The sequence below is a fragment of the Excalfactoria chinensis genome, chromosome 14 (genome assembly GCF_039878825.1).
Source record: "Excalfactoria chinensis isolate bCotChi1 chromosome 14, bCotChi1.hap2, whole genome shotgun sequence".
Classification (NCBI taxonomy): domain Eukaryota; kingdom Metazoa; phylum Chordata; class Aves; order Galliformes; family Phasianidae; genus Excalfactoria; species Excalfactoria chinensis.
This window is the reverse complement of record NC_092838.1, coordinates 12068706-12211679: the sequence shown is the minus strand read 5'-3', so window position 1 is coordinate 12211679 and position 142974 is coordinate 12068706. Positions and strand designations below refer to the sequence as shown.

At 42.1% G+C, this 142974-nt stretch overlaps 2 protein-coding genes across 3 annotated transcripts; one reads left to right on the top strand and one right to left on the bottom strand.

Annotated features, from left to right (window-relative positions):
• Positions 1-28097: 28097 nt before the first annotated feature.
• Positions 28098-36630, bottom strand: TMEM130 (transmembrane protein 130). The gene is made up of 8 exons (XM_072349180.1): positions 36474-36630; positions 34696-34986; positions 34135-34303; positions 33348-33517; positions 32628-32712; positions 30401-30603; positions 29321-29433; positions 28098-28612 (listed from the first exon to the last, which is right to left on the bottom strand). The coding sequence occupies exons 1-8, from the start codon at positions 36553-36555 to the stop codon at positions 28436-28438; spliced, it is 1290 nt and encodes a 429-aa protein (XP_072205281.1). The 5' UTR covers positions 36556-36630; the 3' UTR covers positions 28098-28435.
• Positions 36631-37317: 687 nt separating this feature from the next.
• On the top strand, positions 37318-112013 carry TRRAP (transformation/transcription domain associated protein). 2 transcript variants are annotated; one of them, XM_072349069.1, is made up of 71 exons: positions 37318-37525; positions 38444-38594; positions 39249-39298; positions 40520-40630; positions 41177-41281; positions 41932-42015; positions 42704-42760; positions 43203-43328; positions 43641-43718; positions 43931-44019; positions 44914-45010; positions 45344-45482; positions 46261-46339; positions 46830-47064; positions 47395-47722; positions 47877-47974; positions 48675-48869; positions 49392-49583; positions 51273-51438; positions 52652-52908; positions 53922-54122; positions 54933-55084; positions 56160-56359; positions 57106-57323; positions 57443-57640; positions 58283-58543; positions 59535-59696; positions 60216-60312; positions 60763-60884; positions 61951-62121; positions 63305-63373; positions 64236-64355; positions 64663-64782; positions 65073-65237; positions 65643-65824; positions 66063-66261; positions 66667-66795; positions 67308-67574; positions 68067-68273; positions 69457-69615; positions 69701-69835; positions 70024-70134; positions 71395-71541; positions 72005-72218; positions 72872-72997; positions 74220-74366; positions 75374-75576; positions 76347-76468; positions 77267-77480; positions 77744-77923; positions 78273-78419; positions 79036-79155; positions 79432-79719; positions 80200-80337; positions 80694-80806; positions 81259-81394; positions 84451-84642; positions 88307-88502; positions 88748-89013; positions 89707-89807; positions 92437-92638; positions 93592-93756; positions 95285-95375; positions 96397-96596; positions 97096-97357; positions 102453-102678; positions 103215-103432; positions 106111-106295; positions 108402-108605; positions 109434-109628; positions 110762-112013. In XM_072349069.1, exons 2-71 carry the CDS (start codon positions 38495-38497, stop codon positions 111044-111046), a joined length of 11514 nt encoding a protein of 3837 aa, XP_072205170.1. In that variant the 5' UTR covers positions 37318-37525; positions 38444-38494; the 3' UTR covers positions 111047-112013. The 2 variants fall into 2 exon arrangements, with proteins under 2 accessions (XP_072205170.1, XP_072205169.1); XM_072349068.1 differs by having other exon boundaries at positions 54933-55111.
• The last annotated feature ends 30961 nt before the right edge of the window (positions 112014-142974 follow it).

The following is a 142974-nucleotide window of genomic DNA, read 5'->3' as shown; positions in this document are numbered from 1 at the left end:
ACGGGTATCCTGAATATTCTGTGAGTTACTGAGGGCTCGTTGTAATTAGATTCTTAAAAACCAATTAGGAAGTGAGAATGATCTCATCGGTTCCACTCAGGAAATAAAGAACATAATTTGATTTGTATTGTGTTTTTTAAAAAATACTTGAATACTTCCATTTTCTCCTAATAAAAAGGCTTGTGCTGCGGCAAGGAGGAGAACAATGAAATCCAGGGCTGTGCTCCGTTCTGGTAGCAGCTCCTGCTGTCACCAGAAGGTTCTGGATCAGACCTGTGTATTATATGTAGTATTTTATAGGGCAGGCGATGGATTTTGCTTCCTGCAGAAGCAGCCTGCTGCCTCTGCCATGAGATCACTTCTCTCCTGTGTGTGTCTGTCTATATCACACTACAATACTTTTCATTTTGATCTTGGTAGAAACTGTTTTTTTTTTTGTTGTTGTTGTTTTTTTCCTCCCTCATTTAATAGAAACAAAACTGTAATATGCATGAAATTTTATAGACTTTTCAATGCTGTCAAGGACATGTCCAGTGTGGTTATATTTTCCTCGGAGGAGTGTTATGACAAGAGCAAAGCCTTGTTTCCCTTTGCTATCGCCTCATAATGTCAAAGGGGAAAAAAGATTTGGCTGCTGCATATTCAAGAGCTACTGCAGGAGGTTGGGTGAAGTCCTTGGCAGAGGTTCATGTAACAGCTGAGATGTTGACTTCTTGGCTAGTGCAAGGATAATCTGGATGCTGCACCCATTAGCCCAGCAGGTCTGCAGGCATCAGCAGTGAGAATAACCACCTCGTATCACCTCAGAATAGAGGGGCCGGTTATTTCCTTGTGTCATATCACTGCGTACCAGGAGGGGAGGTGATAATTGGAAATTCTGGGTGCAGAAGGACTGGTGATCTTTTTATGTGAAAGATGTGACCTGGGCTTGAGGTATGTTGTAGCAGCGCCTTGGTTTGTGCTGGGAGTCCAAGAGCAGCTGATATTTCCTGTTATTATTTGCAAGCTCTTCTGCAGATGTAGGTCTCTGCTGCGTTGCAGTGCAAAGTCTTTTTTTCTTTCTTGTTGGATCTTATTTCCAGAGATCTGTAATGAGAGGAAATCCTATTCCGCTGCAGAAGAGTTCTCCTCTTGGAGTTTCCATTGTCTTCTATTCATCCTTTGCAAAATAGTAGTTTTGCAGGTTACTTGTAATCACTGTCTGTGTGCATCCTGGTTCTTCTCTTCTTGGGTTTTCTACTGACACGGACAAAACAGCAGCTCTGAACTGAACTCTTCTACTCTGTATTCCACAAGGATGAAGGTGTGCAAAAACAAAGCCCAGTGAATACCCCAGGTGAGGGCTGCTTAGCAGAGGCCCCACCAGGAGCAGAGAGGCCCTGGCTGCTTGCAGCTGCTCTGGTTCTCCATCAGCTCCTGGCTGGAGCTCTCTTCTGGTAGTTCACTGGTGCAGAAAGTAGTGCTTCCAGCAGCACAAGCTGGGCACTTCAACCAGTGTGCTGTTCTGCCCATAAACAGCCAGAAACAAGAGAACAAAGCTGTGCTGGGTCTGTTCTTCCCTGGTCAGATCACCTGTAAGAACAAGCGTTACCTGGCAGCAAGGAAGGCAATGGAGACTGCACGATGCTGTTCAAGAGAGCAGTTAGCTATAAAGATGTCATTCTAGGCCAGAGCAAGTCAGAACCCTGACTGCTGTAGCATTTAATGTTTGGTGCCAAGGTGACTTACTGCTATGGTTTCCTTCCATAATGAGACTTGAACGACTTGCTCCATCTGAGCATTTTGCACTCTTTGAATGAGGTAGGGTTATTATTATTTTTTAACTACTTTATTTTTCTTCTGGGCAATGCAGGTAACTTTTTTTTCTTCAAGTATCCTTTGAGACACTTATCAAGAGTGCTAAGTAGCTTTGGGAGATGAAGCAGTTCACTGAGCAGGAGCTGTAACCTTGGGTTTGGAAGAAAGATTTGGGGGGGCTTGAAAGCAACTAGTTGTATGATGTGTAGAATCTGGCAGCAAATGGCACTGATTTCCCACTCTGCCACGTACTACAGGATAGCTGTGTGATCTGCATCACCTGCACTGCACCACTTCTTGCTCTGTATGTGGGTAAGATCTGGCTGAGACAAGAAGGGGAAAGAAAAAAAAGTAATAATTGCAAAGCAGGCAAAAAAGGGCAGACATATTTATGTCCCACCTCCATTTTCCTAATGGAAGGTTTTTTCATCTTTAATAGAAAGCTTAAATTGAGTGACAAGTGATTGAAACACCTCTGTATGAAATGTGCGCATTGAGTCTGATCAATGCTTGAACACTTTGAAGACAGTAAGAAATGTTTGAGCGCTGATCCTGTAATTCCTCCTGTAGTTGTTCTGATTCTTGGAAGAAAAGGACAGAACCCAGTGACTTCAGTTAGATGTATGTCCCCTGGTGCCAGTAAGCAGGCCAAGAGATTCCATATTCTCTTTATTTGCAGAGCAAGCAGTTGTTTGTTTAGAAACCTGTTAACTAGAGCTCCCATATGGAAAAATGGGTTAATTGTAGGGCCCTTAGGAAATGATGACAGAAAACAATACCTTGAATTTGTGGCTTATGAAGGAGGAAGAAGCTATTGACGCAAAATGGGTACTGCCAAAATATTAACTAAGGATACATGGGTAGGAATCTGTACATGAGAGCAAGGCCTCCTTGTGTGCAGTGTATTTAAGAGATGTGTGTTTCTCATGTCACAGTGGGATGGCAGCAGCCTCTTCTTCTCAGCGGGACTGTCTATCAAAGAGGAAGGTATCTCTGTAGGCTGGCATGGACTGATTTCCCTGGTCTTGTGCATGATAATATTTCAATCAGGCAATGCATTGTGCTGAGAACTAGCTTTTCAATCTTTTCAATTTCACATTTTCTTTAATTACTTTAATTTCTTAGGGAAACAATAAATCTCAACAGGAATTCGTTCAACTGAAACATTTGGGTGTTAAAATCTGTTGAAAATCCGGAAGGCATTATGCAGTGGATGAAATATTAATAATCACTCATTTCTTATGCAAGTAATTCATGACTAGGAAAATGGGTGCTGCACAAAGTAATGTGCAGGATTTCTAGTCTACTTTGCCTTCTGGAAGACTGACATGTGGAGAACTTCTTACAACTGCAAACAGGGCGATGTCTGTTCTTCAGATCAATGTCAAGTAACTTGCCAGCTTAGACCTGAAAGAACAGAATAGGTTCCTGATCAGTGGAAACAAATGTTATATGGAAGAGCTCACCTGCAAGTTGCTTTGTCGTGTTTCTATTTGCATTTCATAGATAGGTGATGTATGGGTGTTACTACAAGGCAGATGTGTGTTCAAGTGCTTGGAGCACCTATAGATGTTTTAGGGGACTGTGAGCTAAATGAATGAACTAGATGAAACTTCTTAGATGGGTGTGATTTAGCAGAGGGCTGTTAGAGGTAGGGCAGTATGGTCAGGTTGTGGTTGGGCCTGATGGTCTTGATGGTCTTTTCCAACCTGAGCGATTCTATGATTCTATAGCAACTATTTCATCACAGATCCATTAAATGCATTTAAATATTTTATGGACTATTTCAGTAGACTCTAAACGGCCTCTTTTTCTGTTCTAGTTCTGTCAAAGTAAATACATGGGTTGTTTGGAAAGTAATGCCTCCTATTTTTTTCCATGGAAACCCCACTAGATGCAAAGAGCACAATAATGATACTTGAAAGAGCAAATTCTCATCTGCTGGCTGTGGGCAGACTTCTATGAAATAGAGTCTGGGGGTAGTGATTGATTATTAATCAAAATATACATATACTGGACCAAGAAGCTCAATAAGGAAAAAGTAGAATGAGCAGTCTTTGTTTTCTTGATTTTTATCCCAAGTTATATTTCAATTACGTGTTGTAATTGTAACTTGATGAGGTTTTGGCACTTCTGAAATCAAACATTTCCAACAGGTATAAAAATCCATTTTATTGGTGTTCTGATTTTTATAGTTTAAAAGAAAATAATTCAAAAGAAAAACAGATTTTTGAAATGACAGGTTTTCTAGTGGAACGAAATCCTCTCTTTCTAAGTAAACATACATATGTCTTAATACAGTTTCAATATCACAAAGATTTTTCACTGCAATTGACACTAATTGGAGGGGACAGGTGGTTCAGTGGGGGAAAATCTCTCCAGGATTGTGCAGAGTTAATCACAGGATACTCAGAACTAGAGGTGGTTGAGAGATGCATAAATATCAGTTATGTAAGCTAATCAATTTCTGAAGTTAATTCTAAGAAAACTCAACAAAACAACAGCAGTGGATAAAAAAAACCTGCAGCATCACTGTTGTAGTTACACTGGTTTAGGCAAAGGACAATGTGTGCTACTGGGTTCTCAGCCTTGTAAGCTGATGGACTGTCTCAATAGAAATAAAGCTGATAAGAAATACCTGGTGATTAACTCCTCAAAGTTATTAATTATCAGTATTCAAATCAAACATCATTGTTCACATTTAATGCTCATAAATTAAGATACACCTGAAAACTTTCACAGTGCTGATATGTTTTTCCCCCATGCTGTAAATACCTGTATCTAGAGAGCTTCAAAACCATTAAAATATGTGAAGTCACACCAGGAATTAAAGCAGAAGTGCAGTGGCCCAGAAACCACAAATAGAGAATGGTTGTCTGATGCCCCATGGCTTGAAGAACAGCTGCTTTCTAACCACGACACTCAGCTTTCATTCCCACAAATGCTGCCTTTGCTCCAGGCATTCGCTCAAAGTGAATCAGCTCATGGATTAGTATTTTGCACAATGCTTTTGACAAACTGTGGTGCCAGGCTGTGTGAGCTTGAGAAATGCTGAGGAAGGGATTTTTCAGAGGAGCAATGTAGTACCTTAGACCTTCAGTGTTATTTCTGGGAGTACTTCAGATGGATCCTTTCATAAATAGCACTGGAAGCCAAAGTGGCATCTCTGCTTGAAATGCTGGAGAGGATGGAGAAAGGAAGAAAATATTTTCCAGCAATAGATCTTCAAAGTTCCAGTTTCTGTCTGTTTCAGTGATGCTGCTGAGGTTGGCCTTGGTGTAGCTTGCTTTCCAGCAAGAATATCTACTTGCTGGGGGTGATATGGAGTGTTCTTGGTTTGCCAGGGCTGGCTTCCAGTTGTGATGCATGAAGGTGCTGCGGATGCACAGATCTAAGAGGCCCTTTGAGCCTTTTTCTTGTCCTTGTCATCTCTTCTGGGATGAGGCAGGGCTGAACCCTGCAGGGAAACTGGTCTGTGGGAGCTGTGCTGGGAAGGGCCACCCATCAGAGCACTTGATTTATGGGACTTCTATTTGGCAGCTGGATCACAACAAGGATTCAGGTGTAGGTAAGGCAAGATGGAGCTTGTTGCATTGATGTACTGAAGTTAATTATCACCACTGTTTACAAACAAAACAACATTACCCCTTTGTATTACATCAATTGTGTTCTTATAACTCTGATTTTTTATTTTTATTTTATTTTTTACAAACCACAAATGAGAAGATGACAGGAAATAGTGAATTGTGCAATCAGTGTCCCAAAGCAGAACTGGCAGATCCCTCCGAGGATGCAGTTCCCCACAGCAGCTTCCTGTCCTCTTGCATATGGAAGAGATGATCCATCGGTGACTCACTGAACACTTCTCACTTTATCAAACAATTGGGGAGAAAAATAAAGGAGGAAATACAATTTTAGTGGTCTTACAAGTGGGGTAGGAGACTGTGATTAAAAACAAGGAGCTTAGTATGTGAAGAGCAGGAACACAGCAGCAGGAGCAGCAGGTTAGGTGTTACTGTTGTTATTGAATTGGAGCGTGGGGTGACCACACTTCACGAGAGCTTTATTGCTTCACTCTTGTAAAAATGAATCACATTTTTCTCTCTCAGCTCCTCATATATATAATTTTTTTTCCCCTTTAAAAGAGTGATTGGAAAAAAGATAATACAAAGCTCCAACCTGAAAAGAAGTTCAGCTTTGCACGTCAGTGCCATGTGCAGATGGATGATTCATTGCGCTCCGTCTCTGTTTCTAAGCTTGCTTTCTGTTTGAACTATAAACACGTCAGACTTTGTAGAGATTCCAGGTTGGGGCCTATGCTAATAGTTGCTTTTATCAGGTAAAGTGTTGTGTCATAGCATGAGAAAATGCTGCAGAAAGTGCTCCCCTTAGCTGGTTTGATGGGAAAATAAAGAGTTCTGTTAAGTCTGCTCCTGTGCTCAGAGAGGTTATTTCCATCAAGGTTTATGCTGGGCATTGCAATGGCATCTAGAGATACTTTTCAATATTTTATAACATCCTCTGCAGTGCTGGAGGGGATGAACTGTATGCTTTCCCACCTCGGAGCCATTTCTGTGCCTGCGCACTCCTCACTCGGTGCCTTTCAACTTGCACTACAAGCAGCAGGCTGCAGCTGGTCTGCTCAGCACTGAGATGAGGCCAGAGCACAGCTGTATGTTCAGGGGTCCGTAGGACAGGGCTCCAGCATGCAGGCAGTAAGGAAAAGTTAAGACTGTGGATGTTGAGATGTGTGTGTATGAAGTACGTACCTGCCTGTCCCTAGCTGCAGCAAACAGTGCTGCCCAGGCAAAGCTGGGCTGTCATTGGCAGGAGCACTCTGCATGGCTGTCCTCAGGTGTCCTGCACTGCATACATTAATTTAGCTTTGCAACAGCTGTGTGTAGTGCCTAACTGCTCTGAATAGACCTTTCAGGCCTAACTCTTCTCTGGAAGGGCATCAGGGTGCTGGTGGGTTGGTGGCCCTGTTGGCAAACCTGTTGGTGGCCGTGTCTGTGCTTGGGAGAACCAGTCTTCAATCATTGCATGACCTTTTGTGCCAGCAAATTGGGACCCACATCACAGCTGGGGCATCTGGTAATGCTACAGCAGGAAAAGAACCTTTGGCAATACAGCCATTGGCTGGAGCAGTATGATGGCCTCTACCAGGGAAATACTTTGGATTTCCCCCCAAACGGGATTGGAACCTGGCTTTCAATAGCAACTTCTTATCCTTGCTTATCACAAAGATTTTACTGCTGCTGGATGTGCTACCTGACACCCCAGCAGCATCACAGTACATGAGCTTGCTCCCTGCAGAGCTTGCAGCAGCAGCCTGCCCTCTGCTCCAGTGTGAGCCCTGGTTTTGTTCACATGTTGGTGAAGCACTCGCAGCCTGTCAGCCCTCTGTGTTCTCTCTTTGTTGCTCTTTGTTTGCTAAAAGGAGAAAATGCTTGTGGCTTGTAGCTGAAACCCTCAGCTGATGTGTGTGTACCTAAAGGGTGCATGTTCTGTGGACTGCCTGCCCCTGAGCTCCAGCCTGACACCTGAGGGTTGGTGCCAGACATTACTTAGGCTTATCTGAGTCTTATAGTTAAATATTACAGGAGTTTCAAAAGGGTGGGAGGTGGAGGAGGCAGACAGAGCACCCAGCGCCCTACTTAGCGAGTGCCTCAGACTTGGCCCGCCACATTGCTTTATCAGACTCTGTACACTGCAAAACTGATGAAATCAAAATGTAACGTGTTGGGCCAGAAATTGCCCAGCTCAGTGCTGGCTTTGTGTAAACACTCTCCAGCTGACTCAATTCTAGCAGCTCCGAAAAGTTGCCAGAAGCATTTTAATGCTCTCCCCTTCTGCCAGAGCTGCGATGGCAACTGCAGCTCCATCCATGGCTGTCTCCGTGGGACTCATTAGCATGGCACGGCCATCACTTCTGCTTGGCCGCAGGGGACGGCGTCACACGTGCGACTGATGGCAACCTTCACTCAAGAACAAAAGCGTGGAGCAAAGCTGTGGTGGGGAGGAAGGATTGTGCGTAATGACATGCAAATCAATGTAGCATCTCACAGAGATTTGATCTGAGTTTTGAGGCAGCTGCTAAAAATGTTGTTTTAACCTCTCTTGGGAGTGTAAATATATCCAGTAGATGCGGCTTAGATTGAGAGTGATTGCATTTTCTGAGAACTTTTATCTTACAAGGTAGAGCTCTTGAATGCTGCCGTGCCTTTCATCCTTGGACCAAGCTTGTTGGGGAGGTGTACGTGTAAGGGTAATTGCATCAGTCTTAATATGGCAGAATGTTGCCAGCTCATGCAAAAAATTGTGCTTAGAAATACCCTGTGGATTTGTCAGGATGTGAGGAAGCTTTACTTTAAATAATGAAACATGAAATACTGTTTTCAATGCACGAGGGGTGTGCCTTCTCCTTGCTTTTCATTGTTCCCTCCCAGGCACCCTGAGATTCAGCAGTGCTGCTTTGCACTCCATCACTGTGCCATCAAATTTGTGTCCTCCTTGCTGAATCAAGTGCTGATGTGCTAACTTGAGAGACTGGTTGTTTTCCCCTTTGCAAGCCACTGAGGTCTTTTCTTCCTGTGACCAACTCCATGCTTTGCTAAGCCTGTGTAGCTCAGGAGGTTTTAACTGATGGTGTCTCACAGAAAGCCACCCTAGACTCAAAGCAGTTGCTTCAATGTGATGTAGCTTAAGAAGGGGGCAATGTTACAGCCTGGTGTTGGTGAGAAGCAGTTTGCAGCTCCAGGAGGCAGGGGGGGCTTCCTGAAGGCTGAGGACCCTGTGCCAGGACACAAATAAATGAGCAGCATGCTGCTGTGCTCACACACAGGAAGGCTTTGCATCTCACTCTGCTATATGGTTATATATGGTAGCAAACTGGGATTTCTGTGGCAGGAATCACTTGATTTGTTTTCCAATATTTATATCATCTGCCTCAAGCCACGTTCTCAGGTTGAGTCTGACAGAGGTGTGCAGACAGACTTGCGGTTCATCATCTCCTAATGGATATCTGTCATTCTCTTCCCCTTAGTTTCTGTTGTGGCCTTTGTAATAGCAGTGCTATGAAAAGGGCCTGGCTCCTGCTCTGCAAAGACAAAGCCAGAAGGAAACTTTGGGCTCCCTTGAGACATTTAAGGTTACTGCCTCCAGTACTGCAGGTCTTCTAACAGTCAAAATGCAGTGCTGCCCAGAGGCTTAACATCCCCGGAGTGATGGAGGATTATGGAATGTTTCCCCATTGGTCTCACAAATGCTGCAAATGGAAGTAAATTTTTCTTGCTATTTCTTGTTTACTTGTTTATACATTTAAGAGCCACTTTCTAGTTTATCATTCCTTATTCTGTAGCCGTGCCTAGGAACACCTCTTGTTCCTAGATATATTGCTACGAATTTGGCTTTAAATGAACTTGGAGAAAATGAATGAATTTCTGAGATATCAGGGTTTATTAAAAATTAAGAAGACCTTGGCTAACCGCTCCAGTTCTGTGGGGGCTCTTACAGGCTGCCTTAAAATGTTTATTCCTGGATCTTTAAGGTCCTCCTGTAGTTGCTCAAGGGTTGGAAGGCATTTAATTTTCTTATACAGCATGGCAAGATGTATGGAACAGTTCTTCCTTTTTGTTGTGGAAACCCTTGCCAGCTGTGTAGCTGCAGTTACTGCCACGGTTCTCCCATTCCATTCAAACTCTTTGCCCTTAGCCAGGCTTGCAATGGCTTTTTCTGTCTTCAACTTTTCTAATAAATATTTCATCTGTCCTAACTTTGTTTACAGTAATTCCTATCAGTTTCCTTTTTTTTCCCAGTTATTTTGTATTGGCTTTTTGTTCCTAATTGCCTCCTTCACTTTGCACCAAATAAGATGGTGCTTTTAGACAAACATGCTCTTTTTTCTTAATTGTGCAATTGTGGCTTTAGGCCATCTAATGGATTTCTTCCCCAAGAGCTCTCAGTTCTCACCCTGTCTGCTCTTTCTTTTTAGCAAGTCTTTGTGCATTGTATGTTCTGTTTTGGGATAACACTCTTTTTGAAGTCTTGCACACAGTTATGCTTCTCCTTTCTGTTCCATCCCTTTTTCTTTCTTATAACATCCTTTCCATCCTGCTTGGCTTGCTATGATGTTAAACTGCAGGTTCTGGATCAGCAGCAGCCTTACCACATGTTTGAATAGTGCCCGGAAAGTCATGTCCTGAATCTTTGGGGCCCTGATTCTTTGCAGAGGTGGCTTTCTGTTCCATAGAAATAGCCATCCTTTTCTCAGTTAATCCAATGATGTTTATTGCAATTTCTTCTCAGTTTGTTGTTCCCATCATCCCTGAAGTGCTTGTACTTTTCAGAATGTAAGCTTTTATTATTATTATTATTATTATTTATTATCAGTTATTAAGTGGCACAAGAAAGGCTAGTCCACCTTCCACAGACTGAGCTTACATCCCTACATTCCTACATCTATGCTATTGGTGAACAGGATTTGGGTTACAGTCCTTTGGGGAGATGATTCCGCTAATCAAGGTCTCCCGACTGCAGACATGTACTTCTGCAGTGGTGATTTTGTACCTGGAGGGGATGATCACACTGCTAGATCCTACACTTGTTTGGAGTGTTGAGTTCCAAGCCCTGCTCTGTGGGATGCTCGGTGAACTGGTGTAAAAGCAGCATAACGCCCCTAGACCTTCATCCAAAGCCACCACTGCACCAAGTGCTATCAAACAATTTGCTCCTGCTGTGACAGCAATTTTGGGTAGTATTTGGCAGCTCAAGCTGCCAGAACAACCTTGTTTTTATTGCATGGGTGTCTAGCAAGCTACACACCAAACGGTAAGGCTAAAAATTCACTGTTCTGCAAGAACGTGGTGGTTTGACTTTGCATTCCTAATCAATCCCTCACTGAGTCACTGACATATCAAGGCCCTCAATCACTGATGCTTAATGGCTGGAAATGCTGTGTTAAGCACCAGGGGCCTGCTGAGTGACCTGAACCCCAGCTGCCTGACTGCAAAGGTTCCTCAAGTCAAACTGGTCTACAAAGAGACAAACCCCCTTCCTCTGTGCTGTACTTGGCCACACACCACTGAGGGATGCTTCAGTCATTGAGTCTGGTCTGCTTGAACACAACAATCATTGTTTCGTGCAGCATCTCCCTTGATCATCTTCTCTAGGATTTCAGGGTGCACCAGTGGTTTCCATGTGACAGGGTAGGTTGCAAGATCTGAGCAAGGTGGTTGTGCTGTGTATGTGAGGAATACACCTGCTCCCAGGGGATCCTGAAGCACAGTGTGTGTCTTGAGGCTGGCAGCATCAGCTCAGCCCTATGGCACATTCATCTAGTGGTTTTTCAGTGCCTGGGGGATCTCACTTTTTCATAGATGACTTCTTGGAGCCCCAGAATTGATGGGTGTCCCTGATCAAGGTGTGCTGCAGCTGAGCTTCCAGTCTCCTTTCCTATTCCGTGGCCACGGCTAGAAAGACGGGATTTGTCTCTGCTTGGTCTGTGCTGATGTTGTCTTCTGCTTGCCGTTTGTGTAGCATCTCTCCTTGCTTTCTTCCCTCTCTGAAAATGACATATCCTGTCCCTAGATATCTAAGCACATCCTGCTAAGAGTGTGGAGCAGATTGACTGTGAGCCCTTCTGATGCTGAATTCAGCTGACAATCAGCTCTAGGTGCCAGCAGCTATTCCTGGTTATATCCTCTTCCTTCAATCTGATGTTGACAAGGTCAAGTCTAGAAACTTCTAACAAATGTTACTTTCTCATTAACAGCCATTAATGGGTGGCAACTCCTATTTAGTGTATACCAGATGCCATTTTAATCAGCTCTCTCTTTGTTAAGCTTCACGTTTGAATAGCTAGTAATTCTGGAGTGGAGAATGGCATTGGATCCGGCATGTCTCCAGGCTTTTGTTTTGCAATCTGTATTTCTTTTAAAGCAATTTGTATTTGAGTCCCATTGCCAAGTGACCCTGACTGCTCTCTGAAGAGAAAAAGGGGTGAGTGGGAAAATCAGGTGATGGGTGAATGGATGGAGAGCACCGTGAGCGCGTTGCAGCTGGCCCACAGAGCTCTGCTGCCAAGGGAAACTTCTTCCACGTGGAGGAGTCTTCACTCCAGGTCCTGTAAGTGCAGTTCTCTCAGCCTGCACCCTCAGTATCCTCGGCTGAGGACCTCTCCAGTTTGGTAGGGACAGTGAGGTATCCTAAAGCTGTGTAACCCTCACATCAAGGACAGTGAACTCTGTTGTGTTGGGCTGGGATGAGAGGCTGAAGCAGAAGGAGCCCTGCATTTCTGTGCCTCTTCTCATCTATTTATTGCTGCAGTCCCTAGCATAGTGCTGCAGGCATGGACTGAGATATGCACTCAGAGCAATTATACAAGTGAGTGGTATCAAATATAGAAAATATATAAACACGGTGATTTAAAACTGTAGCATTAACCTGTATGCAGAGACCTACAGTTTGAGTCAGACACCTTTTAAATCACTGGGGATCTTTCCACTGCTGTCAGCAGGCTTCAGTTCAGCCTAATGATTTGTCCTCTGTGCTGGAAGTGATAGAGTACATCTTCCCGTGAAGGGTTCAGGGCTGTCAATTGCTGGTGGATGCTCTGTCTGAATGATGGCCCCAAAAGTTAATTTCCATTCGTGATGTGGTGAGGGATGTGGGATTGTTCCTCAGTCTCACTTCAGACAGCAGTAGGGCTGTGGAAGGATGGATGGTGGTGGCTGACTTTGCACGCGTTGGAAAGATGATCTCCAGAAGAGCAGTCTTGTCAGGGATTGATAGCTGGCATCAGCTGCAATGAAATGGCCTCTCATTAACACTAATCATACTTAGCTCTTTCTTTTCATATTAGATAATGAACGTAGTTATGTACTGGAAAGCCTGCCCTCCCTTTTCTGCTGACAGCGTTGGATTATTGTGATTTATATTCTTCATAAAAGAAGTAATATGATTATTCAGTTAATCTATTATTCATTTCACTCGTGATCTATTCTTTTCACATTCGTATTCCGTGAGTCAGTTTCTCTCTCTGCTGTTTTAATAGAGTAGCATTTTAAATTGTGAGAATACTGCATTAAACATGTATAAGATTTAATCTAATTTAAAATGCTTTCTTCTAGCAGGATACACCTAATAAGCATAAACACAATAATGGTCAAAAACCTACGCATATTAGTGTGACACGTTACCAGGGGTGAATTCAAATAAAGCTAAGCACTAATTAATGAATATGAAAAAATATATATATTAAGAATTCTTACCCTGAAGCTCTGTGATAGACATGGGAACAGATCTTTTGGCAGAATAGCCTTGCATTCAAGCTGCCTTGAAGTCTATAAATACTGTTTCTTGCTGTCTAGCGTGGTATCTCTAGAGTAGCACGAAGTCAGTGATATCTCACAGTATTAACGTTACACAGATAGCAAAGTGCTTGTGAATAATTAATCTGCACTTGATTTAGCACTGGCTGCGTGTGTGTGACCCACCGGCTGGGATGGATGGTAGGTTTCCTCTCTGTGTGTTTCTGCAGTGAGGCCGGGGCAGCACAGCCGGCTGCTGCTTCTGTGTGAGCTTTGAGGGACTCCTGTTCAGCTCCAGTTGTTGTCAATGGCTTGTGGGGCAGAAAGATGAAGCTCTGGCTAGACTTGAGACTTGTCTGAGTGAAATTCCTCTCCCTGTGCTCTCAGGCTTTTCACATGGAATGCTTTGGTTTCTCACTTCCAAAGGATGTCTCAGAAGATGTGGTCAATGCAAAAATGGAAATCCCACCCATATGCAAAAAGAATAGTTTGCCATCAGTTGAGCAAACAGAACCACTCAGCTATTTTTCTCTCTCACTGTCTGTTTTTACACCCCTCTTGATGCTCTGCTTTTTGCTATGAAAGCAGCCCCACTATACAAACGCAGGCAGTGGCAAAGCCCCAACCAACCAGCAAGTCAGGTCTGTCACGGCTGGGCCTACCCTGTGCAGCCTGTGGGACCTTGCTCTCCCCAGCACTGCAGTGGCTGCAGAGCCCAGTCCCACAGTGTGACCAGGGCACCCCCACGTGCTTCTGGAAGCCATCTCAGCTCTGTCACTTCACACAAAGCCAATGGAAACTGGCTTTGTAAAACCCAGTGGGAAAACTCACTTTATTAAGCTCATCCCTACATCTCTGCAGTCCCCAAAACTGCTTTTTAAACCTCCCGTTCATTACCATTGTATCGGTTTAATTATAGATTTTCAGCCAAGGCTGACATGCAACAGGAGGTCTAATTGTGCACTCGCTTTCCGGGATTGCTCATTCCCAGCAGGTAACCCCAGGCACAGATGGCAGAATTAGCCACGTGCTCGTGCTGCTGACCTGCTCCGCACGCAGGCTGTGAGCCGCTGCCCTCCCACACTTCGAAGGGTGAGTGATGCAAAGAGAGACTTGTACAGTTGGATGAGGATCACCAAGACAGCTTGCTGGAAGCAGTGCCTCAAATGATGTAGAAAAATGACTAATGCTGCAAGTTCCAGAATACAAACTCCTGTGATATCGGGAGAGTCCAGAAAGAAAATATCTCCCAACAAGAGTTCAGAGTGTGGTTTGGATTCAGCAGTGTTTCTTCTTAAGCATGTTTTGGTTCTTGGTAGGGTCAGAGCTCTGCTGAATATTTCTATTATTTTCATGTTGCTAGCTGCTAGGTACTCCAGCTGCAGTCCAGGATCCATTGTGCTGGTGTTGTTTGGACATAAGAGAAACGAGAGTGCTTTGTGTTTGAGGAAAGTAATAGGACTGTATTTAAGTTGACATCTCTCTGCCCTGGAACTGGCATGAAATAAATAGTAATGAGAGAGCAGCTTTCCTGAATGTTACAAAACCAGTATTTGGGAGTGTGTGCGCATACATGGCAGGTTTTCAAACGGAGGATGCATCAACCCCCTTTGCTATTCTTTGTCCTGGGAGGAGCTTGTGGAAGCTGTACTTCAGGTGTTCAAGAAATCCAAGCTTAGATGCTGGGTCTTGAGCAAACGCTGGACAGAACTGGTAAGCTGTGGTCATTCATTTCTTTATGCACTGGTACAGACTGTCCAGGGTGCTGGTGGAGTCATTGTCCCTGGAGGTGTTTAAGGGCAGATGTAGTGCTTAGGGACATGGTTAGTGGGCAGTGCTGGCTGTAGGTGGACAGTTGGAAAGGACCTCTAAGATCAAGTCCAGTCTTAACGATTCTGTGATTCTTGCAGACATACCAACTGTCCTGCAGCTATGGAACTGCGGCAGTGCCGTTCCTGTGGCTGTGGGCGGTGGTGTCACTGGATCTCCTTCCTGCTGATACCAGGGGTTACGACCCGATTTCCAATCACATCAGTGTTCTTGCACTAGGAAACAGCTAGTGGCAGAGCTCCTCTGTCATGTACTTCACATCAGAACGTGCCCCAGAGCCCACCCAGAATCTTCCAGCAGCAAAAAACACAATTATTTGGTCACACTGCTTGGTTTTACAAAACACTGCTCTGTAAGTGACCCATTTCAGCCAATTAATGAGCGGGCTTTGACTGCTAAGCCTTTCCTGTTTAGAATCCTGGATGTCTCAGAGCTGCCATAGCTCAGGTTGACAGTTGGTGTTGTTGGCACCTTGGGGAGCCCAGGCCCCAGGCACACAGAGCAACACTTTGCTTTTCTTCCATGTCAACCTCTCTTACATCCATCCATCTTAACAGAAATCTATTTTCTTTTCTCTCATTGTGTTGTTTCTTCTTCTAGCAAATAATGTAAGGAAAAGGTCTGGGACAGTTTTGGAGGCTGTATTTAAAAAAGAGGATTTTAAAAAGAAAGAGGTTATGGATGGCAGCTACTTTTTGTGTGCATGTGGGGAAAAAAACCCTTGAGATGGGGTTTGGTGGCTTGGTGAAATGAACGATTGCTATGGAAACGGAGGCTGAAATGTTGCAGAAAAGTTTCCAGTTTTTCTTTTCTTTTTTCCTGTTTATGCTGTCCTAAAATCACACATCCCTGTTGCTGAGATGCAGGGACAGCCATGTAGGTGCTATTTGTGATGCAGCTTGAACAAAGAGAGAGCACCAAGCATGTCAGTCTTTGGATATACACCCATTCACTGAAAGAAATCAAGAAACCAGGAAAATGTGCGCATCAGCTGGAGGAGCCTTGTGTTAATGCTAGCGATGCTTAGATCTTAAGTAGTGCTACTTACTGGATTCATATCACGGCTCCACAGGTAGGAGCTGCTGTTGTGTAACAAACCTCTGTGTTTTTGGTAGGAATTTGCTGTCTGCCTCCTGGTGGTTGGGGGCTTTGCAAAGGGAAGGATGGAGCTCTGCCTGTCCCAGGGCTCACTGGGCTCAAAGATGTCCTGTTTGTCCTGATTTCCAGCACAGACGAGCACAGGGTCTGGGGCTGTAAGCCCCGTGTTGAGGTACTGATCTGTTGTGGATGTGGGGGGAGAGGCAAACTGCTGTCTCTTCCCTGGAATTATCTCCTGAAGGTGGGGGCAAGTTGATGCACATCTTCAAATCATGCATTGCTTGAGGTTCATGCTGGTGCCTTGTGGTTTAGGTGGCCTTGTTCTGATGTGCTCAAAAGCCACTGAGGGGTTTTGTCCTCTAACTCCTCTGTGGAACTGCAGCCACACTCGCTGTGTGTGCAGGGGAGGGGGGGCTCGATCTCAAGGAATGACTTCTGCTTTGTCTTTTTCAGAGCTCTGCCTTTGGTGTGCTTTTATACATCAATTCTATGGTGATGCTTAAGGTGATGGGCTTTATTTTAAAACACAAACACTAAGAAATACTTGATTAGGAAAACCTAGCAAACGTTGAGATGTTGCCATCAGGTTTATTCCAGTATTTGGGGTCTTAGCCCTGTAGCAGCGCAGTGTTTCAGGTGACGTTATGCTTTGTAGTAATGGCTTTTGAGCGCTGTTTGGTGACAGCTATTAGGAGAACTGGACTGGAAAGTCCACCGAAAATGAAAAGCTACATGCGTATGAATCAGGCTGTGGAAGGGAACGTGGGTTTGCATTTGCAAACACCCACTCAGCTCTGAGCACTGGCACCAGCCGCGGCTCTTGGAGAATCGTGACTCCTCAGCCTGCGTACACCAGTGAAAACTGGGAGCAGTGAAGTGACTGGGACTGTCCCTGTAAATAGGGGTGAGCTCAGACTGATGCTCTGTGGGACCAGTCTGAGCAGGGAGCAGATCCTCAGCAAAACTAGAAGATGCAGGTCTGAGTGCATTTTGAACTTGTTTAAACAAAATCTCCTTCCCATCACTTCCACCCCTTTAAATCCAAAATAAAAGACTGCATGGAGTGCTTTCATAAATAATTTACTTTCTGCCTGACACCAGTCAAGGAGGCATAAAGCTTCCTGTGTGTACATGCTGCTCCTGGAGCTCAGCAATAACTGGATCAGAATTTAAAGCAAAAATCTGAAGATTTTTATTTTTCTATGAGGATGGAAGAGGCTCAGGGGCTCTGAAAGAGTCAGTTCAGACCCCACCACATCAAACCCTCCTTGTGGGGCTTGGAGAGGTGCTGCTCATTCATCCCTTGCACCCTGGCGGAGGAAGGGTAAAGTGGGGAGGACTGCCCTTATGTGTGAGGAGCTGGGTGGGACTCACAGGGCTTTGGCTCAGTTCTCTGCCCTGCTCAGGGTGACGTCAGCTGGGTACAATGCACTCCTGTGCTGAGATCCCAGCACACCTCTGAGGGAGCCAGGGAGCAGAATAACTGCATTCATACGTCCTGTCCAGGCAAGCCGCCCGTTGCCCATGGGGTTGGCTGACACAGTAGGTGTGTCGTGTTTATCCGAACAACCTTGCAACATTGCCAGTTTTCCATCCTCCAGGTTCACGGGGAGAGGAATTACTGAGCAAGCAGTGGAGTTTGGAAATGGCTTTTCCAAATGTTCGGTGTGACTTTGGGCACATCGCTTAGGCAGGAATTCAGCGGAGTGTTGAAGCATTTTGGTCCCGCTGGAGGCTGATCTCCCATTCTTCACAGTGGGATTTACGTTTCCACTGTCTGTTCATCAGTCTCACTGTGATCCATACAAATCTTAAGGTTTCTTTTTGAGAAAAGATAAATGTCTTGTCTCACAGAGAAGCTCTGAGGAGAAATTAAAGATTGTGAAGGAATTAAAGACCTGATGATGATGCCTTGTAGCCATGATAGAATGAACATGTATTTCCCAAAGCAAAATGCAGACTGTGTGCTTGGCACGAGCACTGCACAAGCATTTCCAAGCTTGCACCCAGTCTTCATCTCATACAAAGCTAACTCTGTAGTCTATTGCGACCCTTTAGAAAATGATTCTTAACCACCAACGTTTCTGCCTATGACCCAATATTTGTAATGTGAGCTCTTGGTAATTCATCAGAAAGGCCACCCAGATAACAAGATGAGGCTGCTTGCTGTTGCTGAATGTTTCCAGTTCTGCTTCAGAATGAGAGCTGGGGATGCTGATGGAGGCAGGAGGGCTGCAGTGCATGGCAGCACAGTGCAGAGCATGCCCACAGTTGGATCGCATTCATTGTCCATCCTGCGGATCTCCCCCATTCTGGAGCCTGCACCTTGCCTATGTGCCTCTGGCCCAGAATTTGGAGTGCCCAAAGTGTGGTTAAATGAGCTCCAAAATGAGCCACGTCCAGAGATGCTGTGGCAGCTTGTTTTGTCTGTAGCTGATGCTGTGAGTAGGACAGAGCAGACTCTAGTAGGGCTCTGACTCTAGAGAGAGAACATGGCTGTGGGAAATGACACTCTTGCTTGGCACTGTTTCCAGTGGGAATCAGAAAGGATTTCAGTGATGTTCCCCTTGATGTGCTAAAGCTTAACTTAAAAATCCCGGAGAGATGAAAGGGCAGCCTCCTCTGGGGGAACGTCGCAGGATGAGCGGCTGCTGTGGCAACCAGCTGCAGTGAGTTCTGGAAGGGGCCTCGTAAGTGCTGAGAAGTCAGATGAGCAGGAAGGGCTACATGCAGGGGGGGTATCTCCCTGCCAGCAGCACAGGGCAGCAGCCCACCCCCTTCCTGGGCAGAGTGAGTCCCCAAGGCCTTGGGAGACCCATGGGTGTCTGCGAGAGGCTGAGCTGCACCGTGTGCTGTGTGTGCAGCACCACCTTCAAACACTCCTGCCCTTTTCTCCTTTTGCACTGAAAGGTGAACGGTAGAGACCCTGACACAATAACAGAAGAGTTGAGTGAGGTGAGTGTGTCTGCAGAAAAGCTGTTGGCTTTTTTCATAGTCCTGGAGTGGTCCTTTCCATTATGCTGCAGTTGGCTGAAGCTGCTCTGCCAAGATAGAGGCTTTTCATGAGCAGGCAGGAACTGTTGGGCTCTGCACTGCTGTGAACATTTGGAAGCTCAGTCCCTCCTCAGAGGTCGGGGTCTCTGATCTCCCGTATGTGTTACAGCACATTTCCAGGTGCAGTGTGAATGTTTGTATCAATGGCTCCTTGGTTTCCTTCTCCCTTTTCTCAATGTTAGTTGCGTAAATCTGTCAGGAGTTGGTAGGGAAGGTGGGGATGTGATGCCCCTTCCCTCTGACTGTGGGATGTGAAATCAAACAGAAGAAAGCATTGAAGGTGAAAACATCGCCCTGGAGAGTGTGTTTGAATGGAAGAGGTTCCTCTTGCTTTACCTTCACTACGTAAGTTCTGTGTAATTTAATTGCAAATTAAAGAAGGAGAGAAGCAACATTAGGTGAAAGTGCATGAAGGATTTGTTAATAGGAACAAGCAGAGCTGTGCTTTCCCTCTCCCCTGGTGCAGTTTGGAATATGCCCTGTGGTCTCAATAACACTGAGCTATGTGTGCTTCTGGCTAGTGGGTGACAAATGGCACATAGTGCCTAGGAACGTGCTGAGGTGGGGTAAGCAGCCATGCTGACTGTACACAGTGCAGATGTAGGAGTTATTGTGGCAATAACCTGTTGAGTCACTGCTTTTTATTGTACAATAATTTGTGTTCAGATGTGATGGCTAAATAATGTTCAATGCTGAAACGCTGCAGAAAAAAAAAGAAATGAATGCAGAGCGCTGCTCCACGCAGCAGAATGTCCCTGCTGGATAAAGTCTATAGCTATTCCCCTCAAGCTCTAGTTAACAAGCTTCTAAAAAAGATGGGTGAGCTCCTCAGGGACCAGTGCCTGTGTGCAGTTCAGAAGAGTAGCCCGAAGTTCAGACACTTCTCCAAAGCTCATCTCATGTGTTTGAACGCCATCAGTCTCCAAGCCTGGGCTGAAATTCACCCTGTGAGGACACACTGCTCAGCAGCTGTTCGGCTTTGCAGGTTCCCACCAGAGAACAGAACTGCAAAGGCATGCAGAACCCACAGCTTCTCATGCTGAGTGCCAGGAGTTAGCAGTGTGCTGGGGATGCAGAGAGACTAAGGTGGCTGGGAGCATCTTTGTGACTGGCTTCACACAATGGAGAAGCTTATTCTGCTCCATGTGTGGAGTGATGGAAACTTCTAGCTGATGAACAGCAGAGCTCTTTGCAACCTGCAGCTGTTTACCCTATGACCAACTTGCTCATCAGGGGCCTTTCTATGGTAATGCAGGCCAACATGGCACAGCCTGCTGCCACTGTCCAAACATGTGGGCAAAAAAGCCTGTGTCTGAGCTGCTGTGACTCCTCTTTGAGGGAAAGTAGCACAGGCAGGTCCTTGTATCTGCAGAGCTCGGGCTCTCTGCTCTCACACAGCTATGAGGGGCGGGTCAGGATATATACATCTTTTTCAAGTTGGACATTAAGCATGTTAGCAGAAATCTGGTATAGGCAAGGTGTATCCTCTCAAGAGCTAACTTACTGTTGTGATTCCTGGCTGGACCGCTACGTGCCCATCCTCTTTTAGGCTGTGACAGTGCACGTAGCATTAAACGCTGTGTTAATGTATTAGAGAGAACAATATGGGTTTGTTATGAGTCTTTTAGCTCTCAGAGCAATTTGCAGGTTTATAGGCAAACAGAATGGGTGTAAGCTGATGAAATGCACTGACTGTTCCCTTCTGCTCCTCCGTGGTGTCTCTGACCCTGCGGAGCTCCCAGGCTCTCTGCACTGAGGGCTGAGGAGCAGAGCCGTGCAGTGTTTGGGGTCCTCTGTGCACTCCTGAATCGGTTTGGATTGCAGTGTTATTTCCCCTTAGAGCCAGTGTGGTTCCCTTTGTGCCACAACAAAGCTGCTGAACAATCCTTCCTCTGCTTCAGGAGAAAGGAAGCAATTTTAAAGCATTTGCAGCCATGTAAGTCTCTGGAGGTTTGAGGCTGGAAGGAGATATCACATTTAAATTGTTGTGGCAGTGGCTCTGTAGGCACTCCCACAGCTGAGCAACTCCAGAGCATCACGGCCTGTGAGCCCCAGCACTGTGCTGCGGGCACAGACATTGCACTTAAATGTTTTTAAAGTTACAGTGCCGCGTGTCATTGGATAAAGAAAATACCTATTTGCTCTCTGGGACCGAGCGCTTATTATTAGCTGTGTCAAATCTGAATTAGAAGTATTTTAAATCGTGGCATTCGCCAGCAAATAAAAGGCGTATTAAATTATTTGAGAACATTTTGATGGCTCTGTGTGAGTAATTGGACAGATGGTACTGAGACTCTTTGTTACAATGCGAAAGGAATATGAAAACCGGTCCTGTTAAAACATGAGAGTTGGTTCCCACATTCTGCAGTGATTTTACACAAGTGTGGGGCACGTGCAGGACAGAGACAGCGATGTGAGCCCTTAATGGCACAGCCTGCCTAAAAGCTGCAGTGTGTTCTGATGCAGGTAGCTCTCCTGTCCATGTGCATGCTGGTGAAACGTTAGTGTTCCATGGGACTCTGCCCCCATTGCAGACAGAGGAGCGTGCTGGGCTCAGGCTGTGCTTGCAGTGTGTGAGCTGGGGTGGCAGATCCAGCGCTGGGAAGGCGTGCTCACGTGGAGGAGCAAATTAGGTGGAAATTTTCCAGATTTGTGTTTAAAAACTGAGATACTCAAGAGCTTTGCAGCTAAATGAGCCCCATCTGTTTTAGAAATTACACAGCACCAAGAATACGTCCATCAAAAATACACATCAAAATCTGGGATGCATAAAAAGCAGCAACTTTGACGGTAACAGAAAGATTTAAACAAATAATAAATCTCAAAGCAGTCATTGCCTGAACTGCTGGTTTTAGTGCTAATTGTGAATGATGTTCAGGCCCGGTTTTCTCGTGTTTCCTCCCCAGTTAGGACTGGCAGCATCAGTAGGTCCTGCTCACTGAGGAGGGGGCTCTGGCACAGACAGCCCACAGCCCCAGCGTCTGCTGCTGCTGAGCAGGGATGTCTTCTGGTGTCTGGATGTTCTGTGGCCTTTGCATCAAGTAGCAGTTCCTCTTGGGATGCACTTGTGGGCACAGGGAGGAGAAGGTCCCTGGGATCAGTCAACACTGGGTGACCAGAGGTAAACGTGCCTGAGCAACACGACTGCCTCCAGTCAAAGAATGATGGGAGTGACAGCATGGAGTGTGTGACCAGGCTCCTGTGTCCTGCCATCCCCTGAGGTGTGGTAATATGTGGAGTGCTCCAGGGTCTGTCCTGGGCCTGTCTTGCTGATGACCTCTGTCGGTGAGGAGGATCAGGTCTGCTTTCACCAAGTGTGCAGGTGGCACCGAGCTGGGGTTACAGCTATCAGTAGGCCGGGCTGTCTTCCGTGTCCCACTGTTGGCTCAGGCACTGCAACCTGCTCCTGCAATAAAATGGCAGAGCTGCAGCTACATGTCTGGGGTCAGCGGGGGCTTTCTGTGTGCTTCTGGTGCCCAGGAGATGCTATGCTGCCTATAGCACTGATTGCAAACCTGTTGTTCTAGAGTAGAAAGAAAACCAAAAGCTCGACTGAAAGCTTTGTAAACAGTTCACAAGTAAATCAGAGTGTGAAAGGACAGCATGCAAGCTAACAGCCCAGATGCCTTTGCAGGAAGCAGCTTGAATGGCTCAAGAGGCACAGCGGACCAGCTGGATGCCCTTCTCCCATAGGTTATTCAGCTGCTCCAGCATGGAGATGGGGATGAGGAGGAGAGATGTGGACATCTGGGAGCAGGAGGAGGGCAGCAACCTGAGCCCAAAGTCACCCAGCTCTGTCAGGGTTGGATCATCTGATGGTTGGCTGCCTCAGAGGTGGGCATGGCAGGCTTCAAAAGGCTCTGTCTGGTCCCAGCGGGGCTCTGCAGGGCTGGGCTGGCTCCTCAGCTGATTGTTTATAGCAGGCACTTGTTTGCTTGTCATGCAGTGATGCAGGATGCTCCTGGATGGAGAACAGCCCCTTAAATCTCAGAGCTGCCAGTGGCTGCAGAAACCTGCTGATACGGGGCATGTAATCTCTGCTTTCAGACCTTGACATTGCTGTCTAATCTCTGCTATTTGGGACTACAGGTTTTTGTACAACTAAAACCAGGCTGCTGGTCAGTGGGAAAAAAAAATGGTAACAGCTGCTGCAAAGGTCAGAAAATATTTCCATGGTGTTTGACTAACAGAATGCAGCAGCTCAGGGCCTTACGAATAGGCATCCTGCCTGTCCCAGCCCACACAGAGGAAGCAGCTACTGTCTCTCAATTGTAAGTGCCATCTGATCCCCAGGGAAGACCTTAAGGGATGGTATTTCCCTGCTGAGAGTCTGCCTTTTCTTTCTGTACTTCATTAGTAATCGTTGAGGGTCCTCTTGTTCATCAAGAAATGCAGGCGCTGCTCATCTGATTTCGCACAGGCTGTATTATGAAGAAGGATGTAATCCCTACAGAGCTAAATAGAACACTTTGCATTTAATTACACGGTGTCTCCCCTCTGCAAGATTTACCCCACTACTTATTGCCCAACAAAAGGAAAGGGAAGAAAAGAGAATAAAAGAGGAATAAAATCACAGCTGTCTGAGAGGCTGAGCTGTGTGTGGGGCCTGGCTGGGGCTGGCAGATCCTTCAGTGGGCAGCTCCTGTCTGCACTGGGGTGGGCATGGCAAAGGGATGTCTCATTGCTGTGGGGGTGGACTTGTGATATGAGCCACTTGTGTTCCCGAGTATGAATAATTTCATACACAAGAAAAACCTGGCGCTTGTTTGGTGGCCCAGCAGTACTGCGCTGCTGAGGCAGGAGTACCCCTCGTGGAGCTCCCCTCAGCCTCCTGCATTTGGAACAGCAGCAATGGAGGGGAAAGGGCTGGGAAGTGGTTTTTGCATTGGGCTCTGGGCTCTCCAGACACGCTGCTCACTGTGTTGTGTCTGATGTGCTGCTGAGATCCCGCTGCCCTCGCAGCATCCCACTCCTGTGCTTGCAGCTGGGTGTGTGCTGGGGGGGCTGTGCAGGACCAGGGGCAGCCCTGTCTGCTCTGTGCCTTTTAACCTGAGTGTTCTGTCTCATGGTGAGAGAAATGCACTGAACCTGAAGTTAGTTAGTAATTAGGCTGTAATTTATCAGGATTGAATGAAAGGAAGGGTAATGCTATTTCGTTAAGCTGAGGCATTTGGATTTTTAGATCGTTTTTCACTCTTTGATTTAATTCAAAGTATTACAATGAACAATTTGCATATAATGAAAGAGGAATAGATGAAGTACAGGAAACTGAATGGAGAATTAAAAAGCTGTGTAATTCCATTTTGCAGTGAAGTACACGCTGTTGATCCAATAAGAGAGGTTTTGTTGCTGTCTGTTCTCATTTTGTGCTCAAACTGTAGCTGAAAAGACGCTTTAATTGCCGGTTGTAATTAGTGTTACAGGAGGCATGGAATGGCAGAGCTGTGGGGCTGAAGTGTGCTTTGTGCTGCTGCCCTGCTCCAAGAGCTGCCCTGGTGATGGCTGCAGGTTCCCCACACAGGCCAGTGGCCAACATGCATCGCCTGTGTGAGCTGCTCGGGGTGCCCATGGGGTTTGTAAGGCGAGATGCAGGTTTTGTACTGACTGGCTGTGCATTCAGCTCACACGCCACAGAGAGGAGCTCCCAACAATCCCGGCTGGCAGAGCGCAGCACGGTGGCATTGCTGTATGCCGGGAGCCCCCTGCTGCACGGCGCAGCCACACTGCGTCTTCTGCAAGAGCAGGGCTTGCTTCTGGCATGTTTTAGTCCTGGATTTTATGCAGATAGCTGCACCTGCCTCAGCAGCACTCTAGGGCAAGCTCCGTACTGCTGCACAGCCCCCTTTTGCCTTCTGTATGTGGTGACAGCAGCACTTCCAAGCAAACGCATTAGGAACTGTTCTGTTCTGTCTGGGATATTCTTGAGACCAGAGAAGCCTCCTAGCAGTGCTCTGGTGTCACTTGCTTGTGGAGTTGCCAGTTGTTGTGCAAAACCCTGTATGTTGTGACTGCTCTGCTTGTGTGCACTGCTGTGGGAGGTGTGCGTGCCAGCAACGAGCGCGCTCAGCTCAGAAAGAAGTTTCTGGAGCTTCTGTGTTCCCACATTGGTGCCTTCGATGTAAAATCTCACATCTGTAGCGCTCAGCGAGCTGTCAGAGCCCGGCTCTGCAGGACGGAACGCTTCTGTGACAGCTGCAAGATAGCACTTCAGTTTCCACGGAAACTGGTGCTGGCTCTCTGAAATCAAGGTGAAGTGTTGGCTGATCATTGAATAATAATGCTGAGCATTTAAATATGAATTTCTTCACCTTATTCTTTCAATGGCAATAATCAACATTCCTCCTGCATCCAGCAAATACTAAAGAAGTCTCATGAATTCCAGGTGTCACAGCTTGGGCTGCATAATCCCCTTCCAGGGAGAGGGCTGGATTCCAGCTCTGACCTGCTGGGATGCAGCCCTCTGTGCTGCTGCTAAGTTGAAGGGTTAATTTGTGCCCGTGTGCTGCAGGGCTGTCTGTATGTTCTGTTGTTTTCACCACACATATTCACACCGTAACTCCCCAGAACATTTTTGTCCTCAGATGCATTTCCTGGAAAACAATTCTCAGTTGCATAAACTTTCTAACTGCTCCCACCCTCACTTATCACTGCGGTGTGATCGCTCTGGCTTTGTGCTCGTCGCACTCTGGTTTTGTGTCAGTGAGTTTCATGGTTTTGCTGAACGTTCCTTTTTCCAGGTCATTGCTTTCTGAGGTTAACAAAATGAATCCTCCCGCCCGTCCCTGCTACGTTCCACTGATCTCCTTGCTGTATCCGGAACTGCTCAATTACCTCGTCTTCAATTTCAGAGGCTTTTATTGAACCCACAGATCAGCCCTTCGTGCAGGAAGCAGTTTCAGATTAGATTCAGGAACGTATTGCTGAGAATATTTCTTACCCTTATACCTCAATTTGTTCAGGTTCTTTAAATTTTCTTGGTTAATTTCCTTCTTGACATGCCCTTTGAAGTGCACTTTCTCCACTCTTTTTGCAAGAGATGTCCATCTTTCTGACCTCTATTCTTTTCCTCCTGCTCTTGAATAACACCTTCTACTTCATGACAGCCTTGACCTGTCGTGCTGCAGCCCTCCATCTTTCCCGCCCTCCTGAATCCCTTCACTCTGTTGCTGTCCTTCAGCCATTCGAGCAGTGGAGGAGGAATCAACGTTCTTTGGAAGGATGTTTGCTCTGTTTTGGTCAGCATAGACCTGGGAATTTCCCTAGGCCCATATTTTATCGGTCACATCACTAAGTCCATGCCCCTCATTTTTTTCTGGTCCGTGGGTGATATCCACCTTAGTCAGGCTTGGTGCCAGGGGTAATAGGTCAGATGTGCTGGGGGAGAGCACAGAGACCCCAACCAAAGAAGTGACACGTGTGACTTAACACCACATGAGGCCCTTGGAATAAATTAGGTATTAATGGAAGTTAGGGCAGAATGTGTGTCTTGCTCCCTGGGTATCCTCATTCTCTGTCCAAAATTATCTCTCCTTGAGGTATCTACAACCGATAGTCATTGCTCTCTTGTAATTACTGCCTTTCCTAGGAGTGTAGCATGGGGAAGACTTACTTCACATACTCATTAGCATGTCAAGGAGTTGTTTTCAGGTATGTTATCCCAGAAATGGTCACACTTCTACCACAGACTTCTTAAAAAAAATAAGGCCAGGCTGAACTTCTGTCTCCAGAGACCACAGTGCAGTCTGTGCAGGGCTGCTGTCACTCTGACTTGTGTTTTTCACATTGGTTTGCATTTCCAGTGCCCAAGGACTGTGTAGGCATCTATAGAACACCCTGACATCCCGGAACAAGTTGTGAACCTTTGGCAGCAGCTCAGGTTGCTGGTATCTCAGGAATAAGCAATAAAACCAAGGCTGCTGAGAACAATAGCTTCTTTGCTAGTCTAAGGAGAGGCACATTTTAAACAGTGACTGAATATGACTGGAAATAAGAATTTGATACTGGGGCACGGAGAAGGAAGACAAAGGCCACTGCTCCTAACCAGCAGGCTCACTTACTTTACAAACATAGCTTCTCTTTATAAAACCAAAGCCAAAATCTGTTCGGCCCTGGAGGACTTTTAGACAAAAACTTGGATTTAGTGGATCAGTTGTTACTTTAGATGATCCTAATCCATTTTGCGTCTATCAATTAACAAAGCCCCTCTGAGGTTATGTAATTCCATTCACAGAGGAACTGAGATGCCGGGCTACCCAAAGGAAATGTGGAAGTTGGATGTGTGAAATAAGAACTGTGAAGCCTGATGGTAAATCCCTCCCAGTCAGGCAAGTACCTCTCATTCAGTGCATTGGATAAATTGTGACAGGCGAAAACCCCAAGTCCAAGTCAGAGGTGGTAAAAATGGCAGCACTGTATTTAAGAAAAGAAATGGGCCCAAAGACTGTTCAGGGCAAAAACCTCCAGGGTGCTTCACAGCAGGAAGAAAAATGTGGCTGAGCAGGAAGCTGATCACAGAAGACAGTCTGCAATGTGCAAAGGGTTTATACAGCCTTGAACATTGACTATGAACTGAGTGTGTTTTGCTGAGCACTTTGAGCTGCAAGTTACTGCTGTTTTGACACAGGAGTTTTGGTGACCAGCTGGGTGGTAACATAAGAAGGAAAAGGAGAAGGAATGTTATGGAAAAAATGCAACTTATGCTGACTGAAGTGATCTCAGACTGCTGGAGGTGTAGAGTCTTCCACAGTGGGTGCTGCCTCCCCACCAGACTCCTGTGAGTAGCACTACCTCTCCATGAGCTGGTCACCAGCTACTGCAGTCTCAAACCATCTCTTAATTAACTTAACAAAGGTGGAGGAAAAAAGACAACATAATTACATAATCTGGTTCACTGGAAGCACTGAAGGCTAAAGCCTTTCCCAAGCAGGACAAGTTGGTTCCCTTATAGGTGACTCGCATTTCCAGTAGTATTTTTACAGCATAAGAAAGAAAGAGAAGTATGTTTGTTTTAAGCATTTTCTTTTTTTGAAACACATAGCAGGAGGCAAAGAGAAGTTACAAGAGGTAGTGAGTTTAGCAAACTGCATAAAACAATCTTTCATACGAATAAAATGCTGCTTTCACAGCTGTAAATGTATACATCCATATCATTTAAAATACAAAATTTTGCTGTGTTTCAGGCTCCTTCTTTTACAGATTACATAATGAAACACTCAAGTGCTGGACTTGGCGAAGTGGTTTACCTCATAGCATTGGCAAAAAGAAACCGTGCAGCACTGGGCTTGTAACTCATCACGTGTGAGAAAGTTAAAGTTGGAGTTAGTGTAACCAAAGTGCAGCTGTGTTCTTCACACCGTGTACATTTTGACTGGCTTGTAAAATGAAAGTAGAAATTCATGACTCTCCCTGGCAGCTTCTTGAGATGATCGAAGAAAACATGATCTGCAACATACTTGGCCACAGCCTGACTCTGAATGAGAAGACAGGCTTTTATCGGACAGCGGAGAAAAGTCAAAGTCAGCTACCTGGAAAAGGAACATTAATGAGAGTGTTTTCAATTCCAGTCATACCAGTTCAAGTGAATAGCAGCAAGAATACTCTGGGTTAGAAATGGCACCTGGTCCTCAACCAGTTTCTATCAGAAATCTATTCAGAGTTGGTGATTGATTCATACCAGCTGGACACATGGATTGCAGCAGCCCCCCTAGAGGTCCATTCATACGTATTATGGCATGATGTTACATGTATTAGGTACTTTCCAAAGGGCCAAGAAAGCTATCTTTGATTTGGGATATCATGACTGTTATAAATACAAAAGTGTAAGAAGCTACAGAAAGGAGATTGCAGGGCACCAGCAGAGATGAGGGTCACATACTAAGCTTGGTTGACAAGTTAGTGTCACTTTAGCTAACATAACCATCCTTTTTTACTGTTTCATATCCCTTCTCACCATCCCTCTGCTTTCTTCCATGTAACATTCTAGGCACAACCTCTGGAAGGCATACTTCGATTCAAGCACATGTTTAGGAATTCTAACTAACTAGCCATGCTAGCTCTGGGAACTTGAATTGCACTTTTATTTCTCCACAAGCCAGAAGCATGCCTGTTGCTTAAACTCTTTGACAGCTCAAACAGATACTAGAGAAGTGCTCCCTCCTGCTCTATTTGCCTGAGGATGAAAGAAGAGACATAGCTGAAAGCTATCTAATTACTGTCCCAGCTCAAAGTAATACCTCCACAAGGTCTTTCTGTTGTGTGCTACTTCGAAAGGTCGTGTACAGCACCAGTCCTACCGTCACTGAAACCAGGGCGATGCACAGCAGGACAAAGAAGGCTGGCTGGATCCCTGGGAAAGAGCACAGGGGGACATTCCAGGAGTGATACAATACACTGAGAAGATGTAACAGAAGAAAAAGATGTTTTAGGAGAACTTTTCACATTTTTACAACAAAGGATGTGTATGTATCAGGGAACAGATTTCTCAGCCCAGATTACTTCAGATCTTTCTGAAATCACAAAAGTAGGAATACAGGATTGAAAGGGTCAGCTTAAATGGGCTAAAAAAAGCCCCTGTGAGTTACATGTTAGCCCTAACTTCCAAGGGTGTCTGTACCTCTGTCATGACCTCAGTGGGTAGGGAGGAATCTTGATCAGAACCTTCTTCACAACAGCTAGTAGCCTCCAGCAAAGAGGATTCTACCTCTATGCCCTGAGTGTACACTACTGCCTCCTGCAGTGAGCAGACCTGCATGTACAGAAGTGCTGGCCCACGTGGGAAGTTCTATAACTGTTCTGTTACCACAATCTAGCTGACTCCTGGCCAGGTCCTCTTCATTTGGCTACCTGACCCTTTTCTCAGATGAATCAGAGCCCCATGAGGGCAGCAGGCAGGGGGTGGTCTGCAGGGATTGCTAGCTGGGGGAACAGAAATATACAACGAAATGGAGATGTAGAGAAAAGTACCCTTAAAAAATACTAAGAAGAATTCAGGCTGCTTAATTAAGGGAGTGCTATAGACACTGATGTTTTTGCACTTATCCTCTCTAACTACAAGAGAGGGAGACTATTTAAACTGAAAAATATGTAATTTAAGTCTTCCTGGGGAACACATTAGCTTCAAGACACTCTTGAGACTATGGGTTCAGCATGATACAAAAAGCTCAGAGCAATTATAGTAGGCACAGTAAAGGCTTTCCTTTCTCTATATGCTTCCAGAAACCCCATGAGCTGCGAATTAATGCATAATACCCACAACATGCTTGAGACTGCTGTCAGATTCTCGGACAATCGGGAATCTGTGCCCTGCAGCTCACCTGTTGGCCATACTTTTATTTCATGGTAGGTCTGCAGCATTGTCATGCCGTTCTGCACTCGGACGCTGAGGCAGTACTGCCCGGCATCACTGAAGGTATGGCTGAGGTTGTAGCAGGAACCGGTGATCACCACCAGATGGCACTTTTCGCCTTCTAGTGGGATGCACTCAGACTTTATAAGCCAGCATAATGCTAGTGGTGGGCTGAAATGAAATTTAAAAAGAAACAAACCACAACAACGCATTAAAAGCTCCAAAATGTTCAGCTAGGAGGTGATAAATCACTGGGATAAAACTGTATAAGAACTTAGAAAATAATAAGGTTAACCTAACTACAATTAGAGAAGTAATTAACAGCACACTTGCTCAGTTCATAGTGTTTGTCCATTGAAAAAAAAAAGATCTTTCTGATGCTTTTTAGCAATCCTTTCAACTGAAAGCTAAATACCTGTGTGGGTCATAGGCAGGCCATTGTGCATAGCAAGCCTATGTCCTGCTCTAACAGAGATAAAAGCAATCCTTTCTCAACTCTTTTAGGGGAGTATAGGTTGGTTTTCCTTGTTCTTTTCACAGTGGAGATCACTGTCTGTGCTACTGAAGTACACCCGAGACTTCTGATTTAACCAAAAAAAAACCAACAAAAGGAAGAAAAGAATGTAAGTGACCTCTGCACAATGGACTAACAGGGTAGTTAAATGACTTGCAAGGATCTCAGTATTCCTTTACAATAACAAAAAGCTTTTTAGTTGCTGTCAGGCTCTCTAGGAGCAATCCACATGTCTGTGTGCATTCTCACTGCATCTAGCTGATGCTGTTTACTTACACTGTCAGATCCTTGCTCCAACTGATTCTGCTTGGACTCCCCATACACACTATGGACTTTGAGTCTTATGACAGAGCTTTTCTTTACACTGTCTTACTGGTATTTTGTTCTTATCTGCTCAGGGTAGTCTCTGGTAAGAAAGCAGCATGCTTATGTGTTTCATAACACATCTCTCAAGCCTTTGTTGTTGGTTTTGTCACAAACTGTTGTCACAGCAGACCCAGCCCTGCTGCTATTGGATAGGTCTGGCAAGCATTTATTGGCCATCTTAAGAGTTGAGCCTGGTAGTCTGTAATGTTTTTTAAATGTTTTTTAAACCGTTCACATTTACTTGCACGCCATCTGCAATTTCCAGTCTGTCAAAGTGCAGTCCCATTGCTGAATGCAAACTGTGCTGCCCTGTGTATCTGTACCACTCATGTCTTTGGTACATGACTGCACTGGGCGCTTCTCCCTACCAGCAGTTTTTGGTTTGTTTCTGGAAATGAGCCATTAGGCAAATCCGCTCCCTGTTTGCAGAGCACAGAAGAGTTACTTTTCTGAGGGGTAAATTTCTTTGTGATCATGGAGATTTTACGGTGAAAGCACTTTCCTGAGTGCTTCAAACGTTAGTTAAAATGCTTCTGCTATATGGGAAACTCTCACATGTTCTAAATACTGTAATTGAGAGAGCTTGTGCTCAGATCAAGGTGCTCCTGAGTCTCCTACATTCCTACAACGGTAAATGATTAGTTACCAAAGTTGGACTTCTCCCAGCTCATCACACTGCACAGTGACATTTCCCTTTTCCCCTCTTTCCTTGACTCATCTCTCTTCAACAGCTTCATTTTTCTCTGGGCTTTTCCTTGCAATAATGACTTTAAAAACAAAACAAAACAAAGTAAAATGCCCTTCTCTCACTGTGTGGTGCCCCTCTCTTATTCATCTTATGGCAACCTTTACTTTGTCAAACTGCTTTCAGAAACTCACTAATCCCATGTGCCAGTCAAGGGCTGCTACTATTCAACAGCATTCTGAATACAGTTTAATTTAATTAGTAGGAAATTGGTCAAGGATAAAAATTCAAAAGAGAGTTTTAAAACATCATTGTTTCTGCTATCTTTCTCTGGCAAGTTCTCCTGTAATATTCCATTTACAAAGAGATAAAGATAACCTTCGCTGTCTATATGAGGATTTGTTGAGGAAACAAACATCTTAACATCCTACTTTGTGTACAGATGTGGGCTCTGTCAGACTCTTACAGTTCATGGTCTTTTAAGTCAAGAAAAAGAAATGTTCAACACTGTTCTCCTCAAAGAAAACTTCAACAAACAGTTCTGTGGGGTGCAAGTGACTTTTAAGGAAATGGAGCAGAAAAAAGCTTAGACAAAGTGTTTTGAGGAAAGCAGTAGTGTTTGCTACTTACGTGCCATTGATATGAAGTGATAGACTCAAGTTTTCCATTATGTGAGTCTCTCTGGAGCCCACTACGTTAATGCTTTTAACAGCATCTGAGAGGAAGAAAGCAAGCATATCACATGAACACAACCTGAAACTCACTGGTTTCCCAGTACATATTTCATCTCTTAGACCACGTAGGTGTTAGCTGCTTTGCTCATACAAACAACAGCTCCCTCACACCCCAAAAAGAAACCTACCAGTAGAGTTGTTATAAGTTTCCTGAACGCTTTGTGATTTCTTTTCAGAATATAATCAGTTACTTCTATAATCACTGAAGCGTATTATTATGTGTGTTTGTCTATAACTGATCAAATCAATGGAACTTTCATAACACTCGTTTTAACAATGTATTTTTTTAAGGTTATTCACCATAAATTAAGCAAACAGATCCTCCATAAGTATGAGAAACAAATTATTTGAAGCTTTGAGTATATTTGAGGCTGTTACAAAAGACAGTGAAACTTCTAATGAATGAAACAGAAACAGAAGATTCTAGATTTTTTGTGCACCAGAACGGTACAAAGTCCATTTTGGAACGCAAACTCTTCACTGAAAAATACTGAGCAATTCACCCACTTTAATCAGTGCCCACGTTGTTTTACCACCTTAAAAACCTACTGTCTAGATTGTATTGCTACATACCTATAACATTCTATTTCGGGCATGCAAAATGTTTTATAATTACCCAGCAGCTCCAGAGCAGTGGTAAAATCACCAGTTTTCTGCACAGTTTCTGTTTCGTGTATGATGCTTCCAATTTGCTCCCATTCTGCTACGACTTTGAGATGCACTGTGCGATTCCCCATGGTGGAGTAGTTACAGTAGACAAAGGGCTCCTTGGTAATCCGATAAACTCTGTGTGCAACATGAAAATCAAAACTGCTTTTTATCAAGTACTTGCTTATTTCTGATTTAATGCTGAAAAAGGACTAAGGTTTAATGTATTGTCTTTATAGCCACTGGTAGTCAGCCACGATTCTAATTCACCTTTATGTCCTCATCAATAAGGATTAATGTCTGTTGCACTTTGCTGGTGTAAAACCAATAAAGCTGTAGTCAATATCAGACTCACACTGTATTTATGCATTTTTAATAAATGAAATCAAGGATAGTGCTAAGGGACTTTACAAAATGGGATAGGAATAGACAATAAGAGATGAAAACTATCATTATAACAGTAGACTATAGCAAACCAAAGGAAAAATATTTTCTTTTAAAAGAAAGGAAGATGTAGTATTCAAAACCAAAACCTTATTTTTCTATTTGTGTATGCTTGTTTGTGCTGGACATAAATTTGTACCCAGCAGAAGACAAATGGCTGGACATTGTTCATCCTCCCTGCTGCAGGGTCGTACCAGTGGGCAAAGGCATGTGCACCATCCCATGCGTTAATCAGGATTTCTCTCTAGATGAGCAGCTGAATGAGAAGCACATTGAATATTCATTAAAGAGAACAAAGTAACCACACCTACCCATCACCAAAATCCCAGTTGTAGACAAATGAAGCTGACTTGAAGTAATCACTTGGATCATGAAGACAGAAAGAAATCCGTGTCACAGCACCCACAGAAGAGCTAGAACCGTGCTTGCTAAACCTGCTGTCTTCTATCTGTGCAATGGTAAGATTCCCTGTGACAAATTCTGCAGAAAATTAAGGTAGACAAAGAACGACAGCATTTATCACTTCCATAGAATGCTGTGTGTACCAATACATGACTAAAATATACAGCATAGGTCCTTCTGTACCCCAGTCCAAACACTGAGGTGTATTTTGTATCTATTACTCAGTGATGAGAATACTTGGCTTATGGAAGGTTATACAACTGGACGAGATAAAGCTTCTAATAGGACTGAGAGAAAAAATCCTGGACCAACTGAGATAGGTAGACAACAGCACAGCACAGCTGGGACAATGCTGGCTGAAACCACCTGCAATGAAGGCCTACACAGATCAAACTCTGGTGGCAGAAGCCATATTTACACCTGGCTTTCATTTTCTGATGCAAGGAAAGGCAGCAGCAATTCTGCTTTACCTGTGATCTGAAGCATGGTGACATTCCTAGCAACCGGCCGACATAACCAGCAGTTTCTGTGAGTCACCCAGACAGACACGGGAAAAGTCCCAGGAAATTCACCAGTCACATTAATTACGGAGTCAAACCGCTGCTCGGATTTCGCTATCAGGATCAGAGGAGCATAAATCCAGTTGAAGTGATACGAGTTTGATACAGCGCTGTTGTTCTTCACCCTCAGAGTGGCGCGAACAGTAGCTTGAGCTCCTGTTGTGATGGGACCGTTGTTGGTGATTTCCAGCCCATACTCCTCTGTGGATTCCAGAAGCAGGACAGAAAAGAGAAATCCTGTTGTAAATAAGTGCACAATACCCAGCCAGCTGTGGTCATGTGACTCACAGCACTAACTGAAAACTACCACCTTTTTGCCATGAAAAAACCCAGAACAGAAACCATTGTGTGCACACCTGACTGGGTGTAAAACATCAGTACGGCTGTTTCTTCTCTATAATCTGTTATCAGACCCCACAGCCCGCCTGGGCAGCCTGTTCCAGTGCTCCGTCAGGATCAAAGAAAAGATGTTTTTCCTCATGTTTGTGTGCAACTCCCTATGCCTCATTTAGTGCCCCTTGTTCTGCCAGCGGATGGGATTGAAAAGGGCCTGGAAATGAATGCAAATGAAATTTACTGAGCAGATGGTGAGGCTGTGGCACGGGCTGCCCTTCCTTGGAGGTGTCTGAGGCCATGAATGGGAACCTGGGCAGCCTGAGCTGCTGGGGAGCAGCCAGTCCATGGCCAGGTGTTGGGACTGCATGGGCTATAAGGTACTTTCCAACCTAGGCTATTTTATGATGAAATGATCTGCTAAATCAAAACAAAACGTGACATACACTGCAAGCTCTGAAGTGAGACAGAGCTGGGATCTGGTAGTTTGCTACCCTGAACAGCTCTCTGCCCAGCTGTTCTCTCATGGGAGAGCATATGGGCAATACTAGGCAGAATGTGGGGCAGCTGCGGGGTTCCTCACTCTTCCAGCAGCTAACAGATCGCTCACAGGGACAGGAGGGAGCAGAGGGGCCAGCTAACCCCGGCACTGCCTTTCCTGCAGCCCTCTGGCTGGGATGGGAGAGGAGCCCAAAGCATCCATGCTAGTGTCCTCATGCTGTTCCCTGGGTTGCAGGTGCTGAGCAAATCTGGATGCAAACGAATGGTGGAAAACAATGTGTACAGAACAGACCAAACTAGAACTCCTCAGCTGGCCTTTTACAGGAACAGCTCCGAGTTTGTTCCGCTTCAGGCTTGTTCAGGCTTCACAGGTTCACAGGCTTCAGGTTTGTTCAGGCTTCACAGAGGAAACCGTGATTTAATAAAACCAAGCGCTGAGAAGTTCCAGCTCTCTGGAAGGCTCAGGCCGTCCTCAGCTTCTTCTCAGCGAAACTTGGGGAAAAAACCCAGCCGCCTCGCGGTTATCTATCGCTGCTCTCCTTGGCGGCTATCGCCGGGCTCTGCCCAGCCAGGGCCGCCGAGCGCGGCGCCGCAGATCAGTGCCTCCCCCACGGACACAGCAGCGCTCCGCGGTCCCTTCCAGCCCTTCGACCCGCGCAGCGCGAGGCCAAAGCGGGACTCGGAGGCTGTTCGAGCGCCGCGCGAAGCAGAAACGCTTCCCAGCTGCGGGCAACCATCAGCCCCGGGCTGTCCCAGCTCCCCGAGGTGACACCCCATCCCACCCCGCTGTCCCCGCAGCCCGAGCTCCGAGCGCCTCTCCATCCCCCGGGAGCGCAGTCCCTTCCCCCCGTTACCCGGCGCGGTGGCGGCGCGGCCGAGCAGCAGCAGCAGCAGCAGCATCACGCCGGGCAGCAGCACGCAGCTCAGCCGCAGCATGACGGGCGCTCACCGCTCCGCGCCGGGCGATGCCCTCAAGGCCGCCCAGCCGTACTGCGGCGCTCCGTCCGTCCGCCCCCGGGGCCGCTCCCCCTCGGCAGCGCCCAACCAGCCCCAGGGGGAAGGTCCCGCGGGGCTGCGCTGCCCGCGGCTGCGGCGAGGCCACAGGCGGGTAAAGCCTGGACGTAAACAGCCCGGGGCTGATGGATCCTGAGGTTGTCAGTCCTGCAGCTCCGCGCCCTGCAGGGCTCCGTCTGACCAAAGGCCATTTCTGCGCGGTGTGGGCACGCCGCTCTCCTGCACCTCAAGCCCTGAGCGCAGCGTGCGCTGAAGGAGCCCCCGGGCAGAGCCCACGGGTTGGTCCGACGGGCTCCGTCCAGCCGCGCCCCGCAGCCGTTCATTCCCCGCACCTGGCGGCGCGTCCCGCACAGCTCGGCGCGGCCCTCGGCTCCCGCAGCGCCGTGGCGGACGCTCCCTGAGGAGGCCGTGGCCCGGCGGGGCCGCACAGCCCGGGACGGCGCCATTCCGGGCGGCCCCTCGCGCTGTGGCGGCGCTGCGATCGCTGCGCGGCGCTCCGCCCGGGGGTGCCCGCGAGGCGGGCGGCGGGAGGAGGCGGCCGGAACTGAGCTCGGGCGCTTCCGTTGCGCCCTTGCGCCGCCGCCGGGCTCCGGCAGCAACAAAGGAGGGAGCCGGGGGGGCCGCGGGGTGAGCGGCGCGGGGCGGCGGGCCGGGACCGGCGGCGGGGCGGGCCGGGGCGAAGCGGCGGGCGGCGGGGCCCGGAGTGAAGCCGCCCGCGGGGCGGAACGGAAGGAGGAAGGGCCGCGCTCCGGCCGCACCGCGCTCGGAGGCCTCGGGGCCGTGGGGAGCGCCGGCGCGGCCGTTCATTCTGTGCCCGTGTCGGCAGGGCGGCTCGGCGGGGATGGGGGCGGCGTGATGGCCGCGCGGCAGCGGGGAGCTCCGGGCGGTGGAGGTAAGCGGCCGTGAGTCGCGGCGGGCCCGGCCCGGGGCGGCGGGGCTGGAGCGGGAGGCTGAGGATCGAGCGGCGTGTAACGCGGGTGTCTCTGCAGGCGGGAAGGGCCGCTCGCGGCGGCGGCACGGCTGGGGGCGGCTGCCGGGGCGGGATGCGGCGGGTCGGAGGGCGCGGCGTTGGGGCGGCTTTGAGCCCACCAATACGGAGGGGACGCAGAAGATGCTGACATGGATGTTGGGAGCCCGGAATGGTTGCGTTGGGGGGATCTCAGAGATCACCCAAATCAGGCAGCAGCTCCAGCTGCCCATGCGTGCCCTTGGCACCTCCAGGGATGGGGCAGCATAGCTCTGCACAGCATTGCCAGCACCTCACCAGTCCCTTAGAGAAAAGTTTCCCCAGCATTTAATCTGGATCTCTCTTCTTTTAGTTTAAAACTATTTCCCCTTATCCTGTCACTACCTACCCTTGCAAAATGTCAGTTTCCCTCCTGTTTACGTGCTCCCTTTAAGTACTGAAAGGCTGCTCTTGGCTCTCCCTGCAGCCTTCTCTTCTCCTGGCTGCACACCCCTGGCTCCCTCAGCCTATCGCTGCAGAGAGGTGCTCCGGCCCTCTGAGCATCTCTGTGCCCACACCAACAGCTCCGCATCCCTCCTGAGCTGTGGCCCCAGGCCTGGGTGCGGTGCTCCCAAAAAGAGGGCAGATGGGAAGAGCTGGGCTGCCTCGGCTGTTTGTAAGTATGCACCTGTGCTCCTGGGTGCTGCACACACCAGACATTGTTCACTTGGGCCTGCAGAGTTCCCCCTGTTACTCTAGGAGTGAGATGTGTTCTCTTCAGTATGTCAGATGAGTGGGTTTAGGTAATATGATGATGGCGATTAAACATATATGTAAACTAACACACATACGTATATTTTGTAGGCGTGCCGATCTTGATTTTATGTAGTGAAGGCTGATCCTCCCTCCTCCAAGATGGCATTTGTTTCAGCACAAGGGCCCACAGTGGTGGACCAAACCACCCTTATGAAAAAGTACCTTCAGTTTGTGGCTGCTCTTACAGATGTCAATACACGTAAGATACAGTTTTCTTTTACATTGTAAGCTGAGTCACAGGATCACTTTTGAATTGGAGGGGACCCTTAAAGCTCATCTAGTCTAACTCCTCTGCACTGAGCAGGGGCATCCACTGCTCCATCAGTGCTCAGATCTATCCTCTGAGCTTGGATGTCTGCAGGGACAGGGCATGGCCACCGCTCTGTGCACCTTGTGCCACTGCCTCACTGTCCTCATTGTAAAAAACATTTTCCTTATATTTGATCTAGACTTCCCATCTTCTAGTCTGAAAACATTTCTCCTTGTTCTATCAGAACAGATTGCTAATAGAATCATAGAATCATGTTTACTTGTGGTTTGTTTCACCAACTTATGAATATTGTTCAGAAAGTTGACAAACGTGTGCTGAATTTTGCTGAAATATTGATTTTTGAAGAAGCAAAGTGATGAATAATGTTTCCTTGAGCCAAAGAGAGAGCAAGGTGTGTGTGTGTGTTTGTGTGTGTGTGTGGTTGTATGACAGGGATGTTTGTGAGAATTGTGTGCCTTATAACTTGGCGGTGACAGCTAAACTGATAAGATCTGATTGCTTCTTTCATCAGTCAGCCTGGTAACTTGCTTTCATGATTTAGCTTTGTATTCATTTGTTTTTCGTTTGGATCTCCCTTTTCAGCTGATGAAACCAAACTGAAAATGATGCAAGAAGTCAGTGAGAATTTTGAGGTAATTAATAAAAAGAGCTGTTCAGGATGACAGTGCTTCTGGTGCTTCGTGTCTGTCAGTTTGACATCTGATATCATGCAGTTAAAAGATTGTGTATGTTGTGAGTTGTGATTTCTACTGTAAATCACTTATGTTGCTGCTGCATTTAGCAACTACCCAGATGTTAGAAGAGTTCATCTTTGAGCTTGAGAGCTCTTTTATTCTGTAGTCAGTATTCAATAAGCATTTAAATAAAGGTGACATCACACACTGTATTTTAAGCACTGTTTTATTTATTTTGAGTATGTATTTTGTTCTTATGAAGCGAAAGGCCCTCTGCTGCTTCTGAATAATTCCACAGGATGGAAGTAAGGAGAGCTGTCAGATGCAGTCTGGCATCAGGAGTGTAGATGACTCCGGTGACATCTCTTGCTCAGTGATAAATCAGGTTTAGATGAGAAGCAGAAATAAAGTTGAGAAACAAGTTAAACCAAGCGTATGTTGGTCACATGGTACTGTCATTGAATGCCTGGTTAGTATGTGTCTGTTCGGAAATTATGGAGAACTTGTTCTTTTGTGAAATAAATAAGATCTTAGAATAGCTGTAATTCTCTCTGTGTTTTGCTTTTAGTTGTGTTGTGATAAAGAAAGAAATAAGAAAAAACTGCTGTTGCTGTAATAGCTTTTGTCCAAATCTGCTTTGTTTGAAGTGATCTTGCATAGTCTGTGGTGTGGGCACAAAAATACCCACTCTAGTGCTCTTTGATGTCATCAGATGTTCTTAAATAGGCTTTATTCAAGGTGCTGGAAGTGCAGTGCTGTGCAGATTTCAGTTGTTGATGAGCTATCAGTGGAATCTCCTGTCCAGCAAAGTGGTTTTTTTTAGGTTAATGCAGTGAAATGCAATTAGAGCTATTACAGCTGTATTATTTACATTTAAAAAGTTAAAAGGCTTAATCCTTGCCTAGTGTATATAAGGGACTAAGATCCCTGTGACCGTCCTGCAGTAGTGCGTGCACAGGCTGAGCAGAACTTACTCTTACAATAAGTGACTATCTGAAGATATCCTCATGGGGTTTGGTGTGTGTTTGTTTCAAAGATGCTGACTCTGTAATATGTCAAAATACTGTGTCTGTTAAAAAAAATCACTGAAAATATTTTCTAGAAGCTTTGAATGTAACTTGATGCAATCTGTGGTAGTGTGTTAACGTGTCTTCATGGCTTTGTTTCCTTTTTGATTAGAACGTGACATCATCCCCTCAGTACTCTACATTCCTGGAACACATCATCCCGAGGTTCCTCACCTTCCTGCAGGACGGAGAAGTTCAGTTTCTGCAGGAGAAGCCAGCTCAGGTAAGCTGTGCAGAGCATCTCTTTGCCTTCTGCAGTGTGCGCAGCAGGCTGCTTGTTCAGTGATGCACTTGGTCAGCACTGTGAACCGACTTCCGTACTTTGTTCTTGAAAATAGGTCTGTTGTTTGGAGTGAAGCTGAGAAAGTCCAGTTTCTGAATATGTTGCTTTTAAACTTTGCAATCGTGCTTCTAAGAGCAGTGAGGGAGAAACTAGATGCATTGGACTTGGTTTTCTCACTGATAAGGTGTTACACATTGTAACAAAAGGCAATGGTTGAGAATCTACATTGTTGAAGGTTTACCTGACTTGTTTAAGGATCTTGTTTTCATCAGGGATTGTTACATTTGGCTTATTCACATGTTTAAAATTGGAAACATTTTGTGTTTGTATCTAAGTGTGTGTCTGTGCAAAGAGAAATGGCTTTTTTATTGTCAACACACTGAAGTATGGAAGTTGAAAACACGTGTCAACTAACTGTTGTTTTTGTGCTCTTCTAAAAAACCCCAGGAGCGATTTACTTATTTACTTATTTATTAATTTAAACAGCAACTCCGGAAATTAGTGCTTGAGATAATTCACAGAATACCAACAAATGAACACCTTCGTCTTCATACCAAGAATATCCTGTCTGTGATGTTTAGATTTCTAGAGGTACTTATCTTTGCCTATGGGTGTGTGTGTGTGTGTGTGTGTGTGTGTGTATTTTCTTTTAAAACTGTTTCAGATTTGCAGAGAGTTTTTCTTCAGAATTGCTTCTGGAGCAAGAGTAGAGCAGCATTCTGCTTAGTCTTTATCAGTGTAATTACTTACTGTCTGTAGGATTTTTTTCATGCTTTTTACTCCCTTACTTGGTTTTTAATTTGTCAGGGAGCTGTTCTTTATCGCTTACTTTAGGCAATATTACACTTGGAAGCATTTTTTTGCTTAGTTTATATAGACACAAATGCTTTATTCTGGAGACGTAGTTCTGCTGTTTACTTGGCATTGAAAACATTATTACTTGAAGCCTACCAAAAATAACATGTTATATTTGGAGAGTTCTTGATGTGCATATGGCCCCCTCGTGTTTCTGTGTGTGGGGTGTGTGGTCAGATGTGTATGGGTGTTTGGTCCAGAAAGGATGAATTGAATTCACTTTCAGCCTTCCCTAGAGGTTACAACATAGAGTTAGACCAAATGGAAGGCATCTTGCTCATGCAGATCTGCAGTAATGGAATGCTGAGATAACTGTACTTTCACTGGGTTTTGAAATTGAACAGTGCAATGGTAGATTTGCTGAAAATTCTGTTCTTTTTAATCAGACAGAGAATGAAGAAAATGTACTGATCTGCTTAAGAATAATAATCGAATTGCACAAACAGTTCAGACCAGCAATCACTCAAGAAGTAAGTGCTCAGTTTTATTATGTAGCATGGAGTTTACTCCCATGCTCTTTTCAGAATTGTATGGTTTGGTTTTTATTATTTCTGCTGTCATTTTTTGTTTGTTGACCTCTAGTAACCATATGTCAGAAAGCCCAGCACTACAGGGAGGGGAAAAAAACAACAAAACAAACTGTCAGAGTGTTTAGTTTGTGGGTACTAGGTTAAAATGAGAGGATCTCCAAAAAGGATTAAACATCTCCAAAGGAAGAGAGAATTGTTGCCTTTTTGGTTTGTGAAAGAAAAATCCTGGAAACAGGAATATTATTGTCTCTTTTTTTCCCCTCTGTCTCCTTCCACACTTGTGTCACCCCTACGTCTCAAGGAGTTTGCATGAAAGTTTGTGTTTTTCTTCTTTCGCTTTCTTTCCTGGATTTTTTTCCTTGGAAAACTTAATTGTTTTATAGTCATTATTCCTATTTATACCATATTGAGAAAATGTTGAGGTTATAGTTAAATTAGACTCTTTCCAAGTCAATTCAAGTTAATGTTAGTGGAACAGAATAAACTTGGAGAACACTTCAGTATCCCTTTTAGATGTCATGAAAAGTGAACTCTAGTGGTGGCTGAAGGTTGTGTGTAGTTGTGCTGCTAATACAGACACTGCAAAATTGGAAGTTTTTGTGTGGTGAAGCACCTTTTTCTTTCCTAGATTCATCATTTTTTGGACTTTGTGAAGCAGATTTACAAGGAACTTCCTAAAGTCGTGGTGAGTTTTTTGTTTCCAAAATCACCCTTGCAATAGTCGGGAAACTGAAACTGTCTTAATTTTGCCTCTAAGTGAGTCATTGGTTTTACACCTTGTGGTTCAGTTAGTGGTATAGTTTTAAGAAAAATATCTAACAGAAATACTCCATTAAATAGAGAAATTTAGACTTTGATTTAGAAATCAAACCTGAAGGCCGGTGCCTGTTCTTCCTGTCATACACAGCTGAGTGTCTACTTCAGTGTTTTTGTTTTTTGCTTTCTGCTGTAGTGGGAATGAAGAGTTATGGGACATGGAGTCGCGGTACCTTCTATAGTGTGAAGGCCCTGTGCAGAGGAGAAAAGAATATCTACAATGAGTTGTGGGGAAAAATTATGTGGAAGAATTGCCTTTTGACTGTAACTAGCATTGTTATATTTTTGTTCTGCTCTTTCTCTACTTGTAGGGTCGGTATTTTGAGAATCCTCAGGTGATTCCTGAGAACACCGTTCCTCCTCCTGAGATGGTTGGCATGATTACAACAATTGTAGTGAAGGTGAACCCAGAGAGAGAAGACAGTGAAACAAGAACAGTAAGTTTTCTAACTGAGATTTGGGTATTGTGATATACACAAATCGTGAGGGCGAATGAATGCTGTAGGCTCTTTTTGTTTGTTTTGTGTATCAACCTATATTTGTAGAAGATGATTGGAACTTGTCATGTATTTGCTATACAACTGTAATGACAGGATTCTTTATTTAATGTGATACCAAGTGGCACTGTGCCCCTTCAGTGTTTTGTAACATTTCTTTATGAATGAAAGGAATGCAGTTTCTTTAAAAATGCATTTCAAGTGCTTTTAAAAATCAACAAACTGTTCACAAAACGTGTATTCTCTTTTCAGCATTCTATAATACCCAGAGGATCTTTATCCCTGAAGGTCTTGGCTGAGCTACCCATTATTGTTGTTCTTATGTATCAGGTTAGTATAGTGTTATATTTTGCACCTAAACTCTTCTGGTGTAACTTCTGATGACAAAATGTAACCAATTTTTAGATTAAACTATGGTGGAATAATAATCTTGTAAGTTTTTTTCATTTTCTTTCATTAGCTGTCAAATATGTTGAATGTAAGAATGAGTTGCGTGTTTCTCTTGTTTCTCTAATTATACTGTTTGTTTGTTTTTCTTTAAGCTCTACAAACTGAACATTCATAATGTGGTAGCTGAATTTGTGCCCTTGATTATGAACACTATTATAATTCAGGTTTCTGCTCAAGCCAGGTAAAAGTAATTCAGCACTATTTTGATGATCTATGGAATTAACTTTTTAACCTGCTATTCAAGGTTATTTGAAATATTTTTCTCTTATATCTTGTGAGTTTTGCTTCTAGTCTTAGTGCTTTTAATCTCAAAAGTAGCAATGATTATTTGATGTAAAATTGTCCTATAGTGACACTTTTGTACTTGAAGCAATTGGCAAATTTGAGTATTTCCATCGTGTCACTGAGAAGATTCACGGTTATGAGCTGCCGCCCAGTTTATTATTTGATAGGCATTTTTAAAAAAATGGAGTTTCTGACTCCATCTGAAATCGATGTTACCACAGATAGTATGTGATGGAGGCCACACAGCTGGGACTTCGGAGCTGTTTCTCTTTAGAAAGCCACCATTGTTACAGTTTTGCTTTTCCAAGTCTAGCTTGTGTGAGTCCATGTGGTCCTGCAGATTTGGGCACTGTTTTACCTGCTTCAGGGAGATGTTTCTAAGGAGCAGCAATTGGTGCTGTGCAGTGCAGCAGGATTTCTACCTCTGTCTTTCCCTGTCTGCTCGGATGATCTGCATAAGTGTTTGGAACTTGGAAGACGTGCAAGCCTTTGGGAAGGAATATTGCTTGGAGAAAAATGGCCCCAGCTAAGGGAAGAGAGGCAGCTGTTTGGTGCCAGTGTATTAGCTTAATTTTCTGCAGGGGGTTGAAAATTGTATGCTTGCTTCAGAGTTGTGCGTTTCTATTGAAAGCATAAAACGTTGGCTAAGTGGGCTCTCCCGTAATGAATTAATTTTCTTATGGAATAAGAACCTCCATTTAAGATAATGTAATTTGATACTGCCATGAATTTTCTGACAAAGGTATTGAAGAGGGGAAGAAGAATAACCACTGTTCAATTTTGTTTTCAGGCAACATAAACTTTATAACAAAGAACTGTATGCTGATTTTATCGCTGCTCAAATTAAAACGTTGTCTTTTTTGGCTTACATCATTAGAATTTATCAGGTAGGCTGCATTTTTGTTACCTTACTACTCTTAAATGCAACAGATCTCTCATTACGCTAAGGTGGGAAAGCTACTTGTATGACTGCTGGAGAGAAGAGCAATTGAGTAGCAAACCTGACCATCTGTAGGGCTGTACTCAGTTATCCTTTCAAAAGTGTTCTGATGTGAACAGGAAATAAAAGCATGTATGGAATGGCTGCTGTGTTTTATTTTCACAAGCAGACTTCCTAAATAGAAGTCACTGAATTTTAGTTCAATCTTTTATTGGAGATACAAAAACAGAGTTTTAAAGCAGAGTATAACAATAATTTGTTTTTTCATTATTTTTTATAGGAATTAGTGGCTAAATATTCTCAGCAAATGGTGAAGGGAATGTTGCAACTGCTGTCCAATTGTCCAGCAGAAACAGCGCACCTCCGGAAGGAGCTTCTGATTGCTGCTAAGCACATTTTAACAACAGACTTGAGGAGCCGTACGTATCGCTTTTTTACAGCGTATCTATACATGGAAAAGCTTTCAGCTATTTCTCTGTATCTAGGAGGTGCATTTGTGTATGATTTGGTTTGGACTATTACACACTTCTTGTTATTTTGGGAAGAGGGGTGAACTTAGCTTTCAGTTCTGTTCTTTTGGGTGCCTCTCTTTATTTGAGGTTTTGCTTATTACTGCATTTTCCTTTGTGTTATTTGAAGGTGGGATCATTCAACCCTTCCTGTCATTGCCATCATCTGCCCTTTGGGTGGAGTGAACTAATCAATTCAGTGTTTTTGAATTTTATATTTAGAAAGAAAAAAAAGCTTATTTGACTTTGCTTTTTCGTTTGAATTTGTTACTGATAGCTCTTCTTATTTCCTTGAATCCCAAGTTCCATGTATTCTTTCTTACGTTTTGGGATAGTGCTTGCATGATAGATGACACACCAAACAGCGTTTTCATGGGCAGTAACTCATTAGTTGCTTCTAAAAAGTTCTGTGAAGTTGAAATTAATGGAACCACTTTTTCCAGCTGTAGCTGTTCTCATTACATCCATCCATAGTGTTGCTTTGACTGTTCTGTAAAGTTACTCAAGGGGCAAGTGCCAGTAGAGTTATAAGAGTTTGACTGAAAGCTTTCACGTTTCAAGAGTAAACTTTCTGTCTTTGGTTTCAGTATGTACAAGGAGTTGTTTAAAGCTTAACAAACTTATTCTAAGTTTTTCTTTGCTAAACATTATATTTAGCTTTCATTTTGTTTTTTTTCTTGAATTACAGAATTTATTCCATACATGGACAAACTGTTTGATGAATCTATATTAATTGGCTCTGGATATACTGCTCGAGAGACACTGAGGTATGGCAGAAAGGTTGGAATGTCTTCCTGAGTGCCTGCCATGGCTGCTTTCTTTCAGGGTTTGCTAATATTTAACTTTCTGTATAGAGTTTTAAGACTTTATAGGGCTCATTTTCATGAATTCATGAGTAATTGAGGAAAAATTGTGAAAAAGCTTACCAGTACAGCTTCCAGTGTGGTTTGAAATATATGAATTGTTATGGAGATGAGGTTGTGTGTGGGGGATGTTCAGCAGCAGGTGAATAAAGATCCAAGTAGTTCTAATATTAGTGTTGTGGAATGGATTAATGCTTCTTTGGTGAAGTTATACAGATTGTAATTCTTTTGTGTAATTGAAAATGCCTCAAAGCAATGTGTTTGCATATGAAAATAGAAAATTTTAATTTAGAATCTTAAAAATAGATCAGGTGGTGATTATTGATTAAGTCCAATTAGCAACTGTTATAATTGTCCTCAATGTATTTTCTTTGTTTCTTGTTTATACTGACAGGCCCCTTGCATACAGTACACTGGCAGACCTGGTGCATCACGTCCGTCAGCATTTACCTCTCAACGATCTCTCCCTTGCTGTCCAGTTATTTGCCAAGAACATTGATGATGAGTCGTTGCCTAGCAGTATCCAGACAATGTCCTGCAAGCTCCTGCTAAATTTGGTTGACTGTATCCGGTCTAAAAGTGAACAGGAAAATGGGAATGGTAGAGATATTCTCATGAGAATGTTGGAGGTATTGACGTGTTTAAAATTTGTGATAATAAGTTGAATAGCGTAATTAATGTTTTGTAGTATATTATCAGTCACCTTTTACTCCCTCCTTCAGAAATGAGGATATGCCAAAACAGCGTGTTAACACCTTGTGGTACACTTGAATATGTTTGCAGTTATTTGAGCCATTCCTGAAATAGGGTTGTAAGTCTTATTGATCTAAGTATGTTCAATTGAAGGATTAGGGTTATAAAATGTAGAATAATCTTTAATTCTAAAGTGGGAACTTTCTTTTTTTTTTCCTCCCCTCTCCGCTCTGCTCTTCCGTTTCCTTTCTTCCCTGTCCCTGCAGGTGTTTGTTCTGAAGTTTCACACCATTGCACGATACCAGCTTTCAGGGATTTTTAAGAAGTGCAAACCACAGTCTGAGCTCGGGGCAGCTGAGGCTGCATTGCCTGGAGTGCCAACAGCAGCAAATGCAGCACCTGTTCCTGTTCCATCTCCTGCTCCGGCTACTCCAGTGGCCCCTGCACCTGTACCTGTGTTTGAAAAGCAGGGGGAGAAAGAAAAAGAAGATAAACAGACTTTTCAGGTTACAGACTGCCGAAGCTTAGTGAAAACTTTGGTCTGTGGTGTGAAGACAATCACGTGGGGCATAACGTCATGCAAAGCTCCTGGTGGTAAAGCTGCATAATGTTTAGTTACTCTTGACATTTTTAATTCTACAATTACTCTATTACATACTCAATTACATACTCTAGCCAAAAAAGAACAAATGAAACAATTAGTAGTTTTAATACGTAACTGCTGTTGTATTTCTTTTTCTCCTTTCAGAAGCGCAGTTCATTCCCAATAAGCAATTGCAACCTAAAGAGACTCAAATCTATATAAAACTGGTAAAATATGCAATGCAAGCTCTGGATATTTATCAGGTATGTACCCTGACCTCGTACCATGTTTATTTTATGCAGTTTCTGTGTTAGATCTCCTAATAGGTCAGCTAAAATACAGGTTGCGCTTGTATATTTTCATGAAGCCTTTCATTTCAGGGCTGTCTCTAGAGGGAAATTGTTTGAATTTCAGACTACTTATCGCTTGCAAGAAGCGCATTATTTTCATAACAGTTATTATTGTCTGTTTAGGCTGGCAGGTCAGGCTAAAAACATTGGTCTTTTATGTGGTGGATTAAATTTCTTCTCCCGAGAGATTTCTTTAAGTTTAGTTACCAGTTGAAGCATTCACTTGGCACATGTTTATCTTTTGAAGTTACGCAAGGTACTGCTGAAATGTAAATGTATGTGATATAGAATTAGCTATTAGCTATTGAAGTAGCTTTACAAATTCAGCATGATGTCTCCTGTTTTGTTTTTTTTTTGCACTCCTGACTCCATGATTTTGAAGCCTGTGATCTTCACACTCCATTTTCAGATATTTATTGTCACTGTTGGCTTTTGTGATTTCTAGCTGTATGGGAATTGCTTGTGAATCTTGCATAACATCAGTTTTATTCAAATCCTTTTTTAGGAATAGCAAGGACAAGTTGCTCTAGTTCTGTAGCTGATAGATTGATATAAATATATTTTTATATATATATATGTTAATATTTATTTATTTATTCCTCAATTGCCATAGGTTCAAATAGCAGGAAATGGACAGACGTACGTTCGAGTAGCCAACTGCCAGACAGTCAGAATGAAAGAAGAAAAGGAAGTTCTGGAGCATTTTGCGGGTGTATTCACAATGATGAACCCTTTAACTTTTAAAGAGATCTTTCAAACTACTGTTCCTTATATGGTGGAAAGAATCTCAAAAAACTATGCTCTGCAGGTATTATGTTTGTTGTTGTTTCTCTTCTCCAATAGATAATAGCCAGCCTGTAGAAAATACCTCATGCCTTATAGTATCTAAGGCCGAAGAGGAATTATTAGGCACATGATATTGAAATTAGCATGAAACATTCTGTGAACAGACACTGCAAAGATGGGTTCTGAAAAACTTTCCAGGTTAAGTGATGAAATATAAGCATGAGTACCTCAGGCTGGTACTTTTACTCATGAGAAGCATTAAACATTGTGGGATTCCTGTTTTGTGTGTGAGGTTGTTGTGTTAGTGTTCTGATCTTCCGCTTAGCAGAACACAGTTCCTATAGCGTGCATCTGAAGTTTAAATATCAGTCTTATGTGCGTGGTTCTTTTCCATTGAGGATAACATGAATTGTGTGCACAGCAGTGAAGATGGGGTGGGGAAGCAGGAACTGGTCGTAGTTGTTTTTTTCTAAATTGGTAGCCTATTAATCCCCTGTTCTTTTCATTGCAGCTGCATTAATTCCTTTCTGGTTTCCTTTTATAGATAGTTGCCAACTCCTTCTTGGCAAATCCTACTACCTCTGCCCTCTTTGCAACGATTTTGGTAGAGTATCTTCTGGACCGACTGCCAGAAATGGGCTCTAACGTGGAACTTTCCAATCTGTATCTCAAGCTGTTCAAGTTGGTCTTTGGCTCCGTTTCGTTGTTTGCTGCTGAAAATGAACAAATGCTGAAGGTAAAGGTCATTTAGATTCAAAAAAAGTAATCTGATTTCACTCTTAATGTATTCTTCAGTAGTATGAAGAAGCTTAGTTTTATTCTCTGTATCATTTGATAGTCTTTTCATGTTTGAACCACTATTAGCAGCATTGTTCAAACAGCAGTCCATTACTGCCTTGATTATAAGAGGCAGTTTCTGTGAATATCTGACACCGTAGTGATGTGCTAATTCTGAATCTGAATGGCTGGGACCGACCTGCATGTGGTCTGATTGGGATTAGCACATAGCTTCATAACTTCCTGGTCAGGACAGTTATGCATCTTGTGCTTTTTTTGTTGTTGCCTTATTAACAAAAGGATTTTGCTTAGGCTGTCACTTCTGTGTGGTTGTGGATCTGGTTAATTCACATCATGTCTGGTGACACCGAGTTAAAAATACAGTTTTGAGATGTTGTAAATTCTGCATTGAGGAATTCTGTTTTTCTGTCAACAGGATAGTACTTACTTATTCAAAGAAACTTGTTTTATCTTGAACATAATCATTAATTTTAATAAGTTAAGAAATAATGAGTTCTGAGCTCAAAGCTTTCTCATACCTATGAGAAACAGCTACCTGTATAACAGAAGTACTTTAAAACATTGGTAGAGCACTGCTCCTTCTCTCAATATTTATCTCACTTTCCCTTTCTCTACCTTAAAATAAATTCAGTTCCAGATAGAGGCAGCCATATAAAAATTACTTCTCTGCTTAATGGTTTGTTATTGCAGGATTAGTTCAGTATTTTCAGGGCGGAACAAAGTAGGGATGACTATTTTTCCTGATTCTTTGGGTGATTAATATGAAGCCATGTTCCTAAGGAGGGTGAGGAATATTCATATAATTTTAGTTAAATTCTTTTGCCATCAGAGTCAAGGTCATTTGGATTTTATAAGCTGGAGGTCCCATTTGGGGGATGTGATTTAATGCCTTCACAGTTCCCTGCTTCTGATACATCTGTGTTTTGGCAGGATTGATGATGTGGGCCTTGGGTAGACAATTAAATTGAATGATGAAGGCTCTCTGTAGCATTTGTGTAACAATGTGGAGTGCTTTTAGATGTGAATAAAATCCAGAACTATGTCACCGTTTGTACCTGTGGGAGGTTCCTTGCATTTATCAACTGTTGTTAATGATTCCTGGGCACTGTTGAAGTCCTCTGCTCCATGAGGCCGCTGTGCCTTTCTCTTTTGGTTCAGGAACTGCTTCTTTCCTTTGTAAAAGTTAGTTTTTAAAGTAGTACTGCTACATTCACCAAAAAAATAAGAACTAATGATGCAACTGGATCTGAATTAAACTAATACAGTGAAATATCTTCTATTGTCATTATGACACTGCTGGCATTTCTGCTACCCATCCTTAGGTGCTCTGGAGCAAACGTGTTTCATTGTGTTAGGTTTGTGGGTTTCTGCTTTAATACAGTTTGTGCTTGGAATAGCAAGCAGACTTGATTGTTTGGCTAATGTGAAGGTAGTATTTAATTAATTAACAAATGCTATGTGTTTTTAGTAACAATTACCTCAGTAGTGGTATAAAATTGGGGTGATATCAGATTACTTGGAGAAACTGAAGGCTTTTGATCTGAAAAAGTTGTCTCCTGTAAAGTCTTACACTACAGTGATGATAAAATTGATGCTTTATTAATCTTAAAGCTTTATTTCCTTATAGCCACATTTACACAAGATTGTGAACAGCTCTATGGAACTTGCACAGACTGCCAAAGAGCCCTATAACTATTTCCTGCTGCTCAGAGCTCTGTTCAGATCTATTGGAGGAGGCAGTCATGATCTGTTATATCAAGAATTCTTGCCGCTGTTACCAAACTTACTGCAAGGTAGAACAATACCTTTATTCCCCCTCCCAGTTTCTGATCTTTTTATGTACATAGTACTCATAAAGTTATGTTGTGTAATTTAAAAGAGAAAACGACACAAAACCAATCGTAGCTGCTGGTTTTGAGCTTAGCAGTTGATTAAATAACTTGGACGTGGCTTATTTTTGTTTTCTGTCAGCTGCTTCAGGCTCCATAGTTCTGGCTGCTTCACAACTCCTGCTGCTTGCTTTCTGCTGTCTGTTGTGGGGCTCTTGGGTTTTGTTTGCTTGTTGTTTTGAGGTGTGGGGGTAGCAAGAGGAGCAAGGTTGCCAGGCTATTGCTGCTTCTGCACTACAGAGAGGCTCTGGCTCTTCTGTAGTTGTGGGTGTGTTGTGTGCGCTTGCTGCTGCATGAGAAATGGACTTGGAAGTTGTGTCAGTTTCCAAAAAGAAATAGAAAAGTGAATGAGCTTGATTAAATGAGCTTATGTGCTTGTGAAAACTATCTTCCAGAGACTCTGGACATGACCAGGGGAATATGGAGAACTACTTAAACCTAAGGAGTAGCTAATCAGTACAACTTTGGGAAGGCAAAATCTGTGGTTTCTCCCTACATCAGCAGGGGCAACTTTTGTTGTAGTTAGCAAATATTTCAATTATATTTAAATCATTATGAAAAATATGTGTCATTGTGGAGCTCTTAGATAAGGTTGTGGAGTATATGAAATCTTCTGTGGAGGGCCTGGGGAGGAAGAGTTGCAGAACGTCCTTTGCCTGTATGGAACAGTGGATGGACATTGACAGAAACATATTTACATATTAATATTTGTTTTCAGGAGCCCACATGATTTAGAAACAACCATCTTCTCCATCTGGAGAAGATTTCAAATTTAAATTGAAATGAAGCTGGGTTTGGGTCAGGCTGTCTTTTTGCTTTCATCCACTCTATTCAAATGCTACCTTATCTTGACATTTATTTGCTATTCAGTTTTAGTGCACACACAGATCTTGTTGTATATGCATGTATCTACAAAGCACTCACTGTATAGTGTTCTTAGATGGAACTTATGTTTATAATGGTTCTATGTTGTCTAAATACATTGTTTAGAAATAAATAAGCTTGACATAATTGACAATGCCAGGTTATCCTGAGTTTAAGACATGGTTCTTAACACTGAATTGTGGACTGTTTTTTTTTCTTCCTTTTGAACATGTAATTTATCAATAATTTTCAGGACTTAATATGTTGCAAAGTGGTCTTCATAAACAACACATGAAAGACTTGTTTGTGGAGCTCTGCCTCACTGTGCCAGTTCGTCTGAGCTCATTGCTGCCGTACCTGCCGATGCTCATGGATCCCTTGGTGTCAGCTCTCAATGGATCTCAGACCCTGGTTAGCCAAGGCTTAAGAACACTTGAATTGTGCGTGGATAACTTGCAGCCAGACTTTCTGTATGATCATATTCAGCCAGTTCGAGCTGAGCTTATGCAGGTAAACAGTTTTTTTTCCTATTAGACCACAAGAGGTCGTCAGTTCACTATGTTAGAATGTTATATGAAACTTTGATTATAAGAACTGGAAAAAGCTGTCATGGGAACCATAGATGTCTGATTTGTATGTGGAGCGTTGTTTGGTGTTGTGCAACTGAAAACTGAAACATTTAAAAGTGGATGAATTTTTGCTTCTATACCTCCTGGTAAGAAGTTAAAATTAAGGCTTGGGAGTCTATAGGAAGAATATTGCTGTCTAAGGGTTGGTATAGAAAATGATTAAGATCTGGTAAGATTAGTTACCTGGTTACCTTCAGCATATTGTGATTGACAACTATGTGTAGTTTTCATAGAATCACAGAATCACAAGGTTGGAAAGGACATACAAGATCATCCAGTCCAACCGTCCTCCCATTACCAAAGCTACAGAAAACCACTAAACCAGATCTCGTAGCTCCTCATCCAGACACCTCTTGATCACTGCCAGGGATGGCGACTCCACCGCCTCCCCGGGGTGGTGGAGTGAAGATTGTATTTATGTTGTGTCTGAAATTTGGAGCAATGTCTGTTTTCTCTAATAGGGTTAGCATATCCTTTGGCCCGTAAATGTAATATTTACTTCATTTTCTGTTTAGATTTAGAAGCTAGCTCTCTGAGGATGTTTCACTTGGCCCATGTTGGTGTTTAGTTTTTAATTTTTCTTACTAAATTCATAATGTCATCTATCTGATATTAGCCACAAGTATGACATTGCATTTCAACGGGACAAAGATTTGGTGACTGATCCCATTAATCAAATCTAAAACTGTGTGTAGGATTCCTTAGGAATCAGTTCACCTGTTTTCAACAAACTGCTTTCATTCCTTCTGGATAAGTGTTTTTGTTCTGGAAGGTATGCAGGACCAAATACCCAGATAGGTGAATAAGTGGTTTCTGTGACATTTTATTGCACTGTAAGCTGAAAAATCTTGAAGTGAGCCTGGTCTGACCTTGTTACATTTCAAATACTTCCAGGCTCTGTGGCGCACACTGCGCAATCCTGCAGACAGCATTTCTCATGTGGCTTATCGTGTCCTTGGTAAGTTTGGTGGAAGTAACAGGAAGATGTTAAAGGAGTCACAGAAACTACAATATGTGGTCACAGAAATTCAGGGACCCAGCATCACAATAGAATTTTCAGACTGTAAAGCATCTATTCAGCTCCCTATGGAAAAGGTAAGGACTTGAGACAGAAGTTTGCCAGTATTTTTTTTGTCTCCTTTAAATTGCTTTATGTATCAGTCCAAATAATAAATGCTGATGCTGTTCTGCTTCTACAAAGCCTTAGGCTAGGGCTGAACTATCAAAAGTAAATCTTTGCTGTGCAGTTTTCCTCTCTTCCTACCTTTCTGTGTGTTGGTTAGATTAGGAGCAGGATTCTGTTCTAATATCTTCCTGTTTTCTTTATGAAGTGTACCAAAAGCTTATCATAGATATTCTTCAGTGATTATCCTAATGGCTTCAATGATTTGGCTTCCTTTGTTGTCTGTAGGTTTGGTATAGTTCTTCTAATACTTGCAAAAATACTTTGTACTTGTAGTGGCTTTCATCTGACAGTCTCAATGTTTTACAGATGCTTTGTTCTCACTAATTACAGCAATCTAATCTGTGACTGAATTTTGAGATCAGAGAATTCAGCTGGATTTTAAGTTAATTTGGCTGTACGCTTTTAATACATTTTCTGTGATTTTCAATTGCAGCTCCATAAGTAGGTGTGATCTTAATGCGGTGAACGGATTGCTTTACAGGCAGCTGCCTCTCTTTGTCTCCATGCAGCCAGCAGGCTTAAATATAGCTTGGAAGAATGGTTGCTTAGTTGTTTTTTTTAATGCACATGGCTTTACTGATTTCTTCCCTGTACTCAAACTGATGAGTTGAATTTGTATAAATACTGTAATAGCTGACATCTTCCTTTCCTGACAGGTTTAATTCAAACCAGGTTTTCCAGTACATTTATGTATCTAATGTGTAAACTCTCCATTGCAGGCAATTGAAACTGCTCTGGACTGTTTGAAGAGTGCTAACACAGAACCGTATTATCGGAGGCAAGCTTGGGAAGTAATCAAGTGTTTCTTAGTAGCTATGATGAGCCTGGATGATAACAAACATGCATTATACCAACTTCTTGCACATCCCAAGTATGACAATTCTTTAAACATAAATGCGTATGTAAAATTTATAGTGTCTAACCTTATTTAGAGACAGTGTATTCTTCATGGCATTTTAACCTACTGGCTTATCCTGCTTTCTTATGAATTAATTCAGGACTTTTCAAATCTTTCTCTTGCTAACATGAACATTGTTAGCATACAATGTGTGTTAATTTTCCATAATTTCCATATTTTACTTGCAGTCCAGTGCAATCTATAGATATAAAAGACAGTTATTTAAAATGTAATCCTGGCTTCATGTATTCAAATAACTGGAGTATTCTGATGCTTAATTGAATTGGCGAGATTAGATTGCAATATCATATGCACACTTCTCAATTCTTATCACAGTGAAAGAGATGCAAGATCTGATTTCGGTTAGTGCCCAAACTGTGGCATAGTCACATACAGCTGATACCTGTGTATGTGTTGGTTTTCAGGTATGACTTTGTCTTAGAGCAGCTGAGAGGTTTTATTGAATTATTTTACATCGTTTAAAATTTCAGTTGTTGGTACTTAATGACTTTTTGCTTTTGGACAACTTTCACTACAAAGTGTGTGCTGGCTTTGAGTTGCAGTTGCTAAGGAACGTAGTAGCTTGTATAATTTGGGCTTGTTAGACTTGACACACACATAGCTTTGCAGTGAAAAGTTTTTATTGGGGTGGAGATCTGTTACGTGATATTTCAGTCTTGAAAGATTAAAATCAAATGTCATTTTAAAAAAGGGAAAATGTCAAAATATTGAAAATGACATTCTGTAATTGAGTTGCAATGTGACGCCTGTGTACCTCTTATGTGTAATATATGTGGCTTCTTCTGAACCGCTGGCTTGAAATGCTCATGATGAAATTGAGCTATCCATCATGTTTGAGACCAGTGGTTGACAAAATTGATACCAACTGGGTGAACTGATCTAGATCTATCAAAATGAGGGGAAAATGGGAGGTGGAGAAGGAGTTTGATATAAAGAGTAAACTGTAAATCAGGTACTTGATGATGTTCATGGTTGAGCTGCTGGTACTGCAGTTTAGGACTACAGCGAACTCAATTTTGTCTTTCAGCTTTACCGAGAAGTCCATACCCAGCGTCATTATTTCACATCGGTACAAAGCTCGGGATACTCCAGCTCGTAAAACGTTTGAGCAGGCATTGACAGGGGCGTTCATGTCAGCAGTCATCAAAGATCTGCGGCCCAGCGCTCTGCCTTTCGTAGCCAGCCTGATCCGCCATTACACCATGGTGGCTGTGGCCCAGCAGTGTGGTGAGCGGAGGGGCAGGGATGGCTGGGCTGTGCACGGCTGCAGGGGGGAGAAGTTGTTTGGATCTTGTGGTCCTTAGTTCAAAGGAAGTCAGGATGTTGCGGTGGCCTTTGGGTTGTTAGGTTGGTTTTGCCTTGTGGCTAAATTGTGCTGAGCGGTGAAAAGTAACTGAGCAGGTTTTCAAAGTTGTCTCCTAATAATACTTTCAAAATTCTGAAGCAAATCAATTAAATTAGGTCTGGAATTGTTTATGTTTCCAGTGCATTTGTGAAACTTGGTACATACAGTTATTTTTGCAGGTGGTTTATAGCTTGGTTGTTTCCACTTGCATTTTTGAGGGCCTATCAGAGGAACCAAGTAAACCTTGGTGACACCTATGAAGTAAACTTCTTGTTTGGAGTTTGACTGTGTGGCAATTTTGGGGAAAGATATAGTATGGACATATGACTTCGCTGTTACGTTAATGTAACTTGAATGTCTTAAGATTCTTTATTTTAATTAAATTTTCTTAGGAGACCTGCAGTGCATAGTCTAGTAAGTAGAAGAAAATATTCCAGTAGATGTAATCTTTTTTTCTTGTGAGCGAAGAATGCCTTACAATCCATTTATATGCAAATTGGCACAGCACTCACTGTTTTTTCCATCCTTAGTCATAGGAATAGTAATCTAATTGAAAGACTATTCATATTGAAATATCCATTATTTTATCTTTTTCTTCCCCTTCTCTTTCACCCCATAACAATTGCAGGTCCTTTTCTGCTGCAGTGCTATCAGGTTGGAAGCCAGCCTAGCACAGCCATGTTTCATAGTGAAGAAAATGGGTCGAAAGGCATGGATCCCTTGGTGCTTATTGATGCCATAGCAATCTGCATGGCTTATGAGGAAAAGGAGCTCTGCAAAATAGGAGAGGTGGCTCTTGCAGTGATATTTGATGTTGCAAGCATTATCTTGGGTTCGAAAGAAAGGGTAATATATATTTCAATTTTATCTATATGATCTACATTCAACCAGTTCAATTCTGCCTCAAAGACTCCAGAGGCTACCAGTGAGCTGCGAAACAAACTAATAGAATTCTTTGTTTGCAGGCTTGTCAGCTTCCCTTGTTTTCATACATTGTGGAACGTTTATGTGCTTGCTGTTACGAACAAGCTTGGTATGCAAAACTAGGAGGTGTTGTGTCAATTAAATTTCTTATGGAACGGCTTCCACTAATTTGGGTCCTCCAGAACCAACAGACTTTCCTGAAGGCACTTCTCTTTGTTATGATGGACCTAACTGGAGAGGTAATTAATGAATATATCACGTAGTTTGGGGGGGAAATAACCTTTTTTTCAATTTGTACACATTAAACTTTTCTGATCTTGATTTTATTTAACTTTAAAATATATTGATAGTGCAATAGTTTTGAGTTAATTCTAGTCATTTTAACTTAAACCAAGTCCTGAATTTTAGGAATCATTCCTTGCCCTGTCCTGCCCACTTCACCAATGTTACTGGAATTACATTTGATTACATTAGCTTATTTCTGAGTATGAATGTTACGTTCTGATCAGTGAAAGAAGATGATTCCTTGTAACTTGGACTGCTTATTTTTTTTCTGTGCTTAGTTTGAAGGTGTTGGTATTATCTGAAGGCAGTATGCAGCTACAGTTACCACCAAATTGTCTGCTTGACCTTTTCTTAGTAGTGAATCATACAGTAACACCATAGCTGAAGTGTACCAGCTCTTAGAGGTGGTTTGCATAGTTGCATTCTACTGCAGCTCACGGCTTTGAAAAGGTTGCTGGGAGGTGAATAATGTTGTTTTTAAACTTAAAATATTTTTAGCCTTTTGCAGAGGATTCATCAAAATCGAGTGCAAAGTTTCTTGTTGATGAGTGTGCTGATTTATAGTCTTCGTAAAAAAATTATCTATGATACCCTAGGTTTCCAATGGAGCAGTTGCTATGGCAAAGACCACACTTGAACAGCTTCTGATTAGATGTGCAACTCCTTTAAAAGATGAAGAAAAAACAGAGGAGATCATAGCAGCACAGGAGAAGTCTTTCCATCATGTAACACATGATCTTGTTCGAGAAGTAACCTCTCCAAACTCTACTGTGAGGAAACAAGCAATGCATTCGTTGCAAGTACTTGCTCAGGTCACTGGAAAAAGTGTCACTGTGATTATGGAGCCACATAAAGAGGTAAGCAAAAGCACCTAGTGAACATCCAAGCACACCTGAAGTTGTTCACCGGTTTGGGTTTGCAAGATGCTTTTTCTGAGTGCATTTTTATGTGTTAGTGTATAAAGTTGTTAGTGCTTTGGTAGGATATGATTTCGTTCCCTGTGTTTCAATGCTGTAAAATACCCTGTGGCTGGAGTACTGTAGAGGTTTGTGGGAACTGTGCCAGATTGCTTTGTCTGTATTGCCGGTGTCTCCAGGTTGATTTTTGTTTTCTTCTGAGCTTATGGGCTGTGTGTCCTACCACCAATCAGATGGAGGTGAGGCCAAATGCATGTTTTATTTTGAACCTGTATTTTGTGTTATATTGCTACACCTTTCCCAGTCTAGAAAGAGATTGTTTAAATCAAAGTTGGCTGAAGTCACTTTTTGCTACATACTCCTTAAAGCTGATAACATTCATTCTCTTGCAGTGCTAGCAAGTGTACAAGGGCCCTGAAGGCCACCACAATGTGTAAAATTATAGACGTCATTACTCCAATTTGGGAACACACAGAGTAGCTCCCTAATTGATATCTTATTTTACTGAAGGTTTTTTTATGAAGGAGAGTGGGAATTAGATGCTATGGAAAAATTCTGCATGAATAATTTTGTTTTCCTGATGCTTTTAGGAGCTTTATTCTTGTTCTTGTACTTCAGTGTTTTAAATGCTTACATTTATGGATTTCTTTTTTGTATGTTGCTTATAACATCATATGGAGCTATTGCCATGGGTATGTTCAGAAAGAGTACGTGATAATTGAATGTACTGAGTTGCTTCCCTAATGACAGAGAGTTCAGGTATTTCAGACAGACATTTTTCTTCATTTAGTGATTTCCAAAGAGGTACAGCTGGAGCTCCAGTAGCAAATGGATAGGAACAATTGATCACACCTAATGGTGTCTTAATAGCTGGGCTTGTGGGGTTATTCGAGTAGGCTGCTAATTCAGTAATCTAAATTGCATTGCATAGGTCCTCCAAGATATGGTCCCTCCTAAAAAACATTTACTTAGGCATCAACCTGCAAATGCCCAGATTGGACTGATGGAAGGGAATACATTTTGTACAACCCTGCAACCTCGATTGTTTACAATGGATCTGAATGTTGTGGAACATAAGGTTTTCTACACAGAGGTACTCTAATTTTATTTTTTCATATTTGAATGCATATGCTTAAGTAATGATGGTGCTGACAGAACTCTCATTGCTACAAGTAGAGATTACTGGTGTATATTTGTTCTTTGTTTCCTTGTGCTCTTACCCCTGTCCTCAGTATTCCTTGTATTCTACTGCAATTCAGGATGCAAGAATTCCTGCAAACATGTTCTTTTATAACCTGTATCATATAAGCAATTTCTTTGCAAATAGACATGCTAGGTACTGGCAAGCTGTAAAATCACTGCTTTTTGGCCAGACTTTACTTCAGTGGCTCTATGAATGGGTTTCTTGCCTCTGGCACTAACCATTGGTATTCATGGAAACTTAGACTCTAATTTCAGGTAGCATTTTTGCCTGTTGGTAAAATTTGGGGATTGTACTTTGAATAAAAGTGTCTCTTGGAAGACATAAGGCTCAAAATACAAGTGATAATACTGTGTCAGTCATCCATAATTCTGTGCTAAAATGATTGCTGTTCTTTATTTGTCCCCCTAGCTTTTGAATTTGTGTGAGGCTGAAGATGCAGCCTTAATGAAACTGCCTTGTTACAAAAGTCTTCCATCGCTTGTACCTCTTCGGATTGCTGCATTAAGTAAGTGAAAGTTCATAAACAGAGTTGGATGTAGATACGTGCCCTTCTGAGCAGTGGGCAGTCTTCTTCCCAAGATCAGTAGAAAATTAGAGAGCTTGAAGACTGATGACTGCTCCCTAGAGGTCATAGTTTAATGGAGAATAATGGGAAAGTATCACTGCTTTCTTAATGAGTAGGATTTATTTTCTGAAATTAACTCAATTTTATTTTTCTAATTAATTATGTCATATAGCACTGGGGACACTTTAAAACACTCCTAATAGACATTCCTTTCATTTACTACTTTATGATGCCCGTTGCTCTTGACAAAGCATCCTGGGCTTCATGTGTCTGTAATTTGAGATGAAGTTAAAAAAAAAACACTCGATGAGAATAAATGTAGAATAAAGATTTTTTTTTTCCTCTTTTGAAGTTGAGTTAACAAAGAGAGTTGTACTTTGATATTTGCAGATGCTCTAGCTGCATGCAATTATTTGCCTCAGTCAAGAGAGAAAATCATTGCTGCACTTTTCAAGGCACTTAATTCGACAAACAACGAGCTGCAGGAGGCAGGAGAAGCATGCATGAGAAAGGTTAGTCTATTAAAATGATGTTGCTTTTGAGTCTGTTCTCTCTGCTTTACTTCCTCGATTATGAGGAGCATGGCATGGATATAAGCAGTATAGCATGGACAGGCTCTGCTTTATGGGGGCAGGACTGTCTGTGTGCTGTTGAAGGCCAGAATTAGCATCCTTGTCTAGTCCTGCACTGCACTGTCTGTTCTGAATGCTAGACTACAATGTAAAAAGCTGGGAGGACAAGAAAAGTATGTCCTCTCACCATGACATGGAACCTGGTAGATAACATCTCATTCTCACTTAGCACATTTTCAATACCTTTTCTCCGAATATAGAAAATGGTAATATAATGATAAAACTCCTCACAGCCTGTTTCATGATGAGGTATTGATTGGGTGGTATGTAAATGCTGGTGGTTCACATTTGCTTAGGCAGTCAACTTACTAGAGGTTGGATCTCGTGTTTTTGTGTTATTTTGGCCATGAAAGAAAACATTTCCTGGTTATAGCTTGCTGACACCAGTTGAGCTGAGGAGGTAGATGGAGCTGCTAGGGGTTGTTTTGACATTTGTGTTCAGTGTGAAATTTTCTGATTGTGTCTGTCACCTTTTTGTGATAAAACCAGGTCCATAGGATGTGTAATGGGAAATGTTGTGTCTGGGTGCTTGTAGCTGGGTTTTCTTTTACCTTTTATGTTTCTCATTATACATATCAATTTTAACTGAGCAACTTGCTCCATTACCTCCAGCCAGATTCAGAGCCATTTCTTAATAAAGCAGCTTCTGAGTAGCTTGTCTGTAGTTGTTCATTTAATTTATAACGATGGCAGTTTCTCAACTGTCAGCTGTAATTAAGACCTCCTCCTTGATTGTATTATGGAGTGTTCTGCCGTGCATCACGAATACTGAAATGCTTCCCAAATCCGTCTTTTCATTGTATGTATCACTAGTAATAAACATCTTGTAGTCTACTGCATTCTGCAGATACAAAATAAAGATCAGCTCAGTGGAAAATACTTGAAGGTGCTCGTACAGAAGTCACTGCGCTCTCTGATCCACCTATTTTATGAACATCCCTTGCAGTTTTTGGAAGGAGCTACGATAGAAGTTGATCAAATTCATACACACATGAGGCCGTTGCTTATGATGTTGGGAGACTATCGAAGCCTGACACTGAATGTTGTGAATCGTCTGACATCCGTCACCAGACTTTTTCCAAACTCTTTTAATGATAAATTCTGCGATCAGATGATGGTAAGCCCATTTTTGTGGCACTTTTTCTTTTAAAATTCCTGTAACTTGACTTTCCTAAATCCCTAATACAAAGACCATCTTGCTAGTGGCTTAATGTATAGTAAGTAATAGTAATGTAGAGTAAGGAAAACGTTTTTGCGTTTCATAATTAATAGGAAATGTGAGTATCTTCAAATATCTACATGCTTAGAATTTGGCTTAGTTTCTGAAGAAGTACTGCAGCTAAAAGTTTACAGGCGTTCTTGTCTACTGGAGTCAAACCTAATTAAGTTAAGGTCTGTTTGGCCATATTCCTTTGTTAAGCAATGTGCCAGCAGTGCAGTATATTAAGTATTCCCTTGAGCACGTTTTGCTTCCTAGCAATCTAAGTGTTTCCTTACTTAGAAAACAGTGGAAGATATTGCCCTTCTTATCTAATTTGCAATTTTTCAAGTGTTTGTGGGAAGTCTGTATTCTTTTGCCAGGGATTTTTAAATATTTAATTGCATATGTATGATTTTAAATAATTATAGAAGTATAAACCTGTCATTATTGTTCATGTAGCTTCATTTTTATTTTTATTTTTCCTTTTAATGTACGTACCTTTATAACCCTTCCTATCTTGGGTAGATAAAGAACTTTCAGCAATCTTTAAAAGTCAGCGTAGTTCCAGTTGCTAGTGGTAACACTTGGTGAAGATCCCAGGGCCTTTTTTCAGTCATTGAATGTCATATTTATGTGTTCCGTACAGAGATTAAATTGGTGCCAGCTTCAATTGTACAGTGCTTTAGTTTTAAATTAAAAGTAAAGGTCCTGGGTGTTTTTTAATGACAGTCCTTAGCATCCCCTCTCACAAGCTTCAGTGCAGGAACGTGTTATTGTCTTAATGTGTGAAACATACCTGTATATATTTCACACCCAAAATTCAGTCTTCTAATCACATACAGATCAATGGCAGCTTTTGTAGGTGATATTCCAACCTTTTTGGTTTGGAATGCATTGAAGGTACTTGAAGTTGGGAACTGTATGTTTTCAAACAATTGACTTTTCAGCCTGAGGGAATAAAAATAACTCATCATTTTTTCCCTTTGTTTCCCTCAAACAGTCACTTTTGTCTCTGTTTCTTTTCTTGGGATATATGCTGTCACTTGCTAAAATGGAGTGGTATTATTAGAAGAATAACACCACTTGTCTTTTTTCATAGCAACACCTACGTAAATGGATGGAAGTTGTAGTGATTACACACAAAGGTGGACAGAGGAGTGATGGAAATGTAAGTTAATGAATGCTTTTATGTGGGAAGACAAAGAGGAAACTAATAGTATTATTCTTGAGGAATTACAGAATTCATTTACTTGTAAATGCTGCCGTAACTGATGATGCAGTGATATTTTATTATAAGCCACTTCATTTATGTATATCAAATGGCTGTTAGAAATCTTAGTGTGGTAGGAAGATCTTCTTACCTGCTGGCAGCAGGTTCTTTGGTCTCTCTTCTGTACTGGTTGGTGTGGAACATTTCCCTTTTTCTACAGAGGAAAATCCACAGTATGGTTATCTGAAATGTAGTTCACCTTTAAATTACACAATTATAATAAAAGGAAAGCACAGTATTATTGTATTATTTTGAACTTTAAAAAATTTATTATGTAGTGGGGGGATATCCATTGGGAAAGCAAGACTCTTCCAATGTAGCCAGCTGTTTGCAAGGGGCATAGAATAGTGCTAGGAGAAAGCTATCTGTCGTGTTCTTCAGGTGTTACCTGGGGTTGTGGGCTGGATATGAGGAATAGTTTAGAAAGGAAGGTCTGGGTTTTTGATGCATGAACCAAGTGGTGCAGTGCAGTAGTGAGTGCTCTGTAACTCCCCATCCCCTTTACTGTGACACAGAGATTAGCTCTTACCTTAAGATAACACTTTCCTGACTAAGAAAATCAAATGAAACCTTTGTATTGCAAGTGGGAAGGGCAAACTTCCACAGGAGAATTTTATTCCATCCATCATGGTAAATAGATATTGTGTATGCATTAACCCTTGCTGGTTCTGCTAATATAGAGGGGTAAAACCAGTAGGATGTTTGATACAATGTTCACCTGTTAGGCTGTTAATTTAATCTTACTTCTTTTTACCGTTAGGAAATGAAGATTTGTTCAGCAATTATAAATCTGTTTCATCTGATCCCAGCTGCCCCTCAGACACTGGTTAAACCTCTGCTGGAAGTTGTGATGAAAACAGAGCGAGCAATGTTGATTGAGGTAAAAGTGGAAATTAGCATTGCTGATATTTTTCCTTCATAACATTGTTAAATATGTGGTACAAGAAGATTTGATATTACAAGATTGTTTAAGAATAAAGAAAAATGCTCACCAGTCCTCTGAGGAGGGGTTACTGCTTGTCTTTCTCTCTTCAGAGGGAGTTTTGAAATTATCAGTAAATCCTGATCATAGAGATTCTGAATGTTCTGTATCTACAAGAATGCCAAAACAAGTGCTCCTTCCATTCGCCCCCCTTAAGAACAGTCTGCATTCTGCATTTTTAATCTAAGCATTATGAATTTTTCAGGCTGGCAGTCCCTTCAGGGAACCACTGATAAAGTTTTTGACACGCCATCCATCCCAGACAGTAGAGCTTTTCATGATGGAAGCAACTTTAAATGACCCACAGTGGAGCAGGATGTTTATGGTAAGCTGTAGGACTCCTAATCTTCAAAAACTTCTGGTTCATCAGATTTGTGATCTTAATCCTGTTTTCTTTTTTCCCTTGTATATTCTTAAAATGCATTCCAGCACAAGGTGTATATCATTTATTTTGCATTTCTTTATCGATAGCTGTTGGTTTTTTACCTTTTCAGCTCACATAGGATTAAAAGCTATGTAACTTCAGTGGTAGATAGAATGCCAAGGGGCAAGAAAGCTTTTTGGTATTTTTGCTTTTTAAGGTTGAGATTAAAATTCTTTCTTCCCCTTCTTCAGAGCTTCTTAAAACATAAGGATGCCAAACCCCTCCGTGACGTGCTGGCTGCTAACCCAAACCGGTTCATCACACTCCTGTTACCTGCTGGCACCCAGGCGACTGTCAGACCTGGTTCTCCAAGCACGACCACGATGCGTCTTGACCTTCAGTTTCAGGCTATCAAGGTATTAATTTATTTTTGTTTGTCTGCATTGGATAATTAAAATCTCCTTAGCAAAAGGCCTCTTACATAGAAACTTTCAAGTATGTGTGTATATGTGTGTGTGTGTTATGGCTTATGGAAAGATACTTGCAAGAATGTAAGGTCTTTGCAGTCATGGTGAGGAAAAGAGAAAAGATTCAAATGAATTATTCTTATCTTTCATCAAGTATGATACAAGAGAGAAACATGGCAAGGTAAACTGTCCTTAGAAAAAAGTCATTTCAAAATTGATGTTAATTACTTTTTGTTTGAATTTGAATTATTTTAGAACCCTTAATTTAGCTGAAAGAAATGCTTTTATTCATTGCTTCCACTGGCAGGTCTGTTGAATGTTGATTGTGCATTTGTCTTGTTTTGCTTTTGACAGATCATAAGTATTATTGTTAAGAATGATGAATGTTGGTTAGCAAATCAGCATTCCTTGGTGAGTCAGCTGAAACGTGTGTGGGTGAGCGAAGCTTTTCAGGAAAGGCATCGTAAGGAGAATATGGCTGCAACGAATTGGAAAGAACCGAAGCTACTAGCATATTGCTTGTTGAATTACTGCAAGTACGTAACAACATTTATTTCCTATCGCTTCTGTACAAACTGGGATACTAAAAACGGTTAGCAGTTAATGAAGAGAATGTTTAGTATATTTCGTAATACTGCTCTTAGCTCTAAACACGTACCTTTAGTAGTGCCTGTTCTTGGTTCTCTGCTTGTCTAAAACCAGTGTTTGCTTTTTCTTCAAGTCATCAACATAGGAATTTCTCTTGACAGCTTTTTATTTTCTGTGTTTTTACAGGAGGAATTATGGTGACATAGAGCTGCTCTTCCAGTTGCTTCGAGCTTTTACAGGTCGCTTTCTCTGCAACATGACTTTCTTAAAGGAATACATGGAAGAAGACATTCCTAAAAACTACAGCATTCCCCAAAAACGGGCTTTGTTCTTCCGGTTTGTAGACTTCAATGACCCAAACTTTGGAGATGAGCTCAAAGCCAAGGTAGCTAAAGCAATTAATTCAAAGTAGTCTGGTATTTAGGTTTAATTTTCTTCTTGAGATCTAGGGCAACAAAACTCACTTACTTAAATGTCAATGAGTTTGATAATTGGCAGAGCCACTTAGGTGAAAATATCATACCTGAGGAAGAGTGATAATAAACAGGGGCAGCAATTCATCTTGCTTTCAGTGCTGACTGATTTAGTTCACACTTTCGAAGAATCTTTGCCCTTGGAAGAAGGAAAAAGGGAAAAAATAGCATATGCATCTGCTTACTAAGCTGTTACTTACAGCTCCCTTTTGTAACAGTGTCCCTCGCATGTACCTTTGCACAGGACCTAAGCTTGTATGTTGACTGCCACTGAGAGAATGCAGTGCTGAAGAGTAATGGTTGTGTTTGCTCTGTAGGTGCTGCAGCATATCCTGAATCCTGCTTTCTTGTACAGTTTTGAAAAGGGAGAAGGTGAACAGCTGTTGGGACCCCCAAACCCAGAAGGAGATAATCCAGAAAGCATCACTAGTGTTTTTATTACAAAGGTATCAGTCATTGTTTATGTTAGTGCTTAAGGGTTAAAGCATTATTTATCTCATTTGGCATTTCAATCTCAGTTTGACTCTTGTGCAGCTTGTAAGTGAGTATTATGATCAGTTAAATCACATCATAACTACAAACTGCTATGAGGTCTACTGATCATCCGTAGGATTAGAATAGCATTTTCAGTTTCTTTATGGAATCTTTAGGATTTGAATGTCTTCATTTAGAAATGAGCCTCATATGACTGTAATTCCAGTCTTTTAGCAGGCAAAGTTTTATGTGATTGACCGTCAGGATTTTTCCAATTATTCCCTTTGGTTTTGTTGAACCAATAATAATTACCCATGAAGAAGTTCTCACCTCGGGGCTGAATTGGAAAGAAAAAAAAATGTTATTAACTTTCTTAAAAACAAAAAGGAAACACTCAAAAAACCAAAACATAGAACATTTATTTTATAGATATTAAAGCATTCCCACCTCCCTTCTTCTTTTCTTCCAATGTTCCTGCAACCAGGTACTCGATCCAGAAAAACAGGCAGATATGCTGGATTCTCTCAGGATATATCTCTTGCAGTTTGCCACACTTCTGGTTGAGCATGCTCCTCATCACATCCATGACAACAACAAAAACCGGAACAGCAAACTGCGGCGCCTGATGACGTTTGCTTGGCCGTGCCTCCTGTCCAAAGCCTGTGTAGACCCAGCATGCAAATACAGTGGACATTTGCTTTTGGCACACATCATTGCAAAGTTTGCCATACATAAGAAGATAGTTCTGCAGGTATCGACTCAGTGTTTGTGTTCATACCTTTAGGGGACATTGATAAGTTCTGTAGTGTGCTTTCTTTTAGTGCAGCAGGAGATACACAGACCTTTTGGATACTCAGTCTACATGTAATAATTAAATTATATTTCCTCATAAATCAAGTACAGAAGTACCAAGCCAAATATGGGTTGAAATTTAGTTGGATAGAAGATAGAAGTAGAAAGCAAGTGAAAAACAGAGGCTAAAAGAGACGGTAAAAAATCCTCTTGGTTGAACTATCAAAGTCAGTAATGTTTATCCATCTGAAAGATAAAGATGTCAGCTGAGACAGGAAAACTTCAAGTCAGACAGCAGGAAAGAGAGGAAGATAAATGGAATGCAGAGGATACACAAGTGTATGCTTAATGAAAGGCAGTGTTTAAAAGATATATTTTATACTCCTTCTTTTGTAAGTGCTTGTCATAAATACGTGTGATATTAAAGTTAACCAGAAACCTTGATTGTTAGGTTTTTCATAGTCTTCTGAAAGCTCATGCGATGGAGGCCCGTGCTATTGTCAGGCAAGCGATGGCTATTCTGACTCCTGCTGTGCCTGCTCGAATGGAGGATGGGCATCAGATGCTGACTCACTGGACAAGAAAAATCATTGTGGAAGAAGGTCATACTGTTCCCCAGCTAGTACATATTTTACACCTAATCGTACAACATTTCAAGGTACTTCTACCAATTATTCTCATAGTCACTGTGTCGTAGATACTAAAGTGGCAAGCTGCAGTTCGATTGGAAAATATTATAATCCAAATTACGTAGCTTGATTTCAGGAAGCATCTGCTGTCTGCATAGGTATTCAATTATAAGGAAGAAGAATTATTGACATTATGTAACAAATTCTGCTGTGTTTTCACTTTTGTTTATGTTCTTTGCGCTTCCCCTTTTGTCTAAAATGTTTTCTGTGTCTGGCATTTGTAAAAGCTTTCTTGGCATGGCTTTGTCAACCTGCAGACAATCTCCCTGCGGAGTGCAGGGAGACTGGCTTAAATTAAAATGACATTTCAAACAAAGATCTACCTGTTCCTAGCCAAAATACACTTTAAAATAAGTAAATTAGTTTGCGTATGGAGCAGAGTTGTGTGATTAAGGAGCTGATGAAGGTACTTGTGGAGGAGTTTGAAGGTGAGTAGCTGGGCTTTCAGTGGATTGTTGCAACACAGGATGGCTGAGCGTTGGTTTTTTTGTCTAAGTTGCTTCTGGGTGCGTGTTGCTTCTTGAAAAATTGAGTGCATTGCTTAGTTTAGAAAGATCCTAATTTACTTGTTAGATTTGGATGTAAGACTGTTCCTTATGTAGTGGAAGAATGGGATTTATTGTTATTCTGATTGCCAAAATAGAATCCTAAAGTACTCCGGTATCATTTTCTTAAGCCTATGTTGTTTGTTTTCTCTGCTAATTACAATTGTGACTTTGAATTTGCCATTCTGTTAGATTTCCTTTTGTTTATAGTGATTGAAGTTGGAACTCAAAATGTGACTTTTATGTCATGCTTTAGGAATTGATGGCTCACGTATCTGCCTGTGTTCCAATGTGAGCTTTGGCTCTGTGAGGATTGGCAAAAGAATCAGAGCACTTGTCCTTGAGAAAGAGCACCAAACAAGTACCTTCAGAAGAACAACATCATAACTACTGAGTTCAGTAGTCTTGACTGAAAATTATAGCCAAAATTGTGTTTTCAGAGCACCAGTTGTTTTTCCTGAGTGAAATATTCAGATATGGTACAAATTTAGGAAACTTTGGGATTAAAGCTGCTTTACCATTCTGGTTTAGCTTTATTTCAGTGCCGTGGTCTTTGTGAAGGATCTGATTATTAAGGGCTAACATGATTGTAAAACTGTCTTTTCAGGTTTATTATCCAGTGAGACATCACTTGGTTCAGCATATGGTTAGTGCCATGCAGAGGCTGGGCTTCACTCCCAGTGTTACAATAGAGCAAAGAAAATTAGCGGTGGATCTTGCTGAAGTAGTCATTAAATGGGAATTGCAAAGAATTAAAGACCAGCAGGTAGGAATTCTAAATAAACTGGTAAAGGTTGGTCTGTTATACCATTAAATATTCTTTATTAACATGCACATTGCTGATATTTCAGCCAGATTCAGATATGGATCCAAGTGCAAGTGGAGAAGGAGCAAGTTCTACCTCATCTGCTGTTAAAAGAGGACTGTCTGTTGATTCTGGCCAAGAAGTGAAACGATTCAGGACAGCCACTGGGGCAATCAGTGCTGTAAGGACAATTTGGCCTTTGACTCTGAGGCTGTAACTAGCGCTGCCTAATCCGTTCAGTTTTATCCATGTAACTTGGACCCCACTAAACTAATGGCTGCACTTTTAGAAAAGCCTTTGAACCTATTCTACTTGTTGTTAGATTTCTTGTGTTGTTGATCATGGGTTTTGTGTTTTGTATACATGCAGGTGTTTGGACGTAGCCAGTCCTTGCCAGGAGCTGATGCACTTCTTTCCAAGCCGATTGATAAGCAGCATACGGATACAGTCGTGAACTTCCTGATTAGAATTGCCTGCCAGGTATAACAGGTTTACTCTGATACACAAATGCTGATGTAGTATGAGGAACTAAAACAAAGACCATTTCTTTTCCTAAGAGTACGGCTACACTTGGATTATTCTACAATTTGTGTATTTGCATTCATTTGCTGTCAGGCTTGAAATTTTAAAATAACACCAAAAAATGAAATGTTTTCATTTTAATGAGGAAAGAAATTTAATTTGATAACCAGTGTTTGCATGTTTTTCATTTCACAAATGATTTATGGTGCACATGTGGAAGGTATGCTTCAGCTTCTAATGTGGCGTTGTGTGCTTACAGCTTCGTGCAGGGGGAATGCACTTTGACAGTCAGACTTGGAATGTGAACGATTGCGAGCCAGATTTTGAAATTGAAAGTGTCTCCATTTTGCTGCTTAGCTGCTCACTTCTAGCTTTCTGTTTGTTCTTTTCTCCTTTCAAACAAGTGCTATATTGAAAGTGACATGCTTGAAGTAAACTCGAGTAGCAGAAATTGGCTGGAGCCAGGCTAAGACTTCAAAAAAGTTCCCATAAGTTTTCCTTCTTAATTTGTTTGTGTACTTGCTCGTTTCTACAAAGTATGCCAGCTCTACTGACTAGATTCAGCAGCAAGAATGTTTTACCCGAGAATTGAAGAATATTTACAGAGTATAATAGGGAAATAAGGAAAGGCTACGTCAATTATACATCTAAGGATAACTATTGTGATGGCATTTTCAACGTCAAAAATATGGAACTTCTTTTCATGTAGCTTATCAAGCCTCTTGAATTTTGTTAATTCTCCTGGAGTGGGGCAGGCCAGCTGAGAGGGAAGGTGAAAAAATTGTATGGCTTCTGCAGCATGTTCAGCTGTTACCTGGAATATTATGCATCACAGTTCAGTGCAGAGAGAACTATGAAGTTATAAAGAGGAACTTAGTAAAGAGCTGTGTATCTTTTTTGGATACTTTCCTAACAGTCAAGATGAACTTATTTGGAAAACATGCAGGGTTGTAGTAATAATCTATCAGATTAAACTACCAGGCGGAATTTTGAAATATATCCTTCTGATTGGATGATTTCAGCAATTTACACCTAAGTTCTGACATTCAGTGTTAGTTGTTATCTTTCTTTGCAGTAGAATACACTGACTGCAGTGATAAAACTGCTTAAGCTCAGCCATTTCAGAAGGAAGAAATTAAATGGTTGCTTGGAATGCATGATAAATTAATTAGTTGGATGCAAGATGGTGTCATTTTGTTAACTCTGATTAATTACTAGGTAAATGACAACTCAAACACTGCTGGTTCTCCTGGGGAATTGCTCTCTCGCCGCTGCGTCAACCTTCTGAAAACTGCTTTACGACCAGATATGTGGCCAAAGTCAGAACTGAAACTGCAGTGGTTTGATAAGCTGTTAATGACGGTGGTAGGTAACAGTCCAGCTCTTCATTGCTTTAGGATTCTCCAACATATATGTTGATTGGATACTTGCCCAACCAGATGTCTCTCATATTGAAGTATTTTTTAAATACTACATCTCCGAAGCACTAATTTCTTGTGAATTTTAACGTTAAATTGTAGATTGATCTTTATAGCAAGGTGTAGTTGTGCGTTTAAATTAAGTCTTGATGGATTTAATGACTGATTTCATTCAATATCATTTCTTGGAAAACCTGGAACCCAATAGAAGTATATATATTAACAAATAACTTGTGGCTTTGTATTGAGAAGTGGAATAGGATGAAGTCAGTGACATCTGAATGCAAACATTTCATGTTTTGGGCTTGGATGTCTGTAGTCATTTTATTACTTTGCATCTCTTAAATAGTTTTCAGTGCTTTTTGTCTTTTCCTACCCACTCACTGCCTCTTTGTGTGTGTTCTCTTTAGGAACAACCCAATCAAGCCAACTTTGCCAACATTTGCACTGGCTTGGAGGTCTTAAGTTTTCTGCTAACAGTACTGCAGCCCCCTGCTATCCTTAGTAGCTTCAAACCCCTGCAACGAGGTGTGGCAGCTTGTATGACTTGTGGAAACACCAAGGTTTTGAGAGCAGTCCACAGTTTGCTTTCTCGCTTAATGGGCATTTTCCCTACAGAACCAAGTATGTGGTATATTCTTCCTCCTTTTATCCTTTATTTCTCAAATGATTCAAAGTGGGGTGAAGACACTGTCTGCAATGTGCTAATATTCTGTTTTATGATTTCTGTGTGTAATGGTCTGTTTTAGTTTGCACTTCCAACCTCTGTTTATAAAGAAGCTGAAAATGTCATCACGTGGAAATCGTCATTATCCATTGACATAAAAACTTAATAACCTGTGGCTGTCATAACTTTGGTTCAAGAAATGCGTTCTATAATTTCAGTGCATTTTTGCAGTTACAGTTTTTGAGCTTCAGAAGTACAATGAAATGACAGCTTTATTGTTTTGCTGAAACAACGAATAGAGTGAGCACGCTGCTTGCTGTCTTTCTTTTATGTTCTATGTCTTGATGTAAACTAATGCCAGTCAACTTAGGAAAACTTCAGTGCTTTGGATTCTCATCCAAATGAATTACTTGGAAGTAGTGGTACATGTACAGAGGACACATTGGTTGTACAGACAGGAGGTCATATCAGTGCGGGGTCTGTTTGTGCTGTTTGGTTTATCAGCAAGGTAAAGCTCCTGTAGTGGTGTAGGTGACTGTTGTTAACTGTACATTGCATGTTTTGTGGCTAAGGTTATTAGGAGTAAATGCAAACTCTGTGAACTTTGCAGGTACTTCAAGCGTAGCTTCAAAGTATGAAGAACTGGAGTGCCTTTATGCTGCAGTTGGAAAGGTTATTTATGAAGGACTTACTAATTATGAAAAGGCCACTAATGCTAACCCTTCTCAGCTCTTTGGTAAGTTTCTCACATCTCTAGTAGAAATACGTGAGTTGGTCTGTTAATTAGTGTGATCTTTGTCATTAGCTTGTCTTTTCTATAAGGAAATTGAAATCTGCTAATGGTGAAGAGGAAGCTGTGGGAAGCAGTTAGAGCTAGCTCATGAATTGAGCTTGGGATGTCTGTCAGCTATGAAGGAAGGGACTGGGGGGTTCATTGCAGTCTGTCCTCTCCTGGTAGTTTGCCTGGGAGGAGTTAGTGGAAGTGGAAGCCTGCTGCTGTGCTAGATGGAAGCCATCTGTACTCAAAGTACACGGGAATAAGACACAGCATTGAGATTAAACAAAAGTAAAAGTAACTGATATCTTGTTATGTGGAAAAAGAATACCCACAAGTAGGACACTACTGAGATGTAGTAGAATATTTCAAGGACTATGTGTGAACATGCTTATGTGTTACCACCTTAGGCTTTCTTTTTTATTGTATTTGAAATATTGTTTATTAACTGATTTGAAGAGTGTAGAAACTCTTATTTGTTTCTAGATCACGAGTTTTCATTGCATGAGAAATTCTAAAAAATACTGGTTTTTGTTAAGCAAGAAACTGAATTTTTAGTGTATCCTACTCTGCTGGACTGCACTGGTCGTCTTGTTACTCGTACTTACTCGACTGGTAGAAGCTCAGTGACACATGACAGTGACATACTGGAATCATTCAGTCTAGCCCAGAACTGGTTGTGTTGGTAATACAGACCTGAAATTGCACAGTTATGGAATACTAGCTGATTTAAATGGCAAATGTCCTTCACTGTTCTACTCTGCGGTCTGTGCAGATGGTTGTAATTTGGCTTGGGAATGGCCTATTTGTCAGGTGTCAGGATGTGCTTCAGGACAAACTCACCCACAAAGATGCTTTTTGCCCTTTGCTCAGAGCTCATTTAAAAGAAACACTGCAGCCTGACCTTCAGGTGGTGCAAATCTTTTTAATTCTGTGTTTAAGAAGCTAAATTTCACACATTCCCAAAGCATGCCACAACTACGTGTTCTGTAGCGTTCAATTTGTCAGTGTACTGTTTGTGACTGTGGGTAGTCCCACACCTTTCCATGATAGCACAAAGTACAGTGAGAGCATTTCCTCATATTCTTTATTAGAAACAGCACATCTGCACTGAAAGCCTCTGTCTTACTCATATTATGCTCAATTAAAGTTTTGCTTCCATTGCTGTTGCTTTCATCAATAGGTACTTTAATGATTCTGAAATCTGCGTGCAGTAACAATCCCAGCTATATTGACAGACTGATTTCGGTTTTCATGCGATCTCTGCAGAAGATGGTCAGGGAACACTTAAACCCACAGGCTACAGCAGGAGCAGCAGAAACAAACACAGGTATTCCATTACATAGTTTAACGATGTTAGTGATTAGAAACGTTGTAAAGTATTAAAATCTCTTAATCCGAATAGGATTCAAATGACTTGCAAGTTTTCTGTACATATCTAAAATGGCAAGAGAATTAGTGATTAATATTGCTGAAGTACTGAAGGATAAAAATGCACTTTGAGTTCCTATACCAGCTTAAGACACGAGCTGCAGCAAGTGGTTTGTGAATACTTGAGCTATGGCATACATGTTAAAATAGTTAAGTTTTTCCAGAATTGATGGTAGTCAGGGGAGAGAGGATGGCAAGCAACAGAAGCACTGCTTGTGAAATCAGTTGGCTGAAGCTGATGTCTTTGTTTTTATCCTTAAATAGCATCTTTTTCAGTCTGTACAGTACTGTCTATCATCAAATCAATTCCATCACTACCCGTTGAAAATCTTAGATGTTCCTAAAAAAAGAACTACTAGAGAACACTGTAATTTATGAATGAATAAGCTACTAAAGAAAAGAATTATGAAGAAATGCAGCCTTTACATTTCCAGACCATATTTAGTCAAGTACATTTAAACACTGCAAATTTTTCAAACAATGGGAAACAATGAGAAAATTACTAGAGTTGACTGATGAGAGAGGCAGGAAATGGACAGTACTAGATTGGTGTGTTGCATCTTTGAGCACTTCCTTCACAAGTTTAACTGCAATGTTTAGCTACTGGAGTTCTGTAACACCTTTCAGCACAGCTTTCCAGAGATGAAACCTCACAGGCCTGCCCTTTGGGTTCTAAGTGAGTGACTTCTGTTTATTTATTCACTTATGAGCAATTCTGTGTCTCTGGTTGCTTAAGATTGGAAAGTAATAACTCTGAAAATATGATTTCTATTTCTTGAGATTTATGTCCAGGCAACAGATTTTATTGGTTGCCACTTTTGAAATTACAGTGCCTTATCTTGGAAATGTTTTTGCTAGGCATTTCAGGCAGGTATATGTAATTGTAATGGCTTTTTGCATTCACAGCAGGTACAAGTGAACTGGTAATGCTGAGCCTGGATCTTGTAAAAACTCGCCTGGCTGTGATGAGCATGGAAATGAGGAAAAATTTTATACAAGCTATTCTCACATCTCTAATTGAAAAGTCTACTGATGCAAAAATTCTTCGTGCCGTGGTAAAAATTGTTGAAGAGTGGGTGAAGAACAATTCCCCAATGGCAGCTAATCAGGTAAACTGGGAAGGAAAAAAATCATGACCGTGCTCAAATACTGAATACGTGCATGCTATAATTCATCAGGTATTGGCAAGGAGGATTGCAAGGACCTGTTACATAAACTGAGGCACCCTCTGTGAGGTTTTGAATATTTGGAATCCCACGTGAAAGTAACAGGAGTTGAAGATGTTTAGCATGTTGTAGGCTGCTGTTAGGTGCTTTGCCTAGAACGTGCTTTAATGTAAATGTTTGAAGTGTTTCATGTTGACTTGGATAGGGAATCCTTCAGGAGGAGGGTGCCTCTAATGCTGCTTTAAGTCACGTTATTCTTAAAGCATTTTGCTACCTCCTCAATTGACCGTATTCTGTATCAGTTAGAGTTGAGCACTTGATGATCCAGTGCTTTATAAAGGGACCTACATTTCAAAAAACATACACTAAATTTTTGTAACCATCTAAACGGCTGAATCTACATTTACCTGCTGTAGGGAACCTGCTTTAGCAGGGGTTGGAGTCGGTGATCTCCAGAGGTCCCTTCCAACCTCTTCAATTCGGTGATTCTGTGATTTAGTTATAATTCTAAAATTCTCTAGCTTATGTTAGAAGGAGAAATGTGTGAGTCTCTTTTCTTTGTAAGAACGGTGACCTTCTAGCAAGTAATCTTTCATTACTTTAGTAGTGAAAGAGTGATTAAAAATGGTAGCTGGGATGTACTTAGAATATGCCAGTTCTGTGCATGTTTTAAGATGAATTGACAAAATTAATCACGTCTTCTTTTAACATAGACACCTACTCTCCGGGAGAAGTCCATTTTACTGGTGAAAATGATGACTTACATTGAAAAGCGTTTTCCAGAAGACCTTGAATTGAATGCCCAGTTCTTAGACCTTGTTAACTATGTCTATAGGTAATTATAGCAATTAATCATTTATTTCAGCTTATTGGTTCATAATTTGTACTGTATATGACCTTTATAACATAGCATCAATCTCTTTAGGTTTGGATTAAATGATTTTTGTTCTACGATTCAGAATCAGTTTGTGTTTCTGGAACCACAAGGCGTATTTACTGAAGGAAGATTTGAAACGGATAATACTTAAAAAGGATTTTGGTTTTGGATCTGCCAAAATGTGCCTTTTACCAGAGTATTTGGGTGTCCTTGTAGCTGCTTGCACATTTAATACTGTGGTGAAAGCTAAAATCTGTCTCTGCTTTTATGCAGATAGAGTATATAAATTGTTCTTCTTGGAAATGTAAAGTGCACCTTCAGGAGATTTTCTTAGCAAGCTAAGCAATTGGGTTCTGTAATGTCATACAAGAAATACCAAGAATTGCCAGCTGCTTTATTTTGTGCTAATGGTTCATGTCTCAGCTACTGTTTGCCACCATTCTGTTTGTTGGTTAATGGTGCAAAGCTATGGTGTAGTCAGAAAGTCTTATCTATGAGTGTTACTTTGCAGTTCAAACAGGTACAGATGTGGCCAAAGTTGATACTATTCCACAATTTGGGCAATTAGAATTCTATCCTGGAAGAGTTTGTGACAGTTTGGGGGTGGTTTTCTATCAGGCAGCAATGTTGTCTTTGCTGTTTCCCTCAGAACACTACACCTGGATGCCTGCCACCCTACATAGGCTTCCATAGACCATCACCTCCCTTGATTTTGTATGTTGTCTGCAAAAATAATTTCACCTGTATTTCTTTTAGGGATGAGAATCTTTCTGGTAGTGAACTTACTGCTAAACTGGAGCCAGCATTTCTCTCGGGTCTGCGCTGTGCCCAGCCGCTGATACGAGCCAAATTTTTTGAGGTCTTTGACAATTCTATGAAGCGCCGTGTTTATGAGCGTCTGCTTTATGTGACGTGTTCTCAAAACTGGGAAGCAATGGGAAATCACTTCTGGATAAAACAGTGCATTGAGGTAGGGAAATTACTCTTCTTGGAAATACAACTAGAATTCCAGAAATATGTCGGTCTTGATAGCATGGTCATGAACTTCAAATTGACGTGCATGAAATCAAATAAAAATGAAATTGTATTATTGTATTTATTGAACAAGTATGACAGGTATACCTTGGACACATTACAACTCTTGCTGATAAGAGAATCTCTCCACAGTTTCATGCTTAGATATACTGCAGTAAAATGTCTGTTTAAAAGTCTTATTGCTTTTTAATGTCTTAGCTCCTGTTGGCGGTGTGTGAAAGGAATACTACAATTGGGACAAGTTGTCAGGGTGCAATGTTGCCCTCTATCACCAATGTTATCAACCTGGCCGACAGTCACGACAGAGCAGCGTTTGCTATGGTAACCCATGTCAAACAAGAGCCTCGGGAAAGGGAGAACAGTGAATCCAAAGAGGAGGTAATTTACTGAAAACATTGTAGAAAAATATAACCTTTTAATGAAAAAATCTCTTCCTTGTTTCACGTCCCAAAAGTTTGGTGAATGTGCCTCAAAGATGACATGCAGAGCTTGTTCTGTCTACCTCGTCTGTGGTGTGTTGTGTTTTAACTGTATGCCTATTCCTCAGAACTTGTGTCATTAATCCAGCCCTTTCTTAATGCAGCACTCCAGCAGTTTTACTTCTGAGCCCAAACAACTATCTGGAGACCCAGAATAGGTTGATTGGAAGAGCACTTTGTATAGGAGGAAAAAAGTAAAAGTAGTTATAAAATCCCTTCATGCTTTGAGTTGTTTTACTTCTGCATAGGATGTGGAAATTGACATTGAATTGGCTCCGGGAGATCAGACCAGTACCCCCAAAACTAAGGAGCTTTCTGAGAAGGACATTGGAAATCAGCTGCACATGCTGACCAACCGGCACGACAAATTTCTTGACTCTCTTCGAGAAGTGAAGGTTGGTACTCTGTAGTTGCTTTCCTGATGAATCATTTTGATACTGAAATCTACTGGCTGACCTTCTTATCTTCTGAGTGTTGTTCTTAAGCTTTTTGGTAATATGGAAAACTCATAGAATCTGATGTAATTCCTTTATTGTGTAGCTTAAAAGATGCGTAAGCCTTGGCTTAATGCTGCTGCATCCCTCTCTTACAAAGATGAAATTTCTTCCTGCTCTATTTTAAAAGTTAAGGAGATTGTGATGGCAAACACAGAGTGCAAAGTCAAAAGTGTATCAGCATCTTGTGTTTAAATAATTTATGAGAAGGTAATTTTAGCTGAAAGCTATTTTGAAGTAATTTTCACAGTGGTAACAGTTCTAAAGAAGTAACTATCGTTTATATTACCAAACAGTTGTCAACTTTCTTTTCTTTTTTTCTTTTCTTCTTAAAATAGTTACGGTGATGAAGCAGAGTCCCGATCAACATGAAAACAGCATTAAATTAATTTTACAGTAGTTTTCATTGCTGGAAGAAACATTTTGATATGTTGTTTGGAAAAGGCATTTATGTGACTGCTCCAACACTATATAACTGAACTGTTTTTCAGTGTTATTAATTTTATTTCTTTTCTAGACTGGAGCACTGCTGAGTGCCTTTGTTCAGCTATGTCATATTTCTACACCATTAGCAGAGAAGACTTGGATCCAGCTTTTTTCACGACTTTGGAAGATCTTGTCTGACAGGCAACAACATGTGAGAATCTCTCTCTTGTAATAAATTCTGTTGTAAATGACTGGTGCTCCAGGAAAATGTGTAGGAAATGGCTTATTCACTTGCTTTCAGAAGTTTGCTATTTTGTGTGTCTGCTTAAGGCCGTACATCTCCATTGATACATCTTTTAAAGGAAGTGGGGAACTTTTGCTAAGAGAATGACACATCAAATGACACCCTATTAACAAAGTTTTGAATCCAAATTCTATAATATTTAACTCTTCATTAAGTTTTGTCTGTGTTTATTTTTCATTCCAGGCTCTGGCAGGTGAAATAAGCCCTTTCTTGTGCAGTGGAAGCCATCAAGTGCAGCGCGATTGCCAGCCAAGCGCACTGAATTGCTTTGTGGAAGCCATGTCACAGTGTGTTCCACCCATTCCCATCAGGCCGTGTGTCCTGAAGTACTTGGGGAAAACTCACAACCTGTGGTTTCGTTCTACACTGATGCTGGAACATCAAGCGTTTGAAAAAGGACTGAGCTTACAAATTAAGCCTAAACAGACAACGGAATTTTATGAGCAGGAAAGCATAACTCCTCCTCAGCAGGTAAGGTGTTATGCTGAAATACCTCATGAAATATGGAGAGGAAAACGTGGTGACAGTGCAGTGCAACAGCCCTGCTTTAGAAATCTTTCTATTTAGATACTTGTTGAAGTAGCGTTCATTTACAGTTCAGCTAAGAAGTTCCTGGTTTTGAACAGGCTTGTGATATTGATTACTTCATATCTTGCCTGCTTCTCATGCCTTTCTTTCAGCTGGCTTTGAAATTCTTGTATTTTTATCCCAGTCCTTTCCACTCTGCTTTTGCAAGCAATTCTCTTCAGCACTGTAAAACTAGATCAGCCCCTTTCTGCTCCTTACCTTAAATCTCATGTGGAAGTGTCTGCTGCCTCAGTCTCTCTCAGAGGGAGTGTTCTTTCCCTAACTAGTCATGTCTGTTGGTATGTGACCTTAAGAAGTTATTAGCTACATAAAACTGAATTGTCTGTAAACAGACTGCAGAGAAACATGTGCTTAACATTCTAGGAAATACTGGATTCCCTCGCTGAGCTCTACTCTTTGTTACAAGAGGAGGATATGTGGGCTGGACTATGGCAGAAACGCTGTAAATTCCCAGAGACAGCAACGGCTATCGCCTATGAACAGCATGGCTTCTTTGAACAGGTATGCTCTCAATATTGGAGCCAATCTGGGTAGTTCTACTGTTGTGATGAGTATTATGGTCAGGGAGAAAATAAACTGAGTAGGAATGTAGAAAACTTCAGTTATCTAAAATAATAAGTAGAGCTTCTCTTCTGGTTGAAGTAATAGTTGAAGGCCGTGTAATACTTAGATGAGGTAAGATTTTTGAGTCCATCAGCTTTTATCACATTTGTAAAGCTACCAAATAATGATCATTTCAGAAACAAGCTGCTGATTGTTTTCCTTTCAATTTAGAGTGTGTTTTTTTTCTGGAAGCAAATATTGAGCTGATGTGTGTACAGCAAATGGAAAAATAAAACACCATGAATTTTATTTAGGCACAAGAATCTTACGAAAAAGCAATGGAAAAGGCTAAAAAAGAACATGAACGGAACAACGCTTCCCCGTCCATCTTTCCTGAGTATCAGCTCTGGGAGGATCACTGGATTCGGTAAGACTTCAAAGCTGATGAAACATTGCTACCCTGCAATGGAGGTGTATCCTGCTGGTTTAAAGCTTTAGTTGGTAGAACACACTTCACTCAGACCTTTTAAAATACAGGAGAAACTTAAGGGGAAAAAAAACAACCTACTTTTGTAGTCCCTGAAGAGAACCTCATAACTTTAATGTGAAGATTGGTAAAAATGTAATTTGATATTGGTGGAATCAGACTGGAACTAAAATTTGTTTTTCCTATTTAAAACTGTTATAGCAGACAGAAAAAGCAGCTTTTGTCTGCTCACATAACTAGTAATAAATCCTCCTACCTGGATAAAATATCTGCAGCACTTGCAGAGCAGTTCACGGAGAAACAAATATGTTGGTAATCTAATACAAGGCACTTTTATTGATTATTATCATTATTATTGGTAAACAAACTTACAGTGGTTTTGATTTTCTTAGTTGCTCCAAAGAATTGAACCAGTGGGAACCTTTGACAGAATATGGGCAATCAAAAGGCCATATAAATCCTTACCTAGTACTAGAATGTGCATGGAGGGTCTCAAACTGGACTGCTATGAAGGAGGCTCTGGTGCAGGTGAGTGAGGGCTTTCTGTGTTCATGTTTAGTTTAATATAAGGCTTACTGAATCACAGACTGATTTGAATTGGAGGGGAACAAAGATCCATTTAGAGTAGATCCAAGTAGATCAGGCTGCCTTGCCCGGTAGGGTTCTGGTGTCCCAGGGGTTGATGTGCTACAGGCCTTCTGGACATGTTTTTTATCTGAAGGAGAAGAGATGTGCTCTCCTTGTTACAGACCATTTTAGAAAGCATCACTGTATGTAGCTTTTGTTAGAAACTAAGGAACTGGTGTGTAGCAAGTGGAGCAGTTGTCTTCCTCATTTGGTAAAGGATAGAATTCATTGTTTGTACTTTCCTGCTATTGACCTTCCTGATTCATTATGGAACTCATTATTGTGTTCTGCTTGTAATTCATTTTGCTGAACAACATGCATTTGTGAAACATTTAACCTTCCCTTTGTCCTTTCCCGGGTTTTACTCATGAGATTGTGCATTCAGTGCATCTGTGTGCCTGGAGAGTGAATCCGTGCTGTCTGTCTGCCTAAGGAATGAGTGCTCCACCAAGCTCTGCCTGTTACAGAAGGGTCTGAAGTCGGGAGGCACACAGTGTAAAATAACACTTCAAAAGATGAAAATCTCCAAGTTCTTTTTTCTTTCCAAGTATCCATAAACATCTTTGTGTGTGTGTGTGTGTGTGTGTGTGAAGTTTAAGTGGCCAGGGAAACATGCTTGGAATGTCCATGATTTCTGAGAAGATACCACAGAAATCACACATATAGATATTTTTAATGAGATCCAGCTGGGAGTTCTTCCACCTGCAGAAGGGAGGGGGTAAAAAAGAAAGGCCATCTTTAGATAAATTCGTCCTTACCCTCTTAGCTATCTTTTCCCTACTGTTTTGTGATCTGTCCTGTGAGAATCAGCTCATATTATTGTTCCCGAAACTGCTGTGAAATATCAGCTCATATTGTTGTTCCTTAAGCTGCTGTATATATCAGGCCTGCGTCTCATAGTACGTGGAGTTGTTTGTCTGTGGTTATTTAAAGCAGAAACACAGATCAGATGTAGAACTGAAACCTGAAGGGTGAGAATCCTGCATTAAATTCATTGTGACGACTTATTCTCCCATGATGGATATACCCCATTGTGCTTTTCCTTTCTTCACAAGGAGTCTGAATATTCCAGTTACCTGTTTGTAATGCGATGTCTATTCTTTGGCAGTGCTGGTTATACAGGTGCGTGCAGTCAGTGTGTTTTGCTTTAAAGGCTAAACAGTGAAAACAGGAAAAGCTGTTTAATTAATTAAAGGCAGTGCTTTTTCTGGAACCTGAATTAAGGGTGTCCAGCCATTGCAGCATTTGAAATTGAATTTTCCCACGCCTGTAGTACTGCTGGTTGGAATGATGCAGATGCCTCTAAGGATGCATTTTAACATTTGTCAGCCCACATGGAGCCAAATCCATAAGTAGGAAGTTGTAGCGCAGCTGCAGAAATGATCTAACAGGTGATATTTGCATTTTAATTAACTCATTTTGCTCTTTAAAAAATTGCTATTTTGTGTATGTGTGCAACTCTACTGACTAATCATAGGAAAGGTGGTATTTGAAAAACCTTTGAAGCCTAAAATGAGAACTGTATTATACGGCGTATTTTAAACCTTGAGTTTGACTGGAATGGAATCGATCATGTCTGACAGGTTCTGGGTTTGGAGATGGATTTGAGTAGAAGCGACAACCACAAGCAGCTGCTGATGAGCTGTAGTGGCAGTTATATCAAATGAGGTATTTTCAGTAATGGGACCTTCACTAATTGACTCTGGAGGAGATGCTGCTGAAGCCATAAATGGAGCTTCTGTAGCTCCACTTGGATTCCCTTAAAAGATGTGTCAGGACACGTGTTTGTGTAGATACCGGGATGTGACGAGTGGTGGATTCTGTGCTGCTATACTCACTGCTGCAATTAGGATGGTGTTCCTTGGCTGTTCTTTAGAACTTGGCTTTGAAAAACTTATTTTAAATGTACTATTATGTGAATCTGCGGTGATCCCTGGGTCAGAAAAGATGGCAAATATGTATCAGCTTTCATAAATCTTGGTGAAACGCTTTAAGTGATCTGCCTATTAAAGCTGAGCTATTAAAATACCGTGTGGCCTTTGATAGGACCCAAGACTCATTTCCATGTGCTCACATTGCCGTTGTGTTTAATGATCCAGTAGATAAAGTAATAAAAAAGAGATGATTTTCACTGTGTAAGTGTAAGGTTGTTACCTGGCAGTTTCTCTTTGCGGTCTCAGGTATAAAAGCCAATTGGGGATAAGCAGAAATAACAGTTGTAATGGTTAAGGTGCAGTACATCAACAGGAAGGTAATGTGGAGGGACTGATGTCAAATCAGGATTTCCTTGCTGGGCAATTCAAGTGCTTTGCCATTTTTTTGTTCCTGTTTGGTCTGAGATTTTTAAGGAAATGGTTTAAAATTGTGTTTTAATCATTTTAGTACTGCCACCTGACTCTGCACCTGGATTTAGAAATGGTTTTGATGTCTATGGGAAAGCTACATGTAGGTGATTGGAAAAAATATTATCTGTTTATTCTGATAAACCTAGCAGGCGGTTAGGAAGTACAATGCTGGCATAATATGCTGACAGATAGGGATGGTATCCTTCTAAGTGAGAAGTTAATGTTCTTGTTCTGGAGCCCCTGAAGCATTTCAGAGGCAGTAGACTGCTGAGAAGCACTCATTTTCTTGCAGGGTGAACTGGTTGGCACTGAGCTTTGTGCTCCTGTTTCAGGACTGCTTTCAGCTTGCCCTGCTGTCTCAGCTGCACCTCGGCTGCCCTGAGCAGGTTGTGTGCTGCACTTCTGCTCTTGTGCTGAGCTGGCAATTTCTTTGCTAGCTGACCCTCACCGAGAATTGTTGGAGCCTGAGCCCACTATTATGACAAATTGTGGTTATTTAGTCTGATACTTGTACAAATTGGGCAGTTTTCCAAACAAAATAAGGAACCCGAGTGTTCAAGAAGTCTTCAGCATGAGTAATCTTTACCAGACCTTCTTCCATTTCATTACCAGGTGGAGTTGAGTTGTCCAAAAGAGATGGCTTGGAAGGTGAACATGTACAGAGGATACTTAGCAATCTGCCACCCTGAGGAGCAGCAGCTGAACTTCATTGAGCGCCTGGTAGAGATGGCGAGCAGCCTGGCCATCCGGGAGTGGAGAAGGCTTCCCCACGTGGTGTCCCACGTTCACACTCCCCTTCTCCAGGTAAGAACTGAAAGCTTGTGTTGTTAGTTATGTTCTGATAGCAGGTTTCAGGTCTTCCAGTAACTGAGGGCATAAAATGCTGTATTGTCTAATACTGATTCATTTCTCCTTATGGTATCTTTGTTAAAATTGCAGAATGTGCATATTGAGGGGGATTACTTGGAAAGTTTATGGTTCACCTGAATGTGTTTGTGGTGTATCTATGTAGCTATTTAAAAACTGACAAATGGCTCAGCCTTCTTTGTGGGCTAACGCGCCATGCACTGCAGCACTTGGAGACCTTGGCCATTTAGTGGCTTCCAAAGTGTGTTCCATTTGAAGTAGGTATGGTATTATGTTATAGTACTAAAGCAGCAGGGAACAGCATTAGGAAGGAGTCTCATCTCTGTATTATGTGATACTTCTGCTTAGACATGGAGAGACTTGTGTAGAACTTCAGAAAGAGTGTGTGGATTGTACCAGATGAACTAATGTGTACTTCAGAGCTTCAGGAATTGGTCTGCAGCTTTATGGAACACCTGGCTAGGTCGTTTGGCAGGCTCTGATGGGTACTGCCTTTAAATCCTTGCAGTGATGTTGTAAAAAGAATTCTTGTATTTAATAATGTTGCTTCGCAGATGGGAGGGCCTTGGGGTCACTGCTCCCTGCATCCCATCTGATGCCAGCTGCAGGAAGGAGAATGTCTTTGGTCTGAGTGGGAGACCATATTCCAGTAATTCCCCTTGTCTGTGCGTGTGGGTGCATACCTTCCAAATTTAGCTGTGCTGATTGAAAAGGTTACTGCTTCCAACTAATTGGCTCATTTTAATTCCAATACGTTACAGAGCACTTGTGAGAGTAAGTCAGCTGGAAGACTTGAGACAGCGGTAACCTTTGTCAGGGGCATTTTGCTGAACTGAGAAGGAACAGATCGCTTACATCAGAGGAGGTTGGAGCCCTGTGGCCTCACTTTGGGATCTGAAAGAGATCTGTATGCTTTATGGGCAAGAAAAATGGGCAAAGCAGGCATGAAGTTTTGAGAGGAGCTTAATCATGAAGTCAGGACAGCATTCTGACAATGAAGCTGTGAGCTGTTGTTAGAATAAATGAGAGGCAGTCTGTTAATTTTGGGTTACAAGAATTGTGAAAAGAAACAATAATGAAACTGAACAGCAGCACAAAAAGCACACAGAGCAGAGTATCAGCTCATCTTTAATAGCTTCTTTCAGGATTATTTAAAAGAGAAGTTTGTAACTTGAACTTCATGCTGGCCTGTAAAATGACTGCACTGTGTTGCACTGGTTCTTTTCCAGCACTGATTTTTAAAGAAAGCCTTACATGCATATTAGAATCCTTGACTTAGAAAAGATGAGTAACTTTCCAGCTGAGTTACTCAGTGTGTACAGAGAGGATGGGCAAAGCTAGCTTTTTGTGTGCCATTTTCTACATATTTCCTTGTTTCTTAACTCTGTCATCCATTTCTGTGGGAAGGCAGAGCTGGTTGGCTACTTCTGAGTCCTGAAAATGTTTCTCTCTCATAAGAGGATGTGCTATATTCTGTTTCTCTAAGGAAGTGTGATCGGAATAAGGGGAGTAGAAGATGTCTTTTCTTTCATCCTCGCTGCACAGGTCCTTACTGCTTGTATAAACCATATTTTAGAACTAATTATTAATTGTTATAAGACAAATAATGTACTTTTTCCAGCATTTAAGCCTAAATTGGTTTGCAGGTGCCATGTACCAGTTAGATGTTTATTTTTGCTTTCAGTCTTACTTCTTTAGGCAGCATTGGCAATGCCGTTTAAATAAGAGCTGTTCAAATTTGGTGTGTTTAGTCCTGCTCCTTGACACAGGGGTCACTGAGGATCCACTTAGAAAGGGGAATAGACTTGGTTCTCATCCTGGCAGGAACAGCTTGGAAGAACTTCAGGCCTGCAGGAGTGTTTTTGTGAAGCAGCTGGCACAACTTTGATCGTACAGATTGTGCAGTTTATTTATTGTAGGAGATGAAATAACACATGAGAAACGTACGGCTTGTGTCCTTCACAGCTTTCACACATTTCTCTGCAACAAAAACGGACTTCTGCTTCCCTTTAAAATGTGTGAAATGTCAACACTTACCCTTTAGCTTTCCTTGGATTTAATTATGTAAGTAATTCAGAGCTGTAAGAGGCGAACTTTTGAGTGTAGATGTTATTGCCAAGTGTAACTGAATGGAAGCAGGTGTCCAAACTCATCTTTAAGAAGCGGGATTTGGCCTCTAAATGCTTCCAGAAGCTTCTTGAAGGTGAACGTCCCATGTTGTGCAGCAGCACCCAGAGGTTGGAGGTGGGATTCGGGTTCACCTTCACACAGTGTGTGCTGTGCCAGCAGTCAGCCATCCTTGGAAGGGCTGCAGTCCTCTGATACACGAGCAGCTCACACAGATCGGTGCCGATTGCTGGGGAGGAGCCTTTTGTCTCCAAGGGGGAATATCAGAGTGGGGTATGATCTGAGGTTTGGTGTCAGGGGATGCATTTCTTCATGGGTTGCTGCTCAGAGCACTTGATTAAATGAATTCCTTCCTGATAAGTTTTCTCTGATACTTCCAGTTTTTCTCCTCTGGATGTGTACTATTTGTAGCGTGAAAGGATTAGGATTGCTAAATAATTTAAATGCTTCCAGATATCAATTAAAACAAGTGTTTAGAATCACCTAATGTGTGGATGTCCCTCATGAAGAAATGATGAATTAGTCAATGAGTGACAGAGGTACAAATGCAGCCATGAATTTGCACTGCAGTAATTACTTTTTTTTTTCTTTTTAATATCAGATAGTATGTGATTAAATACCTGTGCGAAAATTAAATTCATGTGATGAATGGGTGTAGGATGAAGGTTAAGCTGTTGTGAGAGCTGATACTGAGATGACTGTAGGAAAATATTACTTCGTTTAATTTATTTTGTTTCTAAGAGATTTCACTGGGTAAATTTAGATGGCTTTTTCTTTAAAGTAGTTATCTTATTTGGTTGATTAACAATGAATACAACTGCTATCTGCCAAGAGGTAGCTTAGAGAATACTACATTGGTTTTATTGTACTACGGGTAATTAAATTCCATTAAAGTTTGTGGGCCTTTTCTTGGGGTTGTTGAAGTTGAGCAGAATGTCTGCTGCCTTTAGCAGGATTGAGACTGCTGCCATCTCTCGTTTGTTCCTTTCATTAATCTGAGGATGGCGATGTCGGTATAAAAACATTTTTAACCTAAGAAACTTCTCCAAGCTGAGGTTCTTGGGGGAATCTCTTACAGTGACAGGTGAGCCTATCAGGGGTGCATGGAGCCCCAATTTAGGCGGTGACCTTTTTGCAAGCATTCAGGAAGGAACTTTATGGCACCTTTGTGTACTTTATAAAGCAACTGGGTTGTTTGTTTCTTAGGACTAGCTACCTGGTGATAGAAATTCTGATGATCAGCAGTTGGGTATAACGTTCCTGTTAATAGCTGAAGCACGTGGGTCTTGGTTGTCTTTTCTTTTTCTGTTTTGTTAAGTACTGGCTATTGGTTATTCGTGCAATTTAGAAACAGGTTCCCAGGCAGCATAGCTGCTTCTTTACTTGACGTTTTAAAGGTGAACTGATCAGCTGGATCTTGGCCAGCTTATTGTACAACCTTTTAGGATGATTTATACTGTTTACTGTTTTCTAGGCAGCACAACAGATAATTGAACTTCAAGAAGCAGCCCAAATAAACGCAGGACTGCAGCCGACTAATCTAGGGAGGAACAACAGCTTACATGATATGAAGACTGTTGTAAAGACGTGGAGGAACAGGTTACCTATTGTGTCAGATGATTTATCCCACTGGAGCAGCATTTTCATGTGGAGACAGCATCATTACCAGGGTAAAACTGCCTGGTCCAGCATGCCTTCATCATGTAATTTTCCAGACAACACATTGTTTGAAATAAGTTCTTTGTATTCTTTTTATTTAAATATGAAGTAGTTTTGTTGGCTCGGACAAGATCGTTTTTATTTAGTTTCCATTCAAGCGTTCCATTGAGTCGTAATCTCGTATGTACTGTTGTGTGAGTTTTTGCTGTGTGTATGGTTTCATTTATAATGACAACATTTCATGTTTTCTCTTTAGCCATCGTAACTGCATACGAGAATAGTTCTCAGCATGATCCTAGTTCCAATAACGCGATGCTGGGAGTTCATGCTTCTGCATCAGCAATTATCCAGTATGGAAAGATAGCTCGAAAACAAGGGCTGGTCAACGTAGCTTTGGATATCCTGAGTCGTATTCATACAATTCCAACTGTGCCCATTGTGGACTGCTTCCAGAAGATACGTCAGCAAGTTAAATGTTACCTTCAGCTGGCTGGAGTTATGGGCAAAAACGAATGCATGCAGGTATGGTAGCTTTGTCTCTGATGTTGTGATTAGAACTTGGAAGGTTACGAGGGCTGTATGGATTTAAATAAATGACCTGCATACAGGACAGGATCCATTTCCTTGTCACGTTATACCATACATAGTGTTAAGTAATGTTTTAAGGGACAGAAGCAGTCATCATCCTCCTTGACCTGTGAATGTTTTAAAAGTTAAGCTAATAAATATAAAGTGGACATAGATAATTTGAAATCTTACAAAGCAGATAAATGGAAGGGACTTTGAAAATACGTTATTAGCAGAAGGACAGTGCAATTGTAAGATACATTGTTAGTGTTTTTGAGTGGCTTGCTCGTGAGTGATGTTTGCTGGCATACTGAAGTGAAAAATGAATAAAAAGAAGGGAAAAAAGCATGATTGGAGGCAGAAAACCCCGATGCTTAATTATAAGGCAAACTTAGAGGTAGAAAAGATAACTGATCACATGATGAGTGTGGTCTGTTGTATTGGTCAGTTTTGTGTGGACCAGCAGAAACTTAAAATTATTGTCAGTCTAGACTATTTTTAAATGAAAAATAAGTGGGAAATAACCAAATTGTTAGAAATTCATGCTATTTCAAGGGGACATTTTGGCTGTTTTTTTATGGTATATTTTTTTTTTTAATAGAATCATCCATTTTGGAAGGTTTTTTTTCAGTAATACTTTCTTAACAGGGTCTTGAAGTTATTGAATCAACCAATCTGAAGTACTTCACCAAGGAGATGACTGCTGAGTTCTATGCATTGAAGGGAATGTTCTTGGCGCAGATTAACAAGTAAGTATGCTGGCTGGAGGAGGCGTTAGCACACATCTGAGGGAAGTATTTTAACACAATATTTGATTGGGAAGGTTCTTCCCTATGTTTATACCAGCCTAAAATTTGGCACAACTGTATATGGAAGTAGAATTTTACATGGTGGTTCCTTTTCACTTTGAGGATGGAATGACTGTTAATATCAAGAGCTACTTGAAGCAAACATTGCATCAGTTATTTTGTTTGTTTTTTGTTTTAGAGATATGCAGAAAGAAGAGGCAGGGAGAACATTTTTTTCCAAGGCTTTGCAGTGTAAGATAGCTTTTTTCCTGGTTCTGTGACTATTTGGTTAGACAGACTGATGTCTAACTGATACCTCAATCTAGCAAACCAATACATTAGTGAAGTTGACAAAACGAAGTTCCTTTAATTACAATTTCAATGTAAATATCACATATAAAACCAAGGATAGAGCCCTGCTCAGTCTCCAGGACTGTAGCTACCTAAACAAAGCTGGCCTCCATCTTTATTCCCCTTTTTGTCCTGTTTTGTTGTTCACTGTGTCTGTTAAGGGAAACAAAAATGTGTGATGGCGTAGTTCAGAGTCTATAGAAAAATCTTCTGTATGGTTGAACATGAAAATGTAACATAAACTCATTTAAGATTGAACTGAAAAGATTGATGTTTTATGTTTTGGAGACAGCTCACTTTATGGAAATGTAACACCAAGGTGTAAGCTTTACTTTCACGCTACCAGCTTTCCAGGGCTTTTGCTTTCATGCTGACAGGCATCTTACAGTTTTGAGGAGGGTCTCTCTAATTCAATAGACAAATATTTCAGCAGTCAAATTTTATTGGGTGATACTTAGAAACAGCCCTTCAGACTAAAGCATTTTTTCGTATATGTGGTATTTAATGGCACACTGCTAAATGTTACATCTAGATGGATTCATTCTTTTACCACTGCATTGCAGACACTTCCATCAGCTTCTAAGTTGTACACCACAACCCATGTAGGAATTAAAGTCAGGAAGTAATGAACATCTTCTGTGGGTACAAGAGAGAAATTTAAATATGCAGAATGCAATTACTGTGATGGAAAGTGCAGTGGGCTTTTTTTATGACCATAAATGTGCTAAGTTTCAGTTGAGGTGTAAAGAGAAGAAAGTCTGCCTGTCCTCCACCCCACTTTAAAATAAATAAATAAACAGAATTCATGCAGATGAACTAAAAGACAGCAAAAAATGTACCTATATCTTTCTTCAGGGCAGAATGGATAAAGGGATTCTGTTTAAAACATGAATCTTAATCTTGGAAAACAACCTAAACGTGCATTTTCAAGCACTGCAGCTGGAGTTGGGATGTTGGGAGGGTTACTCATGAGAAGATGGGCATTTTTGATGCTGAGAACGTGTGACTGCTGCTGACCTGTGTGCCAAGCACACTGCAAGCTGGAGGTCACCTCTGGTGTTGCATCTCCCCCCTGTGCTGCCCATTTGCTGAGCAAGATGGGAGAAAGCATTTTTAAAGTCATTTCAGGTGTCAAGGATGATGGATAGTAAAGAGGTAGAAAAGAAGATCTGCTGAAAAAGTCCTGTTTTTAGGAAGGGGAAGCAGTCATATGAAGTCATTTATCAGGCTGCTGCTTTGCTACGAGGCTTCAAAAGTTCAGCATAAGGTGCAGAAAGCTTCTGAAAGAAAGTGACATATTTGTGCAACGTAGCAATGAATGTGTATTTGACAAAGTCTCTTCCTTTTTATCATATAGCTAATTGTTTTAATTCACTGTAATCCTATGAGCTAACATTGATGTTAAAAATACAGGCAAGCATTACTTTACTTTCTGGACTGCTTCTTACTATGCTTATCCTATAAGAGAGATACCTATTAAATAGGAATCCTTTAAAAGTTTCTTTGTTTCAGTTGTACATGTGAGTTTTCTCATTCTTTGGCCCTATACGTGAAACACTGCCTAAGTTGAAGGGCTATGTCTATATTGGGGTGAAATATGACAAATCTTGAAATGGAAACGTGAGGAAACACAGAGAGGACATCCCAGTTACCAAACCTTGTTTTGTTGTTTTTGAGAATCCAAGGATTGTATGATGAGATTTCTTTTGTTTTGGCATTGTTGTGTTTTTTTTTCACACAGTTTCCTAACTTTTTAGCTTTGGCGGTGAGGAGCTGACTTTGTTCCAGGTAACATCACTTGGAGATTGGGTGGGAGAACAGTTAAGCAAGATGTAGTCCACTGAAAGATATCTTATGCCGTATCTCCTCCATTTTACTTTTTCTCACTCCTTCTTACTTCTGTTTTTTTTTGTGCAATCATTTATTGTTCGTTTCTTCCCTGGAGTCTTTATTCTGTTGCTTCTGTTGCAGTTGCAGTGCACTGAAACTTGCAGTTTTTCAGGGAGTATATGGGGATCTGAAACATTTGCATAATTGTTTCCATTATGAACTATTTGTTTTCATAGCTGCTGAAATAAAGGAAAGCTAACAGAAAGCAATCATAAGCCCTTACTGGAACGTAGTGGAAAAATTCCATTTGATGTTAAGGACATAATTGGGTGCCCTATCAGAAATCTGTTACATGATCTAGTGATTTTTTGCTAGTATGAAACTCACGTCCATTCTTGTCACAATGCAGGTCTGAAGAAGCAAACAAAGCGTTTTCTGCAGCTGTACAAATGCACGATGTCCTAGTGAAAGCGTGGGCAATGTGGGGTGATTACCTGGAGAATATCTTTGTGAAAGAACGTCAGCTTCATCTGGGTGTGTCTGCTATTACCTGCTATCTGCATGCATGTCGTCATCAGAATGAGAGCAAATCACGGAAGTATTTAGCAAAGGTAAGGTCCTGATGTTTAGACGTTCATATACCCATGTTGGTGTAATTGGAGAAATACCAGGTACTGATTAAAGCTTTACTTGAGGCTGAAACTGTGTGCATGGTTGCTGCACAGTCATCGCATGGAAGTCATCATGGATTATTTTTTTTATTGGGATATATATATATTTTTTAGGCTGTGGAACCTCTTTCTCTGTGGGGAGCAGGAGGGAAGGAGACAAGTAACATGCTTGCTTGCATAACTGTTAATGATTTTTAACTTAATGTAAGACTTCCTGTGTCCTTCTGCTATGTAGTTTAGTCAGATACTTTGCCATGTTGAAGCCTTGGAATTAACAGCACCTTTTTTTTCCCACTTTTGCATTTCATCTCTATTCAAATACCTCTTCCAGCTACTTAACTGGGATTGGTTTTGAAGGCATTGCCCTTCTGACTCCGTCAGGGATAGGAACTGTGGATTATGACTGGTACAATGTCAGCTGTCATTAGTTTAATCTTTGTTCTCCTGAGCAACCTTCAGAAAAAATTAATGCTTGGTTTTCAGAATTCTTTGTGTTACTTTTTTTAGTTCATCAGACAAATGCAGTTATTACATTTGTGCTCTCCTGCTAAATGTCGTATTGTTGAGTCCACAAATACAGCTTCAGTTACTTGTGAGTGCTTAGGATACTTGAGGTGTGTTTCATACTGCTTATAACTTCCACCCCAGCCCCCTCATTGCATACATTAAATACGTGTGTTTATTTTTACATCTTTTTAATCTTATTTCTGTGGGAAAATCCTATGCTGACCAGGTATGATAAATATAAATTCCTGTGTCCAAGTAGGCTTTGACAGATAAATGGACTTCAGTGTCATATCGGTGATTATCTGGAAGTTTGCGTTTTTTTCTGCGTAATCTAATTGACGTGTTGAATTTGCTCAAGCCCTGAGATGTCTGCTTGAAACTCTCAGGTTCTGTGGCTGCTGAGTTTTGATGATGATAAGAACACGCTGGCAGACGCAGTGGACAAGTACTGTATTGGTGTCCCACCCATCCAGTGGTTGGCCTGGATTCCGCAGCTGCTGACGTGCTTAGTTGGCTCCGAGGGCAAACTGCTTCTGAACCTCATCAGTCAGGTAGCTACAGAAAATGAACACTAATTCTTTATTGTCTGTAATCTTTATTTTCAAGATGTGATCTATAAGAATTTTTAAAAGCAAATTAAGGAAGCTTAAAAAGCGTTCTATTGCAACTGTTGTTAATTTAATAAATGCTAATTTCTCCCTAGAAGCAGAATAACTTGAAGTTCAAAGTGAGCGATGCTTAATGAGACTAAACCTAGTGTAATTGTATGCCATATTTGCTTAACACGTTTTAGATTTCCCTCTGGAATTCTCTTTATTACATTTTTGTGAACAGAATAGTACACATTTAGGAGCGTGTCGTTAAATGTTTGTCATGTTAAGAGCACAGATACAAAACTGCTATCTCTAGTGAGTAAAAGATGGAATTTTTCAGCTCCTTATTTTTCTTAGGCTTGATTTAAAAGTTAGTGCTGTCACCATCAGCAATCCTTACAGAGGTGCTGTGAATTTGCACTCAAAATGTAGTACGTCAAGTGACTGGAAAAGTAAGGGTAGAGTTTCAGGAGTGAGGTGAGGAATCTGATTTCCTCGGTTTATACCTCTGAAAAGACAAAGGAGCTTTGATTAATCTTACCTTGGAATATGAAGATTTTAGTGCCCTCTGATCTAAAACAGAATCGGAACAGAACATTGCCTGCATCTCAGCATAAACTTGGTTTGCAGCATGCCATTACATTAAGGGAGATTATTTTTAGATATTGTTTTGATATTGCTTAGTGTGAACAGGGTTCGGATATGTTTTCAGGGAAGGTAACTGCTCGTGGTTCGGCTGGAGCTCCTTTTTAGCACATGCAGAACCTGGAAGTGCCATTGAGAAACTTGTCAGGCTTTCCATGGCCATTTGGAAGGGAGAAAAATCCATGATTTAATGCATTTGTGGCTGGAGGGGTCTCTGTTCATGTCCTAAGATGAGCTCCATTGTGGGTAGTACTTAGACACATTAATTCTTTCCTTTAATAGAAAAGAGTTATGGATTTCAGAGGAGGCGCTGGACGTTAATATCTCCTTTGGCTTTTTTTTAATTATTGTTTTATTATGGAAACTAAAATCTTTCTTTGGTGAAATTGGTATCCCCTTACATTAAGTGCTGGATTAAAGTTACTCTCTAATGGGCTTTCTTATCTCTTACTGTGGGGCTCACCGGGAATTGTGGCCTAATTTAAAGACTAACTGGTGTCATTATGTCTGTTTTTTTCCATTATGTTCATGAGTAAGATCGGTGAGCTGGTCCAGGTACACTGGCACTATGCTATTTTCAGATTTATTGAACAGTACTATCTGGAAGCACTAATTAGGTAATGTCTGAACAGCATGTGGAGGGAGTCACCATTTCATCCTCTTTGGATTTCTGTTGCTGAAATGATCTTCAATTTCCTAGTTTTCCATAAGCTGTTATTTAAAACAAGGACCTTATTATTACCGACTTGCACTCATGTACACAGAGAATCTGTATGTGTTGATCTGATGTGTAGTCAGTATTCCTTAAATGAGAAACTTGTGTATGTACATCTCCAAATAGGTGGGACGAGTCTATCCCCAAGCCGTCTACTTCCCTATCAGGACCCTCTATTTGACCTTGAAGATAGAACAGCGGGAGCGCTACAAAAGCGGTGAGTCTCACACAGATAAAATTGTTTGAGTTCTTTAACTTGTCATTATTTTTAACTCTCCCTGATCTTCCTGGGAAGAGAGCTGCTTAGAAGAAGCTGCATAGCAACTTCTCGAGGCCAAGGAAAAAATTTCCAATGAACCTTATTTAAATTCATTTTTGTGGCATGAAGTCTACAGAAGCTTCAAGTGTTGATCTGTCTTGAATAACCAAGAAGAGTTTAACCTTCATTATTAATTAACTGTAATTATTTAAAATTACACACTCCTTACTGGATTTTAGGCAGAAAAGTCTCAGATTTCAAATATGGAAGTGCAGTAAAAATGCTCATTTTTCTTTGTTCCTCCTTAGGAGGAGGAAAATTACACATTTACATGCCATAATACTTTACTACATTCATGTCCAGCAAGAGAAATTTTTGTGCCAGATTCTTGGTATCACCACTTATGTGTTTAGCAGCAGCTGGTAACATATTTTCCTCTCATTTCTGCCACAAACTGCTGCTCCAGTGAGTTACATGAAGTTTCTGATGACTGGGAGATGATGCTGTTTGAAGTAGTGGGACATCATGTGATAAACTGGGACTCTGTGCAGTGGAGTTGTAACACAGGAGATAAATTTCACTAATGGGTAACACTGTACAGCAATAGGAGTTGTTGGCATCGGTTGTATTTATTCCTGCAGTTGAGCAAGAGATCTCACCAAAAAAAAGGAGGGATCCAAAATGAACAGGGTTTACTTAATTTGCTCTTGTATGAAATGTTGTCCATTAGTTTAAGAGCTTGATTTGGCAGCGTAAAACCCAGGACTGTGTGATTTTGAAGAGTGTTTGCATTGCTCTAGCTTTGAGAAGTGCTGAACAGCACTGAGAGCAGTTTTCTTTCTTAACTGACAAGTTTTCTGAAACTCAGCGGGTAATCCAAAATCCAAAGCCATTTATTTCATGCAGATGCATTTCAAGGTGATAAAGAGTAAAATCTTTCTTGCTTGTTTTGTATTGATTTCGCTTTTCCACTTTCCAGATTCTGGGCAACAACAGCCAAGTTCAGTTGGAAATCAGTCCCACTCTGCCTCAGATCCTGGGCCAATCAGAGCCACAGCACCGATGTGGAGATGCAGTCGGATTATGCATATGCAGCGAGAATTACACCCAACGCTTTTGTCTTCTCTGGAAGGCATTGTAGATCAGATGGTCTGGTTCAGAGAGAACTGGCATGAAGAGGTATTTGGCTTTTATACAGTTTCATATGTATGAGTCCTCTAGGGAAAACTTAGCTGCAAATTATTTCTCTAGGATTACTTCTGAGCAGTAAAACATAGCTTTTTTTATTAGAAAACTGATGTATTCCTCAAACTGACTGCTCTGATTGGAGTTTTTAAAGCTTATTTATGGAAGCAATATATAAGTTTCCCAAAGATGGAGGAATGCCTCTAGCATTAGGATTTAAGCTGTTGCTTATACTAACTGAAAAATGATGCTCTTATCCTAAATTTCACAGGTACCAGTTTTCTTCTTGATCTGGTGGTCTGTGACAGGTGGTAACTATTGTCCAAATTTGATTTAGAGAGCAGATAGACTTGCTATTCCATTTCTTTTGCCTCTCGAAGTGGTACATGCAGTTCTATCTACCTGGCAGTGACTGAACAGTGTTTCCTTATACCAAATCAGAAGACCTGATCTTCCTGACTGTTTGTCTTTATTATCGTTATTTTGTCTTTAGGTTCTTAGACAACTGCAGCAGGGCTTGGCGAAGTGCTATTCGGTTGCCTTTGAGAAAAGTGGAGCTGTTTCAGATGCCAAAATCACTCCCCATACACTAAACTTCGTCAAGAAGTTAGTGAGCACTTTTGGAGTAGGACTCGAGAACGTGTCCAATGTGTCCACCATGTTTTCCAGTGCAGCCTCAGAGTCACTAGCCAGGAGAGCGCAGGCGACAGCTCAAGATCCTGTCTTCCAGAAGCTAAAAGGGCAATTCACAACAGGTAATTTGTATTAAAAACCTTAAGCTCCTGGGGAATTTTCCTTACAAAGCTCAACTCAAAGCATTCCGTCTTTTTATTCTTCCTGCCATTTGGCACAACCTGGAGCATTACCTTCAGTGCTCCATACGTTGTCAGATGACAACCAGACCATAGAGAATGAGGATATTGTATTTCTATTACCTAAACCTGTGGTCAAACCATCTATGTGTTTAAAGATAAATTAGATGACTTTGCTGCAATATTTTTGCAGTTTGGATCAGGCTGCCTGCTTTAGCTGAAGGCAGTAATGACGACTGATGTTGAATGCTACAATGTAATGCAATTATCACTGCAGGACTTCCAATTCCCAATATTGTGTGAAATCTTTCAAAACAATTGACTTCTGATGAGTAAGATCATTCCGGTGTTTTGGATAACAAGATTATGAAAGAAACAATGACAAAAACTCACATCATTGTTAGGTAAATTGAATCAATAACTTTAATCAGCTCTAATAAAAAAGGTACTTGAGAGAAGTAGCTTTTTGCCTATCAGTGGTGTTACATGTTTGATGAGTATCTGAAGTTGATCTCAAATTCCACGTACAGTCTGTGTGCAGTGGAGTGTGGTGACGCATTTGCTGAGAAGCATTAAGGCCACGCAGCTGTATGTGACAGAAATTAAGAACTCAGAGTTATTGGTTGTCCATAACTGGACTGAGAGAATTCTCAGGCAGCCCCGAGCTTTCATATTATCCTGAATTTGCTTTCCACCTCACCCTGCTGGGGCTCTGATTCAGATGATTCTGGCTGAGTTCAAGCTCAGTTTTGGCTTTATGGTGATTTAAAAATCACAGCCTTTCTGCACCGAGCTGACACCTCTGCAGATGTGAATCTGGTGTTGACTGATTATTCCTGTTAGGATTCTCAGCTACATAAAGTTTCTTTAACATAAAATTGTTTCAGGTGCACACTGTTGTGGAGAGTTTGCAGAGTTTGACAAGTCGATTTACAGTGTTTTTTTGCTGTTATTTTCCTTCTTTCTTTTTTTTTCCCAAGCATTTTACCGCTAGCGTTGAGAAAATAGGCGAACGGATGGGAACCTTGTGAAAGCAACGCAGTTGTAGATTTGACCTACATATCTTGTGCACATGATACATTGCATGGCGTCCTTTTTGAGGCACAACAGTTGCATGACAGCAGATAATGAAAGTCCTGAACCATATGATTAGATTTTTAATGGATGAAGGCTGCTGGGAAGGGAAGTGAAAGCAGAACCATTTTGCGAGTCTTCGACTGAAGCTTACAGGGAAATGAAATACGTTAAATAGAAGTTTGGGCTTGTTTTTGCTTTTTAGTAGTGCTTTATATGTCTGCAGTGCAGTAAGAGGCTAGGTGCTTTTTCACTGCTCGGCATGCTCAGTCTTAGGGTACTTCTGAGTTAACTCAGGTCTTTTGTACTTTGCCTTCATGTCTTTCCTTTAAGATATGAGTGCTGGGAGGATTCTGGTTTCAGGAGTCCTACAGCTGATGGCTGAGTGCAGCAGTAGGTGAAACCTGAAGGGCTCTGTCAGAACATTTGTAGAAAAACCCTTAAAAATTTTAATTACTGTTTAGTTGCATTTTCATTTAAAAAAAAAAGCAATAATAAAGTTGAATGGGTGGGATTTGGGGTTTTTATGTGCTGGTTGCATATCTTTCTTGTGTGTAAATAGCAGGTGAAGTTTTCAGCTGTGCTTTCCAAGCACAACTTTTACAAAGAATGATGTGGAACAACATATAGAAACATATAGGAATGGATGTTGGTGGCTGCATTGCAGACATGTGCAGCTCTGTGTGGTTGTGTCATCATCTCCTCCAGTGCTGTCGAAGCTGCACCTTGACCCCATTAGGGGCTATCAAGGGCTCTCTTACCATTTCTTGTAGTTGAAAGGTTTTGTTGGCATTCAGCCGGACTGCTGGAGTTCTCACAGGTCATCTTTTTCCATCCCAACATTAAGCATTTTCAAACCAAATTTTACTTAATTTTTTCTTTTTTCTTTTTTCTTTCTGGAGCTTCAAATTCATAGCTCTTTGAGCGTCCGTTCTTTGTTCCTTCAATCCTTCTCTGCAAACCTTTGGCATCAAAGAGCACACAAAAAAAGGCACAGAGAGAGAAATGCTCCCCTTGAGAGCACTCAGAAGCGAAGGAGGAGAGAAACAGCCCCAGTGTTCAGATGAGAGTTCGGAGGTTGGATCCCTGCTTCTTTCTGCTGCCCTCTCTGCAGTCAAGCTGTGTACAGGTGGAAAACTGAACGGTCCCTTAAGAGGCAGGGTGGTGGTGTTGGGAGTTGTGGCACCTAGCAGAGTTCTCTGCTGAGAATGGAAGCTGCAGGCAGAAGGAAGCTTCTTGAAGTCCTCAGTCGCTGCAAAGTGTGGGGCAAGGGGAGGTGGAACACTTCTGCTATTAGCTGTCAGCTTTTCCAAGTGTTACTTTGGTGGTGTTCCCCCCCGGCCTCTTTTCTTAGAAAGCCTAGCACTGCTCAGGCCCCAGTTCCTTCACTTTTAGGTATTTGGACAGTATGCCAAATGAAGAGACTGGAGTTAGTATCTCATTTGACCTCAGTCTGGTCTTCCTAGTCTTGGTTTTCTGCAGCTGACTTATTTCTCTTTCCGAGTTTTTTCTTGTTTGTTGGTGGTGTCCTGAAGTTCTTAGGAGACTGAAAAGAACCCTTCAGAAAGCACAAAGTAATTTCATAGCTGAATAATAATAGACAGCTCTTGCTTTTGGACAATGCTCAGATCTTCTTCAGCATCACGTGTACAAGGGATTGAACTTCTCTCCAGTGTTCAGCTTATATCTCAGGCCCACAAAGGCTGTCCTGGCTCTTTGGTGATGTGTGGGCTTTCTTAAACAGAACCTCATCGTGTCTCTGGCAGAAGAACCTCTCAGGTCTTACATATGAGCTATTGCTGGTGCTAAAAGCATTAATTACCTGTTACTTAAGAGCGTGGATGACTACTTGGTGCCTGTATAGCAGAAGGGTGTGTGTGTATGTATGTGTATATATATGTGTGTGTGTGTATATATATACACATTATCATCATCATTATTATTCTGTAATTCACGTAAACTAATTAAACTTGCTGTTCTTTTCCCACCTGCTGCTGGGAAACGAAATAACAAAGTCCTAGAATGGGCATTTTAACAAACGGGACCTATTCCTATGCTGAACTAAATATCTTATTTATTATTCCTTTAATTAACAGAATTAATGTTATTTAATTACTATTTTGCTCTTATTAACTTAAAGGAATGTATAATACTGATGCATATGCTTACTGCTTTGGTGGTGCGCCCTGGCACAAGGTGGATGCAGTTTGGGTTACTTCTCCATGCCTTGTGCAGTCAGGAGGTGATGGTTCAGTGCTGTGGCCGTCATGCAGTGATGTGCTGGCAGTGCTCACTAGAGGGCAGCCGTGGGATTCTAATGAGCATCGTGCCGTGCTTTGCAACAGATGCGCTGCCCGTACCAGGTAGAAAAAGACAAGGGAGGATTACTGAATACTCCTAATTCTTGTCATCCGTACACAAGGAGCTGCATCTTTCACTGCAGGCTTTTTTCTTACACGAGTGGAATGGTTTTTGTGCTGCTTGTTGTTGCTGTTTTGGGCTGTAAGGCTCTCACTGACAACTGTTGTTGCCTCTGTGCTGTGGCTGTGTGGGAAAGGGTGCTGGGCTGCCTGTTCTCAGGGATTCTGTGCCACAAAGTGGCTGAGCTTCTTACAGACTGTGTTTAGTCTGTCAGCATCGTGATACTGAAGTGCTGAACAACAGTTTCATTTGTTTACATGGTGTGTTCTCCAGAGAATTCCAGCTTGTTTGTTTATTTACTTTATTTGCTTGCTGTGTTCTGAAACAAGCAAAGTGATGTTTGGAAGCTGACCTCTATGCAGGCCCAAAAGGAGGTGTGTATTGCAGGGATTTCAGTCAGAAAAGAACCCATATGGCTGCTGGTCCTGTGTGCTGCCCTGGGGAAGGTCTGCCGTGACTCAGTGGGCTGCAGGAGGTGCTGCTGCACTGGAGGCTGTTGTTGGGCTGAGCATGGGCTCCTGGCATGATGCCCTTTTGCTTAGGCCATCATATCTGTTCGGACTGCAGCGGCACTCGGTTGGTATCCAGGTGAGGAAAGAAGGACTGGATTTTCTTACAGCTCAGAACAGGAGGATAACAGTAACAGCGATTTTACTTCTTGTCCTGAAGTTCCTCACAGGTTCTGCACTGTATCCTCAGTTCAGGTTCTTCCATTCTCTTTAGAAGTAGAAGGGCTCCACTCATTTTAAATAAATCACTTTTAATGAAACAGGCAGAAAACTGAAGTGCTTAGACTCTAAATTAAGGTTAGTTGTCTTCTGCTGCTGAATGATCTGATCTAGTCCTGTGGTTCATTACGGCATTCTCCATGTCAGTCTATCTGGTTGCCGTCTGGACAATTAAATGCAATAACAGCATTTAAAATTTCCACCGTGTATTTTTGTTCTCACGACAGTAAAACAGGAAACACTTGAAGCTTGTGACTTACTAATTAATAGCAAATAATTTGGAGCTATAGTAGATTGGTAGTAGGAAGTAGTAGATTCTGATAAGTTTAAGCTGTATATAATTTTAGAATTTTAATAAAGTATTTTGTATAGAAGTGAAATACTCATCACTCTCTTTCAGAGGTGTCTTCCATGTGCTTGTCACACCGTTGGGTTGTATGGCTTGTTCCCATCCAGCACCCCCGTGTGGTGGTGTTGCTGTTGTGTGGCTCCATACCATTCAGGCTTTGACTCTTCCATGTCTCTCCTGTGTCTGTCTGACCTGGCAGACAGATCGTGGCATTCTATGCTTGGGTTCCATGGGTAGCCATGTCCCCATGACATCCTTCGGTGGCAGTGTGCCTTCCCTTTCATGTGACAGCTGCTGACTTTATGAGGTAGTGTTCCATCTAACTGAAATATGCAAAACCAACGCGGTGCTTTAAAAACCTGCTTTCTTGGAATCTCATCTAAAGCACAAACTTCTGACTTGTGGTTGTTAAATACGCCGTGTAGAATTCAAAATGCTAAGGATGGATGTGTATCTTATCTTTTAGACTTTGACTTCAGTGTACCAGGGTCAATGAAACTTCATAATCTTATCTCAAAGCTGAAGAAGTGGATCAAAATTCTGGAGGCAAAAACTAAACAGCTTCCCAAGTTTTTCCTCATAGAGGAGAAGTGCCGCTTTCTAAGCAATTTTTCTGCTCAAACTGCTGAAGTAGAGATACCCGGAGAGTTCCTTATGCCAAAGCCAACACATTACTACATCAAGATCGCCAGGTAAGCTCTAGTGGGTCAGAGGTAGTTGTAATTCTGCAAATAGAGAAGAAATTGGAAATGTTCTCCCATCCATGGTGCAGAAAGTAGCTACTGTGTATTGAAATGATGTGTACAGAGTCGTGCTTTGTTGTAACAGCCCAAGTTGCTCTTTATCCTCCTTTGCTGATGTCTCATTGCCTCTCTGCACGGCTCGATCGCTATATGATGATTTTGTTTAATGTTGATGTTATTTGAGAGCATTTCTACTGTTGTGGTCCACAGAGGGACAGCTCTTCAAAGAAGAGATCAGGATCTCATCTAATGATTAATTCTGTTTAAGAACTGTTTTTCTAATAGAAAGAAACAAATGCCTGAAATTTTTGACTATCAAATAGAAACTTTGTGTTAACTGGGTAATAAAATAGTAAGTAATTGTCCATAATGTAGTTTCACAGTTGCACTGTATAATTCCTTTGTTTATTTCCTGTTTTTTATATTGTTATTTGATATCAGAGGAGATGAGCTCCAGGGCTTTAATCTCTCTTTCCTCCTGGTAGGTTTATGCCCCGAGTGGAGATAGTTCAGAAACACAATACTGCAGCCAGGAGGCTCTATATCCGAGGCCACAATGGAAAGATTTACCCCTATCTGGTAATGAACGATGCTTGCCTGACAGAGTCTCGCAGAGAAGAACGTGTCTTACAACTCCTTCGCCTTTTGAACCCCTGTTTAGAGAAGAGGAAGGAAACCACAAAAAGGCATCTGTTTTTTACAGGTACTGGAAAGAGGCATTCTGTCCTTTTTTTTGCTTTAATGCACACTCAGATACTGTTATTGCTAATCATCAGTATGAAGTTTTTGGATATTTGGAAGACTCATCTAAGTGGTGAGTGTTTTCTGGCATTGTAACACCTCAGTGAAGGAGTAAAGTTGATGTATGTGTTGTAGGATGCTCTCAGAAGACATTACGCACATCATTCATGGTATAAAGCCCACATAACAAGCATGTCAGGCAGAGGATGTCTGGATGAAGAGCTTCGAGATCTGGTTTAGTGGTTTGTTGTAGCTACGGTAATGGGAGAACGGTTGGACTTCTGTGGTTCTTCTGTTGTACACACATTTCAGAACAAGCATTCAGAGACAGCTTGGGTAGGACAGAACAAAACTTTTTCTCCCCAGTATATGGTGTATGAATATTGTGAACTACTTCTCTTCCCTCCATGTAACACTGAATACTTATTTATTTACATATTTATTTATTTATGTATTTATTTTCTAAGAGCTTTGAATTCAGTGCGCAGTTTCTGAGTTGTGCCATTGAGAATTTCGGAAGTAACTTTATGTACTCGTGATGATGTTGACTCCTGGGCGAAAATCCTAGAACACACCAACTGATGAGTTGTTGCCAAATGAAAGCAGTTAATAATCTGGATATTGGATGCAGGAGTTGTGCTGAGCGTACTTCCATCCTGTACAAGGTTCCTTGTTCTGGAGAGCATCCTTTGCCAACAGCATCACCTGTCAGTGCCTGTACATAACCTGATTTACAACCTAACCTTAGGGAGGGCTTAATGGGGGGAGCTGAGGAAGGTTCCAGAATGATCAGTGTGTATAAAATGCCAAAATAGTAACGTAATAAATGGTCACATACTTAAGCATTTCAAAACAGGAGCAATGGATAAATGATGAGCACAGCCTTAATAGTTTCTCTTTCCTTGTGCACGTTGTCTTTCTCATGTGTTGATGGTAAGTAATTTGTTGATGAAATGAGAAGCGCTCAGCAACATACTCGATCTGCTTGTGATTCAGGTGTAATGGGAATGCCTACAAAGAGTTAAACACTCACGTTCCCAGAAATTCAGGAGTTCCAGCTTGTAAATATGTAATGACTTAATAAAAATATAAAGTACTTCTCAGAATGTCAGGGGATCACTTACTAACTTCATATAAATGATGTCTGTACGTTCAAATAATCCTTAACTGGTGACCAGAAAATATATTACGGATAGTGGGAACTTGAACTGAAGACACCAAGGCGTGCTGCTGCTTTGCTCTTGGCTTTTTACAGAATCCTTAGATCTGGTTTTAACAAAGTCTGGCTTTATCAGTCTTTCCTTCTGTATATGCTGTATCCCTTAATGCAGACTTGCTCTCAGAAGCAGTGGCGAGGTGATGCAAGTTGCAGTTACAGACCTAGAAGTGCCTAATTGAGACCTGGCTTTAGCAAGTCTAAAATGTGCAAGTCAAAAGCCTTGTTCTAACAAGGGGTGAATGTAGTATCTATGTATGTGAAGGCACTCTTACATCATTCCAAGGCCAAGAAGTGAGAAATACAGTCAATGTGGCCTTGATAGATACGACTGAAAAGAAAAAAGCCACTGGCGTGTCCTTTATATAACACTATTAGCAAAGCAACGTGTTTTCCTTCAAACTGCTGGTTTTAAGCTGCAGTCTTTTTGGAAATAATTCTATACTTTGTGGTTTGATACTATTTGAAAGAACCTGAAGAACATTCCTCTCTCTGCTGCCAGAGGATAATGGAAGCAGGCCAGAAGAAAGAGCTCATTAACACTCTTTCTGTGGAATGCATTTGTTTCTTTACAATTGAAGAAATTGCATCAAACAATTTAAAGGCATTTGAAGAACATTTTTTCCTTTATTCCTGAGGTTAGTTATAACAGCTCCTGAGGGAAACGATGAGAGAATGTTCTGCTGGCAACCAGAGGCCACTCTCAGCAGTCCCACGGGTTCACCAACTGGTACTGGGAGAGGCCTCCTCTCTCTGGACATGAGTGCGAGTGTTCTGCACATGTAAGACTCACAAGAGTGATAGATCTGTGAAGCTCCATTCATTTGTGAGCAAATAGGGGTTTTGCAGGTTTACAGCTCCTGAAGTAAAAGCTCCCTGGCTTTAAGTTTTCTTGTTGTTTGAACAATTTACTTCATTTCCCCCTTGTTATTTTCAAGCGCTGTCACTTTAAACTAATATTCCTCAGCTATGTGTAGATTTTATCCCCGTTTTTGTGAATTGCTTGAAGCATGGCACTGAGTTCAGTGCTTCTCTTCTGCAGAGTAATGGTTTTTGAAATGATGCTAACGTTGTGTAATCACCTCCGCCTGCTTGCAGCAAAGCAAAACACTGCCCTCTTTTCTGCAGGTAAAGTAGGAAGGGTGGAGTGCTCACTCTGTTGGGTTTTTTTCCTCCTAAAATAGCGAAGATGTGTTTCTGCTTAGATAAAATTTAAAACAAAACAAAACTGTCTGACTTGCTCTCTTTTTAACTGAGATCATGAATTAGTAATGACCATAGTTGTAACCATTTTCTCTTGACGCCCTTCAGCTGATTGCCAGGGCAGTGTGTAAAGGGCTGCTGGCTGCACGCTCGTGCTCTTCTCTGAGTGCTGGGAACTGACTGTTGTGTTTTGTCGCCCTCTCCCCTCTGCCCACCCGCAGTGCCGCGTGTCGTGGCCGTTTCTCCGCAGATGCGTCTAGTCGAAGACAATCCCTCCTCTCTGTCTCTGGTGGAGATCTACAAGCAGCGCTGCGCCAAGAAGGGCATTGAGCACGACAACCCTATTTCTCGATACTATGACAGGCTGGCAACAGTACAAGCACGGGGGACTCAAGCTAGCCACCAGGTATTAGAACATAGAACGAGTTTTCATGAGGGTTATTTCTTGAGGATTGCTACAGTGCGTTCAGCTCCCTCCCATCAGGTAGGGGCTGGCGGTGTTTCACTGAGGAGCTGGTTTGCATTCGTTTGTTTTTACGATAAGTGTTGTTGGGAGTTCTCATACCTCACTGGTGTTTTGGAGTATCTTTGAAAGCCTCTGAAAAGCTGTATTTGTTCTGCTGCAGGTTGTGCTGGGGAACTGCAGCTGGAAGCAGGTGAAGGATTCATTACTTTTAGGTCCTTTTGTATAATGCTTTGCAAATAATGAATTGATGACGTGGGAAAAGCATTCCTATTCCATACACACGTTCCTAATTTGTGTAAGAGAAGCATGCCACGTGGTGCCATTTCCTCATCTTTTGGTGCTCGTCCCGAAACTGACCGTGGATTCATCCCACCCAGGTCAACTAGGAGCAGAGGCTAATCTCACCCTAATGAATGGCAGTACTTGGGAAGTAGCAACTTCTGCCCCTCTAACCTCCACCAAACATCTAATTCTGATAAATACGGTTCCTTCAGTTTTTAATCCCAAGGTTAATGCAAATTCTTATATCAAATGCTAGTCCCGCATCAAATACAGCTGTTAGAAAGCACACAGTACATCACAGACATCATCTGGAGAATGCTTTCTGTTAGAAAAGAAAATGAAGTGTTATGTAACATCTGCTTCTATTTTGAGTATTTTTTTCTTCAGGTTATGAAACTCTTCAACAGCCGTGGAACTGAAGTCAGTCTGACTGTCACTCTGGTGCAGTAGAACATATCCTAACTCCATTCCTTTTTCTATTTAATTCGGCTAGGATGTGCTACAGTAATGAAATATTTTGGTAAACTGTATGTTTACATCAAGGGAAAAATTATTACTTATTGTTCACGTATAAAAATGAATACATCCCTCAGTTTTTCTCTCCACATTTTTGAGGTAATTTTGTTGTAATAATACATAGAAGTAATTATTTTACCCAGTGAGTTTCCCTGCCTCCTGTAATAAAGTCTGTTACTTTCTCCAGTAAACTATGCTGAGTGCTAAGAAACCACCCAGGGTTTAGGTTGCGGTCTTTGTAGATCCCAAGTGTAATTTAACATCTTGTCCTCATGATTTTTTGTCTGTCTAATTCTGTCTAATTGCTGCCGTACCTGAGTGCATACTTCTCCTTTTGCCAGCTGTCTCCTCATGCTGCCTACGGGCTACCATCACCTGCTAATGAGAACCAACCAAGGCTATTACTAATCTTCTTAGTAGTTGCAGTCCAGTTACAGAATCTATGTCACTGTTCTTGGTCAGCATTTTGCTCAGTAACATGTTAACCTGAGCAGCAACCTTTCTGACTTTATCTTATGTAAGGTTTCTACCTCAGACCCCTTGAAATTCAGGGAAATTAATGAGGTAGGCTCCAGAACTTTTGTCACTTAATTGCTGAGTGATGTTTACATCCTTCATTGCAAAAAGGGATCTTTCACTGCGAGGATGTTCCATGGAAAACATGAATTTTTCTTTCAGGGCTGCTACCTTCAGTAGTATTCAGCATCCTGGTGCCTGAGGCTGGAAATAAGTGTTACTATTAACCCATACAAATATTCAGACTTAAGCAGGAGGTTTTATTTTATTTCCGACAAATGCATAATCCACCTTGCACTGAAGCCTAAAGAGAGTAGAGTGTGTTCCATTAGTTTGCCTTAAGGAGGTGCTGCACTGTGAGTGAATGTCTCTTTAGTTTACTTCTGATTTTCTTGAAAGCTTTGAAGCTACTTCAATCAGTGCATAACTTTCCACTCTCGGATTTTCTCGTGTCAGACTCACTGTAGATCTACAGCTTATTTGGTTTTATTAAAGTCAGAGTCTTGTAGAATGGAGGTTATTTGGCAGCTTTGCAGGGGATGGACTTACAAAGCTTGTGTATCCTGGTAAGGAAATCAGGAAATGCTGTTGGATTAAGAGTGTTGGAGTTCGGGATGTTTTCCTCCAATGGTGTGCAGCAGTTCAGTGGAGTTTGGTGGTTGCTTTTGGCATAATTGTTGCTAAAAATTGCACTAAAAATGATCTCTTTCCAATAATATTTTTCATGTTTAGGTTCTCAGAGATATACTTAAAGAAGTGCAGAGTAACATGGTGCCACGCAGTATGCTTAAGGAGTGGGCTTTACATACATTCCCCAATGCCACGGATTACTGGACGTTCCGAAAGATGTTCACTATTCAGTTAGCCCTGATTGGCTTTGCAGAATTCATCTTTCATTTAAACAGACTCAACCCTGAAATGCTGCAGATAGCTCAGGTATGCTTTGTTTTCTCCTAACTGCATGCTGTCTTTTTTGATCAAATGGAAATCTGAGAGTTTGAATTGAGTCAAAAAGGGGATTTGCGATATGTAATTAACAGTGTATTTCAGTAGGTTTTCATTTGACGATGTGATTGCACATCATGTAGGCAGTGATTTATACTGCAGACCCAGTTGCCATCAAGTCTTCCTTCTGTGGTTAGAATTTATTACATAGTCTGTAAAGTTGGTCACAGGTATCAGAACTGTTACTGCAAGTGACTGATCAGCCTCTCTTTAGTCTTGCTTTAAACGTGTTGCTTTGGATAGGTCTGTGTGCCAATCAGCTTAAAAAAAACACAGCAGAACAAAATTAAACTTTTAAAAGCAAAATACCCTTTTTCAAATAATACCCTCTTTTCTGCATTGACATCACGTCAAGCTACAGCTCCTATTAGAAGTAAGTTCGCTGTTTTAACCCAATATTTAAAATTAGGAGTAGAGCAAAGGTGGTATATATTAAAGCCTTAGTGCCATTTTAATGCCTGGAGAGTTATGCTGTTTATGGCAGTGTAGATTTTTAATCCCCACTTGTGCAGCTGTGCCATTCAGGTTCTTACCCAGTGAGCAGCAAATAGAGAGTGCTTACCCAGAGCTGAAATGCCTGGAGAGCGAAGATCCATCTTTCTGCCCAGCTCCTTTCAGACTCCTGCCAGAGGAGTATCGCTTCCCAAGGTTTAATACTGCAGTCTATGTTCATTACGGCTTTTTGGACTCTTGCTGGTAAAAATTACTTCAATCTGAACTTTTTTCCTCAAAAACTGTGCGTTTTGGTTTTCCATCCAGGATACTGGCAAGCTAAATGTAGCCTATTTCCGCTTTGACATTAACGATGCTACGGGAGATCTGGATGCCAATCGCCCGGTTCCATTCCGCCTCACACCAAACATCTCCGAGTTTCTTACCACCATTGGGGTGTCCGGCCCACTGACCGCCTCCATGATTGCAGTTGCTCGCTGCTTTGCACAGCCAAACTTTAAGGTTTGTATACCTTTCCAAAAGTTGTTTATGGGCACTTCATTTGCATTTATCATTTAGGAAATGAGGAGCTAAGCAGCATTTTCTTGCTTGAGATAGAAACCGAGCACCTCATATTTATGTTTTGAAGTCTTACCCCAAGGTCATCATAAAAGCAGCTGAAGTCCTTGCCGTTTTGGAAAGAATAGGAGGAAGATAGGTGTAATTGTACCCTGAATTTCTTCTTTATTCTGTTGAAGCGTGTTAATTCAGGCTGATTGTTTCAGTGCTGTAGCCTCATAAATCCCCACACGTTCTGGCAGTGGTAAGTAGTGAAATGACAAATGCAACATCATTTAGAATCTTCATAATATGCTGTGAATAGAAATGTGTTTGGCCTTTGTTAGCAGAGCAGAATGCTCAAGATACATTGTTCCTTTGATGGATTCGAGCTCTTAGCAGGGTGTAGTTTTCTAAAGAAATTGTCTAACTTCCTTTTAAATTCTAATGCTTTCCAAAAATGAGGCATCATGCACTTAGGCTGCAATTTGCACCAGAACGGCACTGCACGGAGCGTACTGCAGCTACAGTGTGAGCAGTTACTTTGTGGAGGATGGAAAATATCCAAAAAGGACTTTTTTTTTTTCTTTGTAATACGAAAAATTTAGATTTTTTTAGAATTCATCACTTTGCCTTACAAAGCCGTGCCCGTGCATGGAAATGAGTTTGCTGACTTGGTGTGTAATTTGTGCATCCGGATGATGTCAACCCAATTAGACTACTCATATTGAATTTACAAGATGGCTGCCCATTTATGCTTCTTGGAGTGATGGGTGCGCAGCTCATCTCAGGTGTGTGGTTACAATCGTATTTGTCTGAATTCTGGACATGAGAGGAATTCCTTTAGCGTTTGATTAATGTTGGTTTTTAACAGAAGCCTATAGAATGTATTTAATAAATGTGTGTATATATTGGCCTGATATCTAGATATGCTAAAACATGCTTATTTACTATATGCAAACAGAAGGTTTATCTCAGACTGGATACCTGAAAATCTCAGAAGCTTGAGTAGACTAGTATTTCATTTAAAGTCTGCAGAGCAGAGCTAGTGCTTGCTGAGCTTAAACATAATAGTCTGATTTTTCTCCCTCGTGTAGGTTGATGGGATCCTAAAAACTGTGCTGCGGGATGAAATAATCGCATGGCACAAAAAAACACAGGAGGATACTTCCTCCCCGCTCTCAGCAGCTGGACAGCCTGAAAACATGGACAGCCAGCAGCTGGTTTCACTCGTTCAGAAAGCCGTCACCGCTATCATGACTCGACTTCATAATCTTGCTCAGTTTGAAGGAGGAGAAAGCAAAGTGAACACGCTGGTAGCAGCTGCAAATAGCTTGGATAATCTCTGTCGGATGGATCCTGCCTGGCACCCCTGGCTGTAACTTGAAATTTGCAATAGCTTTTTTTTTTATGCTGCCGTCGGTGGTGTGAGCCGTATATTGTGCTAAGGAAATGTGAAAGAGAAATCAGACCTTGGCTTACCTGTCACGCTGCGTTTTGTCAGTGTTCATTGGATTGTGTTTACAGAAATAGGACGCGTTTACTCCTTTCAATTTCGTGAGGGTGTTTCCTCCTGTTTAAAAAAAAATAAGGAAAAAGAAAAAGGTTGTTGAATTTGCAACGATGGCTTCTGCAAATAGCTTAAAATTAGGGAAGGAAACTTAAAAATGCACAGAAAAATCTTATTTTATGATGGGACTGTAAAACTAGCGCTGTTAGATACAGGGTTTGCCATTCCTAATAATCTACAGCATATAAAGTTTTTATACAGTAATAATTATTAAAGCAGACAGAATTCCCAGTTCATTGATCTTAACTTTGTGAAATTTTACTTAATCACTGTTCCTTCATGATACCAAATGGAAGGCTCGAATAAATTCTCTTCCTTGAGTTTGCTTGAGAAATTCACGTGAGCAAATGTGGCTTGTACAGAGACTTTTGTACCGGATGTATAGAGGCATCTTTTTGTTAGGCACTGAGAAAAGGATGGTGAGATTGTGCGAGGTTTTCCTGGAGCACGAGCTGTGTACAGAAGAAGTGTAATCCATTTAGGGCTTTGGTTCAGTTGTGGACAGTGTTGGGGGGAAAGCTTATAAAAAGGATGGGAGAAGTCATCTATTGATACAAGTATTTGACTGCAATAGAGAAAGAAGATAAATCTTATAAAGTTATCTCTTTTTTAATGTTTAGAATTGCAATAGCTTCTTTAGAATGAATCGGTTTCTTTGTAATTTAAGAAGAGAGGAGTTTAATGTTTCACTCGAGTCCTTCTGTTGTGTGAGCATTTTTATAAGACCCCAGTGCTGAGGATGTTACATTTGTACAGAGTGATTTTTTCAAAATAAATATTTAAAAAAGAAAAACCTCTCCATGGCATTTGTTGGGTGGTTTTAACATGGCAGAAGTTGAACAGACGGAGAGGCAGGTGTGATCTTATAACTAAAATCACCTGAGCAATACAAGGTGGGAGCTGCACTGACGAAATACGTGTGTGGTGTGTGTGCTGTTGAGCAGTTTGTTTTCTTGCTAAGCCAGCCAGTGTGGTAACAGTCTGTTTGTTAATATCTGTCTTTAAACAGAACAGCCCATGGCATGCCTGCAAGAATTACAGCTTTTAAGTAATTGCTTGAGGTTACAGATGGAGATGAACTCTATTAGGGGTTTTCTGCAGCTCCCTTGGAAACTTGGTTTCGACCCACAGGAAAGGATGGATCTTTCTCTTTTTATGTACATGTATATATATTTAATAAGATGGCAAAAGATTCTTCAGAGATTTCTGAGCAACATGAGTTGCACAATTGAAATTAATCACCGCTGTTCATCAGTGTGCTGTCTCAGGGAAGGGGAATTTCTGCAAAGCAGTCTGATGACTTCTGGCTGGCAGAGCTCATGGGTGGTCATCATCTTAGTGGCTACCTGCAGACCAAGGCCTGCAGTAGGTAAGATGTCTGAAATCAAGTTGTTATTTGGGGGGAATGGAAGTAACATGAGCATTCCACAGGTCTCTTACAGAGATGCAAAATAAGCTGTTCCTTTTATCTTTGCAGCCATGGGCAGAACCGATCAACTGATATGGACTTGAGTCAGTGATGCGCAGGAGGTGCACATCTCTACCTGCTATTCGTCTTACACAAAGGTTCTGCTAGCACCAAAGCAGCACTGAACCTGGTGTTGAGAAGTGAAGCTGATGGACAGGAGGTGTTGTGTGTGTGTGTGTATATGCGTGCATTTATTTACACACACATACACAGAGTTGGCAGCCACGAACTCAGAACTGCTAACTTAATATCTTTAAACCTATCTGCAGGCTAAGCATTAAACAGGTTGAAAGGATGCGCTTTGTCACGTCAGAGCTGTGATAAAACTCTAGTCTTTATTCAGGTGGGATGTTCTGGCGTGCTGGTCTTGGCACAAAGCTTCTGGTGGTTCAAACAGCATGTTTTACTGAATGTTAGTTATGCATGAATGCTGAGGTATGTGTCCATTAAACATACAGGATCATGCCTAATTTTCAGAGGTTAATTTATGCATTTGCACCTGTTCTTTACCTTTTGACTAATAATGAGTGCGTCCAGCTAAGGAATGAAGATATGTTGTGCTCTGGCACAGATACGCTTCTTTTCCTTTGGAATATAGTTATAACATGGCAGGAAAAATGTAGTTAAAATATAGCAGGAAAAATGAAATGCAGTTTTGAAAGAAGAAATGAGGATGTTATTAACTTGTAAATGTTAAAAAAAAAAAGCTTTACTGTTAGATCTGGTAAGTAAATGCGTAATAAAGAATTTATGGGAAAAGGTCATGTTTTTAAGGAAGAAGCCTGGGAAATATATGAACATTCTATTTTCTACGTAAAATATGGCACGGCTTGATATTAAGTGATAAATATAGTTGATTGGCTGTAGGATTTCTAATAATTTAATTGGGGAAACTTTGAGAGCATTGGTTTCATTTGCTTAACCTGCAGAGACATGCTGTGCGTTGCTGTGAGATTGCTTCACTTAAAGGATTTCCCGCACAGGTTTCTTTCCAGTTCCCTCCCAGGTGAGATGCAGCAGGGCTTCTCCCAGCTGAACTGCTGCTGCCTTCAGGATGGCAGCCAACCCGCCGGGCTGGGCAGGTAAGGCCAGTCAGGTTGTGCACATAAGATGCAGGTGTTTAGATCACATGGACTGAGTGCCTGTGCACACACCAATGGAAGGGTTTACTGTGGCTCCAGCTGTGGGACTGGGCTGGGACAAAGAGCTAATTACTTACCAGATACGTTTTCATTCTGGATTATGGTTCTGTTTGCTTGTGTGATGAATAAAGCCGCATCCCCATTATTGCCATCCTTGGTTTGCGTGCTCCGTACATACCGGAGAGAGTGATAGGTTGAATCATGCTCTGTGTCATTATTTACAGCTGGAAGCTGAAATATACAAGTGATAAGGACTGTATGAGGATTTGGAAAACAAATGTATTCTTTTTGGCAAAGACTCGCTTCCTTATCAAAATCATGTTGGCAAGAATAATCTGAACTTTCTTCTTATAAAACATAACACATCCTGCATGTGTCACAACATACTCTATATTCAGTCACTCACAACGAAGCTTAGTGCTTTTATGACTTGAAGGGAATCGTTGGCTTCCTTTTACTAAGACTGTAATGTTTGTAGCTGTGAAATGTGGCACTTGCTGCATCAGAGGAGTCGCAGTATCTGTTTTTCCTTCATCATTTGCATGTCTTAGATATGGCCAGCTGTGAGAAGACAACGTTCCCTGCAAGGAAACCATCAGATAACTCAGCTATCTCTCCATTCAAGAGAGAACTTAAAGTGGAAAAGTGAGAATGCAAGTTAAAGGGGACACTCTTTGTAAATGCATCTGTGGTATCTTTCTTGCTCACTGAAATACACAACTGAACATGTGGGGAGTGATAAAATAGAGCAAATATGGAAAAGAGAATTGTTTTAATGAGGTCCCTGGTGGTGTTAATGCGCAAACATTAATACTTGGATCTTCTGTTTCATGAATATATGGCATGGATTTAACTTATTTTGTGTGAGGGCTTACGTAGTATTAACCCAGAGCTCCACCAGTGGCTCCAAGGAGGAAGAACACGACAGCTCTAGCTGTATGCAAGAATTCTTTGGAGCCCCATGGAAATCTGGTTTATGCTGTGTGATCAGGAACTGCCAGCCAGCAGGAAACTAGTCTGACACAGTGCATGAAGAACCTGATTATCTTCAAGAACACGTGCCATTTCCATTACCTCCATTTAATTGTTGATGGTTTTTTCTAGGTCCTATTTCTAAGCCTGCTAAAAAGCGCTGTTAGTGAGTTCCAGGATTTGCTGGATGAGCTCTTTGCACCTGCACTCCCTCATTGGGCTGTAATGAGGCTCACCTGGCAGCAGCTGGGTGAGGAGGGGTTGGGCTCCGTCTGCAGCTCAGCTGTGTTCATGGCAGGGGCTGCTCCGTGTGGTGGCTGTGGGCTGGTCCTGGAGTGCTGCTAACTAAGAAGCAGCTTCAGCATGAAATACTGTAGGCAAAAACGTGAGCAGGGGATTTTAAGTGGTGAGTAAATAGTTAATGATTTTCTCACATTATACAGTAGGTTTTTGTTGTTGTTTTTTGTTTTTGTCTCTTTTTGTATCTTTTGGCTCCTATTTGGTGGCGCTTCCACAACTTAACTATTTATTATTATTGTCTGCTCCTAAAGAGGACTGTCAGAATTCATTTCCTTAAGTAAATTACGCTCCAAAGCAGAATCGTTTAATGTTAATTGCGTGTTTGAGTCCACCCTCTGAAACGGGTACGTGGCTGCCTCCTGTAATTGGGCTGTCCGTGGGCTGTCAGATACACAGAGGGGAATTAGTTCTTGCTGGGAGGAGATGACTCAAAGCGCTTCAGCAGCAAACAATGAGAGCTGTGTTTTGTAATGGCAGCGGAATAAAGTTGCTTTTAAGGCTCCAATCGGATTCAAATGGAATGGATGAAGTGTCCTTTTGTGGGGCTGGAGCCTTGTGGTAGCTTTTAATCAGCTCCTCTGGGTGCTTATTTCTGTTGCGTTCAGCAATGTGAGCACCCTCAGCGCTGAGCAGAGCCCTCATTTGCTGTTTAGTTGGATTTCTCGAGCTGTCCTGGGCAGTTACCGGCCAGAACAAAGTGCCCATAAAAGCCCTTTTCTGATCCACCCGGTTCTGTGCTTCTGGACGGACCTTTGTTATGTTTAGGAGCAGCTTTGCTGAGGCTTTTCAGTTCTGCCCACCCTGGGCGCCAATGGCTGGGCCTGCTTTCTGCCTGCAGCCTCATCTTGTTTGTTAGGGCAGCGTACTTATCCAGGTCTGATCTATCAGAGCTGTACCTTCATCAGTCGAGTGGTGCAGCCCAGCCTCCGTCAGCCATCCCTGTGCCAGCTGTGCTATAGCCTTCCTCAGTCTGTTATCTGGGAGGGGGCAGAGACTTGTGCAGGCTCTTTGTTTCTCCTGATGCGCACACATTAATTATTGTCTTTGTGCTTCTTGCTGCTGTTGGTAAGAAAGTGGCACTAAAGAATCTGTTCTGCTTGTTCAGCTGGAGTTCTCATTGGCAGCAATCTGTACGCTGCTCTACAGTGGGTCAGTGCTGCTTAACCAAGGCAAGTGGTGCAGAACTTGTAACTGAGGTCTGCTGGTGTCTCTGAAGTTTTGTTTTGTGCTGTAATGGCCGCCTCTGTTCCCTTCTGCAATAAGAAAAGTATCAACTACCGCGGTCAGAGATATGTAGAGAAAGATGCCTTATTAAACGGCTGTGAACTGAGTGCATGTGCTACTTTAAAGGCTGCTTTTTCCTCACGCAATAAAGTAATTTTCTCTATACTCTTATTTATCTATTTGGTTTTTCTCTTTAAAGCTCAAGTGTGTGAGAGAACCACTCTGCACTGTCATGAGTTGCAGAGAACTGCGGGTCAACACTTGGGCTTCCTTGTCCAGCTCTGCCAGCGACGCACATTCTGCAGTATGAAGTAAGTGGAGAACAACGAGTTTGATACTTGGAGAGGTGGATGTAAAACAAATTTGCTTCTTAGCCTGTGGATAGTTAAAATATCCAGCATATCTGTCTTGTCGACGTACTGCAGTTTGGGCAGCCCAGCCAGAGTTTTATTGGCATTAAAATGGGTTTTTAGATCTTGTCAGCAAAACCCTGTGGTCTTCCATAGCCCCTTACCACCTCCTTCCACCTTCTGCTGCATACATGGCAAGAACTAGTAGAGGCTAAATGTATAGATAAGCACAGATACATAGGGAATGGTGCTAGGGGGCTGAGAAATGCAGGAGTGATACCTTGGCAGATTTACCTGTTAATGCAAGCACAAAGTCCTACTGCTGTATCGCAGAATAACTCTGCATTAAGATGAACTAAGTGTTGGAGGAGCTGATCTGGTAATAGGTAACCAAAATCAACCCTGCTGTGGAGTTGTAGCCTTAATTGCTGAATGTAGTTATTGATACAACCTTTGGGATGTTACGTACTGCTGGTGAGAAGTCCTTCATTGACTGCAATGGGACAAAAATTTGACCCTTAACCTGTGATTTAAAGGCAGCACAGCACAAGCACGTGCAGGCTGGTGTATTCTTCCCCAGCTTTCACTGTTCAGCTCTTCCAGCAGAAGATCAGAGTGATTTGGTCATAATATGAATTGTGATAGATTGTAGCCTGGAAATGGGCCTAAGATCATGAAATAGTGTGAGAGCTCTTATTCTGAACATCTGCTGTTTGCTTTTATTATGGTGATTCTGGATAGAAGCCTGAACCTTTCACAGCTGTGCAAAGGGAGGAGCATTAGTTTGGGTTGACGTGATGACTTCTTTGGTTCAGCTTTGGCTCTCTGCTGACCTAGTGGATGATGAACAAGGTGACTGTTGAAAGCTCCAAAGTCATCATTTGGTTTCTTTGTGTGACAGATGTGAGGCTGAAGGCAGGTTTGGTGCAGAAACAGATTTCTGTGCTTAGCTCCCTCACAGGCTATTTGTCACCCACAGGAAGCTATCTAAAAGGTCCAGTTTAACTTTCATTCTGACCTATTTTTTCAAAGCTGTGTACTGTGCGATTCATCTCTTCTGTGACCAGAACAAAGTCCTTAAAATGGTTCTTGCTTTACTCTAGTAATGTTTATGTGCGGTGGCACCCAGCTCCATGTGTTGCACGTTCTGCTCAGGATGAGATCTCAGCTGTGATAACTGTGTTTTTTTCCCCTGGATGATCTGCCTTCATTATGAAAATACATTTGCAGACTGTTACAGCAGTTGTACTTAAGTGGGGTTGATGGAACTCCAATTAATGCCTGAAAACCCAGTTTTTAATGGAAAATTTTATTCTACATATCTCTTTGTTAAGTTTTAGGATGTTTATGAGCAAGGCATGAATACTTGGTTAAGTGCTGCATGTGTAGCTCTTGGTATCTATTGCCATGTGATAAACGATGCTACAGAAGGTTTGCACCAATTTTCAGCTCTGTTTTCTTTGGGGGGAAAAAAGGGGAAATGTAGATTTTAGTGTTTTTGTTGACATACAATGTATACTTACATACAGCTGTATGGCATGACCCTTTGTTCCATATTCCAATTAGATTAAACACTGGTAGATTCCCTCTGCAGTGAAGATTATTACAGTTAACATTTAAAAGTGAGAGCTACACTGCTGTTTAGTCAAAGGAGGTCATGAATTTACTAAAGAATGAAATAATTTTATCAAATCTCAACCTTAAAATTCTCCCTTTTATTGATGCAGTGATGATGTAGCTGAAATCAGGAATTGTAAAAGTGAATGCAGACCATTCTGAGTGTAATGCAGCTGAATGGATTGTGACTTAGTTTAAGATGCATGTAAGAACCTGAGGAGACCCCGATGTCCCTGAGTTTGGGCACAAAATGGAAGATGTCGAGATCAGACTTCAGTTTCAGATTCTGCCATTGACTCCCTTGGTTGTGCTGGTCAGGTTACTTCACCCCCTTCTGCTTTTGCCTTTTCTGTGAAGGGAAGATGTTGCACAGTGCTCGGTACAATGTGAGATCCGCTGCAGTCATGCTGTTAGGTGTCCTTGCTGTGGAGGTGATGTATTGCCATTCAGTTCTGCTCAGCTTCCTCACCCAGGAGCTGCCATCAGGAGTCAAATGCTGCCCTTTTTACCTTTAGCAGAATTTTTCCTATTGAGTTTACGCTCGTTAGTTCTAGCACTTCTGATGCGCTGCCCATGTCCTAGAATGGGTAACAATACAGACACTAATTATCTTAGTTTTAAATTCCTTGTATACTTTATATATATACTAGAAATATGTTTCTGAAACAGATATACGCTATAATGCAGTGTGTATTTGGTTAACAGTTGCCTTCCTGTTTTGACTAATCAGTGGTGGGAAGTGCACGTTCATAGCGCTGCGGTTCACCTGTGTGCACGCTCCTTGTATTATTCAAAAGTATCAGCAATAAGTGCTGTCAGTTGAAGCTGTAGATTACGGAGCGTGAATCAGTGACAAAGATGCACAAATGGACCTGACATCCGTGCTGTAGCTGAAATATCATTTCGTGATTGCTTCTAGGAATTACCGTATCTGTCCCCGCCATCTTTAATAGGCAGCTGTTTGTGAATCAAATATCATTTCAGTCAAGAAGCAGCACGCCAGTGGGAGGGTCTGTGTGAACAGAAAGAACGTAATTATTATTCCACTTGCTTTTATGCATTTAATAACAAAAGAGTGGAAGCTTGAGGTACAATAGAAACCTTAAAGGCACAATAATCCTAAACAATAGCAGTAATGCACCAGTGCATGCCCTGTGAAATGATTAATTAAAGAGTGATGGGGCAATTATTCATTTACTTTCCTCATTTGTGACCGTTGGGCGGTAATACTAAATTAGCTTACCGTGTTTGCTAATATGAAGCTATTTCCTGAAGCAAAAGCTGTAGAGAACTGGGAACTTAGTGGGAAAATGAGAAATGCTTCTGTTAAAAGAAGAGGGGGAAGAAAGGGGATTTTTATCTGTGTGTTCTTAGAGGGCTGTCGCAGCGTGATGGATATAACCCGATGCAGTGATGTCTGCCTGTGTTTGCAGAGTGCCTGAAACAATAGATTTGAGGTGAAAACTGCTTCATCGTCTGTAACTGGGCGCTAAAAGAAGGGTCAGTCATGGATTGGTATTTATTTTAGGTGTCAGCTCTGTGAACTGTGTGCCCCTGTTTGAGGAAGAATCTTCTTTAAGTGTCCCGTAACACATATATTCAATAGGAATATATTGGAAGTGCCCTTCCTACTAGGCATGTTAAACACCAGGCTGAGGAATTGACCTTGCTTAAGGAAAAAGATCTGGGGGCCTCATTTTTGTTACTTGGATTCCGTATACATCAGAAACAAACAAATATTCCATAATGGAAATATGGTCTTATCAATACGCTGCATCAGATTAAGGGCAGCTGAATGCTAGCAGGAACACAAACGTTGGCCAAAGCGGTTCTATACAACATAATCCTTTAATCCACGTGGTAAGTAAAACAAATGTTTTTGATGTGAAATGTGATCGCTTTGATTATAGCAGCTGCGGGGAATGGTTTTTTTCCCACTGCTTTACGTAGGATAAATCTGTCAACTGAAGTTTGACAAGGTAAGTCCTCTCCTCTCTTCCTGCCCTCTAGACAGCCTTATTCCGGAATACCAGCTCAGTTTCTTATCACTGAACTCCTGAGTATGGCGAGCCTCCTTCCAGAGGAGGTTGGTTATTGACATACAGTCCTACAGCATTTTCTGGGGCGTGAGGTTGGTAAGTTCAGGGTTGTGTTTCTGTACATTTCAGTCCTCGTCTGCAGTGGGACTTGGTGTGGTTATGGGTCCATCAGCGTATCATAGTATCATAGTATCGTGCGAGTTGGAAGGGACCTTAGAGTTCATCGAGTCCAACTCCCAGGATTCGAGCCCTCTAGTGTAGCAGAGCGGCAGTTTTACCCCTTGCGCCACAAGGGGGATTCGAACCCGGGCCCCCTGGTGTTGCAAGCGGCGGTTCTAACACCGTGCGCCACCGGTCCTCTGAGTTCACCCATTCCCTGCTATATGCTAATATATTTGAGGATCATCTCTTGTTACACTAGAAAAAGACGGGTTAAAATGTCAACAGAAACTGATGAGGCCTTCCGTAGCCAACTGGAAGTAACATCACGCTCCCGGGCGTTGGTACTTTTGGGGGATTTCAATTATCCAGATATTTGCTGGACGACCAATATGGCCAAGCATGCGCGGTCCAGACAATTCTTGCAGTGTATTGAAGATAACTTTCTAATGCAGATGGTCGAGGTACCGACGCGGGGCGGGGTGCTGCTGGACCTTATTCTCACCAACAAGGAAGGACTCGTTAAGGAAGTAAAAGTCGGGGGTAACTTGGGTTGTAGCGACCATGAGATGGTGGAGTTCGAGATCCTGAGCGGAGGAAGCAAAACAAAAAGTAGGATTGCTACCCTGGACTTCAGGAGAGCCAACTTTGATCTCCTCCGGGACTTACTTGGGGCCATCCCGTGGGCCAGGGTGCTAGAAGGCAAGGGGGCCTGTGAGAGCTGGCTAGCATTCAAACGGCTCCTCTTCCAGGTTCAGGATCGGTGCGTCCCTGTAACTAAGAAGTCAGGAAAAGGTGCCAGGAGACCTGCGTGGATGAGTAAGGAACTCATGTGCAAGCTCCGCAGAAAGAAGAAAGTACACGATATGTGGAAAAAGGGTCTGGCCACTTGGGAACAATATAAGAATGTAGTCAGGGACTGCCGAGATGCGACCAGGAAGGCTAAAGCCCACCTGGAGCTGAATCTAGCTAAGGAGATAAAGGATAATAAAAAAGGGTTTTTTAAGTACATTAACAGCAAAAGGAAGGCTAGGGAGAATGTGGGCCCCATACTAAGTGAGGGGGGTGTTCTGGTAACGGGGGATGCTGAGAAGGCGGAAATACTGAACGCCTTCTTTGCCTCTGTCTTTAGTGAAAGGGCTCTCCCCCAGGAATCCCAGTCCCCGGTGGTTGATGAGAGAATCTGGGGAATGGGAGATTTCCCTTTAGTCAGGGAAGAGGTGGTCCGTGAGTGCTTAGGAAACATTAATGTCCATAAATCCATGGGACCTGATGGGGTGCACCCGCGGGTGCTGAGAGAGCTGGCGGAGGTTATTGCTAAGCCGCTCTCTGTAATTTTTCAAAGGTCTTGGAGAACTGGGGAGGTGCCTGAAGACTGGAGGATGGCCAATGTCACCCCAGTCTTCAAAAAGGGCAAGAAGGATGACCCGGGTAATTATAGGCCAGTCAGCCTCACCTCTGTCCCAGGGAAGGTGATGGAACAGCTTGTGCTGGATGCCATCTCCAGACAACTGGGAGAAAAGGAGGTTATCAGGAGTACTCAGCATGGGTTCACCAAGGGGAGGTCGTGCTCGACCAACCTGGTGGCCTTTTATGAAGATGTCACTAGCTGGGTGGACGGGGGGAGAGCGGTAGATGTAGTCTACCTTGATTTCAGTAAGGCTTTTGATACGGTCCCCCATGACATCCTTATAACAAAGCTGAGGAAGTATGGGATAGATGAGTGGACGGTGAAGTGGATCGAGAATTGGCTGACTGGCAGAGTGCAGAGGGTTGTCATTGGCGGTGCGGTGTCTGGCTGGAGGCCTGTGACTAGTGGTGTCCCCCAGGGGTCTGTGCTGGGTCCAGTCTTGTTCAACATCTTCATCAACGACCTTGATGAGGGGATAGTGGCCACCCTCAGCAAGTTTGCTGATGACACGAAGCTGGGAGGATTGGCTGACACGCCTGAAGGCTGTGCAGCCATTCAGAGAGACCTGGACAGACTGGAGAGCTGGGCAGTAAGAAACCGGATGAGGTTTAACATAAGCAAGTGTAGAGTCTTGCATCTCGGTAGAAATAATTGCATACACCAGTACAGGTTGGGGGAAGACCTGCTGGAGAGGAGCTCTGCTGAGAGGGACCTGGGCGTCCTGGTGGACGACAGGTTGGCCATGAGCCAGCAGTGTGCCCTTGTAGCCAAAAAGGCCAATGGCATTCTGGGGTGCATTAAAAAGAGCGTAGCCAGCAGGTCAAGGGAGGTGATCCTCCCCCTCTACTCTGCCCTGGTGAGGCCTCATCTGGAATACTGTGTCCAGTTCTGGGCTCCCCAGTACAAAAAAGACAGGGATCTCTTGGAAAGAGTCCAGCGGAGGGCCACAAAGATGGTGAAGGGCCTGGACCATCTCCCCTACGAGGAGAGACTTAGGGAACTGGGTCTGTTTAGCCTTGAGAAAAGAAGGCTGAGAGGGGACTTGATCCAGGTTTATAAATACCTGAGGTGTGGGAGCTATAGTGGCGAGGCTGGTCTCTTTTCAGTAGTGCGTGGGGACAGGACTAGGGGCAATGGGCTGAAACTCCAGCATAGGAAGTTCCGCACGAATGTGCGCAAGAACTTCTTTACAGTGAGGGTGACGGAGCACTGGAACAGGCTGCACAGGGAGGTGGTGGAGTCTCCTTCTCTGGAGATATTCAAGACTCGCCTGGACGCCTACCTGTGCGACGTGGTGTAGGGAGCCTGCTTTGGCAGGGGGGTTGGACTCGATGATCTCTAGAGGTCCCTTCCAACCCCTATAATTCTGTGATTCTGTGATTCTGTGAAACTGATGCAAAATAGTCACTGACATCAATACTTTTAACTTGTTAAAGCTTTATGCAAGGGTTTTGCGCTCAGAAGGCAGTGTAATAGATGTCCTGTTTAACCATTTTCAAGTAAAATGTATTTTGATCTGTTTTTCTTCAAAACGGCTTCATTTTGAAATATTCTTTATTTACCAGCTTTAAAAAGAGTAAAAATCTAAATGATTTTTTTAATAACTGAACCAGGAGCAAAGTGAGTTGCAGTTCTTGTGTGGAGCACACTGAGGTGTTTTCAGTTTCACCTGCATCCAGTTTCATATCAGCCTAAATCCAAATCATACATTTTTATTTTGGAAAACTATGGATAGAAAAGTCATCTTTTTCCCCCCCACTAAGCAACTGTTGGTCTCTATTTGCTGCTGATTTGCAGTTGATATTTTAAGGATCCTCAGGTTGTTGCTGCGTGTCTCTGAGCTGCGTTGTGCTTTGGGTCTGCGTTGCCTTGAGGCTGCCCAATGAAACGTGTAATTGTACTGCGATCCTACTGCTGCGACAGGAGCGGAGATCACCGCCCAGTTAAAATTACAGACAGCAAATTCGCTGTAATCAAACAGCACTTTCCAGCTTAGATACATTTAGCAAAGGCAAATTGATAGGATTTGGGAAGATTCATCCAGAACACGATGATTCCTTGCACACACCAAGTGCCAGCGTTAAATGGGCAAAGGTGTGTTTGGAACATTGGTTGTGATCCAGCAGCGTGTGGGTGTGTTTGTGTGGCACACGCGTGCAAAATGAAAAGAAACGAGACAAATTGTGCTGATCTACTATAAGCTTCTCAATGCTTGATGTCAATTATCAGTGCTAACGCTACCTGAATTTCCTCTAGCAGAACCACCAGTTGCTTTACAGAACCGGGCCGTTGAAAATGGTTGGGATAGCGCTGGCAGTTTAGAAGTGAAGGAGAAGTTAAATTGCATGGATTATAATAATGTAATTAAATTAATTGAGATTAAATGGGGTAGGACTTTGAACATCTCCTGAGTAAATATTAGCAGGATTTAGGGAGTGCTGAGTTGTGTTTATCCTCCAAAATTATCTTTTGACATCTGTGTTTTATGTTGGTAGTGCGACTCCTTGAGAACTCCTGCTTATTAATTACCCCTTATTAAATATAGCGGTGCAGTTCTGATGTCTTCTGTGTATTAATTAGTTTTAGCCTGTCTTGTTAGAAGGGCTGTTGGATCTCTTATAGTGTGTTTTATTGTCCATTGGCTGTGCATGATAACTTACTTGCTCGGTTTTGCACACAAGCCTGTTGTCCTTTCCCAGCATTTAGAAGACCCAGCTCTGATGGTCACAGGAAGCTTATTTGAGTCCCAAATTGTTTTTCCCTCTTCTTGAAATGTGTTAAACTGGGGAATTTCCGTTTATTTTTTTCTCTAAAGAAGATTAAAAGATTGTGGATCTAACTGTATTTTTGATATAGTCATTAATTATACTTTGTTGCATTATCAGTCCCCTGTGATGTGTCAAATTGATATTTATGTGTAGAAGCTATTTGTGAAAGATAGAAAGAGCTTTCTTGGCTTTTCCTGTGCTTATGTAGTTCCCCCCATCCCAATATAAGTAGCAAAGCGGTGATGGATTTTCCTCAGAAATCCCAAGTTCAACATTTCACTTAAAATGTAATATTTTAACTCGGATTTTCCCATCCTACAAGTTATAAATCGTACCTGTCCACAGATACGTATGGAATCCTGTGGACTAGCGATTTCCATGCTGGCACATGGAAACAATGGTGTCTCACAGCAGCTGACTCCCTTTGCAAATTGCACAGCTATGTTAGTACTTGGGGGTTTGAAACTGTCAGTGCTCGGTAAAGATGAGTAATAGCAATCCTAGGTGTTCTCAGCCTTGAGTTCTAAAATTGTTTTCAACTCTCAATGCAAATGTCCCTCTCAAGGTGAGAAATGTCACAGCAGAAAGGCTGAAAACTTTCCAGGCAATTACACTGGTGAATAAACATGTGTGGATTCCTGATAACTTCTAAATAAGCTCTTTTAAAATAAACGATAATAGTACAAAAACAAAAACAAGAAATCCAGACGAGCCTTTTGTAGTTTAAGTATGGGTTGACTGTAGCACAGAAGATGAAGTACTGAGTGAGAATGTAAGGCTGTTTAATGATTGTCGGGATCTGGAAGTGATTTGCTTTGCATTGTTGGGCTGATTTTCAGCGCACAGATCCAGTTCTGCAGAGGCCATCAGGTTTTATGTCATGGTCTTAATCTTGCCAGTGACACGTGAGGATCTGACCATACACTGAAAGCTGATGTTACAGGCAGTAGAGCACCTACAGATTCTCCTGTTAGCGTTACATAATATACAAGCAGCAAATGCAGGCTGACTTTTATGTTCCAGCTGTAACTCTCACTGCTATAAGAAACAAAGTCTGTTACAGTAAATGTTGTGGTGTTCAGCTCGCAGCAGGAAGTTGGCTGTCTGTGCAGCTGATACCAAAATGATAATTTTCTGGCAGTTCTGAGGGGGTCGAATGGGAGAGAGACAGAAGGTTGTTAAACCGAACATATGAGGATCAGTATCTCAGAGGAGAGAGGAGTTTGTTCCATGTGGATTTTATGCTTCTCTGTTGATGTATGGTTGATGTTTGCTGGACGCCCAAATGGCAACATGTTCGTGTTCAACACAGCTAAAGTTCTGTGCCCTTGTTTCTCTTGCATGATGGTCCCTGTATAGCACTTGCGGACAGGGAGAATTTGGGTGAGATGTTACATGACAAGCTGTTTGATAAGGTGAGGTTAGACCTCTGCACGGTCTGTGGGGCACTGAATTGCCTTTAGTTGCAGGTGGAAGAAGCATTTAAATGGTGCCTCTGCTGTGGAATCACTCAGCCGTGTTGGACCCATCTTCACCTCCAGCTGTTGCCCTCAACCCTTCTGCTGTTGCTGCAACATGTAGAAGGGCTCAGGGAGGGTTTCCTGCCTCTGCTCCTCTGCTGTTCTCACATTTGATGCATAGAGAACGTGCAAATTGCTGGGGCAGTGTCAGGGGAGCAGGAAATGAGGGCGGCTGAGCCCCTGTATCCTCAATGGTAACTTTGTCTGATTGACCACAAGGGAGAGCATCTATGCTGTGCTAATGGAGAATGAATAGACATCGGCATGGGCTGCCTGAAGGGAGGCTCACGCTCCTTCCAATGGGGAGGGCTGAATGTGGTGTGCCTGGGCTGCTTCCTCCCTGCATCCATCCCTGTGCCCCTTCCCTTCTCTGGCTGTACAACTTCCTTGGAGTCCCTGTGTGAACTTCAGGGTGCTCCTGCACTAAGCTGAGGGTACAGCTGAGGGGAGAGAGGTCAGGTCGTGTGAGATGAATAGAAGCTGTTCCAAAAATCTGTGAGATTTTGGTGTGAGAAAACAAACACGCTTCCTTCAAACATCTGTTTGCAGCCACTTTGAAACATGACCTAGTGAATCCCTGCTGCCCATATGCAGAAGAGAATTGCCGTTATTCCAACAATTATTGTATGGCTTGGATTTGAAATAACCCGTTTCCAAAGAAATGTGTAAACTTGATGTTGGTTCTTTTGCTTGTTGTCATCCTGTAGGGAAATGCTGCCTGCGGAAACCAGAAAGCCCTCCTTGCAAACTGCCAGTTATGCCACAGAAGGAAAGGAAGCGCATTTAGATGCTATATAGATGGCAGAAGCAAAGCTGGTGCTGTTTGGTATCCGGCATAGGTTTATTCTTTGAATAGAAGGACTAAATGTTGTTTTAATGTTGTAACTATGAGCACAGCAGGTAAAAGAACTGAAAATCAAATCTGAAGCAATTTAACTTCAGGCAGGGAAGGATTAAAGGAGGTAAAGGAAGTACATACAGGGATAACTGGGTAAAGAATTCTGTGATCCATCCAGTACAGACAACTGTCAAAGATATGAGGCTCCACAACTATTTTTATCTTGTGCTTTGTGTCTGTGATCTGGAAAAATGCTTATGCACATGTAGAACAAGGAAGCGGTTCCATTGCTTTCAGTGGGTAAGAAAGAAGTGGGACAGCCATATGCGAATACATTTTCAAGCTTAGAGCCATCGGGCTGTCATTCCTTGTGCTCATTCAAAGCATGCGCTGAAGTTGGTGGGAATTTGGGCCAGTCAGATATTTCATCTGGAGTTTGTTTAGAGCACTTTTGTAGCAGAGCTTCTATTTCCTTTCAGGATGTAGATCATAAAAGAAGAAAAGAAAGTAGGCAGTTATTTCACCCCTCCACGTGGTCTGTTCATATCAAAACATTCTGATTGCTGCTCATGGAGGCTAACATCAAGCAGATCTTTGCTTAGCTTGCAGATGTGGGGCCTTAAGCAGGACAGCAGACTGCAGGGCCTGCCAGGACAAAGCTGTGTAAGTACAGCCAGGAGAGCCTTGTGCTGGTGAGAGCAATGTCTGCTGTGGGCAGGCTGCCTCTTCTCTAAAAGGCTAACCTTGGGGTTCTTGGCCATGAGTACATGAGTGGGTTGATATCATGCTAGATTAGATGCTGGTGTCCTGTGTCTATCCTGCTTGCAGGCAAATGTACTTTCTCTTCTTGTAGTAACAGCTGATGACCATCCATTCTGCCCTGGATGTGGGTTGGGTTGTACAAGCCCTGGATAAGCTCGGTATGGCAGAGTAGCTGGAAGCAACTGGCCAAGCAAAGGGCCACTTGCTCTATTAATGCCATAATGTTTCAAGGAATGAATGCATTAATGTCTGGGTATCTCTTCTGTGGTCCTAAAAGGCGTGATTATGGTTTTACTTATGACTTGACTTTAAAGTTCCTGCATAAAGCTGCAGACGTTTTCCATTGTAATTTTTCAGCACAAGAAAAGTCTTTTTTCTTGGAAATTTCTTCTTTTTGACTGTAAGAAACAAAACACTTTTAAAGTTGTTTGTTTGTTTTTTTCCTGGAGGAGTAGCTGTCCATTACATATTGATGTGCAGTTGAAAAACAGCATCTACTGTACAGACGTCATTCCTTACACAGCAATTAGCTTCAGTCGTCCAGGTGAAAGCCCATTATACACTTCTACAATGAACGGATCAACACTGTGCATCGTTGATATGGACATAATTAGATTTTTATCAGTTTCAGCTAGGTGTAACAGTTTCATTATAATTGACCCAGATTAGTTTCTGCATGTCTCCCTCATTAAAACGTATAGCACCTGTGCTAATGGGTTTTGTTTCTATCAAGACATAATGAGGACTGGCATATCTGCATATTCTCTGAGCGCACTAAGAACAGAGACAAATACTCCATTTTATTACCATCTGACAGAGACATAATGATTGCTGAGAAACTCATTACCATCATATTATACAATGATTTAACTTGAAATCCTCGCCATGCTGCAGCCTGGCAGTGGCAGAGCACTTGGAAATGCATGAGTTTCTGTTGGAGCCGTGAGAGCTGAGCTGATTCCCTTCTCCCCATGTGCCATACATGGTCTATTTGCCTTGCAGATTTCTGATTGGTTTTGAGTGTATTTCATTACTGTGCTGTGAAATTAAGGAGTATCACTGAGAGATGGTTTAGGAAATCACATGTGGTGAGGCTACACACAGAGTATTTTTTCCTCTCCATCAGTGCTCCATTTACACATCTCATAACACCCTGGTTTATGGATGAGACGTCCTGGTGTCTCCTCATTTGAGGCAACCAGGGAAAGAGTTTTTGCTGCTCTTGGTCAACTTTTGTGCAGCTTTGCAGATACAGACAGGTACTTAATGGTAAAAGCTTTTCACAGGTGCTTTGTGTTTTCATTCTCCGTGCAAATTACCCTCCTGCAAATGGCACCACCGAGCTGATTGCTTCAGAGCTCAGTTCAGTGCCAAAGGCCGTGACCAAAAACGTCACTGAGCACGGGTTATCATTTGAACACAAAGCCCCTCAGTAATGCGACACAATTTGTGTGGCTAATGCTGGCTGTGATTCCTCTGCCATCGTGCTAGGCTGGGAAGAAAGGCGTGTGTTATTTGTCTCTGTCATCTTGTGTAGAAACTCCTTAAGCACACAGAAAGCTGTGCACTAGTCAGAAGCAGCACTTTTTAATCCTTTTTAGCTCGACAAATTCACTCCAGTTTAAGCATTTCACTATGCGTGAAGGGATGAGTGCTTCGGAGAGAGATCCTGCTGCCCTTGCTCATGTCAAATAGTAATATGGAAGTAGCCATAATTATTATATTCTGACAAGTGCATATTCGCTTGAATTCAATGTTTTATTGTTTCCATGCAATTTCTGGAAATAAACATCCTTACTGTAAATCATTTGCTCATTAGCAGCCTCAGCCACGCTATTAGCACAGAGATGAGGACAGAGCTTATATCCTGTCTGACCCAGAATGAGCATTTCTAGTGCAGGAATCATGTTATAAAAGAAGCGTGCTAAAAGTGTTTGCATGTGTCATTTATTAGGTAAGCAACAGGAAGTAGAACGGGTACTGATTTAACTTTAGCCATTTGATTTCAGTACTGTGTAGTCAATGAATAGGGGCAAGTAGTCAAAGTAGATGTTGCAGGCTGCCCTTCCGAAGAGATGAGCAGTCTTGTGTCGATACTGAGAGACTAGATATGGGTGCCTGGAACAATGCAGTGCGAGTACTGTGCTCTGTATAAGCAAGAATGATGGGGCTGTTTCATTAGCCTGATTTCATGCAGTCAGTAATGAATGCTTTGCAGTGTAGTGACTTTCCAAACATAATTCAATCCTGGGCTTGTTTACCTATGTCTGGTGTTCAGAAATGAAAGGGATGGAGAAACTTCTTATCCTCTCCCTGTTTTATCAGCTTTCTTAAGCAGGCTAACAGATTTAAATGCTGGCTGAGAAAAGACAATCTGAAATTGATAAAAATAGTCTTTGTATACCTGAAAATAGATGGAAAGCTTTCTCTGTGTTCAGCCTTTGATCAGGTAAGTAATTCAGCTGTGCTGTGTCACAGAATTATAAATGCAATGTTTCACCTGGGAGAACTGCCATTGGTCTGTGGAGAAGGTTTCCCAGTTGGAAAGTGAACCATATGGTGCATATGTCAAACCAGGGGAAGGAGAATTAACAGATTGACTCTTAATTAAGATCAGATGGTGCCTACAGTTAATCAGATACCCAGGAAAACCATCTATAGCTGCCTTGATCCTGGGTGTAAAGTTGTTATATGAACAAATTTCTCCACTTGCCCAAAATCAATGGAGTTTCACTGATGAGAACAAATGTTGAATGTGACCTCTATTCTGTGTTGGGGAAATTCAAAGTGGAGATAACAACCTACCTGGACAAGCCATCTGTCCGCTGCCCGTGTTGTTGTAGGGCTCTCATTCTTGGAGGAAGATAACCCAGCAGAGAGCTATAAAAATCTGTGTGTGATAGAACTTACTTCTAGACTGAAGAAAAGGTGAGATCCCTGTGGTTCTCCACCTGCTTACTTTTTCCATCTAGCTCTTTGCTTTCCATCATGAGTTCATATTCTAGAAGACACGAAGGTATATTCCAGTCCGATGCAAAAAGCTTATCTGCTCTTAGGAATACAAACCAGAGGTCTAAAAGTCCTTGGTGGTCTTTGGATGCCAGCAGCCTGGGCAGTAGGATAGGGAAAACCAAGATGTGCCTCTTACATGAGGTTCCTAATAGGCCAATGCGCACAGACCCACACAGCCCTTCCAGATGTACCTCTTGATTAGGGTTTATCAGTTCTAATACGTGTGATTTTATAGATGACTTCAGCACGCAGTTCTGCCATGATGCTGCAAATGAACGAAGTGATATGGATTGTTAATCAAGTTTTGATTTCTTGGTACATTTCAGAGCTGATCTATTCTTCTCACCCAATAAACAGCGTCAGGCTGGTGTTCGTTGTCATATAATGCCATTGAAGAAATATTTCCATAGTCGAGCTGACTTCATTTGTGATGCATCTGGCAATGGAAAGGAAGCACACTGCTCTATTGGAAGGTTCTGTGTGGGTAACGGTTGCAGGTTGGGTGCTGGAGCTGTGGAGCTACTTACTGTGGGTCAAGGCATTTCTTTTCCTTTCTTGGAGCTTTTTCTTCATCTTGGCTAAGATGATTACACTACCTGTGCTGTATGTGTGCGTACAGAATGTACAAGGAAGTGCCATCGTCAGTTTTGTATAATGAGAAGGAAATGTGTTTGCCCACAGAATTCCTCCCCATAAACTATAGGATTGCTGTCACTTGGAGCTCCAATGCTTTACTCGTAGTAGGATTGAATTCTTCCCCTAATGCATTATTCTCACACAAAGAATATTATGTTGATTGTATTGAGTAGAAAGAAGTAAGGTCATTGAACAGCGAGGCTTTGACTTTATTACTGAAGTTGGAAGGGATTGCTTTTCTTAGGTAAGTACAGGGATATTGATAGCTAAACTATTCAGCGTGTTTGTTTCAGGTAAACATTTTGCTGTAATTCAATTTGAGAGGGATCTTTCTCTGGAAAGCATTGGATGTGTCTGCATACTAATGAGAGATTGTGCACTTTAGTCCTATGTACTGGAGTGATTGAAAACAGGTCATTTAGTGCCAGCAGAAGCTTGTTTCCTGTGTAATTATGAAATGCAAAAGATAGCGCCCAAAACAGTAATCAGGATGCTGACTTTGAAAACATCCTCTTTTTGGAAACGTGAGTTATGTTTGTTCTTGTGTTTCTTGGGATGGAAGATTAGCATACTTTAATATGTGAAGAAAAAACAAGAAGAATCTGTTTGATTGAGAGAAGCAGTGAAAATGACTGCAGTGCTGCAGTTAGATGGATGGAAATCCCATTTCCCAAGTGCAGGTTTGTGTTGGCAGTGTGTGAAAAAGACCAAATAGAGATTGTTGCTCCCTGCAGTCCCCTCCGAAGCTTTAGGCAAAGCAGGAGGATACTTTGCAGGGAGCACTGTTTGGTGTGGCAGTGGGATACAGAAGAAACAAGCTGATGGTTAACCTGTGTTCTGGAGGGAGTGCTCTTACACCAGTAAGTATTCGGCCGGTGTACCAGGGTTTGGTTCTCCTTTCAAGCAGGCACAGCCAGTTATTTCTCCTGTCTAACACCACATGAGGTGCTCTAAGTCCTGGTATATGAAGTCTGATGTGAGCCCATCTCCCAGCCCCGTGCACTGCCTGCCCATGCAGCGTGTGAGCGCTCTGCCCTGCGGGGCTCCCTGTGCATGGGTAGGGCTGAGCACTCATCTCACGGGCTCGTTTCCCCTGGTAGGTGGCACGTTGTAAAAGGGTGACTTTCTATTTGCTGAGTTTTCATTGTCTCTTTATTTAAGCGAATCTTTTAATTTAAGTTCTGGAGGAACATCTTATAACCCAGTCAGAATCTGTATTTGTGAATCTGTGATAGAGCAAAGTGCTGTACTTGCTGTGAAATATGAGCCTGGTTCAAAGCCCTCTCGAGCTCTTGGAAGTGTTTCCATTGATTGCAACAGGCTTGGATCTATTCTATTTCTGTGAAAATTCTGTAATAGATGAAGCTGCTTTAGGCCTTTGGGAATGAAGGATAGCAGCTGTAGGCAGAGTGCTATTACTGTGGTGCCAATAATCTCCAATTGTATTAGTGCTGTTACAAGTTGTCTGTGGGAAATGGATCTTTTCATGAGGGCGAGATGGTTTCAAAGTTCCACAGGGGGTGTTCTGACGTTTAACTGCTGGTTTGTACTGGTTTCTGTCATGCTCCCCCCCTTCATCCCTTTGGTGGGCCAGCAGCTCATTAGATACCTCTCTGGATCCCAGAGTTTAGCTCCTAGCCCGCTTTACTTAGACCACTGGTGTCTTGCAGTATAGACTTTATCTTGCAGCAATCTGTGTCAGCCTTGTATGAGAGGCTGTGTTTGGGAGATAGTGCTCTGTAAACCACTGCCTGTGCCGCGTTACTGGAAGGTGCTTCCAGCTTCCCCTTAGTTGATAAAATGCTTTCGATATGCCTAAAACGGAACGTTTCTTCTGGTTTAGGTTTGCTCCTTGCTGAAACACCTTCAGATCTCTAACTGAGCTTAAAGGAATACATTTTTCATTTTTTTTGGTCTGGTCTTCTGTTTGTCCAGTCTTGTTGTCACTTTTTTAGCAACACTGTTGATGTGGCTCAGAACTGCTTCATCTTTAATTGCTGCTGCAGAACCATCAAAGAGGCAAAAAAGCAAAGTGTTGAGAACTGTGTGCTGTGAGCAAGGCCCCAACCACGACTTTGATTTCAAAAACCTCTTTTTCTCCTGTATTTCCTTTCCCTTCTCTAGTGAGGGACTGTGAAGCAGATCCTCTTCAGTTATCCAGCGCAAGGTGCATCAGGCAGCGGAGCTGGCAACACTGCCTTATCTCTGAAGCAATAAAATGAGCTCAGGACAGTGAGGACTATTCAGTTCGGAGCCTCTTCAATCTTCATCTTCTCTGTTGAGCTAGATGCCAATTACTGTCGATAACAGTGGATGGCTTTGATGATGTGGAGTCTTCTAAGCCAGAAACTGGAATGAAACTGCTAACTCATTTTATGGCTGCTACTATACAGACATTCCAAAGTGTTCATTTGTCATTGTTACTGCCTGTCTGGGATTTGGGTCTGAGGATTAGAAGAGAAAGTCTGTGCCATTTTGCTATGCCTCTTACAGTCTTGATGATCAAAATAGGTATTTAATCTCTAAATCTAAGAAACTGTGGCAAAACCAGAATCTGGACATCAAACTGTAAGCTGCAATCTCTCTCCTTGAGACAGGGCTAATATTGCTGTTGGGTTTGTTTGTTTTCTTGCTTGTTTAAATGCAAACAAAATCATGCTTTGCAGAACTGGGTTTTTTTGGTCTCTTGTTTCAGACAGATTACTTCACATTCCACTAATTTATTTGCATTTGTTTATTATGTTATTACATTTTTTCCTTCCCTTTCCTGAGGTTTATTTTGGGTCTCTGACAGTATACAATATCATATATAAAATACTGTCAGACAAATTAGAAACAATATGAATTGTCCTCACTGGTTTAAGTCTGTCAAAAACAAAACATAAGGCTTTCCAGGTGCTAAGTTGGCTTCCTTTATTACTCGTTGGAATAGTGTTAACAATGTGCTACAGAAAATGTCGGGTATATTTGTGTATTCACAAAACAACTTTTTGACAGTAAAAACCTTCCTGAACTGAGATGAGAACGAGCAAACAATCTCATTTCTTCCTCTGAACGAATTAAAAGATAAACTGCGCTGGGTTAGATGGAGAGTTCACTTTGCAGGTAAATATATAACGCTCTGAGTTTCCCAAAGTAACTAACCTGGGAACAAACCACCATGTTTTGTCAGGTTTCAGAAGCACTGTAGGCACCTCTGAGGTAGCATTAAAGGGAGCAAGTGACAACAAAAGAATCATTTATAGGCATGATACCATCTTCGCTCCTGAAATTTAAACACAGTGCTTCACTCGTTTTCCTTATCCCATACATCTTCTTTGCGTTCATCCCCTCTGTTGCTCTGTGCTTGGTTTACTTATGTGCAGCTCCAGAAATCGGCCGTGAGGTTTCCTTTCCGAAAGCTGTTCTTTGTGTTCAAAGGTAGAGAGATTCCTTTCTTGACTGTGGTTGGGAAGCTCTGTGTTCTTGATTCCTGCCTGTTCTGCCCGGTTTGAAGATCTAACCTTAATATATCAATAAAGATGAGAAATGTTGTTCCTTGGCCGAGCTTCCTGACGGCTACTTGGATGAAGTCCAAGCTCCTGGGGTGGTTGCCTGTGGTGAAAGCCCAACTGCTTTGTGTAGGACAGGCCTCTGGGCCTGGATGGAGCATGTTTGCATGGATCCAATTAGAGGATCAAAGCCCTCATTAGCTCTGCTTAGGCTTTTGTTTGAAGCCAATCTTTTATTTGCACAGACCTCTGCTTTACCGCAATGGAGGCGTGTAGCCATATCACATGAATTTGCAAACAGGCTGAGCAGGGGCTGTAACTGCCACATTAAGTCTAGCTCCTGTGCCACAGTCAGAGCTCTGCAGCCCACCCAGCTGCATCTGGCACACCCCAGCCCTATGTATACACATAGAAACTTGTCTGCTTCAGCTAAGAGTTTTGTACTGACCGTAATGTAAAAAATGTCGTTTTTCTTTCTCGTCATTGCTTTCTGCTCCTGAGTGCACTGCAGGATCTGCACCACTTGAGAACCTGCGTTTCCCACAGTAGCTCTCTGTGGATAGCTGGTACACTGCTCAGTGGGGAGCAGTCAGGACAAGAGGGGTTTTCCCAAGGGCTGACATTTGTGTAACAATACCAGTAATTGCCTGAATAATCCTAAGGGTAGTTTCACATGCACTTAGAGCCAGTATAAGCAGACCTGGCTGCCAAGAGAAGCAGTTCAACCCTCCCTATGCCCGTGGTTGCTTTTTCCCATTTCAGAAATGTCCTCTCCAGTGAGCTGTGTTTTCATGCAGATAAGCTCCCTAGTCTGCTTCCTGCTGGGCCACACAGCTGCTTGTCTGCACGCATGGGAGCAGGGCTGGAAATGAACAGCTGGAACCTGGAGGAGGGCAGGATCGGCTCCTCTGGTGGCTGTCCCGGCTTGTGCCAACTTGAAGCGTATGTGAAACTATTGCTTCATGTTATTTTGCTTCTTGCTCTTTTAGTTCTTCATGGGGTTCCCACTTCAAAGTGCCTGAGCTGTGGCATCTGCTTAGAAGAGCTGCAGTGGGAGAAATTTTATGTATTAGAAGATGGACTCAGTTAATGAGGGTTTGAGAAAGAACTGGATCTTGTCTCTCACATCTAGAGGTCTAGGGTTTATTGTAAGGACAGAGTTGGAGGGATGGTGCTGGCAGCATTTTAAAAAGCCAACACCCGGGGATGTGGATTCTCACGGTCTGTTGGTTTTCTTTTCCCAGCAGGTTTTAGTGGCTGGTTGGTCCTTTGGTTCTGTGGTAGTCCGTGCAAATTTAAGTAGGTTATGGGCTGTTTTAATTTATACCTGCGTGTTTCTTCTCTGGCATTGGATTTGAGAGAAAGAAGGAAGGTGGCATTAGGCCGCCTCATCTGTCTGTGTTAACTGGACATGCATTTGCTGCCATGAGGAGGTCTGGAACAGCATCCATCTCCAGTAATGATCCCTCTCAGCTGGAGGGGTCTGAGGGTCTGGGCAGGTTGGCTGCCTTGCCCCATGAGTGAGGTGGCACGTTTGGGCCTTCTTGGCTTTGTGTTGGGCACACTGCGTGGTTAACTGTGCAGGGACCTGCTTGTTCTTATGCAGGGCCAGCTTTCCTCAGCCTTACCAGAGAAGTCACAGCAACTCAGATTTAAGTGGCCAATTTTTTAAGGGCTGTTACAGTCTTTAGGCTGCTAATGACTCCTAAAACACACAGTGAATTCTTATTCACTGAGACTGAAACAAAAATAAGAGAGTTTAGTGCTTCTTTACTGGCTGTTTTTCTTGCCTTTTCATGGGCGAATTATTATGAAAGCTACAAATACTCAGAGACATTCATTATAATGATATCTGGACGGTGGCTTCCTGTTGAGGAAATAATAAATGCATTCTAGGTTGAATAAACTCCCAAGAGAGGAACTCTCTGCTGTGTGTCCCAGCATGGAGCCCTTCTGTGGGAGCCCTGCTGATTTCTACACGGAGCACGAGGGAGAAGCCGCTTCTCACAGCACCCATGTATGGCTGTGCTGGGATCTCCAGATGGAAGTCTGCGTGGGAGGTAACAGAGCTGTGACGTGCATTTAGCTCCCTCCAGGTCCCCTCTGCCATGGCCCCTCAGGTGGGAGCCCTGCCAGCAGTGAGGTGGGTGTGCTGTCGCAGTGGTGGGAAGGCACGGTGAGATGCTCTCCTTGTACTGTGGGAGGGGAGGTGCTCTCGAGGGGGATGTAGGGTCTGGCAGATTCATAGCAGCAGAGCTCCTGAAATAACAACCACTCAAATCCTTTTCTCTGTTAAGAGCTGTTTCAGGGGTAAGAATTAGAAGGAAGCTTTGGCAGGTTCTTCTTTGCTTTAATAACTTCTGTAGCAGCAGGCAGCTTGTCCTTCAGCCTGTGTGGGTAACTCATCTGGCAAAGGCCTGTAAATAGGAAAGGCTGGAAGGTGAGGCAGACAGGGTTCATGTGAAAACTGTTTGGCTGAAGGCTTTCTCTTTTCTGTGCCCACTTTGTTCTCCTGCACACCCTTGGGGCTGAATTGTATTTACCCAGAGTTATTCAGGAGTTTTAAACTTTGTTCTCGTGAGAAGCTGGGAAAGCATAGCAGGGGAACCATGTTACATGTATGTCTGATGAAAGAAAGAAAATAACGTTATAATAATTAAAGCTCATTGCTGACCTTGGATTAAAAGTTAATAGCAGCTGCTCAGAGCTTTGCTTAGCTATGGAGTGATTAGGCACATCAAATTCACGCCCAACCAGAAAAGAGTGTTTGTGAAAAGCCAGGATGGTGCAGCAGCACTGTGGAGCATCCCTGCAGTGTGGCTGGGCAGGACTCCTTCAGTCCGTATCCATAAAGCATGCACACAGGCCAGTCAAAATCCTCCTTCATTCAAAACCCTTCTATTCCAGATAAGTAATAATAAGGAAGATTCATAGTTAATCATTATCATCTTGTTCCCATGTTAGGTAATTAGTATTGCATTGTTGCTTTGTGCCGTTCCCTATGTTCCCTTCATGTCGGAAGAGTTTAATTGACATTAAAAGAAGAGGAAATTAAAGGGATTTTAATCAGCTGGTCTGTCCTATCAGCTTTAAAAAGAAAAGCTGGAGTAATAGAAAAATAGACTGGTGTCTATGCTCTCTTATCATCCATTTTGCTATTCATTACTGAATTGATGAGACTATCTGCTTTGCATTTTTAATCATATAATTGATTAAAGTGAAATTAAAATACTCGGCATTTTCTTCCTGTTAGTGAGCCTTTTGGCTAACTGTGATCCCAATTCTTTTCAGTTTTCACTCAGAAACCAGCACTGGGACTAAGAAGTGGGCATTTACATCAGGGTTTTTGAGTCATCTGTCAATATCTGCAGCAAGATCCCATCTGATAAAGAAATAAGTAATAAGCTAATGTTTGTATCTATACGTATCTATATCGTATCTATCCTAAGTTTGCTACAACAACTGTAACATTAACAATATGCTCTGAGTTATTCACTTGAATATTGTCTGGATTGAAACTTTAATGCACGGTCAGCAAATACTTGATGTCTTGGTTAAAAAGTGATTGCACTGAGTGATATAGGTTCCAGAAGTCCTTCAAACTACATCAGGGATTCAAACTCTGAGGAAATTCCAAAACAACGCAAGCAGTTACTCCTCTGTGTAATTTGTTCTGACAAATGAAATCAGTTTAGTATATTTTAATGACCTAGGTGCAAATTAATGCATAAGGACACATTTTGCTTTGCTAAAGACACTGAACTCTTATTCATTCACATTCAGATTTTCTTAGAGTGAAAAGCAAATCTGGTTTATAAACACAGTATTATTAGGCATTCTTCTTTTGTGGTGTTTGCAATAACAAAGAAAATCAGAGAATGTTATTTAAATAGCCTTGGATAAATCTGCTTAAAGATGATTTCTGCAATTTACTATATAACACTCAGAGGTGAACTAAAACGTGCCTGTACAAGTCAATTAACACAAAGCAAATTGTTCAGGACTTCAGGCTGTATGCACTGGAATGAGCAGGAGGGCTCCCTGCTACCTTTGGTATGCTTGGAGTCAGGCAGTGGAAATGAGATCCTGGCAGATCTCCAGTGCAAGCTGGTGGCGTCCCATTGACTCATTAGGAGCGGGATTTCATGCTAAGTTTTGGAAGATTTCATTCCCACACAGTTTTTATCCTCAAAAGAAAGAAAAGCCAGAGATGCTTCACATCAGGTTCTTGCTATTGCTGCTTAAGTGGGAAGCACTTAAATGCAGTGGTCACTCAGGAGGAGTTTATCAAAGCACACATGGGAATGGCTTGCTTGCTCCCACATATGGAGTCATGTTCTTGTGTGTAAGAAGCTGACTGTCCCTTCTAAGCAGCCTTTCATCTTTGTTTACTTAGAAACAAATGTGTTTGCAAGGTAACGTAGATTTCTTTCAGGTTTTATTTTGGATGTATTTTTCAGAATATTTCTTTGCCTTTTTGAGGTTCATCATCTGCATGAAAATCACATACTTCTAGGAACATCTGTTCCTTCCCATTAGAAGAATATCTGTAGATGTAAAAGGAAGAAAGCAAGGACAGGTGTGCTGTGGATCTCTTGGGTGTGGGATGATGCTTTATCTGTAACAGCAACCATTTTAACTGAAGGGAAAAAATGTATTATATATTGCTGCTTCCTTTACTGAAGCCTTTGATGTGGGGAGTTCCTTGGACTGATTTAATTTCAGGGTCTTCATAAATATCTGCCCTGGTATGAGAAAGGCTGGAGATCATTTCTGTGTCTTAGGTAATGCTGCTAAAGTGGTGTAGATGTTGTCTAAGCTGCCTTCAAACTAGCGTATGTATCTGAGGAAGTGTAGTGGTGGCAGTGCAGGAGTAGTTCCCAATTCCTACAAAGCCGTCTGGAAGGCAAGGTTAAAAAACTAGTAATGGAATTTTTTTGCAGTCCTTCAAAATGCCCTTTATTACCTAGTTTATAAAACACAATGCTCTGGACAGCCCAGAAGGGAGAATATACATCTATATTATCTATCTGCCTTTGTCAGGCTGCTGTTAAAATGCTCTTTGGGATGGGTGTGGGGAAGGAGCCCTTCATTTTTAATCAAAAAGACAAATGCTAGAATACAAACAGAAGGTTTTTCCAGTTCTTTTTCTTTCTTTCCAGTTGTAGTCTTTAAAGGGAATGTGGATACCAGCATTAGCAGGGAATAAAGTGAGAAATGTGTAGCTTTTCAACAAATGGGCAAATAGAATGTCTTGGAAAGGAAGTCTGGAGAGACAGGAGGCTCAGACCTGTGCGCCTTTGGTTAATGAGTCATCTCAGTCCTGTAATAGTCCCACTAATAAATCCCAAATTGGTCTATTACCTGCCAGTGGAGTGGAAGGACACTGCACATCTCCAGTCTTCTCCAGATTCCCTTCTTGTCCCTATCTTGTTTCTGCACTTGATTTGCCAAAAGCTTGGCTGCAAATTGACAGAAGTCCCAGTGGTTTCATAGCAATAAACAGCTCCGTGCAGGCTTTGCAGGGTGACCTGACGTGAAGGCTGGAAGGATGAGCAGTGCAGTCTGTGCCCATTGCTGTCTGTGGTTGCTGCCTGAGAGCACTGAGGAAATCAGTAGGGTCTCTAGTTGGACTTCAGGTGTGATTTCCCTGAGGAGATGCTTATTCTCTGAAGCTCCACTTGTTTTGTCTAAAGTTCTCTTTATTTGTTCTGACATAAGAGCCTCATAATAAGGATGCTAGATGCTAGTTTATTTTAATGAATGAGACCTATAGGAAGCTGTTAACAAAGTAGTGTGCTGTGGTAAGGCCATTTTTGTTACATGGAATGGCTCTTTCTGCCTTTTCATAGAACCTGAAGGGCAACGTGATGGGAAGACAGTGAGACAAAGGGAAATGTATGCTTTCAAGAAAAGTTATTTAGAATCTAATCAGTTCATGTTAATGCTGATATGACTATGTGGCCTTTGGTAGGGCACGAGACTGAGGAGGACAGGATTGTCGTGGTGTTTGTGCTGCTGGGATGCTCTTTGCTGCTGCCATGCAGGGAGGTGCAGCCAGGCCAGAGCCAGAGGATGTGATGGGCTGCTCATTGCTTGCTCTCACCTGCACTTTTTAGTAGTCAGGCTCACATTGTTTTCAAACAGAAACAGCATCACTCTGTCACCCATTTCACTGATGGATAACTTAGTTACAAAGGTCCAGTGTGGCCTGATAGGGCCTGTTAGGGGCAGAGGTTTCTTGTTTCCTCAGCTCAGGTATGGGGAACACCTGTGTTGTTGCAGCATCTGACCTGTCCTGCACTACATTGCTGTTCCTCTGTGCTCAATAGCAGGCTTTTGCAGTTTTTTTGTAGTGGCCATTCTAAGTATTTTTTTCACTTTTCCCTACATGAAAACATGACCTGGGAACTTGCTTTAGAAGCTTTACTCTGCATTGTTGCCCTTTCTCCTGAAACACTAGTGTTGCCCTTGGTTTTCAGCAAAGAGATCTGCATGTATTTACAGCCTCATATAATGATAAATTAGGATAACTTGATGCTAATGCAAACACCAAATGGAACTTAAGAATCAAATTGTATATGTCCTGTTGAATAATGCAAGGCAGTAACTGTCATTAGCCTTGTGTTGTCTGAGAACGTGGGTATCTGATCCATGTTGTGGGTACTCAGTGCTTCTGCATATCCAGGCCTTGGTATGGGCCTAGCCTTTGGTCTAGAGACCTGAAAAGCAATTTTGCATCAAGAGAAACTTACAAAATGGAATGGAATCACAAATGGAAGATTTCTTGATCTGAGCCCCAGCCTTTCTGTGTCCTGCTGGTGCTCTGGGGGAAAAGAAAAACACTAGAGGGTGTAGTAGGAGTGGGATAAGGAAAAAAAGGCCTGAAGCTTAACTTTATCTGTGGTGGAGCAACATATTTAGTGCTGCAACTGTAAACCAGTGGCATGATTTAATCCACAGTGTTTCTTGTCTGGCCTATGGAGGTCCCATGCCACTCAAAAACAGTCCTTATACTCTTATATTCACTCTGGTGGGGCTCTTACTTCTGCTGTCAGAGGTCCAGGTAGCATTACTGTACCTGCATATGCTTCTTGTGCGTCAGTAGGCCTGGGCTGGATGGTATGTGTAGCTGACAAGACAGCAACGTTGCAGCCTTGTGGAGATAAAAGCCCTCAAAGAGGTAAGAGTGATTGCCATGCACAGCTAAAAGTTGGACAGAATATCATTCTGTTTCTGAGTTTGGACTGGGAGTGCACAGCTGCCAGTGCACGGCTGTAGAAGCTCTGACTATTGTTCCTGTTTCTGGCAATTGCGGTATTTGCAGTCACCACTGAGCTAATTGTTATGAGAAGTGTCACTCTGCTTCACACATCTGATGCGTACTGATTGTAGTTGTGTAGCAGCAGTTTATAACCTTCTGCTTCTTGTCTGCCTGAAAAGGTTGTTTCTTTTCACCCTTTAGAAGTGGGAAGCTGTCTCAGTTGGGGCTCGGCAACTCAGGCCTGTCTTTCTGTCATACAGTTCTGCTTACACCTTTTGAATTTGCTTGAGTGAATAGGCATGTTGGTTTGTGTCTTTAGATTGTGTGGATGATGGTTTGAATTCCTAAGATTTCCGAATGCATGTGTAGTTTTCCAAGCTCTGAAGGTGCACATCGTTTCACATGAAGCCTACTTAATGTGGTTTGGAATGAGTATGTGCCCTGCTGAAGGCTCAGCTGGCCACTGACCTGTGCTGAAGGCACTGCCATCACTACTAGTGCTTGGGGACGGAATTTTCTCCTATGGCCAAGCTTTAAGAAAATAGAAAGGAAGCTTCTGGCTACTTTGTGGTTTTCAGGTCTTACAAACATACCTGTACATGTGGATGTAAAAAGTGAAGTGATGTAAGTTTGGCTGCTGTTGTCTTGAGCTAAAGGCTTATCATTTGCAGTTAAGTCTCATGTAGTTTATTAGTATAGGAGAGCTCCTTAGGGTTTCCTTGTTCTATACATTGTTTTTTGACCTTGATGAATCCAGATCCCTGTTG

Bases quoted from the DNA above. Each gene is read 5' to 3' on its own strand.
- TRRAP (XM_072349068.1), top strand. From the start codon at position 38,495: ATGGCATTTGTTTCAGCACAAGGGCCCACAGTGGTGGACCAAACCACC. The intron at 47,975-48,674 runs GTATGTACCCTG...CAATTGCCATAG, and splicing joins AAGCTCTGGATATTTATCAG to GTTCAAATAGCAGGAAATGG. The intron at 66,796-67,307 runs GTATCAGTCATT...TCCTGCAACCAG, and splicing joins CTAGTGTTTTTATTACAAAG to GTACTCGATCCAGAAAAACA.
- TMEM130 (XM_072349180.1), bottom strand. From the start codon at position 36,555: ATGCTGCGGCTGAGCTGCGTGCTGCTGCCCGGCGTGATGCTGCTGCTG. The intron at 34,987-36,473 runs GTAACGGGGGGA...TGGAATCCACAG, and splicing joins CCGCGCCGCCACCGCGCCGG to AGGAGTATGGGCTGGAAATC. The intron at 32,713-33,347 runs GTAATTATAAAA...TCTTCCTCTCAG, and splicing joins CACTGCTCTGGAGCTGCTGG to ATGCTGTTAAAAGCATTAAC.